The following is a 144,179-nucleotide window of genomic DNA, read 5'->3' on the forward strand; positions in this document are numbered from 1 at the left end:
CATGTATGCTTCCCTTGCACACGGTCAACACTTTTGCATCTTTCAGGCACCTCCCTTCGCCCTGACTTCACAACTTACTCATCAAACTTATGACCTACAAACTGATTGTCGCTAAAACGAAGTCTAATATGGACATTTCTTTCGATTTGAATTCTTCTGCAAATCTTCATCAAATGTCCCTTTGGATGCCCACTCCAGGTTCTGTCAACTCCACTCAACAGTGACCCATGGAGGGTATGCCTACACTTCTTTTTGCTTCACTATGAACGACATCCGAACAGTCCACTTTGCATTGTCTTTAGCGCTATGAGTAACAGTCGAGCTTCACCTCGCACTGCCCTCAACCATAAGCGACAACTGGAGAATTTGCTCTACATTGCCCTCAACTTAACGAGCAACAATCGAGCTTCACTTTGTGATGCCCTCAATTTAACGAGTGACAATTGAGCTTCACCTCATGATGCCTTCACCTCAATAGGCACCCTCGAACTCAAAGGTCCCTGGCTTCAACCTGTTGACATCACAACTCTTCGACATTTCAAGTCCCATACCACAACACACTTCAAGCTACTCCGACAACAATCCACTACTTTCCCCTGCAACCTTCTATCGCGCATAAGCCCTCAACCTAAGGGCTATCCACATATGCACTTCTTGCTCAACAAGGGCACTTCCAGACCAATATGGTCATTTCTATCGGCAGTTAAGAGACCACCAACACACATAACCAAAAGGCATGCTTCTTCAAAGGTATTGTTGCACCAACAGGTTATCTCACACGCACACAAGGGGCACTTCTGACCTAGAGCACCTTCCTAGCCCCAACCAAGGCACTTCTATTCTAATGATGGGCAACTCTTGCCCAACGTGGTCCTCTCTATCGGTAGTTAAGAGGTCACCAACATGTGCCACCAAAAGGTCTGCTCTTTCAAAGGCATAGTTGCTCCTCGAATGAATGGTAGCTTCCCAAGCATACACCAACTCATCCCTCATGGTCTTGCACAGCGGTCTACCCTGGTCACTTGTCTAACGTGGGAAAACTTGCAAACCCACTCAGGCTCACATGTCGAATGCAATAGCCTCTTACCACTACCCAAGTTTTGATAGAGAATCTGCCAACAATAATGGACCAACACAACATCTCCACTTGTTCTAATTTTAATCTATCATCGATATAACCTTCACTACGCTAAGTCCCACACCTCAACGTGCTTAAAGTAACTTAGACAATGTTCTTTCACTCACTCAATCCATCGAGCATTCTTTGCTCGTAGGACTCCAGTGTAGCTCTATACTCAAGCAGGTCATCCTTGCCTGCACGATAAACCTATCATCTTTCATGCTCATGGCTGAGGAGTCTTCTGATTTCAGCAAATGAAATTCTAAGCCCTTCATGGTGCTCGTAAAGAAGAGTGACTACTGATGCGTGTTGCATCACTCCCAGACTAGATCGTACCGCTGAGGCATCACCACATTCCCGTTATCATCCTTAGCACTTTGGTGCCCTTTCGCACACAGAGTGCCTTATCTTGGCCAGTTTGATAGCTAAAGTGTCTTCTTGGTGCATACTTGATTCAACATTAACTTCAATAAATGGAGATGCAAACTTTGTTTCTACTAAAATTTGATCGCTTACCTCGCATGGCTGACCAAAGGAAGAGGTAAGATTGACTGTCTCAAGGACTCGTTCTATGGCTGAACATATTCGAGATTGATTCTCTTCAATGCATGAAACTGCAGCTAAATTCTGCACATATGCAACTACCTCTCACAGTTGGGCAATCTGAACAGCTTGCTGTTTGCATTGGTCATTCAGCACAACTTGAAATTCTGAGCTTCTCACCATCTGCAATTTCAAGTCATCGGTTGTGCATATGGACACTTCACTGTTGTGCATAGCAGTGCTCGCTTTCAGTTGAGGCTCCCAAAAGTCTGATCCTGTATGCACTTGCATTAGTTATAAGGATTTTCGGCTGACTATCATTTTGTAGAAATGATAGGGAATCGGTCGTAACCTTTTCCTAGACCTCACACATTCTCAGCTGCATAGATTCTAATAGAAATAGGTTCATTTCCTCATGTTCATACATCGATAGAACGTTGGATGTATGACTTATCAATTCACCTTCCATTGCTATCCAAGAATTCCATATTTTCATAAAATTACAGTTAGTGCTAGATATAATTTTTAGAATTTCAAGAAGTTGGTTTACTGTTTTCTTTATGCACTTCAAACACACAACTTCGACACGAGGAATTTCTTCTACAAGACTACGCTCAATCTGCCTGCAAATACCTCAAATTTGCAATTTCACATTTTCAGCAACATAGATTGAATCTTCACTTCAGTTCTCAAATACATCTGGCACGTACTTCCACAACCAAACACTCAACTTATGCAAGCATTTGTTGCGCTTAGTCGGTTATTACAACGCTGTCACCATGGCGATTAATCACTTATGTGGCACTGTGGTGTGCGACAACGTATGCAACCAGTAGTGTGCGGTGTAGGCTCCTGCAATGCGATGTATCTCAACAGACACGACATTGCAGGACGTGACTAGGACTGTTGCGCTGCGGTTTAATGTTCAGAAATAGGTCACAGTGTGAAGCATTGCTGAGGCACATGGAAAGTTAAGTCTCTCCACTATGTTCACTGCAACGTAGAAGACCCTGGCACGCGCTGCGTCAACTGCTGCACAATAAGGTGCGAGATTGTGCCTGTTGCACCAACCGCTGAGGCGCACCAAAGATGTACTAATGTACTGACCACTGGTATATAGCTTTCACACTTGTGCGTTGCACGACAAGGAATATGAAATATTGCAGACTGTTGCAAAGTATGCAGCTGTCGTGCGAAAAAACTTCAACCAGCGCACAAAAAGAATACACATGTGATGATGCACAAGAAAACCTCGCTGCAATGCACGACTGATACTCACGCTACCAGTGGTGGCATGAGTTGCAATGCTGCAGAGCGTTGTAATAACAGACTGGCAAGGCAGCAGTGTATTGAGACGCACATCTCCGTCAAATGCTAAAAATTCACACCACTGACGTTCTTGGATGCACAAAGCCCCAAACTTGAGCATTGTTGTGGTGCGATGGATGACTCTTTGACGCAGCACCAGGTAACACAGTCACGACACTGCAATACAACAGCTGCTCCCCCGGTAATAGTGTGTTGCGCGTTAGGTTCCGCAATTACGCTCAGCTCAAGTACTTGCAACATTCAACAGAATAAATCTCAGTAAAATCAACCATAAATCTTTGATTTTGGTGGCAAACTGCTCTGATACCAATTGAAACGATTGGTGTTAGATCGTTTCCAAGATCTATGCCGATGGGGCCTTTGATGATAATTCCGCAAGCATTTACAGTGCAAGTTAGCTTATGTGCAAGCCTGAACAGTCCCTACATAGAGTGTACGCGTGTATAGTCCTTAAAATTGAAATTTGTCAATTGGCCAAATGCAAGCCATCACGAGGTTCCTTATATATGAGTTGTCAGCAGAAACTAAATGTTCATCGGAAATTTGTCAATTGGAAATACACGTATGATTTGCCGAAAAATAGCTTCAACAATCCGGCCCAGCGATATGCACGCGTCAAAGACATGCTGAACTTCAAATTCACTTTCGAAAGTGAATTCACCTCCGATTTTGACTTGTAAATACTTGATTTGATAGCCCTTGACCCGAGCAATCTGAATACACAATTGCTATTGTCTGACGAGCTATCAATTGGCCAAAATAAATTTTGGAACAGAGAAGACGCTATTCAAGAAGCTTGGTGTTTGGTAGAAACTGGATGACTGGATCGGATCTTGCTGCAGAATTCTAATTCACACAATTTTGTAGTTCAGTAAGCAATTAGGATTGAGTAAAACTTCAGATCGTTAATGCACTTATCTGAATGTTGTTTTAAGACGATCGTGAGCTTTGTTAAGCTTGGGCGATACGTCTGAAGCAATTTGCAAACTCCAACAGTGAAGTTTGAAGAAGCAATCAACTGATCTCTGTTTTATCCAGTTGCAGTTCATGTTTGACTCAAACTTTGATTTTCGTAGCTTAAACATCCGAGCTGGAGCTCAATCATATGATCAACAACCTAATTCGATGATCTCAATTGAAACTGAAATATAAGGATTGATGTTGAGAACTAAGGAGAGAAATAGACGGAGATGCGTGAGGTGAGAAGATGGACGGTGTATGAATCTCCTCAAAGGAATGAATTCCCCTTTGGAGCCCAAATCCCTTCAATGAGAGGCCAAAACTCCATTTGGAGTTCCTATCTATTGAACTCAAAATTCAAGATTACAAATGATTCCAAAGATTATCAAAGATGCAAATCGGTAAGCTCGGGTTCTATTTATAGGCCCAACTAGTTGATCCAATGGAAGGCGGCAGGCTTGGTCAACAATTGACCTGGCTTGGTCAAACTTGGCTCCTAGTGGCTACCACTCAAAATGTGTCATCTCCGCATATCCACCTCACAAGATGACTCAGTCCACATGCTTTTCGCCCTTGTTGTGCCATGCATGCGCTCAGCACTCGTGTGCACTGCATGCTCGTGCACCGCTCAAGTGTGCAACCTTGCTTGCGCATCACACACATTAGCTTCCCACTCGCACGTTGGTGCGTGTCACTCCCGCTTGCGCACTGGCTTGTTCAGCACTCCGCTTATGCATCACACCACACGCTTGTGCACTCTCGCTTGCATTCTGTGTGCTTGCGTACTCCCGTATGCACGTCGCACATCTGTGCGCTTCCGACCATGTGCCTACGCACTTCCGCCCGCATGCCACACTGCACTTGTGCACTACTGCTTGATGGAAGGTTGCAGTCTATGAAGCTGTAGCGAGGTTCGTAACATGCATGCCATGAAGCGTATTGCAGCTCCATGCACACGGTATATCAAACCCTCACGATTGAAGGAACAAGACTCTGCGGGCCCCAGTCCGAAGACCAGTTGATGATTGAACACCATAACAAAGAGCACCACCCAGACTCATTCACCGGTGCCTAGGCATTCACTCGCCTAGCCCTGAGTCACCATACTCGGTTGGAATCACCTAATGTGATCCCTAGAGGAATTAGCCCTAACCCACACGCACCTCCATGCGTCCAACCATTATGCGTGTGATACTCTTGCAAGCTGAGAGGTCCTTAACCAATTCTCCAAAGACAACATCCTCTGATCTGTTGGCACTGCTTAACTAAACAACGCTCCACGTCTCTGCCGTCACATAGCGATGCATTAACGACAATACCGATGCCTATCGCATGTCGTACTACCACTGCACATCACCGATCAAGCAAACACATATCGCACATTCCTACACTCGATGCATTTTTAACTCAGTAGCGTTCCGCACTGTGCACATTCGGCCCAGGACATTGTGAATGATCAAGTTTAAACCTACTAAAAGGAAAAGATTATTGTAATAAATAACTATAGACTTTTTATTTTTTGTGCGGTAAAAATATTATTGTAAACATCGAGTGAACCCTTGCTTGTCCTTCAACCTCAACTGCGTCCAGGCACTACTAGCCCAAGTCCAGCTGTGTTATCGTAATTGGTTTTTGAGCATTAATTTAGCATCGTTTGTCTTTTCAGTGGACGTACTCTTCAAGTTTTTTGATAGGGAAGCGCGCAGGATTCGAACCTTGGAACTATCCCGTTATGATGGTGCAAGTCCCCTGCTTTTTAATTTGACTATCCATTGACAACCGGACAAAGCATACCCGTTATGGCTCAACCGTCGATATGAACATGTGATAGTCAAGATTATGTTTAACATTTTAACGATGAGAATCCTTTAGAGGGAGTTTGTTTTATGTTCTTTCCTAAAAAAAAAGAGGACATGTTTCTTAAAAAGAGTGAAACAAACATTTCTATGCTGCGGCGAAACTTGCTAAGAGGCTTTTTATAAGAGCCTTGGTTGGGCGGCGAAACACAAAGGAAAAGCCCAAATTACAATAATCAGCAAGTAAAGCCAAATATGTGTACGACTCTCAAGGGCAAGGGGTAAGCCCACGGAGTTTGATACTGCAAGGGGTAAGACAGTGATAGTAAGTACGGCAGGCAGAGGTAGGGTGTCTGATCTTGAGGGTGGTTTCTCCGTGTAAATATAAAAAAGAAATCCAAATATATATCTAACTCTACCTATTTCTACTACATCCCCCTTACCTCTTTCCATCTCCACTCCAGCACAGCAGAGTTTTGTATAAGAAGAAGAATATGGAGAGACTGGGTTCAGATCATACCTCAACCAAGTACCGGGTAGAAAGGCCATTGATTTTAATGACCCATTAGGACATGTTTGATGTGCAGGACAAAACCCACCAGGGGGACAAAGCAGCACCTGTTGCAGGTGTCTAATCAGTTCACTCTATGGACCTTTTTGGTCCTGGACAAACGCTGCCCAGCATGTCTGGGCTGTATTTGTCCAGCCAATCGAATGCCCCCTTCGGGTTCTTCAGTGGCTAGGATTTTGGAATTAGTTCATGCCATACTTCCCGCACCAAACTAGATAAACAAGTTAAGGTTGTCCTTGTTTCTGGTAGAGTTTGTACAAGAAAACAGCCTGTAAATTCTTAATACAATTGAAAACAGTTCATTTTTATTAGAAAATATCAGGAAAGTCTTGGAATATTTTTGTAGTTCAAAATAATAAAAATATTATGAAAAATAAAAAATTTTACAGAAAAATACAAAAATAGATAATATCACAGTATATTGGAAACATTCAAGACCTCAAAAATCTTGCCAGATTATCAGGATTTTCAGTCTTTGTGAATATCTTGTTATATATAGCTTGTTGAAAATTCTGCTTAACTTATTGGGTTAGGCAATTAATCTTGAACCATGTATGCTTGGAGGCACGCGTATACATGCGCTATCTTTCAAGCAATACTTGTCTCACTTATGATCAAGTCCTCGATGCAATGACTTCTCATGCAACTATGCTTTCAAGATACAATCGAGCTTTCGCCTACTCGTGAAAATTGGTTCATGCCTTATACTGGATGAGACTGATAACCTTGACATGAACCACCTTGGACAACCTCTTGACTAAGATAGAAAGATCTAGGTTTCAATTGGGTATGGATCCTAAGTTTGGATATGAAAATAAATTTAAACTTCAAGTGAGTATGGATCTGAATAATTGAATCAGGATCTTAGTAATGGATCTGAATATCAATTGAGTTTGGATAGTAGATAGATCTGAATCTGAATAGCAATTGAATATTGATCTAGATAATGACTAGAGCGAGATATGAATAAAAATTGAATTTGAATCTTGGATAGGGGTCCAAACAACAACTAGAACAGGATATGAACTATAACTAGATCTGGATCTGAATAGCAACTAGATCTGAGCTAGTCAAATCAGAACCAAACAATGATCTAAGCTATTTGGATCTCTTCCTAGATCTGGGTTCAACCCAAGAGAGAGAGAAAGAGAGAGCAAAGGACCTTATTGGGAGAGAGTAGAACTCGTGAGAGAGAAGAGTGTAGCGTTGTGAGAGATGAGAGAATGAAAGAGGGTTGGTTTATATAGGCCTCAACCCAAGGCCACCCTAAAGGCCATAAATGACCTTTAAAAGACTCAAAACAGTCAGTATAATGGGTTATGACGGGCCAAAACAGCCAGTCATATAGGCCTAATGCATTGGGAATAGAGGGGCACCAAAATAAGGTCCAAAATGACCTTGAAAGGGTCAAGTTCGATCAAGACCTTGGTTAAAAGTCAAACCAGTCAAGAATAAGGCGGCTATTAGACCGTTTTGAACCTTTAATGCCCCATGCAAAATCATTGGGCAAAGTTCAAACGGATTCAGATACGATTTAAAAAATCTGAACTCAATGACAGTTTTAGACTTGAAGATTAAATCTATCCCAAGTAATAAAAAAATAAGCCAAAAACTAAACCCAAACCCAAATCCCAAAACCGAAATTCTAAGATTCAAGGTCCAATATCAAAAAATAATATGATGCACAAGCCCAAAATTTAATGCCATTGAGGGCCTTCCCTTTAAAGGGTCACCCCTCTATATAAGGATAGAGTTTTTCCAAAGACTTTCAATTTGGGACTAAATTTTTGTAGACAACCCATTACCCACAAACTTAAGAAAAATTGAAAAATAAAGGAAATACATAGTGATAATCTGTTGCTAAATTCCAACATAACCATGTGTATATATATATATATATATATATATATATCAAAATCCGGACAATATTTATGACTATGATATATTGTTAGCAGTGGCCTATGTCTGCCCTAATAGCTTGCCAAAAGGGAAGAGAGAAAATTAAAAAACACTAAGTATGCAATGAATTTTTGTTCTATATGTAGTCTCTCTCTCTCTTAAGAAAATTGGTTCATCCTACCATTCATGTGGTGTGGACAGTTATAATTTTCTATGTTTCAAGTTTTGTTTTGCAAAACAGATGTGTTCAGCATAATTTATTTGCTAAGAATGGATTGTTGGATTGTATTTTTTCAATGAAAATGTACTATTTTATGAGTTGAAATTTAAGAAAGTTTTAGGTTGCTGATTTTTAAAGCATTATAGACGACATTCAAAGGATTACCCAAGAGCTGATTCCTACTAATCGTGCGATCACATCCGTAAGGTCAAAATAGAAAAAAAGAAGAAAAAATGAGAAATCAAAACCATCCATTCTCTCCTACTTGGATAGGACGAACCAACTTTATATATATATATATATATATATAAAGTACGATTTTACTATAATATATTGTCACCCGTCACGTTTTTTCTGCCCTAACGACAGTTTGCCTAGAAAATTAAAACACATACGTATACAATCAATTTCATGACCCCTCTTCTCTCTCTCAATACAAATTACAGCCTAAGGTGTTGTTCATAGAGTTTTAAGGTCCCTTCTCTCATTCGAAAGGACATTATACAATTATACATATATGTGATTAAAAACAATTTTATCTTTTGGGGACATCCAACTCGCATTTGACCGAACATTTTCAATTAGTGAAGCCACTAAACCATGATGTCCTCAAGTGGGGAAGCGACAGTAACATGATAAGAGCTTCTAATTTTATACTAAAAAAAAAATCAATTGCATCGCATGTGATTTTAGAACTACCAAGTTTGACCATCATTAAATTGATGCCAAGCATGGCAGTTTAGTAGACCTTGGCCGTGGTGGTGTGCCTGCAGCTTGAGCAGACACAATTGTACATCCTTACTGACAATTGTAAAACTATTCATACAGTTTAACGTACCGAAAACATGACCCAACTCATCAAGTTGTATCATGCCCTAAAATGAAATTCATATAAAGAGCTTCAGTCACCCCAGGAATGAATGAGATTGTAAGAGTTCCACTTTCCACCTTAAAAGTGCAAACTGCCAAGTAAAATAGTGAAGAAAACACTAGGAATCCACGAGAGGATGTTTGGCATTGATCGCTGTAGATGACGAAAGCTTGTTAGATAATTGAAACCCGTCCAGATTCATGCGCAAAGTGGATGCCTTGGACTTTAATTTCATAGGAAAGTCAACTACAACTTCTGCTTGGATTTTTGAGAAAATGGATTCAACTTGCATATCAGTGTATTGTGCGTCAACAGCGAGCATGTCGTCATGCATTACGATCTGGAACGGTTTCTATCTTATGCGCAACTCCTTCACACTTTCCCACAAACATGCATATGCACGCTCACAAATCTGATGGATCGAACTTTTAATTTATTTTCCGGGAAATCCCTCGTAAGCGATGATTTAATTCACGAAGCATTATCATCTTGACCATCACGTTTAATTTAACTAGAGTTTTCTCCCCAAAACGTCAACTTGTTTTATTGTCTGCAAAAAATGAACTCGTGTTTGCACGCTTATTATATACCGGCTGAGTGACACCATTGAACTTTGATTATTTGTGGGGGTGTGGGTTTGGGCCTCTATGCTGTCACTGATGATTTAATTCTACCAAAGAAGTTGACCACCATTTCTACAGGAAAAAGCCCACCAACCTACCAACTTGGGGGGCTCCATACACTTGTATGTATGGTAGGAGCAGCTAGTGCACATCACCTTGTCTTGGGGGCGTTTCAGGTTCAAAACCCAATGACATAGTTGTATAACCGGTAGGAGTCTGTTCAACCCCAGTGTCACGGGTATAGAATTTTTTGCAAACTCGCGATACGCCAGACTGCTCAGTCTAGCCAGCCTAACGTCAAAGCCCGCACACCAATACTTTTTCATATGCTGAATCATTTTCATTGACCCTACACATTACCTCGTGTGCAGCTACCTAACGAAAGCTGATCAAGCGCATCTTCAAATACAAATTTCATCTAGTCCATGTCACTTAGTGCATAGCCGTCTCATACCAACTATCACTTCCGAAAGGAGCACAAACTTGCAAGTTCCAACCCGAAGACTAGTTGATGATTGAACATCATAACGAAGAGCACCACCTAAACTCATTCGTCGGTGCTTAGGCATTCATTCGCCTAGTCTCGAGTCACCATAAGAACCACCTAAGGTGATCCATGGAGGAATTAGCCCTAACCCACACGCAACCCCATGCATCCAACCGCTATGCGTGAGAAACTCTTGCAAGCTGAGAGGTCCTTAACCAAATCTCAAAAGGCAACATCCTCTGATCCACTGGCATTGCTTAATCAAATAATGCTACATGTTCATGTCATCACACAACGATTCACTAACGACGATATCATTGCTTATCGTGTGTCATTCTATCATCGCACGTCACCAATCAAGCCAACACATGTCACACATTCTTGCACTCAATGCATTTTTCACTCGGTATATCTCCGCACTGCGCATGCCCCATTCCGAAAACTCGGTCCAGGACATTCTCTTTCACCAAACCATTGTCGTCCTCGATAATGCCGGTGCAGGTAAGAACACAGTCTTGACTGATATGTCGGTTTTCTTTTGTAATTATCTTTTGTTTACTTCTTTTTTCATCCTACTCAACTTGTTCTAGTTTCCATCCACCATCGCCGCAACCTTTAACACGCTAAGTCTCATTCCTTAACGTGGATCCGATCACTTATACATCGGTCTTCCGTTCTATCAACGTCGAGTATTCTTTGCTCGTGAGACCCCAGTGCAGTCTCATACACAAGCGGGTCATCCTCGTTCGCACGACAAGATTATCGTCTTCATGCTCATGGCTGGGGTGCCTTCCAACCCCAGCAAGGGCAATTCCAAGCCCTTCGTGGTCCTCGCAGAGAAAGATGATTAACAATGTGTGTCGCATAGATATCAACTCCCTTAAGCACCAACTTACGGTTGTTCAACGGTCTAAACTAGTCCTCAAGTAGAGAATGCCTACTTACGTATCACCTGAAAGCGATCCTTCAAATCGTTTTCCTGGGCACTCATCCACATAAGAGGCAACACGGCCCAATGCTACAACTCTCATCTAGAGCCAGCACGCTACAACTCTCATCCGGAGCCAGCAAAGGAACCAAATTGATGAGCCACGAGTAACAACTTTTTTCGCACACACAATTCACAAAGGAACTGCCAACTCAAAGGACCAAAACAATGAGCATTCTGCTCAACATGGGCATTCCGCTAACCCACAATCTTGGGAGAGAATCTTGAAGTTTAGTTGAGTCTCCTATACCCAAAGATGCAAATTCATTCATCTAAATCCAATGTGCTTTCTCTGCATGCACAAAGCAAACATAACGCTCCACCTACGAGCCTAACGCACAATTGGTAGGAGCCTTTGGCTTATCCACGTTCTCTTAGCCAATTGAACAACCTTACACTTATGCTTATCACCGACAAGATGACCCATACCAACCTGCCAACATCTTGCTTTATGTACTCGGTCAACCGCACTTTAGCTGCACAAAATTGCGTATTCAAGATAAATCATCATTATCCTCTTCAGTGTTGCACACAATGAACAACAAGGTATCCGTGAATCTTTCTGCTCTAATGCCAATTTGTTACTGGCATAAAATTTTTTGCAAACCTGCGATGCGCTAGACTGGCCAGTCTGGACAACTTAATGGCCAAAGGTTGTGCACCAACATTTTTTCATGTGCTGAATCATTTTCATTGGCCCTACACACCACCTCGTGCGCAACTATCTAGCGAAAGCTGATCAAGCACATTTTCAAATGTGAATTTCATCTAGTATATGTCGCTTAGTGCATAGCCGTCTCATACCGTCTATCACTTTCGAAAGGAGCATAAACTTGTCTTAGCCTTGTGTGCCATGAAGCGTATTGCGCTCTATGTACATGATACAACAAAACCTCACCATTGAAGGAATAAGACCTTGCGGCCCCCAGTCCAAAGACCAATTGATGATTGAACACCATAGCGAAGAGCATCACTCAAACTCATTCGTCGACACCTAGACATTCACTCGCTTAGCCCCGAGTCACCATACTCAGTTGGAACCACCTAAGGTGATCTCTTGGGGAATTAGCTTTAACCCACATGCACTCTTGTGCATCCAATCACTACGTGTGGGAAACTCTTGCAAGCCGAGATGTCCTTAATCAAATCTTCAAAGGCAATATCCTCTGATCCACTGACACTGCTTAATCAAACAATGCTCTACGTTCGTGCTGCCACACAGCAATGCACTAATGACGATATTGTTGTTTATCGCATGATGTGCTATCACCGCACGTCACCGATCAAGCCAACACATGCTGCACATTTCTGCATTTGATGCATTTTTCACTCGGTAGAGCTCCGCACCGCACATGCTCTATTCCAAAAGCTTGGTCTGCCTTTCATAAAAAAAAAAAGGTGATCAACCAGTGGGGGATCAGCTTGTCTGGCAAGAGCAGTTAGTGCATGTCACCTTGTGTTGGGACGTTGCAAGTTCGAGCCCCCAAATGGTATCATTGTATAGCTAATAGGGGTCTGCCTAACCCCAACCATGTCCATCCAAAAAACTAAAAAAGTCGACCATGCTCAGAAATTAGGAATAACACGCCAACTTGGCCTTTGAAATTCAGCACCTCAATCTGCATAAGTCCAACGTTTTTTACTGGAAAAGGACATGGAAAATGAGCCGTGTTAACCATTTCAATGGATTGTCATGTCGTTGTTGACCAAAAGGGTAAGGTCGCGCACTAGGTTTCACCGCGAACACAAAATATAGTAAAAATATGTATGTTACTGAGGTAGTTTTTGGACAAGGGTATTTCTCATATAGATTTTCAAAAGTTGATAAATCTTGAGAATATCAGGGGAGTTTAAAATATTGAAAAAATATAAATAACAATAAAAAATCTAAGAAAATAATAAGTTTTAAATTATTATTTTTTAAATATATAAAACATGTTTTAAAGGTTTTAAAATATAAAAAATAAAAATAAGAAATTCAAACTTAAAAAAAAAGTTTTCTCCAAAAATATCATGATAATATCCCAATATTTTGCTCTCTTGCAACATTTTGAAAATATCACGAGATATCAGCTAACTTAAAATATCAGTATTTCTATCACCGACATAGGTAACAGTGAGTAAAATACATGTTACAGGCCCGCCACTAGCACTAGCAGTAGCACCCCTTAATATATCATCACATATTACAATAACTATCTTGGTATTATTACTGGTATATAGTAACAGGTCTTGGCCCTCCTTTGTTTGAAACTTTGAATTTAATGATTTCACATCATTCCTTGCGATACGAATGGTGCTCGACGCATTGGTATGTAGGGGTGGCAATCGGGTCGGGTTGGCGGGTCGTGTCGGCGGGTTGGCAGGTCAGCATACCTCAACACAAACCTGACTCGTTTATTAAACGGGTCGGCTGTGGCAAATACGAACCCAACCCATTTATTAAATGGGTAACTCGACAGGACCCGGTTAACCCGTTTAATAAATGGGTTGGGTTGGGTTGGGTCGGGTAAACGGGTTGGCAAGTGGGTCAGGGTTGGGTAAACGGGTTGGCGGGCGGGTTGGCGGGTCGGGTTTGGGTAAACAGGTTGACCCGCCCACCTAATCCGTTTATTAAACGGGTCAGCCGGGTTGGCATACCCCTAACACGAACCCGACCTGTTTAATAAACGGGTTAGGCGGGTGGATCCGTTTATGACACGAACCCATTTAAGCCAAACCCAAACCCAAACCCGCCTAAGAATCGGGTTGGCGGGTCGGGTCAGGTTTTGCCACCCCTATTGGTATGTGTTAGGTGGGACGAGTAATGCTAGACAACTAACAGGTGGTTGGTCCGGGGTACATCTTGAGCTGCACTCAACACGTGCTTTTAATTGTTGTCATAGTCACAGATACACAGGCGTGGCCATGGGTTTGATCCGTACCACTAGCACTCGTCATATTGTTCATTCTTAATGACATATTTGAATGTGTCTTTAGTTTACAATTAATTAATTAAATTTCGACCAACCGCACCTGTTTTTAAGTAGGTTAAGACACCCGACTTGCCGTGTCCCTAATTGCATGTTTATGCTAGAATCAGCTAATTGACATAGGGTGGGATGGGGGTTCCTTCCATCCTACATTGATCCTAGCCGAAAACGTGTACCAATCTTAGCCGTTGAATGGATGCCTAATGTAGGATGGAACCCATGCTATGTCAAATGATGGGATCTGTACCCAATGAAACGAGGGGAAATAAACAGTGCCTCACTTGGACAGTCAAGTGAAGCGATTTGTGTGGGTTAGAGTACGAGGCATTTGGATCAATACCAAGTATAAATTTTCAACAAATCAAATCAACATGAGACTTGAGATCTATCATTGATTTCGAAAAAGTAGACAGAAAATTTTAGGTGGTTCAGTTTTGTTTAAACCTACATCCACGAACCAAGAAGCTTATCATCTCATTCATAGTGGCCTGAAACCCCATATTTTATACATGAGCTTTTACCTCTTTCAACATTCAACTCACGTGAGATAAGTTTACATTTCTTATCTTTATCAAACAACTTTTCACGATTATCGTGATTATTATCATAATTACATGGCAACTGAATCTGTTTTTTTGCTTTGCATGGAGACTCCAATATCACACTCTCCTTATTTATCTTGTTCATGCGATAATCTTGGTCGGTTGCCTTATATCTATCCTTATCACCAGAAGATAATCCGCTAGTACTCTCTGTCAAACTTAGCTGTGAACAAAGGCCAATTTTGCTCCTTGGACTTTGAAAAGATGTTCGGGCCAACGACTTTGTAAATATATCAGCTATTTGATGCCTTGATGAAACGTATTTTGTGATCAAGTTTTCTTGCGCCATCTTTTCTTTGACATAGTGATAATCAACTTGTATATGCTTAGTCTGTTATGAAAAACATGATTAATAGAGCACTAATATCATCACAATGCAACGTAGGAGGTTGATCAAGTTTAACCCTGATGTCCTTTAACATGTACGAGATTCAAGTCAATTCGGTAGTGGTGGAGGCCATAGAGTGGTACTCTGCTTCAGTACTAGATCTGGAGATAGTATTCTGTTTCTTCGCACTCCAACTAATGCAATTACTTTCAAGAAATGTGCAAAATCTTGAACTAGAACGCTGTGTGATTGGACAACTTGCCCAATCAGCATCTGAGAATGCATACAGATCAAGAGAACTTTGATGCAATATTCTGAGTTCATAATCCAAAGTGCCCTTTACGTATCTAAGAATCCTCTTGACGATTTGAAAGTGTCCAACCATCAGATTATGCATAAATTGGCTGGCATGGTTGATGCAAAATGATAATTCTAGTCTAGTAATAGTAAGGTATTGGAGTGCTCCCACAAGGCTGTGGTATTGAGTTGGATCTGAATAAAGTTCAGAATGATCCGTTCCTGATTAAAGTTTTTCCACCATGTGAGTAGCAATGGGTTTGCTCTCAAGCATATTGGCACATTCAAGAAGATCCCTGGCTTATTTAGCTTGACAAAGAAAAAAAATCATCATTCAAATAAGTTACCTCGACACTTAGAAAATAATGATTTTTTTCAAGATCCTTTATAGCAAACTCCTTTGCAAGTTGTTTAGTAAATTGGTCCAAAAGCACTGGATTACTCCCCATGAGAACCATGTCATCAACATATACGAGTAATATAATGATATCATGTCCCTTATGACATAAGAACAAAGAAGAATCTGCAGAGCTACAGAAGAATCCATAATGGAGGAGAAAAGTACTCAACTTGTCAAACCAAGCGCGGGAAGCTTGTTTTAGGCCATATAAGGTTTTCTTGAATTTACAAACATGATGAGGAAATTCCAGATTTTCATACCCCGGAGGTTGTTGCATGAAAACGGATTCATTAATAGTGCCATGTAGGAAGGCACTTTTTACATCAAGTTAGTGAAACTTCCATTTTGGAATAGTAGCAAGAGAAAGAATTATTCTAATGTTGCCTGGCCGGAGAACCGAAGAGAATGTTTCTAAAAAATCAATTCCAACAATCTGAATAAAACTGCGAGCTATAAGGCATGCCTGAAGCCTCTCTACAGTGTTATCAACCTTTAATTTGACTTTAAAAACACATTTCCCTCCTACTATATTCATGCCAGGTTTAAAAGGAACTAGATCCCAAGTGTCATTAGCCTTCAAAGCATCGATTTCTTCATCCATGGCCCATTTTCAACCCGGATGGCGTAAAGCATCTTTAAAATTTGTCGGTTCCTTGTGAATACTGGAATACTGTAACGTTTCATGCAAACAAGCATACTTTAGATTGGGTTTTTGAATACCTGCCATGCTTCTTGTGATCATGGATCTTGTGTTTTCAGTAGTCGGTTGGATAACAAGATGACTGCTAAAATCCATTAGAGAAGAAAGCTGCTTATTTGTTGAAGGCGGTGCCATAGTGACCGGATCAGTAGTAGTGTTATGAAGCAAATCAGGTTATGGTTCAGTATCAGGTGGACTAGATCTGGGCTCTTCAATGGGAGGCTGAGGAATTCCATCGACAACATGATCAGCATTGTGAAGACTTCGGTTGCTCACTTTGTCTTGTGAAGAGAGTTGAGACCTAGTTTTGATTTTTAAGAATCCGGTCTATCAAGATTCAAAAACTCAAGATCATTGAAAGTTGTTAGTTCCTCATGAATATCATCATCTTGATATAATCTTGCTGGGTTTTTATATAGCATGGTAGCTTCATCAAACACAACATGACGAGACATGTATATGTGACTAGTAGGGGGATGAAAACACCGGTATCCTTTGAATCTTATACTATACCCAAGGAACACAAAAGGAAGAGATTTCAGATCAAATTTATTTTTGTTATATAGCCGAAGGTAAGGAAAGCATCTGCACCCGAAAATTCGAAAGGATGAATAATCAGGCACTTTTCCAAAAAGTTTAAAAAATGGTGATTCCATATTCAATGAGGAGGACGGTAGGCGATTTATTAAAAAAATGGTTGTACTAAAGGCATCAACCCACATAGATTTAGGAGCATGGGAATGATAAAGCATGGTTAATCCCAGTTCTGTGATATTACAGTGTTTTCGTTCGGCCGTTCCATTCTGTTTAGGTGTCTTAGGACACGAGGTCTGCCTCTTAATCCCAGCATGACCAAGATACCGAATAAATTTTTTGCTACTATATTCGCCTCTTCCATCGGATTGAAACACTTTGATCCTTTTATCAAATTGCCTTTCAACATGCTTATGAAAATGCACAAAAATGTCAAAGAAGTCTGCTTTATTTTTCAATGGATAATACCAAGTAAACTTAGTGCATTCATCAATAAAGATCACATAAAAGCGAATTTTTTCTCTAGACCGAATGGGGGCCGGTCCAACTGAAGAGAGGCATGAAAGGTGGTGATGAGACTTTTCTCATCATAATCTGAGCAACAGATGAAGCGGGAGAAGCCGTTGATTTTTCAAGAGCCCTAGTGCCCGTATTGAAGAAGTTCAACGATGTTATGCCCGATGAACTGTCAAAGAAGTTACCTCTAAGGTATAAGATAGACCATCAGATTGAGTTAGTGATAGGTGCATGGCCACCCACCATGACTCCATATCGTATGGCAATTCATGAGCTGTAAAAACTACGCCAACAATTGGATGACATGCTCGAAGCTGCGATCATCCAACCGTCAAAAGCTCCTTTTAGAGCGTCCGTGCGTCGACTACAGGGCATTGAATAAATTGACAGTGAAGAACAAGTATCCACTTTCTTTGATCAGAGACTTGTTTGATCAACTTGAAAAGGTTAAGGTCTTCTCTAAGTTGAACCTAAGATCAGGTTATTGGAAAGTAAGAGTTTCTAAAGGGGATAAGGTGAAAACCACTTGTGTAATGTGTTATGGGGCGTTCAAATTTCTTGTTATGTCATTCGGCTTGACAAACGCGTCTGCAACCTTAATGAATAAGATTTTTTACCCACACCTTGATAAGTTTGTCATGTTTACTTGGACAACATAATGGTATACAACAACTCTATGGAGGAGCATATTCAACACCTTTAAATTGTGTTTTAGACTTTGAAGGATCAGGAGCTGTACGTTAAACAAAAAAAGTGCCTATTTAGTAAGGAGAAAGTTTACTTTGTTGGCTATATTGTGGGAGGAGGCAGATTGAAAATAGACCACAAGAAGGTTGAAGCTATTCAAGCATAAAAGCCGCCTGCTAAAGTTCTTAAATTATATTCCTTCTTAGGACTTGAAAAATACTATCAGTGATTCATCAAAGGGTATTCTCATATCGCTGCCCCGCTCATTGATTCGATAAAGAAAGACATGCCATGGTTATGGTCTGATGCGTGCCAAGAAGCTTTTGAGAAGTTAAAGTGTGTCATGATAGAAGAACCAATATTAAGGTTGTCAGCAACCATTTGACTTGCAGATCAATGCGTTTGACTTCGCAATTGAAAGGGTGTTTCTTTAGGAAGGATATCCCATTGCATTTGAGAGTTGCAAGCTTAATGACGTCGAGTGTCGATACATCGTGCATGAGCATGAAATATTAGCAGTCGTGTATTGTCTTTGCATATGGAGACACTATCTTTTGGGGTCGCAATTCATTATGTGCACTAACAATGTTGTGACGAGTTACTTTCAGACTCAGAAGAAGCTGATTCCAAGACAAACTCATTGGCAAAATTTTCTGGCAGAATTTGATATGGTCCTTGAGTACAAGTCTAGTAGAACCAATGTTGTTACTGATGCCATAAGTCAGAAGGCAAAACTTATAACATTGTTCGCTTGAGACAGTAATGTTAACCAACTAATAAGCGATCGCTTCGCACAAGTTTGAGAAGTTGTGAGGAATGATCCAATGGCCCAACAGCTAGTCGCGTTGGTAAAAGAAGGAAGAACGCAAAGAATTTGGTTGAACGATTTGCTCCATTCCATGGAAAATCGTATGTATATTTTATGGTAGGATACTTTACGAAGGTGCTTAATGAATGAGTGTCGGGTCACCCAAGGCAACATAGGACTTTAGCATTGCTGGAACGTGCATTCTATTGGCCAAAGATGCACGTTGATGTGGGTGCTTATGTGTGGACTTGCTTGATCTGTCAGCAAGACAAGCCCATAAACTAGAGACCGGGAGGATTGTTGGATCCTCTACCTGTGCCAAGCCATATGTGGGAGTGCATCACCATAGACTTGATAGTGAGCTTGTCAAAAGCTCAAGGTTGTAGTTCAATCTAAGTAGTTGTAGATAGGTTTTTGAAGTATGCTATCTTCGTGCATGCCCCTGCTACTGCAAAGTTGTTCATGCAAAATATGATTAAATATTAGAGAATCCATGAGAGCACCGTTAGCGATCCTGACGCCCGCTTCACTGACAAATTTTGGTGAAGTATTTCGCTTGATGGGGATAGACTTGCATTTCAATACAAGTTTTTACTCCCAAACCGATGGGCAAACAAAGAGGATCAATGGCATGCTGGAGGAATATATGCACTATTTTTTTAGTGCCAATCAAAGAGATTGAGTTGATTTACTTGATGCTGCAACAATTTTCAAAAGAGTGAGTCATCCAGCCATAGTACATTTGAAGTTACAATAGGACGACAACCGCACATTTTGCACTCTCTTGCTGCGCTAGAATGTGGCAAAGCGCCTTATGCATACTAGTTTGTTAGGAACTGTCAGGATTAGACAAAGTTGGCAAAGGTGTATCTGAACAAGGCGACAAGTGCATGAAGAAATAGGCGAACGAGAAGCGTCAGCCATCAAATTTTGTATTGAAGATAAGGTATTGACGAAGCTCATCCGCGACTGCACAACTATCTTTCAGGGCTACCGTCGAGGTCTCATTCGCAAGTATGACGACCCCTTCACCATCACCAAACACTTTGGAAACTTGGCGTACCAGCTTGAGTTGTCATATAATTTTCAAGTACATATAATTTTTCATGTGTGCAACCTGAAGTCATTCCATGAAGATGAAGGAGACCCTTAGTGGAGCATGCATCAACGTGCTTTCATTCTGCAGTGCACACCGTCAATAGTCATCATCCCAGGCAGAAAATCGAAAGTCATCGTTAATCATTCAAATAACTATCTCGATGAAGTCAAGAAGTACCTGGTGCAGTGAAAAGGTTTACCAGAATGTGAAGCCACCTGGGAGAAAGCTATCCACATATTTCAGCATCATCAACTTGTGAAGGACTATCATGAACAATTAGCATCGAGGACAACACCAACTTAGGCGAAAAAGCATGTTCTGAATAGTCATGTTTTCACCTTTTTATTTTTTATGTATATATTTCTTTAGCACTCTCGAGTGCCATAATATGGCCTTTTGGCTTAGAACCCCGTGTATGGGGCCCTCTCTCTAATTTTTGTATGTACTTTGCTTATAATTTTCAAGTACATCTGGTCTTTCATGTATGCAACCTGAAGTCGTTTCATGAAGATGAAGGAGACCCTTAATGGAGCATGCCTCAATGTGCTCTCATTCTGCGGCGCACGTCGTCAACAATCATCATCCCAGGCAGAAAATTGAAAGTCATTGTTAACCACTCAAATAACTATCTCGATAAAGTCAAGAAGTACCTGATGCAGTGAAAAGGTTTACCAGAATGTGAAGCCACCTGAGAGAAAGCTAGCCACATATTTTAGCATCGTCAACTTGTGAAGGACTATCGTAAGCGATTAGCGTCAAGGATGACACCCACTTAGGCCAAAAAGCCTTTTGGCTTAAGAATCCCGTTTATGGGGCCTCTCTCTATTTTTTTTTATGTACTTTGCTTATCATTTGCTATACATAAGTTTCATGCATTTTTGTTTTATTTGTTTGTGCATGCTTTTTCTCGTGTGTGCATTGTGAGTTTGCCCTTGTGCTTAAAAGATTTTCTTTTGGTATTTGTGACTATCTAGATCTATGTGGTTAGAGCCTTCGCTTCTAAGCCCGTCACATTTTAAAAACCTGAGAATTTTCTCATAACATTTTTTCAAACTCAACTTTCAATAAATCGTAAAGCATCCAACAAACTGAGTAAGTTTTTACCGAAAATCGGAGGGCGTTTAGCAAGGGTCCTTCATATCTTGTGGAGACCGGGTGAAGGAGGAACCGTGGGGGGTCCCCTCCTTCAATGATCCTCATTTAATAAAAGAATTAAAAAAAAGGGGGGGAGGCTGGCATCCCACGTCGAACCTCAATCAATGCCTCCATAACACGTGTTTTCTTTTAAAAAAATAAAATGTGGAAAGGCCTCTAGCTGGCATCCCACGTCGACGAGCAATCAATGCCTCTATGACACGTGTCTTCTTTCGATCAAGCTTAGAACGAACGGCCATTGATGACGGAAAAAGAACGATATTTCCGACCCCGATCTGCGGTGGGTTTCACGGCCCATCCTCTCGGGGATTTTGATTTTGTTGGGAGGTGGACGGTTTGTGGCAGGAGAGTAATTAGGAGTGGTGGGGAGGGAAGAATATTCCCTCGGTTCGGCTCAAGTGGTTGCGTCCTCGCAACTCGCTCGGCATGAGCTTCGGAGGGATGCCTTTTTGGTCGCGGTTCCCACCTTCTTTACTTCGAAATTCAGGCGATGATTGTGGGGGGTGGTTTGCTTGTAACAGGACACGTATGCCCTCCTTGTCATCCAATCTACCCAGCCAGGCCGGAACACGTCCTTGTTTTTTTATTAGCCCGGGCAGAAATTTGCAATCTCCGTCTCGTTTCGGTTTTAAAAAAGAACCATCTAGATGATGAAGTCCAAAAGATTACGTGGCAAAAAAAGCTTAGCAACCAATGGCGGTTCACCACTCACTCGAGGGGGCAGTGGCACCACCCTAACGATGACGGGAAGAGCCAGCGGACGATTCCATACCCACCACCAAGGCTGGTGGCTCGGGGAGACAGCTCACTCGCTTACGTGGAGGGCCAGGTGGGGACCAGGGAAGGTTGCGTGGGTTGCGCACATCTCAACAAACAAACTCGTTATCTTTCAACGGCCCCACCCCGCAGGGAACGATCGATCTTTGAGTCCTTCGCACGCATTGAATGATCCCCCACGTGGCATCCGACGTGGTAATTGTCGGTCGAGTTAGTGGGGTCACTGGGCTGGAGGGTAGGGTGGGTTGACTTGGTTGAGAAGGAGGGAAAGAAAGGAACGGTGGTGGGGGAAGGGCGAAGCGTATGAACTTAGCTGGCAATTTGGGCCTGGTCACCACGCAGACCATGTCACATGTGACCATCGGGCGTTTGCGTGGGGAGTCGTGGCCTTTGGTACTTTAAATAAGGGGGAGGGGAGGGGAGGGAACACATTTTTATTTCAGCGACAAGAGAGGGCAAAGAGTCTTTTTAACACTTATTTTTTCCCTCTTTGCCGAGTTTAGGAGGGGAAAGAGTCGCAGAAGAAGGCACGAAAGCGAAGGGTGAGGAGGATTTGGGGGAAGACTGGAGCTGCAAGTCGTCAACCGCCTCTGAGGCTGGCATTTTATTTTCCCACTCGTTTCTTTTTGGAGGAGGTGTCCCCCATCTGTATAGAGCTGGAGTTTGGTGGAGATAGAGAGGAAGCTGGAGATGGAAATGATATGGTTCAGTTGATTCTGGCGGCGAGTTAGAGAGAGCCAGATTTGAGGTTTTATTTTGGGGGAGAATTTTTTCTCTCTTTTTTTCATTTTCCTTATCTTTCTTTCGTCTTGCGGGTGGGTGGGTGTTGTTTTGAGTAATGATGGAGTTTCGTGGGGCTTCACTCAACGAATATGACAAGCTCGTGATACGGATGAACACACCGAGGTTTGTTGCTCTCTCTTTCTTCCAATTTTCTCTTTTTTTTTTGTGATTTTCCGGCACGCTTTTGGGTTGTTCTCTGCAAAAGCCTGATTGATGGCTCTCCTTCATTCTTTCGTTCTTCTTTTTTTATATATACTTAATTGAATTTCTGGGCATAGTAATTTGGTGTGTTTTTCCGGGGCTTCTTCCTTTTTCTTTTCTTCTGGATTTCTACTGTTTGGGAGATTTATCCTCTTTTTTTTTCTTCAAAAAGAAAAAGGAGATTTATCCTAATGTACTATTTACTTTGTGTGGTTCTCCTCCTGTTTTATCCTTTTATCGTCTCTGCGTCTATTTTTTCTCTGTTGTTGATTTTTCTTTATTTTATGGTCTGCTCTTTACATTGTATGAAGTTTAATCCGGTTCATTCTTCTTCTTCTTCTGAATGGCCAAACTTTTGTATCGTTTTCCTTTCCGCCAAAAAAAACTTTCAAGTTCTTTGAACTGATGCAAAATCCTTATGCTTCATTTATTTTTGCCTCCGTCCATTGTTTCTTTCGATTTCCCCCGATTTCCAAGGCTTTCATTTCATTTCATTTCTATCTAATTTGAAAGATGGATTTCTTGGTTTCCTTGTTCTGAAAGAGTGTGACTGGTCAATTTTCTTTCCATCGATTATTCTTTTCTGATGGTGCCGATTGCCGTCCGGCGTTCTGCAGGGTCGTCATCGACAATGCGGTCTGCGCAACTGCGACGCTGGTCAAGGTAAAGGACTAAAGTCTCTCTCTCTCTCTCTCTCATATATGTATACTGACTCGACAGCGGTGGGATGTGTGTTTCGAGTAGGTGGACAGTGCTAGGAAGCACGGGATCCTTTTGGAGGCGGTACAAGTCCTGACTGACCTGAACCTTTGCATAAAGAAGGCATACATCGCTTCCGATGGTAGATGGTTCATGGATGGTACGTTATCTCCCTTCCTCGTTACTGATGGCACTACCCATTACCCACCCTGCTCTCTCTCTCTCTCTCTCTCTCTCGTTTCTTTTGTCGATTTATATTTTGATCTCTTGTCTCTTATTTTCAGTCTTTCACGTGACCGATCAGAATGGTAACAAGCTCACAGATGAGAGCATCCTCTCTTGCATTCAACGGGTGAGAACGCGTCCCACATACCCCAAACCTCCTCTATAAAAAGCAGCCGATGTTTTGAATCTTCCTGCTGCCTTTCCTCTTTTTCTAGATCGCTGTGTCGATAAACTGATGCGATTATTATGGGTTTGGCATGGCGTGGGTCAGTCTCTGGCGACGAGCAACCTGGCTGCGAGCCCAGAGTCCTTGTGCGTGCCGGGGAAGACGGCCCTGGAGTTGACGGGCACGGACCGGCCGGGCCTCCTGTCGGAGGTGTTCGCGGTGCTGGCGGAGATCCGCTGCGGCGTGGTGAACGCCACCGTGTGGACTCACAGGGGCAGGATCGCGTCGGTGATCCACGTGAATGACGATGAGTCCGGGTCGCTCACCGAGGACGCCCACAGGATGTCCCGCATCGAGGAGCGTCTCCGTAGCGTGCTCAAGGGCGACAGCGGCGACATCTGCAGCGCCAAGATCGCCGTGTCCACCATGGACATCACCCACACCGAACGTCGACTGCACCAGATGATGTTCGCCGACCGAGACTACGAGCGGATTCCCACCATCACCACCTCTCACTCCTCAGTGTCCGTACAGAACTGCTTCGATCGGGGCTACTCGGTCGTCACCGTGCAGTGCAAGGACCGCCCTAAGCTCCTCTTCGACATCGTCTGCAACCTCACCGATATGCAGTACGTGGTCTTCCACGCAACCATTTACACCCACTGTGGTGAAGCCTTCCAGGTGTTCGTCTTTTTTTTTTCTGCATCTTTAACGCGTCTTTGTTGCTGACCCTAATAATTGAGTTAGTTTGTCGTTAAAACGGGTCTGTAAATTTCTTTTCTGTATGTGTTTGTGTACAGGAATTCTACATCAGGCACGCGGACGGATCTCCCGTTAATTCTGAAGCAGAGAGGCAGCGGTTGATTCAATGCTTAAGGGCGGCCATTGAAAGAAGAGCCACTGAGGTATCTTTTTTTTTTTTCCTTTCTTTGTTTGTTAGTAAATTGTGTGTTTGGGTGACGAAGTGGGGAGCTGTTTAGCTTTTGTTAGTAAATTTTGTGTTTAGGTTTGGTTGCATCTCATGTGATTCCCAATTATAAGGTGGACAATGTGATTTAAAATCACATGAAAAGAGAGTAAAATGGCTCGGAATCTGATTTGGCAGTCTCATTTTCTCACCTTTGCTTGCACGCAACAAAACGGGGCAAATGTCGATCGTAAGAGCCATTTTCATTTTCATTTGGGGGACAAGCAAACGTACTCATTCATTCTTTTTAGAGTTAATAATGGTATTGGCCGTTGAAGGTGCTATGTATGTAGCACGCTTTCTTCATCTTAGTTGATCGAACAAGGCACGCTTTGTCCTTGACCTCATTGATTTGTTCGAGTGGTGGCTGCTGGGGAGGAATAGTGACAGTTGGTAGTGATCTTGTTTTCACTGATGAATTTGGATCTGATCCAATCTTTTGCTTGCTGCTGTTGCTTATTTTAATTTAATATTATATATATATATATAGGGGGTGAAGCTGGAGCTCCGTACGTCGGATCGGAGGGGTCTGCTATCGGAGGTGACCCGAACATTCCGAGAGAACGGTGTGCTGGTGACGAGGGCGGAGGTGTCGACCATAGAAGGCCAGGCAGTCAACGCCTTTTACGTATCAAGTGCTGCAGGGAACCCCGTTGATACCAAGACCATAGAGTCGATCCGAGACCGGATCGGGCTGGCCGCCCTCCGTGTGAAGGACGACGCGCCTTTCGCCTACCAAAACAGCACAACCTCAAGTGGAGCGCAGCCAGCCGTTGGTGGTGGCGGTGGCGGTGGCGGTGGAGCCGTGCTTCTCTCCCTAGGCAGCCTTGTGTGGAGAAACCTCTACAACCTAGGGTTGATCCGATCCTATTCTTAGAACGGTGCAGAACCACGTCCCTTGTAAAACACCCTTCCCTTCCTCCCTTTTTCAGCTTCCATTTTTGTACATAAAAACCAACTTAGAAAAATAGGCCAACAAAAGTGTTTAAAAAAAAAGTGGAAAAGCGGGTTGATGATTGATGGTGGTTGATTGGTTGGTTCTTCTTGTTCCTCAGGGTGTGGATTTAGTAGTAGTAGTAGGGGCCAACCCTGAGGAAGTTGTTAGATACGCGAAGCACACACACTGTACATAATTCACTGTTGCCAATTAGTACTAGTAAAGGAAAATGATTTGGTTTGTCTCTGTTCCCACGTTTCTTTGATTCGTCAGGTGAAAAGGAAATGTGCCACCGGCTTAACTTAGCTGGCTGGCTGGCTGCCACCGTCGTCTTCCCTTCCCATTTATTGCGGTTCGTGATACAGTTGTAACCGCCTTAATTGGATGGTGGTAGTAAGTAGTAACTGGTGGAAGGATTCGTTTTACTTTAATAGGCGCCCTCCCGGGTCCCATTTCTGCTCACTTTATCTTGTCCGTGAAGTCTTGTGAATTCGTCCTCGTTATTTAATGTGCCGACGATAGGGCCTATCTCGCCAACCATGCAGTGGGCAGGCAAATTGGAACCCATAAGGCTTCTTTAAACGAGTTGAGTGCACAAGGGAGTTGGAGATTCCCTCAAGTTGCTCACTTGTTGCATGTGCCACGAGCTCAACCAAGCATGCATGATGGGGTTTATTGCCAGTTGTGGATTGAATCTGCTCTTCGACAACCCTGCGAGCGAATGCTTTGCTTATTGTATATGTCAGCCTCTTCATTTACTTATACGTAGGCCAGATTCCTGTAGCAGGCATCTCTACCATAGGAAGGAAAAAAAAAAGGCAGGGAAAGAAAAGATTACAGGGGGGGGGGGGGGGGGGTCTCAGGTTGTGAGGGCAATCTATTAACATCATTGCTGATGCACTTGTTAAAGGGAGAATTAGAGGTGCCAAATTGAGGCAATTATGGTTGCGCAAATCACAAAAGGGGATTCACAAATTATTTGCCTACCCAATGCCTTGACTCGTTTTGTACCCTTCAAAGGTCAAAGTTCAAATTGCTATCTTGTTTCTTTGGGTGATGTCTCGTTACCCTTTATTTTTAATGACACTACTTCTCTTCCTCTGAAAAAAAAAAAACAATCAGCCGCTGTATGGCCTAAAAGAGCACATGGAGTTGGGGTGCCTCCCCTTTTCATTTTAGAATATTCTTAACCTGCCCTACTGGGCTACTAGTGTTAAAGTGTGGCATTACCCAATATTCCCTACGAAACACAGCTGTTGTAGTTGTAGCCTAGACTTGTGGTGGGGTGAGTCTGCACTGTATCCGACTAACAGCTGGAAAAAAATGCCCGTTCGGACCGAATCCCTCCAAAGTCCAAGAAAAAATAGGAAAAAGGGATGAGAGAAGGCAATACCTTGATGGGTATCTATATGATATTTTTTTCGAAAGGCAAGCTGGGGTTAGTCAGACCCCTACCAGTTATACAACTATATCATTGGGTTTTGAACCTGCAACGTCCCAACATAAAGTGACGTGCGCTACCTGCTCCTACCAGACAAGTGGAGCCCCCGTTGGTTATTAGGCATATGTTATTGTTGTCGCATAGAACAATAAAGAATGAATTTGTCACCTAACTTGCGAGCAATGAATGGTACGCCTGAATCTTCGCCGGGTATTAGCACTATTTTGCGTTCAAATTTTAGCGAGTGTGACATATGGTGAGCGGTGGGGAAGGGAGAAAAGAATTTTATTTTGGCGTATGGAAAAGGGAAGTTAGCTGAATGAGCGCCACGTATGTAAGCACGTGGGGCTCGTTTTCCCGTGTGTGTCGGCATCACTTAGCATCGGAGTCTGGTGCATTTGCAAAGACCTAAGTACCCTTTCCTACTATTAGTGTCATAAAATAATATTTTGAGTAAAGGACAAAAATGTCCTCCCGCCAGAAAGGGTTATCCCTTATAGTTCTGGATCACCGTTTGACGATGCATTATCTGCTGTAATAGGAGCTCCCTTTGACGACGCAACCTTTGACGTCATCTGCTGTCACGGGAGCACCCTTTATTGTTGTTTGCTGCCATCGGAGCACCCCTTTGTCATCGTCTGCTACCGTCAGAGCAGTTTCGGAGCACCGTTGAGACCATCGGCTGCATCTACCTTCTAGGTGTTTTTCCTCCACTGTCAGATTAGCGAAACTTGTATCCTTTCAGTGAGTTTTATGTAAACAAATCGATTTGTAAATCTGAATGTTAAATCTTACAACTAGTTATATTATTCATGCTAAATAACACATATTTTCAGACTAAAATAAATTGATTTGTACATATTCACCTTTTGGGCGTCGAAAATAGTTAGCACGATTTGTTCTTATGAAGGCCAAACATTACAACGATATGTACTTATGAAGGCTAAATTTCTACAACGATTTGTAAGTTTGAATTTAACAATGATTTATACATTTAATGCAATAGTGATTTGTTCTATGCAGCAACGATTTATACATTTGAAGCAGTAGTGATTTACGATTCATGATTTATACATTTAAAGCAGTAACGATTTATACATTTAATACAACCGTGATTTATGATTTACAACGATATATACTTATGAGGGGTTCAATTTATACAACTATTTGTACATTTGAAACAACAATTTGTACGTTCGATGTAGTAATGATTTATACGTTTGAAACAGTAGTCATATGTATTTATGATTTATGAAGCTACCACGATTTATACTTAAGTTTGCTAAATCGTACTACGATATTTAGTTATGAAGCCAAAACGTTACAATGATATGTACTTATGAAGGGTACAATTTGTACAATGATTTATACATTTGAAGCAACAACGATTTATACGTTTGATGCAGTAGTGATGTGTAATTATGAAGTTACCGCAATTTGTACTCAATTTTGTTAAATCGGACTACGATATTTACTTATGAAGCCAAATATTGCGATGACTTATAATGTTGGTGATTGTGTAACGAATATGATAATTTGTAATAATATATACTTGGGGAGGCAGTTGTAACATATAATGATGCAGTTGAATTTATGTGTTGTCCATTGAGAACAAGACATCGATTTAAAATTTTGAACTGACAGGGGAGAAAAGTCACAATATTTTATTTTTTGTCTATAACGGCTATATCGCACTGGCTTTTTTAGACACATTAACTCTTATCACTCCTCAACCACCCTCTCTCTCTCTCTCTCTCTTTCCGACGATAATGATGTCTAAAATGGAGAAGACAACCACAACGCCACCGCATAAGTCGCCTGCGGCGGCTCTGAGAAGCAAGGGCGCCTCCTGTGCCTCCCAACTCCTCACCCTTCAACCACCACCATCCCTTCTTGTCGATGTTGTGCCTCCCAACCCTCATTCCATGCCCAAAGTTTCTCTTTCTTTCACCTCAGTCGTCACCAATCATCTGCCAATCCGATATATATGAGGGTTATGTAAAGTACCAAAATATAATGAACATTGAGATTATGATTTATTATTTATGTTTAAAGCAGAATGATTTGTACGTTTGATGTAATAGTGATTTATACTTGTTGATGATATTGATTTACGTGACAGCTATTTAATTATAGGTACGATGCGTCGAAGCAATTTCCATAGAAATCGCTAAATTAGCAACGATTTGAACACACAAATGGTCACCTCATGTCGCTACAATGCAAATTCCTCACGCACAGGTTTCAATTACATACTACAAATATCTAACAAATCGACATTAGAAAGCACTTAATATTTTACAAATCGGTACACATATCACATAATATATTACTATACCTAACCCTATACCCTAAACCTTAGACCCTTAATATCTTACTAAACCCTAAACCTAAACCCTAAAACCTAAACCCTAATCCTAAACCCTAAATCTAAACCCTAAACCCTAAACCCTAAACATAAACCCATAAACCCTAAACCCTAATCCTAAACCCTAAACCCATAAACCCTAAACCCTAAATCTGAACCCTAAACCCTAAACCCTAAACATAAACCCATAAACCCTAAACCCATAAACCCTAAACCCTAAATCTGAACCCTAAACCCTAAACATAAACCCATAAACCTAAACCCTAAACCCTAAACCCTAAACCTAAACCTAAACCCTAAACCCTAAACCCTAAACCCTAAACCCTAAACCCTTAATATCTTACTAAACCCTAACGCTAAACCCTAAACCCTTAATATCTTACATGTTACTAAAATTGTGATTTGGTTACATTGCATTTACTGAGTGAATGGATGATACCGGATGGGGTAGAGGCCCTTGCTCATATTTGTAACCAAGCATTCTTGTCAGGAGATTCCACCGCCTTACAAATATCTTCAAGTTTCCAACCGTCGAAACGATAAAATCTACCTGCAATAACAAAACAATGCCTTAATGACACTCACGATGACATACATTCTTCAACTATAGCATGATGACATGAAAATGTGCTCACCGCGCTTTAATGACACTTGTTGGAATGTTTGTGCGTCATTGGTTTTTTTCATACTGCCTAACGAAAATGAAGAAGAAGAGAAGACTATAAAAAGAGATGGCCGACAAATCCCCCTTTGACGCCTACCAATGATCGAACCAGTCATTCGATTTATAGTTATCTCCACGAGGTAGAAACGAATCCGAAAAAGTTTTCTATCCAACACAAGGCAGGAATGAGAAGGCAGCCATGTGTTTTAGCACAAGTTAAAAACAAAGGCGGAACATGCAAATCTATATACGGGGAGCGAGATGACATTTTTGTCCAACGCATATCTATCTTACGGGAGGACATTTTTGTCAAAAGCATATCTACCTTTTTTATATGTTATTTTATTATAAAGTCATCGTGGGCAACATTGGCATATGAATTATCATGGGTCCCAAGATATTCCTCCGTACACACCGGAACACGTTTGTGTTATGGGGAGAACACACAACACCCTCTCGGTTTTAATAGATCCAGGTTCAGCTGTAGGGGTGGCAATTTCTGACACGACCTGCCAACCCGACCCGCCAACCCGCCTCTTAGGCGGGTTTGGGTTGGGCTTAAGCCAACCCGTTTAATAAACGGTTCGACCCGCGTAACCCGTTTATTAAACAGGTCGGGTTCGGGTTGGGGGTATGCCAACCCGGCTGACCCGTTTAATAAACGGGTTAGGCGGGTGGGTCAACCCGTCTGCCCGACCCGCCAACCCGACCCGTCAACCCGACCCGCGAACCTGAAAACCCGTTTACCCGACCCAACCCATTTATTAAATGGGTTGGCGGGTCGTGTCGGGTTACCCGTTTATTAAACGGGTCGGGTTCGTGTTTGCCACAGCCGACCCGTTTAATAAACGGGTCGGGTTCGGGTTGAGGTATGCTGACACACCAACCCGCCAACCCGACCCGATTGCCACCCCTATTCAGCTGCCCTTTGGTCCTACTGTAAAGGACCTTACATAAATAGCCATCCCGCTTTGTAGGTCATGTTCCAGTTTTACAAGGTGAGACACTGGTCTGATCCAACCTATTTACAGTCTCATTCCCCATGCCCACCTTGCCAGTGGGTCCTGTTTCACTCCCACAATGTCAGACTCCGGCCAGGTCCAACCAATTGATAGGCCCCAAACAAACCCACCCTGAGACATGACAGCTGGTTTCGACATTGATGTCCCCATCATTCAAGTCTTCCCAATCAAGCCCGTGGTCACCCCGGAGTCCATATTGCCGCTCAATATGGGGCAAGTGTGAGAGGTGCCGGCTCTTTCAAGCGGCCCATCATTGACTAGAGTTGATTTCAAACTTTCAAGGACCCGGCGAAGTCTACAAGTTTTTACTCAAAGTCTCTGAGTTTGGTTTTTGAAGCTAATGGGACCATTAGATGGTTGCTGTTCAGAGAGGGAGAACACATAAAACTTGACCTCAACTGGGTCTCAAAAGCGTTGAAAGTCTAACTTAGGTTGCCATTTTGAGTTGATAAACTAAGACCATCCCGCCCAGAATCCATATTAATGTCAGAGCCCACAAGAACGGCAGTTGGGTCTCCGGTTCGTTTTAAATGAAGAACTGGTCTCACGAGGCTTTGATCGTAAACCCCATGGGCCAGGTGACACCCCCAACATACTCCCCAATAATTCCTTGCCCATCCCAAACTATGGGCCAATAAATGTAAGCGGACCTTTTGAGATCCAAATCTTTCCGTTTCATAAATACCTACCTCACTTGTGTGTTAAATATCAAAAAAACTGAAAAAAAAAAAACAAATGCATCTCCCATGATATTCGTTAGAGACGTCGCTCTCATTAATTCCTTGAGAGAAAGAGAGAGAGAGAACAGCCCTAAAGCATTGTCGGGTGAATGTTAGGTTCCTTGGCAACCATAAAAATATCTCCGAATCCCTCCCACGTGGAGGGGCCCCACAAGAGGTTGCTAGATGTGCGGGATCAACGGCTATAATATGGACGAAGCTTATTGGATGAATTGAAAGTTTTTTTTTTTTGGGGGGGGGGGGGGCGGATTTTAGGTGATGTCCATCTTGAAGATGAACGGTTCCCATGGTTCCGTGGGCCTGACCCGCTCTCGTTTGCTACTTGGTAATTTTACCAAGATGTTAAATATAAAACTACTGATGCCTGTTTTTCCTGATTTGTTTAATTTGGTGGTGGTTTGGGGTTTCATTAAAGCCCCAACACCGCAAAAGGCGATACGGGATCAGGTGATAATGAAAATCACCACTTACGTGATTCTCAATGTCCACTGCATATCCTGGTGGATCGAGGGCTGGATGCCAAATCCTGCGTTCAAAAGAATTTTGAGGGATTTAGCATCTGGTGTAAAAACAATTAAAATCATCATCAATGGTGATTTTCAATATCACTTGATCCAAAACCCCGAAAGCCCGGGCCCACACTAAGAGTCAACACACTCCCTCGGGAAGCAGTAACGAAGAACTAAAAACCAAAAAAAAAGAGGAACGGTGAAAATGGTTTTAGTTATGACATATATGCAGTATAGAAAGACAAAAACTTTGGATTCCCTTTGCTCCCATCATGTAAACGTTGGAAGTGAATGTTAGACTGTATTCCTCTTTAACTTCCTGCACACTAGCCCCCTTATCATTATGACAATTGCATTCAAGAGAATGTGGTAGCTGTTAACCACTTTTCTAGATAACCTCGTGTTAATTGGGCTTTCGAAAGAGTTTTTTTAAGTTTTTATTTTTTATTTTTTATGTTTGACTGTAAAGATGCATTCTACATCTTTGATTTTATAGGAATTGATTCTTGGATTATTCGATTTAAAAAAAAAAATGATGGTCTAAGATTTTTTTTAAATATTCAAGGCTTAAAAAATTATATTTTCATGGAAAAAACACAATTCAATTATTGTTTGCTAGTAAATTGACCGTGTCAAACACATCTATACAGTCAGATTTAAGTAATACATGAAGAAAACCGTTTGAAAGCTCGATTAACACGACGATTAGCTAGAAAGTGATTAGCAGCTACCACCTTATCTTGAATTCAACTGCTCCCTGTACGTGTTTGCTTGTGATGGAGATTTGGTAAACTTAAGTTTGTGTTACTAGGATCTTTTTTTTGAATCAAGGTCTTGTACATTCATTTAAATGTTAGTTTTCAAGGTCCTCGAAACTCTACCATTAAGGAGGGTTTCAATTCTACTAATGTCACTTTGGCGGTAGTGGCAAATGGCCATGAAACTCGTGTCACATCCTATGAAAATGAGTTCTAAGAGTTTTAAAAATCCTTAAACAATGATCAAGTTATATGGCATATGAGAGCCATGTCATGTGCCATTGCTAATCATTAATATTAAAGCCTAGAAAATGGCTTCCATCCACTTCTCCCCCAATCTTATGGTTTTTAGCCCCCCACTCCTATTCATCCATCGTTCCAGAAGAGAGTTCCTATACTGCCGAAGGAACTCCTCCTATGCTTATTGTTGACCTTGAGAGTAAACCATGCTTAACCACCTACTAGGAGATGCTTACCCCTTGCATATGCATGCTTTTAGCAAGATTCTATCGAGCTTATTTGCAACACCGTGATCTAGGATCTCTCGAGTCCGGGTTTGTAGGTATTACTTCTCAGAGGGGAAGAATTCAAAATGAGCACACTATAACCATGCTATAATTTTTTTTTCTAAATTCACATCATAGTTTCATAATCTCAAGCCCTCTCAGGCTACATCATTTATACATGTCATAAGTTAAATAAAATAAAAACATAAAATAAAGTCTCATGTCATCTAATCACCTAAAGACATATGCTGAAACAATGGCGACTTTGATCAATATCTAGTAAATCACCTGAAACCTATAATTGTAATTGTAAAAGGAGGGTGAATCTACAACTCAGTAATAAATATTTATAAATAGTTGAAGACTTTAACTTAAAATTATAGTGGGCTCCAAGCTCATAGTCTTAGTTTAGTTTTACACTATGTAACACACATGTTTGTTTCTTTTAAATCTCTTTGTTTATCATCTTAAATCTCGTAAGCTAGCACCCACTCGATACTAACTATTATAGTAAATTGATTATATCGGTAATAGCCTATTATGGGCATTACAACCCGTGTAGAATATCTCAATTCTACAATGTTGGCCAAATTATGAACCACTCTTTGTGATCTCACGAGAGTCACGAGGCACTGCAGTGAAAGAGGACATGCCAGTAACTAGCCAGAGAGTTAAACTAGAAAGTTATACTTACTCTGCAAAGTTCATGGTTCATGACACTACAAGAAATCTGTGGATTAGCGACGACCTCAATCTGTCGCCAAACAGTTTAGCGATGGATTAGCATCGGCTTAGTGACGGATAGCTTCCATTGCAAAATTATAGTCTCTAATTAGCGACAAAAGCTATTTGTCATAAATTTTGTCGCTAATTTCTGGCAAATTAACGAATACCATGATTTATCGCAAGGTCGTCGTTAATATACAAAGATTTTGGTTTTGCGACGGATTAAAATTCATCGTTAATTCCATCGCTATTGTAGCGACATACTTAGCGATGAATTAAAATCCGTTGCAAAAATATTGGCAGATTCACATTTGCGATGGATTAATATTCATCCCTAATCTGTCGCTAAATTGAACGCCGGTAGTAAATAGCGACGAAAAATATCCGTCCCAAACAAGAAAAAAAAAATTTGTTTAAAACATAAATATCGAGAAAAAAATTCTCATGTTGTACAATTTATATTTCATGTGTATAAAAAATAAAGTACACATAAAAAATACATATAAAAAGCAACTAAAATAATTTATCGATCCACTATAATTTTTGTCAAGTTCTAATTATTTACAAGTGAACATTTACATTTTTGAAACAACAAGAAGGTACAATAAATTCAACACATGAATCTAATCATCGCCAAGATTTTGTTCATCATCTTCTTCATTGTCTCGATCTACCCCTTCAGATCCTCTATGCTGATTATCTCTAGCAACCTACAAGAGAAAAGAAAGGTTAGTATTGATAAACAAATATAATGAAATAAATTATATGCAATGCACCTAAGTTAAGGCAATCAAAGTAACATGAAATCTAACGACATGCAATACATCACATGAAACTTTCATACTTGAGAGGCACTTGCAGACGAAGTTCCCGTCCTGAAAAAAACTGTACAACTCATTATGAACAACGTCAGAAATTGCTTCATGTAAATAGTCACACATTGTGTCCTTAACGAGCTAGCGTACACCATCCCAAGAATCAGGCGGGTCAGTCGGATGTTTGGAGCTGATGCTGACAGGAGAACTCTGTGAGCCGTGACTGGAAGAAGCAACGACTGGTGAGGTGTTCATATTACTCCTAAACCTGAACACACGACCCTTTTTGGGTTCACCTGTTGCAGTCACCTATACTGCAGGATCAAAAGGTGGATGCTGAGTGGAGTCATCGCCATATCGCTCTGCCATCTGTTGCTCATATGACTATTACAAAATAATGATTACAGTATGAATTAAGAATTATAATATTTATGATAACTTATATATTATAATGTTTATTAATATAATAAATACATACCGTTATCATTCTCGTCTTCTCTGATACGAACTCTCTCGTGGTTTTACGTTTATGTGTTTCAACAAACACATCCTTGTATGGCATAATGCCTCTTTTTTCTGCTTCCTGCGAAGTTAAGTGATAAAAAATTTATTTAACAGGTTTGCAACAATACTTATAAAATTGACAATATATAGATTGATGAGTTACCATTTTCTTAAGGTGCCTCCCAAAAGTCCTAGATCCACTTGTGTGTAGATAGGCATCGGGCATTTTCGCTTAATTTTGTGTAGCCTTCGCTGAGCGGTTTCAAAATTCATGCCTCGCCCACTTGTCACACGTTGCATCCCAAACATCTGACCTGATAGTAGGAGGTCTATGGCCCTTCCACTGCAGTGGATCATCTATCCTACCAGATGTTTTTCTTACTGCAATTTTCATATTGTGCAGCATGTCTGCAAATCGATTGTCATCCATCTTCTGTCACACCTTCCTCGCATCATGCTCCTTCATCGTAGTCGCGAAGCGATTCGAAGCCTACAAATATTTTCAGAAAGTTAGTAGACATGACTATAACAAAAAATTAAATATGAAACAAATTAACTATGAGAAACGATTATATACCATGAATAAAGACCACAATCTGTCCAACACCTCCTTCAGATACTCTTTTCATTGAGCGATCGGTCCTAGTAGATGTTGAACTAGTGAATTCCTAATCTTCTGTATTACTTCTTGTGGCTCGAACCTTGCGCTGCACATGAATTGGTACACATTAACTATCAATATACAATATTTATAAGATAAATATAGGATAAGTGAAAATGAAATACTTACGGTCGATTATCGATATACACTATTTGAATGAGTCTTCTTGTGTCAGACTAAGAAGACTCTGCATCCAGCGTTGTCTCGTGACTTGTATGAACAACTGGTGTAGGTGGATCATGTGCAAGCGAAATATCATTTATAGAAAAATGAGTTAGAAATTCACAGAACGCGTATTTAAATTAATCAAGTATACAATTAGTTAAATGATATACCTATCAAAGCAGCCCATGAAGATGAAGGCTGAGACTGGCTACCATTGGGTGATCGACCACTGTAACCTCCACGAACCATATTCTAAAAAATAAAAAATGTCATGCAATACATTCAAACATTGCAATACCTTCAAATCATTGCAATACATTTCAATACATTCAAATAATTCAAATCATTCACATCAAATATTGCAATACATTCAAATCATTCAAACACGTTACAATATATTCAAATGATAACTCTATACGTATCGAAGATATATAATCAAAGAATAAAAAATGTCATGCAATACATTCAAACATTGCAATACCTTTAAATCATTCAAATCATTGCAATATATTTCAATATATTCAAATAATTCAAATCATTCACATCAAATATTGTAATACATTCAAATCATTCAAACACATTACAATACATTCAAATCATAACTCTATATGTATCGAAGATACATAATCAAAGAATAAAAAATGTCATGCAATACATTCAAACATTGCAATACCTTCAAATCATTCAAATTATTGCAATACATTTCAATATATTCAAATAATTCAAATCATTCACATCAAATAGGGGTTTGTATTACAAGATTTATTTCACTAGCTCGAGAATTCTTCCTCATCACTTGTTTGACTTTTATATTATTCTTTTTCCTCCTCCTCTTCTTCATCTTCTTCTTCTTCTTCATTGTTTGCCCATTCACTTGGTTTATCATTTGGATCACATTCTTCCATGAATGTTCCATCGACCAATGGAGATATGACTTGCATACCATGTGCTACATTATGACCATAAGAGAAGTCATACATATCATCTGATTGATAGTAATCACTCTCTTCAGTTAACTTGTTTTTCTGTAACTGATCATACTCGGGGTATAGTTTGGACTTCACCTTGCAAACTGTCCACCATTCATTTTTATCTACTTATGCACCGCATCCACCCGTGCTTCAAAATTGTTCCTAAATTCTTCACCATGAAACGTCCAATTCTGATAATCACTCACGAAATCTTTCTCGTATAGGTGATGTCTAACGCCATGAGGTTCTACAAATCGATTGTTCTTACAAATCTTGCAGAGATACCTAATCCGACCTGTGGGATCCACTGTACTGACACTTGTCATTGCAAATTCAATAAAACTTTCAATACCATCCATATATTCAAGCTATACCTCATTGTCAATTATCCTATGGTACATCCATTCACAGTTTGCAGTCATTTTGTCGTACGATGTTACAAATATTATCCTAACCAGTTAAAAAAGAATCATCAGAATGGTATGATGAAGAAAATATCAAATTTATCATGCATTCGTGGTAGATGTAATGATTTGATATATATCACACACACACACACATATATATATATAATGTCATACAATCACAAGAACTATGATGCATGCATTGATAACTCAATATTTTCATGTGCAAACTATTCATAACACAATACATTTATTTGAAGCATGTTTTCATGATACAATTTCACATGAAAGTCATAAACAAATTTAAAGTAACTTCATGCAAGCATGGATACAATCACATTAAACATTGCAATGCATTCAAATCATTCATATCAAAATAATGTCAAACATGTACCTGCAACAAACACACTTCAATATTCCGTTAACTACTATCATGACTAGCATGGAATCCAAACTCTAAAAACAAGAACACTTCTATTCTCATACATTAAAATCATGCTCAACATGATCTCTGAACTCCATCAAAGCAGTTCTAGATATCCACAACTAAGTGAGTGTGTGAACAGAAAAGTGTTGCATCCAATAAATTAAATAACATGTGATGCACTTGCATCACTTACTCATCACGGGTATTTTCTCAATTTATAGTTTTCAAAGTCCTCCTGCAGTTTTTCCCTATCTTGTGAGGTTGCGACGTGCTCGAGTGTCTATGAATGTAAATGATACGAGGCTCGAGCCACGGAGTCAAAAGGCGAATGTTGCGTAAAACTATAAAAGTGTGAAGACTTAGAAGGTTGTATCCATACTAAAGAACAAAAAGTAACACGGGTACGACCTCTGTCCACCATTCTACTGTCGGCCTCCTAGCAACCACATAAAGAGAGGGGGCAGAGGCTCACCGACCTGGATTTGTTAGGAGGGAACGTGCCAAGCCCCCCACTCTGCTCTTTTTCCTCTGTCGACCCAGTGCGGTAGTTGAAGTCGCAACCCACCCCTTTTGCCTCCTATTTTTTTCAGCCAAAAGGAAGCATCGTCTGACTCTTCCCCTCCTTCCTTCACTTTGTGTGAACATAGTGGTCAGACGCCATTGTCCCTTCTCACATGAGCCCCTCACCTCTCGCCCCCCTCATTTTTCTTCCTCCCTGATTTATGGCAGACCCACTTGTCGTGGGTCGTGCATGTCCCCTGAGTCACCCTATCGAGCTGAGCTCGATTTGAACCGAGCCTAGCCTGGTTCGCTTAGCTGAAGGGCTTAGCCCCTTCTGAGATGGGGCCCTCCGACAACCACAAAGAGAGAGGGGAGAGCACGACAGGGGTTGTCGGTCCTCCGGCAACCCGAAAGAGAGAGAGAGAGAGGGGACCGGGCCCTCCGGCAACCACAGAGAGAGGGGGGTGGGAGATGCGGCATGGGTCGACGGAAGGAAAAAGAAAAGAAAAGAAGAAGAAGAAGAAGAAGAAGAAGAAGAAGAAGAAGAAGAAGAAGAAGAAGAAGAAGAAGAAGAAGAAGAAGAAGAAGAAGAAGATAGTGGGGTGGGGGGTCACCTGCGGTTGTCGAATGGGAGGTCGACGGGCGGCGGGCGGGCGATGGGAGGTCGCAGGGTGGCGGGTAGGTGATGGGAGGTCGATAAGCAATGGAGGTGGGCGGGCGACGGGAGCTCGACGGGCGATAGCAAAAAAAGAAAGGAAAAAGGGGCTCGCATTAGGGATTTAGGGGAAATTTAGCGATGGATTAGCTATGGTCAAATTTTGTTGCATACTCCGTCGCAACTGTGCGACGGAGTAGCGACAATAAAATTCTGTTGCTGGGTCATCGCACATTTGTGACAGAGTTTGAGACGAAATTTGGCCGTCGCTAACTCGCGACGGCATGTTTTTCGTCGCTAATTCCATAAATAATTCGAATGTTAGCGACAAATACTTTTCTCTCGCTAATCCGTCGTAAATGGGCGACGAAAAAAATCTGTCGCAAATATTCGTCGTTAATTAAAGTTTTTACTGTAGTGTGATATATTCTGGTCTGCTTAGAGTCTCAATTGTTGTGTGAAACATAGCTTCTAGGATGTATTTAGTCATCATTGCTTTCCCACATGAACTACCTTGAGTTCACTATTTTCTTTATAACTTAGCTAAGTTTCTCAAGTTCTTTCTAGGGTTCTGATATTTACCAAAAGATCTAAGCATACAGATAATATAGTGAGACTACATCAATAAATCATTGGCAGCCCGCGCTTATGGCGGCTCTCACTCTGACAGCCATCAGGTGGCTCTTTCCATCCATCGCCTCTTCCAAAATTTATGGGGGTAAGTCTAGCATGCTAAGTTGACTTAAGCTTCCAATATACTAACTACAAGAAGCGACTCCAAGGACTTTACTCAAGTACTCAATTTTACTCTCATGCATTATTTTTATATTTTTTATATGTACTTTTATCTAAAATATCATAGTTCGTTAACATAAAATTTGTATCGAAAACTTATAAATACATAAAATCATTCTTTGTATTATAGCAAACTCATATGCATTCATTTTATCTCTCATATAACATGAAACACATTCTAGAATGCAACTGTATCAAATACAAGATACATTTATCTTCTCAAACATATATGATTTCATGTAAGCTAACTCATACAAGTAAAAAAGAGATTGTGTATTATTAACTAAACATGTTTATAATATCTCTTACCTCAAAATGCAAACACTATACTTCTAACCTGTAGTTAAATCACTCATTGAGGTATTAGAATTTGTTCAGTACATAACACTTAATTGCTAAACAAATGTTTCTCATATTTAGTAAAATTACTAATCTACCCTTCCTAAGAATGGTCTATTGATACTCATTTTTCTGTGTCGTGTGTTTTGACTATGGAAACAGGACAGTCAGATTCATCTTTGTGTCCCAAATCCAACACACCAAAATTCATCAAGTTTCGAGTTTAGAGTGAAGGGTTATGCCCAAATTATTGACAAGGGAAAAATATAATTTTGTTGAGTTCTTTCTTTTCAGTTACATTATTGTAATTTGAGTTATCTTGGCATGCTAGATTTAACTTCATAAATTTCAGAATAGACGATAGATGAAAATGGCTACCTGACGGTTGTTAGAGTGAGAATCGCCATAAGCGTGGGCCACCAGTGATTTATTGATGTAGAGACACCACATTGATGTAGAAACATTATATCTTATGCATGCTTAGATTTTTCTGAATAATAGAACTCTAAAAAGACCTTGAGAAACTTAATTGAGATACAATATAAAACCCGTAAATTTTTTTATAATTATTTAAATAAATAAAGATGATTTGGTATCTTAAATATGACTTTTATTTATTTAAATATGCTTGTGACTTATAATTTATGTGCTATATTGTTTGGAAATAAAACTTCAAGTGAATTGAAATTTTGTCAAAAGTTAAAATGAAATTCGAATTTAACCCCAGAGTTAAAATCATGTAAATTGGATCTGATTTGTTCACCCAGATCAGCCTATCCTTGAGTATCGGGCAGGTAAACCCATAGAGAAAGAAAAATTGATCTTAACTCTTAAGGCTCAAAGGAAGGTAGAGAATGGATGTGAGGCTTTTATGGCCAATGTCTGTTTGGTTGATCCCAAGATGACCCCTTTGGAAGAGTTGGATGTGGTGAGAGAATTCGAGGATGTATTTCTCGATGATCTACTTGGATTACCCCCAGTGCAAGAAATTGATTTCATAATCGAGTTGGTGCCTGAAATGAATCAAATATTGAAATCTCTATATTGTATGGCACCGGCTAAGTTTGAGGAGCTTAAGAAACAACTCAAGAACTGACAGACAAAGGATTTATCCAATCGAGTGTGTCACCGTGGGGAGCACCAGTCTTGTTTATAAAAAAAATTTATGGTTCTATGCGGATTTGCATTGATTATAGGATGTTGAACCAGACCACAATCAAGAATAAATATCCTTTGTCATAGATCAAGGATTTATTTGATCAACTACAAATGACTAAGGTGTTTTCCAAGATCGACCTGTGATCGAGCTATCATTAGCTCAGAATTAGGGATGAGGACATCCCTAAGATGATGTTTAGAACGCGATATGGGCATTATGAGTTCGTGATTATGTCATTCAGGCTCACAAATGCTCTAGCAATATTCATGGATCTCATGAACAAAGTCTTCATATTGTACTTGGACCAATTTATGATTGTCTTCATAAATGATATCTTGATCTATTCAGAGAGTGTGAAAGAGCAGGAAGCACACTTGAGGATAGTTCTGAGGATTCTAAGAGAACACCAACTTTATACAAAGTTCTCTAAGTGCGAGTTCTGGTTGAAAAAGATTTAGTTTTGGGGACATATGATCTCGAAAGATGGAGTATCTATAGATCCTTCTAAGATGGAGGTTGTGTTAGATTGGATTCAACCAAAAAATGTCAGTGAGATCCACAGTTTCCTTGGATGGACGGGTTATTATAAGCATTTTATGAAGGATTTTTGAAGTATTGCCCAACCAGAGACCAAGCTCCTTCGCAAGAGAGTAAATTTGTTTAGGACGCCAAGTGCGAGGAGAGCTTCTAGTTGATGAAGCATAAACTTACATTTGTGCCAGTATTGACCCTGCCATCAGGAAAAAGTGGGTTTGTTGTGTATACAGATGCCTCAGGCGCGAGTTTAGGGTGTGTGTTGATGCAAAATGAAAAGGTTAAAGCTTATGCATCTCGCCAGTTAAAGGTGCACGAGCATAACTATCCTACACATGACCTAGAGTTGGCGGAGGTAGTGTTCGCTCTAAAGATTTAGAGGCACTACTTGTATGATGAGTAGTTTGAGTTGTTCACCGACCACAAGAACCTCAAATATTTGTTTATGCAGAAGAAGTTGAACATGCGTCGGAGGAGGTGAATCGAATTCGTAAAGGACAAACTTGAACTTAAAATAGCAAAGGTTCGAACAATTTTGTCCCCTTTTCATTGAAAGAAGTGGAGGGATTCGATCCAGATTTTGAACACATTCACATATTGCAAATGGATCAGTAGTGATATTTTCATTCACTTTTTGCTCTTTCTTTCCCCCTCTTTTCGTTCTTTTCCTTTTCTGTATCATAGTAATTAGGAAACAAGTTCACTATTGCATACTACTCAAGAAAGGTAAATGTAGTGGTAGATGCCTTAAACAGGAAAGCGAGCAGTATGTTGGCTAGTCTATGAAGCTTGACTAAGGATCCTATCGAGTGGAATCCTTTTGGATCAGATCAGGGAAGGATTAGCCTATCCAGTATGATCGTGAAGACCAAACTAATGGATCAAATCATTGAGAAATAGAAAGAGGATCCGCAGTTCACACAAATGTTGGATGCATGCAAATAGAACGAGTTGACCCTACATCTGGAAGAAGACGAAAGTGTATGGTTTGAGAACATGCTATGGGTACCAGTGACCCACAAATTTGAGAAGAGCATTTGAATGAAGCTTATAAGAGCAGGTACACTATCTACCCTGCTAGTACCAAGATGTACAAAGATTTGCAAAGAAAGTATTCAGACAACTTAAATTAAATATGTACCTTTATAGTAGATGTAAAGTCTTTACCTATACCTGTTTCACTTTTTAGTTACTAGTAGACGGGTATGAAGAAGAAAGTAGCTGAGTACGTGTCTAGATGCTTGACTTGCCAGTATGTTAAGATAGAGCACTAGAGACCTAACAGGTTGATATAGCAGATTGAGATTCTTCAGTGAAAGTGGGAAGAAATCATGATGAACTTTGTGGTGGGCTTACCCAAGACTCGTAGGGGTAAGGATGCTACATGGGTGATAATGGATCGACTCACTAAGTTAGCCCATTTTTTTTCAATCAAGTTTAATCAGACCTTAGAGAGCTTGATGGATTTGTATGTAAAAGAGATAGTGTGGCTACATGATGTGCCACTATCAATCATATCAGACAGGGATCTGAGGTTTATATCTAAGTTTTGGAGTCAGTTGTAGAAAGTCTTGGGTACGAAGTTGAAGTTTAGTATAACCTTTCACTCTCAAACGAACGGACAATTAGAGTGAACAATCCAGACATTAGAGGACATGTTGAGAGCATGTATCCTGTATTGGAGATGTGAGTGGGACAGACATGTTGTTTTGGCAGAGTTTACATATAACAACAGTTATTATGCTATTATAGGGATGGTTCCCTATGAAGCATTATACGAATGGCCGTGTTGATCACCTATCTATTGGGATGAGGTTGGTGAGAGGTCAGTTGAGTTAACAATAGTGATTGAGCACTACACTGAGCAAGTTCAAAAAATATGAGACAGATTACTAACAGCTCAGAGTAAGCAAAAGAGCTATGCGGACTGCCGACGACAAGAGCTCACATTCGAGGTGAGAGACTATTTTTGTTTAAGTTTCTCCTACTAAGAGTGTGTTTCATTTTGGTAAGATAGGGAAGCTTAGTCCCAGGTATGTAGGACCATTCGAAGTCCTATAGAGGATAAGTGCAACGACTTACCGAATAGTGTTGCCACCTCAGTATGCTCATATTCATGATGTGTTTCATGTGTCTATACTGAAAAAGTATGTACCCGACTCATCTCATGTGATTCAACACGAGGACATTAAGGTACAAGAGAACTTGACTATGGAAGAACATCTACTTTAGATCGTAGATCGGAAGGAGCAAGTGTCGAGGACGAAAACCATTTCTCTGGTAAAATTATATTGGCAACATTATGGAATAGAGGAATGTACATGGGAACCCAAGTTGGCTATGCGGGAGAAATACCCTTAGTTGTTTGAATAGTTTAGTATCGAATTTTGTAGACAATTTTTTTTTAAGGGAAGTGGGATGTAATACCCACAAAATTTTTTATAATTATTTAAATAAATAAAGATGATTTATTATCTTAAATATGACTTTTATATATTTAAATATGCTTGTGAATTATAATTTATGTGCTCTATTGATTGAAAATAAAACTTCAGGTTAATTAAAATTTTGTCGAAAGTTATAATGAAATTTGAATTTAACCCTAAAGTTAAAATTATGTAAATTAAAATTTAATTAGAATTCAAATTTTAATTGGGTTTGAAATTAATTTCACTTAAATTTGGATTTAGTATGTGTGTCTGGATTCAAATTAGGTTTAAAATTTTATTGGATTGGAATTTGGTATAAAATCCAAGTCCTAATATAGATCCAATATCCATTTTAAAAATATTGGGTTTTTCATAATTAAATAAATGATATTAACTAAAATTAATTAAGTAAATTACCAAAGAGGGTGGGATGCCCCCTAGGTGGGCCCACACCTTCATGGCTGGACTTTAGTTAACAAAAGAATGAAAATAAAGAAAGAAGATGAAAAAAAATGCAAAAAGAAAAGTTTTGAAATTCAACTTGTGTTGGATTTTGGAATTCAAAAAAAGGAAAGGAGGGGGGGGGGGGGGGGGGTCGACCAACCCTCTCTTTCCTCTCATTGTGGGTTGCTAAGGCAAGCCAATGACTTGCATTATCCATGCCCTCTCTCTTTAAACAAAAGAGAACAAGGAGGGCGTCTCCACCCTTTTCTCTCTCTTTCTATTTTTTTTCTCTCTTTCTCTCTTCTTCTTCAAACTTTGGAGGAGATTTCAGTAGTCATTGGAGCTGCAATTGGACGTTGCATCAAGTGAAGAAGACATTCAATCTATTGGAACTCACATTCGAAGTAGGTACCTCTATTGTATAGGCTCGAAAATGAATTTTGGGTATGTAGAGAACACAAAAATCAAGATCAATAGTGATCTATGATGGATCAGCCATAGATCTTGTATTGGAGAGGTTTTAAATGTATGTATATGACATACCTCATGTTAATATATTTGAAACATATCTATTTCTTTACCAAAAAAGATTCATTTTGTGGTTTTACCAAAAATTGGTTTCAAAAAATTGTGTAGTCTTGTATCTTAAATGCAAATTGGTTTTGATTAAGCATGTTTATTGACTTGTTTGCATGATTAAATGATATACGATGTTAAAAATGATGTGAAAGGGGTTTTAAATGATCTAGAATAAAATTGTTTTTTATTAAATCTCATATGTTGTTTCATGAAAATGACAGTTTTATAAAGATTTGAATTAGATTTTGACAAAAGCATGAATTCGATTATGTTTGAAAGCATACATTGTTTTCTTTAACATGTTACAACACTGTGTTTGATAGATTATGTATGCACCATGATTAGATGTAGTGCACATGTGTTTTTATGTTGATGATTGAATTCAGAAAATAGCTATATGCTATTGAGATTTTCCTAATTGAACAACATCGGTGAAAAATTTCTAGCACTCGAACGAATTAGATTCTGAAAAAATCCTTTTATGTGGATCGTGTAGACATATATATGAAGTTCCATTAAATGGGGCATGGCCAGAAAGTCTACCGTTTAAGGGTTATTGTTTTTGTAACACGAACTAGGAAACCTGGCCTATGTATAGAACCAGATCTGGTATGTCCTATCACAAAAAATCCAATAAATATGTTTTATAAAATTTTTACAACATTTTTGGTGTGTTGCTAGACATCTTGAACATCCTGTGAAAAAAAAATTACAACTCTTGCCAATAAGTACCAGAACTTCATCCAAGTTGGTAAGAATCTGTTACTTATATAAAATCAAGACTTGTAAAATTCCTTGATATAGGTTTGTTCTAGAATAAATTTAAAAATATTGGTAACGAGATTTGCAGCAAAAATAGATTCAGTTGAAAGATAACAAACAAGACTATTATCATAAAAAATGATAAAATTATAGGCCTTCGGATAGGGTACTAAATTACTACTTTTTTAGGGAACAGAATTTTGCACCTATGTTTGTTGACAAAAAAACCAGTTTCAGTCGAGTAATTACGGCAGTAAAAATATAAGAGGTTTTCTGGATCTGTAAATTGGAAATGTTAAGAGACACTTGTAGGTATTACTCAGATTTTTTGATGACTATCAGAACTCTGTATGAGCCATGGCAAAGCCTGTAACAACAGCATAATTTCTGCTAATTACTGTTTTTAAGTAATGCTTGTGAACCTATGTGATTCAATGTATATCATGCTCACGTGCACATAGTCAATCTGTGAATCCATGTATAGTCTATAAAATATGTAAAATTGATATGTGATACCATGATAAGTGTATGCATGATGATTATGATGAATGCCATGTTACTTAATGTGATGAATCATTATGAGATAAGCCATGTATGATGATAAATTGCATGAATGATGCATAAATGGTTTACATATAGAAATTGACATCATCCATAAATGGTTCCTCAGGTGATTGGTTTCAAAGTTCATGAGGTCTATGGCAAGGTGATCCTCTTTCTCTTTATTTATTTCTTGTTGTTATGAAATGCTTGGCAAGAAGACTTCTAGCAGTTGTCCAACAAGGAGATTTATTATTGCTGAAATTTTCATGGTACCATGAATCCATTCCGTCCATCTTCTTTGCTTATGATGCTCTTCCTTTTACCAAGGCTACTAATTCATCCATTGCTTGCTTGAAGCATATTTTGCAAGAATTTGAAACTGTTGTAGTCATCCAGGTCAACCATTCCAAATTTCTTTTTATTTCTGTTAATAGGAGGTTGTTGGGTTGGACCCTGGGGTCTCTTCTTGTTAAATATTTGGGTATGCTCTTTTCACATGTCAACTTTCTAATAAGCTTTGTCAGGATTTTGTGCTCAAGATATCTAACAGACTAGCAGATTGGAAGTCAAAGCTTCTTTCTTATGCTGACCGACCTTTCTTAATCAGGCATATACTCTCAAGCGTGCCTTTACACTGGCGTATGGCTTTTTCATATCCCCTGTCCTATCATCCAGGCCATCGAACGGTCCTTTCAAAAAAAAAAAATTGGAATGTTTCTAATACACATCCACATTTACATTTAATCAAACGGAGCACCTTGTGCAGACCAATTTTAGAGGGACGTGTCGACTTACGTCGTCTCCAAGATGTTAACAAAGCAAAGCAAGTTGCCTTTTTGGGCATTGTTGTTACCCACAAAATCTCCTCTTTGGGCTAAATTCATGACGTAAGAGCCTTTGGTCATTGGGACCGGTTCTCAGAGGCTCTTGGTCATGAAATGGCATTTTATGGCCATGGCATCTCGTTTCTCCTTTGGTCTCTTGGCATGTCAAAGAAGGATATGCAGTTAAGTTTTGGACAGACCCTTGGCTTAATCGGATACCGTCTCGACGATTTGAACACGATTAGCTATAATTTTATTTTCAATGAGTCAGTTCAACAGGCCTCGCAAGTTTACAACCAGCAACCTCCTTCTATTTCTCTTCTACCTAATTGGCTGTTCTACCATCCTTTCTCACCTTCCGGATATCAATTGTTGTGGAAAGGTCACATGGTACCTACCATCTCTCGACACATTCTCTGGAATGAAGTTTGAGCCAGGTTTTTTTATTCAAGCATGGAAGGCTCATCTCTGGGCCACTAAACAGACTCCACGTGCCTCCTGGGTTTTGCATCTACCCTGTGAGGTTCACCTTCTAAAGTAAGACCGGTTTCAATGGTTAGGCATTCTATGGGTAAATCGTTGCTATCTCTGTATGAAGAAGCATGGGGAATCTGCTCAGCATATTTTAATCTCCTGCACTATAGCTTCAGCTGTTTGGCAACATATTATTTACTCATCGTTTTGGATGTTGCAGAACACACCCTCTGGACGCCTTTTGGTTGAGTTCAAATCATGGTTTTGCTGCTCTTTTCATTGGCATTATTTAGCTCACTAAAGGTTGGTGTCTAAGTGTTCCACATTGTTGTGCGGCGACTTTGGATGACTCACAATAAATTATGTCATGATTTTAAATGTCGTCTCGTTTTAAAACTCTCAGCAAGGTACGCTTAGCCTATGCTTTACGTTCCAATGCTGGATAAGCACTTTTGGCTGGTGTTCTACAATCATCCTCAGACCTCTTGTTCCCAGAGACAAGGTTGCTTGACTTTGTTCTTATCACTTTGGATATATTAATCATTTAGTGAATATGGTTAACCACAATATTTAACTACATTTGAGGCTTGTCTGCAGGCACAACTTCATTTGGACTCATCTTCAGGAAGATCGTTTGGGCTCATCTATAAGGATAATCGCTAATTGCATTTGAGGTGTATTATCATCATTTGCGGAGGGAACAACCAACTCAGGATAATGATTTATCTGCTTAGCCGTTACCTACATTTGAAGTGTAATAGTCGACCAACATAGAAACTGTATTTATGTAAGTAGCTTTTGATAGTATCAACACCAGTGCTGGTTCATTTGAGAACGCTCAAGAATCAGCAGTCAATCCTTTCTTTCTCCATCACTCGGATCATCTGGGGATATCCTTAGTGTCGCAACAATTTGTTGGAGATAACTACTCGATGTGGAGTAGAGACATGGTTATGGCACTAAGTGCTAATAATAAATTGGGTTTCGTCGATGAATCAATCATGAAACCCGAATCTTCATCACTAAATGTTGTTATATGGAAACGTTACAACAATACGGTGTTATCTTGGTTGCTCAACTCCATTCACAAGGATCTAGCAGCCAGCGTTATATACACTCAAACAACAATTAAGGTATGGGCAGAGCTGCGGGAGAGGTTCTCCCAATCGAACGCTCTCAGAATATATCAAATTCAGCAAAAGATGATCAATCTCAAGCAAGGACAACCTTCGGTAACAGTGTATTTCACCAAACTGAAGGGGTTATGGGATGAAATGTCCACGTATATTGAGATTTTGCCTTGTTCGTGTAGAGACATGAAGGTCATTCACGACCACCAATAACGAGAAAGGCTCATTCAATTTTTGATAAGCCTTAATGATAGTTTTAGTGTCATTTGGAGTCAATTACTCTTCATGACACCCTCACCAAACATATCCAAGGCATATTCATTGATCATTCAAGAAGAACAACAACGTGACCTTCGTCTCACATTATCTCATGAACCGACTGTCGCGGCAATCGATCGAGGCAATCTGCCCATCAAAGCCGACACACCAAAGATAGGCCAGATGAATTCTAGACCAAAATGCGACCATTGTGGGCATTTGGGTCACATCAAAACAAGATACTATTACCTTCATGATTTTCCTAACCGATCAAGGGGTTCTTCCAATGCTCGCTTCACCAGCCAAGCTAATGTCAATGCATGTTTCCTCACAATTGAACCCGAAAAACTAAATTTTAGTCCCTCTCTTCCCAAACTTACCCAAGAGAAATAAGATAAGATCATAGCTATTGTCAATCTAGGTAACCAAAATACTTCATCTATGGCCAACCTTGCAGGTAATATACCCAAACCATCAATTTTTTTATTTGCCTCTCAATGTTGGATTATAAATTCGGGGGTCACAAATCACATCACAAACTCAATATCTAACCTTTCATCCTCGGTGTTGATTTTCTCTCCACCCATCGGTCTCCCTGATGGGACGTCCACCCTTGTCACTCACACTGGCACCCTTGTCACTCACACTGGCACCGTCATGTTGACTTCCGCAATAACCTTACATAATGTCTTACATGTTCCTCATTTCAAATTCAATCACATCTCAGTTAGTAAGTTAATTCATGATTTGAAATATGATGTGTTTAAAGAAAATCATTGTGCTTTCAAGACCCGCACTCGAAGATGACGATTGGAACGGGTAGGCTACAAAGAAACCTGTACATCCTTAATACCTGTGGTAATCATGCTTTGAATGTTTCATCCTCTCTCGTTTGGCACCTTAGACTTAGACATTTATCGAATTCCCGACTTTAAATTCTTATTAATTTCAATAAAGTTAATGAAAAAGTTTCTCAGGAACATTGTTTTGTTTATCATAAGGCCAAATAAACCAGATTGTCATTTTCGCATGGGACCATACCATTTTTCAAAACATTTGAATTACTACATTGTGACATATGAGGTGCACATCAAACTCCTTCTATGTCAAGAGCTCATTTCTTCTTGACCATAGTAGATGACTACAGTAGATGCACGTGGGTATATCTCATGAGGTATAAGTCTGAGACATTCAATATTATCAAAAATTTTATCGTGTTGATCTAAAATCAATTTCAAACCAACATTTTGAGCATTAGATCTGCAATTTTTTTTCAAATGACATGCAACTTTATCTTAAAAAAATTAGAATCAACCACCAACATAGTTGCGTAGCAACCTCGCAATAAAATGGAGTTGTTGAACGCAAACATAGATATTTATTGAATGTGGCTCGGGCCCTCTGATTTCAATCAAATTTATCAATCAAGTTTTGGAGAAATGTGTTCTCACTGCTACATACCTTATCAATCGACTTCCCACAAAATCCTTGATGGGTAAAACTCCTTATAAAGTGTTATACAACCAAGCATCCAAATATGATCATTTACAAATATTTGGATGCTTATGTTATGCTTTTAACATCAACCATACCCACAAATTTGACATGTGTGCCAAACAATGCATTTTTGTAGGATATCCATATGGTCAAGTTGGTTATAAAGTTTATGATCTTGAAACTCAAAAGATATTTGTTAGTCGAGATGTTAAATTTTATGAAAATGGTTTCCCTTTTCAAGATCATCCAACTCCTTTTGATGCTAATCATGTCATACCCATTCCCATATTTAAACCCCAAGACTTTTCACCCCAACATCAAGCTCTTGAGCCTTTGCCCACCCTTCCGAATGCCTCAAATGATCCTGCATTATCGCCTCCTTCAGACCACTCGCCCAATCCTGGCACCACTCATAGCACTCAAGTCATCCCTCACCTTCGCCAACTATAATCGCACCTCCAGGATTTCAAATGTTACTCTGCAGCCCCCATACTTCAATCGGATGACTCGTGCGACGTGGTTCCAAGTACCAACCTCTTAACCATTACCTTGCATACCAGCACTTCTCACTTTCACATAGACTTTTCTTAGCCGCTATCACCCAAAATTTTGAGCCAAAGACTTTTGTGCAAGCCATGAAACACCAACATTGGCATGATGCCATGGCTGCTGAAATCCGAGCATTTGAGGTGAATCATACTTGAACGATGATGGACTTACCTGAAGGTAAGCATCCTATTGATTGCAAATGGGTCTATAAAGTTAAATTTCAGTTTGATGGTTGCATTAAACGTTATAAGGCCTGCTTGGTTGCCAAAGGGTACACTCAAATCAAAGGTCTTGATTGCAATGAAACATTTGCTCCAGTGGCCAAGATGGTCATTGTTCTATGTGTTCTTATCATTGCTTCTATACGTAATTGGCATTTTTTTAAATTGATGTCAACAACACATTTCTTCTTGGTGATCTCGATGAAGAGGTATATATGTGGCTTCCTCCCGGTCTTTCTCGTCAGAGAGTGCACCAAGTTTGCCACCTACATAAGTCTCTTTATGACCTCAAACAAACCTCACAGAACTGGTTTGCGAAGCTTTCCTCTTATCTACAAGAAATTGGTTTTGTTCAATCTAAGACCGACTACTCTTTATTCACCTATACAGAGAACACTCACCACCTATTCATATTGGTATACGTAAATGACATAATCATTGTAGGAGATAATCTTGATCAGATCAGTGACCTCAAACAGAATTTCAACTAGAAATTATGCCTTAAAGATCTTGGCACTCTCAAATATTTCCTGGGCATTGAAATGGCTTACTCCAAGCAGGGCATTTTCCTCTCTCAACACAAGTATACATTGAATATATTAGAAGGCATGGGATATCTGGGTTCGCGGCCGTGTTCCTTTCTCATGGAACAAAACTTTGAGTTCAATAATGAAGATGAATCCATTTTAGAAGATTTGAGTCTTTATCGACGACTGATTGGTTGACTGATATATCTCACCATCACTCGCCCTGACATCTCATATGCAGTTTATGTTCTAAGCCAATTCTCAAGGCAACCATGCACTCCTCATATGGACGCCGCCCTCCAGATTTTGCGTTGTCTCAAAGGTACCCCGGGCCACGGGATTCTCATGAATTCATCTAGTTCGTTGATTATTCTCGGCTATTCTGATTCAGATTGGGCTTCTTGCTCAATAACTCGCAGATTTACTTCCAGGTATTGCATTATGATGGGCATGAGTCTGATATCTTGGAAATCTAAAAACAATCAACCGTCTCTTGATCCTCTGCAGAAGCCGAGTATTGTTTTATGGCCTTAGCTACCTGTGAGCTCATTTGGGTCAAGTATTTATTGACCTTCTTTGGGATCTCTCATCCTCAACCAATGACTCTATTTTGTGACAATCAAGCCGTGCTAAGCATATCGAAATTGATTGTCATCTCATTCGAGAGAAAATTCAAAGTGGATTACTCCGTACTCAATTTATTCCTACACATTCACAATGGGCAAACATTTTCACAAAGGCCTTGGGCAGTGTACATCTCTCCCTTATGAAGGCCAAGTTGGGCATGCTCAATCCACATGCTCCAACTTGAGGGGGTGTATTAGTTGTTTCAGATAAATCGTTATTATCTTATACTTACAACGATTTATCTACATTTACGGCATCTAAAGGTGAATATGGTTAACCACAATATCTAAGATAGGTATCGTTAACTACATTTGAGGCTCGTCTGCTGGCACAACTTCATTCGGATTCATCTTGAGGAAGATCATTTGGGCTCATTTACAAGGATAATCGCTAACTGCATTGGAGGTGTATTATCGTCACTTGAGGAGGGAATAACCAACTCAGGATAATGGTTTATCTGCTTAGCCATTACCTACATAGGTGTAATAGTCGACCAAAACAAAAACTGTATTTATGTACTCAACCATTGTAAAAACGTTGTATCAAAAAAGACTTAATTAAAATTCCTTATCTCTGATTTTTTCTCCAATCCTTTAGTTTTCTTCAGGATATGAACACAATGGATCTCTTGTCTAAGTCTCAACCGTGCATCCCAGGTTTTCGTCACTTCCATCTTTTTCTAACAGGTTAACCCTAGTATGTCAGTTTGCCTTCTCCATTCCCAAGTTTTGAATTGTACGGAAGGATTGGCGTCTTTTGGCTTGTCGCGGTTAGTGACAAAAGTATAATACGTCCAAAATATGGGCAGCCAAAAACTCTTGAGAAAATGACTTTTTTTTTTTTTAAATTTCACATTTTTTTGGCAAAATCTTAGCAATTAAAAATATAAACAAATAAATTGTTACAAGGCAATATGAATAAAGAATATTTAAAAATAAAAACCACAAATTTTTTTCATGACAAATAGCCGATAAAAACATAAATATCGCGTTTAAAAATATGTTTCATACATTTAAAATGGCAAAAACGATTTTTATTGATTAAAATTCTAGAACTCGTGTGTCAATGTCGAGTCGCGTGTCCGTCCTCGTATCAGTATCTTTGTGACGTGCATGCGGGGTCAACTGGTCAAGTCAATCAAAAAACAAAAAAACCGGTTTGGCCTCACAGAACGAACGGAGCCATGAACTGGGGGGGGGGGGGGCGGGGCTTGGCGGGGCGGGCGGGGGCGTAAACATGCTGGGGCCCACGCCAGGCAGGAGCGTTTCTGTAACGTGTATCGACCAATAGCAGTAGAGCTTTCGTGTGGCTATCCAATAGAAGATTCACACGTGGAATCAACGATTTGGGGTCCAGGCAAAAAGGACCCGTGGCGATCCATCGTGTCTCTCGCGCGCGCTCCCGCTTCTCTTTCTCTTTCGTTTTCCTTCTTTACCTCCTATTTGGAAGCTCCGGCCCACCATCACAGCACGGGCGTGCTCTCGTCGTCATGGAGGGGCGAGGTGGCGGGCTCGGCCGAGTTCTGCTGCTAGGCTTCTGCGTCGCCGGCATCTGGTCCGCCTACATCACTCAAGGCGTCCTTCAGGAAACACTGTGATTCCCTTTCTCTATCCTTTTACCAGTTTCTTCCTTCCGTTCTAAAGGGGGTTTAGGTCTCTTAACGATTTTCAATCGGATCTCATCACATGCTCAAACACGATCTCACCCCACTGGTCCGAATTTTCCTTATTCACATGATCATCAGAAAGCTGTCGATCGCGGTGTTTGAGTTAGCATTTTTTGGTTCGTTCATTTCTGGTCTGGATGGTCACCAGATGTCCAGAAAAAGGGGATAATCGTGTAAGCTGCATTTTGGAAATGTGTTCTTCTCGACTTACCTCGTCTTCTTGGATAAGTGGTTGCATCTAAGCACAACCTTTAAGGTTGTATTCCTTGTGAATTTGCCTTTCACAAACATGACTTCTTTTCTTTTTCTTTTTTAATTTCCCTCTGTTGCCTTTGATTCGTTTTAGTGCATATTAATTGCTAAATCAATTTATTCAATTCGAAATTCATGGTTTGACATTTTTGTTTTCATGCTTTCATGTTTTCATGGTGATATGTGGTTTTATTTGCCAATTTTATGTTGATTGTATTGGTTCCTAAATAGTTCGTTTATTTTGCTGCTGGGACATGTCTTGCGGTGTAGTTTTTTTCTAATTTGTTTTTCTTTTTCTCCCTCCTCTAGATCTACCAAGTGTTTTGGTCCTGATGGCAAACGATTTGAACACCTCTCTTTCTTTAATCTTGCACAAGTTTTCGTTTGTTTCATCTGGTCATTGATAAGTAAGCAACCTTCACTTCTAAATCTGCGCCAACCTTGTTTATTTTTTTTTAAGAGTTTAACCTTACTTCTCTCTTTCTCTGATTTGTCTTTGGTTTCTTCAAAAGTTATAATGCTCTGGTCCCCTAGAAGTACTAGGGGTGCTCCATGGTGGAGTTACTGGAGTGCTAGTATCACTAAACACTACTGGTCCAGCAATGGGAATTGAAGCATTGAAGTACATCAGTTATCCTGCACAGGTGTGCTTCTGTTCTTATGGTTTTTTCTATACTACTGTTCTTGTGCTTATTTCTCTCAAACTTAGAAAATGATAAGAAGCCTTGCTGATGATGCCTCTCTGGTTAATTGTTGACATTGAATAAATATGTGGCACTCTGATGAATGTGCCAAATTATTCTTGCCTCTCAATGCTTCTGTGTGACACTTGTAGATGTGTAAGCCAAATTCAGGCTATGAAAAGGTGTGCCTTTTGATTAAAAAGTATTCATGCTGAAGGCAGTCTTAGAAAACATTCTAAGAGTAACTGCTGCATGCTTTTTGTTGCTCTTGCTGCTGCTTGATGGATTTTCAGGTGCTTGTTTGGTCTACTGCCAGAAAGGAAGAGATATGTTTAATTTTCCAATCGTTGGGAAAATTAGAAAGGGTGTTATAAGCACTCGTATTCCAAAACTGCTTCTCACTTCATGCAATAGATGGGGAATTATCCAAAAGGCATGGATAGTTCACTCCTGCTCACGAGTTCAATGTCTCTTTGCCTACGCAATTATCTTTGTCTATCCAATCTTAGAGTGTAGACGTTATGGAGATGAGGTAATTTCTAGAGTGGATCCACCAGTAATTTCTCAAATTGTATAGACACATAACCTTGAAAGCCTATGTCATTAAGATATGTGGACACAAGCACGTTTGAAAATTGTTTAAAAAATGGGATGCAAGGAGTATCACTAGCCTTTCTCTTTTGGTTATTTGGCTTGTAGATGTACCTCAGGAGATCCAAGGCTGTGAAACTTGCCCCTATAGGTATCGATTACGTTCTCTAGAGCAGCGGTGGACCAACTCTCAAACCCAATCTTGTATCCTAGCTTTGATCAACTTGGTGCAAACTTCAAGAAGCAACAACTCTATAATATCTGAACCTTTTGAGAGTTTTTTCCTTTTTTGTTTAATCCATCACATGTCTTAGCCTAACAGTGACTTGAAATTGATTATCTGTGTTCTGTGTTAGATAGACAGTTCACTTTGCCTACATGTCCCATGTCCAGACGATATCAACATGGAAACAGGACATGCCATGACATTTGACAAACAATTGTAAACCTATGTCAGACACAGTCAACATTGTATCCACTACTTGCTCTATATTTTCATGTGTTTAAATTTTTATTTTCTGCTTGCTTTTATTTTTAGAATTTGTTACTAACATGGACTACATTATGTTTTGTAGTGATATTAAATAAATTGGATCTTCACTTAGTATGGGATACATTAGAGGAGAGCCCTCCTCATTAATGCTTTGAGATCCTTATTCTTGTGGGACTCTAGATTGGATATGGTGTGTGGAGTGGGTTTCATAGTTACCCACTTTGATGGGTTTTATGTAAGGTTACCAGGAAGGGAAAAGTACACAAGAAACACCTTGAGAAATGGAAATGGGAAACGAGGTATTTCTAAGCTCATGTGAAATGGGTAATGATAAACTATGTCACATAGGTGCGGGTGCGGACACAGCGATGCAGCACTTTAAAAAAACTTGGGTGCGAGGGTGCAGGGAGGGTATATATATATATTATTTTTAACAGTTTTTAAGTTAATACTATGCGTATGTGTGTGCATATATATATATATATATGTTAAAATATGTTGATCCTTAAATGTACATATATATATTTATATATATATAAAGATCTTGGAGATAGGACAAAGAGAAGTACCCTGGATAGTTCGGGAAATTTGAAGACAATAGGAGGAAGGCCTTTTCAAGTTCCATTGCATCCTTGCCGGAGCCTCTTGGAGTCTTGCCCTTTGTTCAATCTTTTCGTTTCCCCGCAAAGATTGAGGGGGGGGTGTTAAAATATGTTGATCCTTAAATGTACATATATATATTTATATATATATAAAGATACGTATACATATATATATGTATACATATCTCTATTTATATATATATAAATATATATATTTTATCTTCCTAAAATACCCTCAAGGGTATTCTTGTAAATTAGCATTTTACGCATATTCCAATTGGAATATGCATTGTAATTTTTGTTTTATTTTTATTTTCTGTTTTTTATATTTTTGGGTTTCGTACCACATTGGGGGCCTCCCAAAAGTGACGTTGGGAGCCCCCAACGGTTACAAATGTGACCGTTGGGGGCTCTCCAACGTCCCCTTTGGGAGCCCCCAAGGTGGTCCCTTTTCATGCTTATAAATAGGGGATTTCCCCTTTGTATTTTGTGTTCTTGAGGGAGCTTATGCTCCATTGTAATGGGGTTTTTACCCCTTCTCCATTATTCTTCAATGATATGCAACTTATGACTTTATGTCATATTTTTTCCTTTTTATGGGTTTTATGTGTTAGCACATTATGTGCTTATGTTGTTTCCCTTTAATGGGTATATTTGCACTCCACGTGCATAAGTATGGGTTCATTATGGAACCCAATGTATTCCAAGTCACTTTCTAACATGGTATCAAAGCGAGGTCACGATGGGGTTGTCCTTTGGTGCAACGGAAAGCGTGTCGCTCAAGAAATGGTGAAGTATTCATTGCTCTTCCTTTTTGCTTTGAAGTTATTCGGTATGTATCCCTTTTCTTAAAATATTATGCATTTGAAAATATGTTTCTTGCATGTAGTTTGTTCGTTTAAATGGTTATGATAGTTGAATTATCTCTCTCAAATTTGGTGAACTCGTTTGTTGTTCAAATATATAATTTGTGTTTATCGAACTACTCATCGCATATAATAGCAATTTATGTTTTTTTTAAAATTACCTTCAATTATGTGAGATTTATAATTCTTACATAACTATCTCATGATTGACCTATAAGTTAATTTTTAAAATTATATATATGATTTATTGCTAAAGTAATGATCTTTGCTTAAAATTTCTTAACTCTCATATGAACCCTAATTTGATTTGAGTTCCTCTTTTTATTTTTTATTTTAGTGCATTTTTTGAAAAATTTGATATAATCCTTATATGAAAATCTCTCACATCTAAAAATCTTTGTTGAGTCCTAAAGTAGTTCTTGTTAATGATAACTTATAAGAACTCCTAAAAGTTTTTCAATGTTTCTTTTTTGAAAAATTGTTTATGATAAACCATTAGGAAAGATTTTTTAAAAGGAATTTCTCACACTACATAGAGTGCATAGTTCATCTTTTGCATCCTTTTGGTATAAATGATTTCATTTTTCATCTTTATAAACTTGTTGGTTTGTATTTTTCATAAGGTTTCGAAACCTCTTAATAATATCTTTTAAAAATGCCTACATTGGCCATAATATGGTTTTCTTTGTCCTCAATTGCAAGTGTTAAAGTTTGAGAATTTCAAGCATTGCTCTTTTTATAAAGTGCATACTTGCTCACTTTTGTGTATTTTTGTGCTTTGTGCACATTTGTTTCTCAAATATTTGCGCTTGTATGCATTCCCTTTTTTTTATGAAATACATGCCTTAGTGCATGTTTGTTTACACCTTGGTGTGTATTTGTTCAAGTATTGTATGAGTGCCTTCGTGCACATCTTTTATAAAGCCTTTTGTGCTCACATGTGTATTGTCTCTTCGTAGACATTTTTGCATTATGGAGCCTTTATGCACATTTATTTTTGTGAAAAATATAGTGAATTTAGATATTGAGTCCTTTTTAAATCATTGTAAGTGCTTTTAGCACTTTGAATGTTTCCGCATATCTCATCACAATCAAAGGTTTTTTAAAAATTGTTGTATGGGATTTAATCCCAAATTTATAAATTTTCAAGTGTTTTAAATATTCATTCCTTGAGTATTGTGTTAAAGCCTTCTTTGTGAACCATTACGGTTCTTATGATTTCTTTGATTAAAAGCTTGATTGTCTTGATGAATTCTTTATGTTGTTGTGTTTATTGCTTAATAAGTCCTTTTTGGTATAAATGACTTGTTTGAAGATTAAGCATAATTTGTGTTTATGCAAAATTGTTGTTATAAAGCACATTATTGATTATTGGACCTTTTGATTCAATTTTTTAATCGGTCTTCTTTTCTTTGAAAAATGATTCCTTAAGTGTTTATTGCCTTTTTGTGGCATTTATATTTGTCCATCACATGTTATTTAATGCATCTTTTATTTGGCCTTATTATTGTTATATTAGAGATGTTTGTTGAGGTGAGTTATGGGCACCTCGTGTTATATCATTTTAGTTTGTCCACCTTCCATATTATAGATGGTTGTTGAGGTGAGTTATGGGCACCTTGGGACTCTAAAATGATTTGTTGTATGATCTCTAATTATGACTGTGTCACTCATTTTTTCTCTTGTGGCCATTGATATTATGAATGCTTCTATGTAAATGTGATGGACATATGGTGTTTTAAAACCTTAAATGTTTTAAGGTATATTAAAAATCAAGGGTTTTGGGATTATTGCCCAACCTTTTCTTGTTTATGAATCTTATGAGTGCATTTGCACATTTATGATTTTGTGTTCTTGTGATTTTGCACAAGTATTCTAAGTGTTCTTGGTGTGTGTATGTTCACACATTTGTTCTCAAGGATTTTATTTTATCGATTATAGTATCTTGTTGAAGATATTTTTTACATGCATGTTATTGTTATGAGAATTCATTTTAAAAGGAGTATTGTTTTATTCGAGGTTTATTTTCATTACAAGTTTATTGCCTCAAAAATCTTTTCCTTTTATGCCCATTATCTAAGTGTCATCATATGTAGACAAGAATTTTATTACACCTTCGTGTGTTTTTAGCCCTTTGTTGGCTTTTGCTCTCTTGGTCTAGTAGCTGAACACACTTGTCTTGAGTGTTTTTATATGTAGACAAGGCACGTTGATTCACACCATGATGTGTGATTTTTAGCCTATGTTGGCGTTTGTGTCCTTGTTCTAGTCGCTTAAGATGTATGCCCATGGTTGGCTTATTTCACTAATTTCAAGTGCTATCATATGTAGACAAGAGATGTATTATGTTTTAGCCCATGGTTGGCTTATTACTCTTGTTCTAGTAGCTGAACATACTTGGTTTTAAGTGTATTTTTTACGTAGACAAGAGATATTTTTTAGTCTATGTTGGCATGTATTCTCTTGTTCTTATCGTAGATGCACTTATTTCAAGTATTATTATATGTAGACAAGAGGTTCTTTTACACACCTTTGTGTGTGTCTTTGGCCTTTAATGGCTTTATATTCTTGATCTAGTAGCTTATACACTTGATTTATGGGTTTTGGAGGACTAATGAGGAAGATGTTTGTAATGGATAAACTATTGTTGAAATTTGCCAAATTTCATTCATGACTTGTGTTTTTCAAGCAAATCATATTTTTGATATGCATATCAAGTTGATTTCTTAGCATTTAATCTATATATTAAGTGCTTATGGTTTTTGCCACCCTTATATGCAAAATGTGTATTAAGTATGTCTTTCATAAATGATTTTAAAACCTTGTGAACTCTTGGGTTTATTTTGCCTAAAGTATGCTTGGAGACTTTGTTTCTCTTGTTTGGCACTTCATTACATGTTTGAAGCATGTTTATTAATGAGTTCTTTGAGTATTAATTCATTTCATGATAAGTATATGCATATGCTCTTTATGGCCTTTTTGGGCTCTCATTCAATAATATTTATGTATATCATGCCTCTTCGTAGGCTTATTGTGGTGTCCCTTAGTGGACCATTTTGTTATTCCCCACTATGGGGTTATATTTGTCAAACGCTGGACCTTATGAATGCATTATGCATTCTTGCAATTTATTTCTGCATAATTTGCTTCCGCTCATTTTGTTTTAAACATGATATATGATTTTGAAACTTTGGGGTCATTTTTGCATAATTTGCATCTCTTCTAACCTGTGCTAGTTAGAAATGTTCCATTTGAATAAAAGTACAAAGATTTGTTTTACTTGTTTCTTTGTTGTTATTTCACAGGATCTTGGAGATAGGACAAAGAGAAGTACCCTGGATAGTTCGGGAAATTTGAAGACAATAGGAGGAAGGCCTTTTCAAGTTCCATTGCATCCTTGCCGGAGCCTCTTGGAGTCTTGCCCTTTGTTCAATCTTTTCGTTTTCCCGCAAAGATTGAGGGGGGGGTGTTAAAATATGTTGATCCTTAAATGTACATATATATTTATATATATATAAAGATACGTATACATATATATATGTATACATATCTCTATTTATATATATATAAATATATATATTTTATCTTCCTAAAATACCCTCAAGGGTATTCTTGTAAATTAGCATTTTACGCATATTCCAATTGGAATATGCATTGTAATTTTTGTTTTATTTTTATTTTCTGTTTTTTATATTTTTGGGTTTCGTACCACATTGGGGGCCTCCCAAAAGTGACGTTGGGAGCCCCCAACGGTTACAAATGTGACCGTTGGGGGCTCTCCAACGTCCCCTTTGGGAGCCCCCAAGGTGGTCCCTTTTCATGCTTATAAATAGGGGATTTCCCCTTTGTATTTTGTGTTCTTGAGGGAGCTTATGCTCCATTGTAATGGGGTTTTTACCCCTTCTCCATTATTCTTCAATGATATGCAACTTATGACTTTATGTCATATTTTTCCCTTTTTATGGGTTTTATGTGTTAGCACATTATGTGCTTATGTTGTTTCCCTTTAATGGGTATATTTGCACTCCACGTGCATAAGTATGGGTTCATGATGGAACCCAATGTATTCCAAGTCACTTTCTAACAATATATATATATATATATATATATATATATATAACTGGACTTGGTTAGGGTTAACTGAATCTACTTTTGGACAAAAATGGACGTCAATGTGGTTGACTTCACCTGACACAAAGGAAGCCATGTCCAAGTATCACACCCGCATGGGTGCGGGTGCGACGCCCTGTTAGAAGAGTCCGTGTTACATAGATGAAAATGATTGGGAAATGAATTCGGAAACTAAACAGAAAATGGGCTGGAAAACAAATGGGAAATGTTTAAGATAAGCAAGAAAAAGCCTTAAGAGCATAACAAATGAACAAAACTTATAACACAACAACTATCAACTGATAGCTTAAAATTATAAATAAGCATGTCGAAATGATTAACGCCACTATGCATTAACCACCCACAATTCCACACTCATCCAATAGCTGCTAATAAAGAAACCAAATACAATTTGTTAATGTTCAAGTCTATTGCAATGAATGTGAACTAGCATGTGCCAACTGAGCAATGTTGTAAGTTCAAAATGACATTTTCTTTTCACAAAATGGAAAAATTTCATGTGGTCCTCCTCTTCCCTTTTCAATCAGCACATTCGCTCTCCTGCATTTCCTATTACAAAATGGTTAAGGCTAATATTTATATTATATAAATTAAATATGAAACGAGCAAGTCAACGAAATGCTAAGAATACACCTCCTCCAGGCCTAATAGGAATAAATTGATAAATACTGCCTTGCAATAGTCACATATTAGACCTCCAAGATGAAAACAACTTGTTTCCTACATGAGGCAGTTGATGGAGATGACTTTTCTTAGTTTTTGATATAAACCCTTCGACCATGGTCTCACTTTCATGGTTTCACCCCTTGTTAGTGGCAGACACCCCTACAAGAGAGAGAGAGAGAGAGAGAGAGAGAGAGAGAGAGAGAGAGAGAGAGACCTGGGAGGATAGAAGCTTCATGGAGAATAGCAGTGAACTCTGGTCAACATGGTGAGGTTGAAAACCAAATCTCATGTTTGGGGATTTAGTTTGGAAAAGGAGGTTTTAGGCTAACAACACAAATATCCTTTTCTTCAGCATATTACAGTTAATTTCTATAGGATTCTAATGTCAAACAAGCTTTTCTTTTTCTTTCTGAAAACACATTTTAAAAACAGTTAATATCATACCTGTCTCGTTTCCCAAACTTGATAAACACGTTTCCTAGAGCATGGGAAACTCATTTCTCAGGGAGTGGGAAATGAGTTTCCCATAAAATAATTTCACGTTTCCAGGCAGTTCAGAAGTGCTGTGTTTTTTGTTTCAGAAATTGTTTCCTGTGAAACGTGTTTTCCATGTTCTACTTGTGCTTCCGGCAGCCCTGGTTTTATCCATTCAAAAGGAGGCCTATTAAGAAGAGGAATAGATGTTTAACATGAGGGCAAGAAAAGGAGAGGTTGATGGATTCTGTAAATGGATGTGATGTTGAGAAATGGAGTTCACATGAAGAAAGATATGAGAGAAGAGAGGGAAAAGAAATATGGAGAAAAGAGAGAAATTGTGGTGGTGCACTCTCTAGAGGATATCAGAATACCATATCAATCAAGAGTCTTATTTTTGTTCATTGTATATGGATTCAGTTTTGAATCAGCATCAATCCTTGGAACTGTATAGATCAGAAGGGAAAGTGGTTTCATCTTGGATGTATTGCATTGCTTACTGTTCTCATTTTTCATCTTATCCTTAAGTTATATTTGATCAGTTTGGGAAGACCTATTGTATCGGACTTTATTTAGTTTAGTAGATTTTTATCCATATGTCCTATGTATGCATAGAAGGGGTTTCATGTAAAATCTTGCCACATGGTTTTGTTTGGCTTGCATATTTGATCTTTGTGTTGCGATCTGTTATTCACCATTGGTTCAGAAAAAGACAGGAAGGCTTGACTTCCCAACACATGGCATATCTTCAAATGTCACAATAGCTTTAGCTGAAAATCCAGCCTTGTAATTATTAGGCTGCATCATTTTTTTCTTGATTGGCCCTATCAAAATATTTCAAGGAGCCAAATTGAACTAAGTGCTAAGAATGGCTTACTCAACTATTGATGGCTCATCAAATCTTTGCTGCCCCAGCTTGAGCAGCCAACCTCTTATTGGTCAAACTTTAAGTTTCCTGTTTTTTGTAATTGTGAAGTATTTTAGGTTTTTGGGTATCCACTTGATTGTTTTTTGGAAAAGTTTGAGGATTATCAACATCATATCTCTAACTAGGACACATTTTAAGATGTAATTGTTAAGTTGTTTATGCATATTGAATTCAGAAATTCGGTTCTAATGTGGCTTCATGAAAAAAAATTGTAGATCTATGATTGCATGTGTTGCTTGCATTTGATATTATTTTTCTTCTCTTTGAAATGCAAACAATAAAAATGAGCTTATAGTTGGTTGTTATCTATGTATTGCAAACCAAGTAATCATCTTGTTTCAGTTTAATTGTTTATGGCCATAGTAGCAATGCTTTTCTCTCTCTCAAATTTTTTTCTTTCTTTTCTTTTTCTTTTTTGTTATTGTTTTGGATAATTCTTGTTGATTTTAGTTGTGAAATATGGGATGGATGGCCTTATCATTCATAAATACACAAATGCTAAAGTAATTTGTTTTTGTTTTTTTTGCTTGGCCAGGTTCTAGCAAAGTCCTCAAAAATGATCCCTGGTGAGCCTCTCATTTTCTATAGTTTCGTAAAAGTTCATAGCATTAACTTGGGGTTCAAGAGTTGCCCCAAGTCGAATCAAATTTAGACAGTCCATGAATTAAAATCTTAATTATGTTTGTTTTCATTGCGCAAGCATGAACCTTATTGTGTAAGCATGTTTTTTTAAGAACTTCAAAAATGAATGTCCAAAATGCATTAGAATTTCATGATTAAAAGTTTGGATTTTGCATCTAAACCACTGAATCCAGAGTGTGTTTCCTATATATGAACCGTGTTGAACACATCTGCAGGGTCAGAATGATTGATTGACGGTTGCACCTGTTTTTGCTAGAGAGCATCGTACTCTAGATTGTAGCCAATGTGTCCATTTATGTATGTATATATGCCTGTGTACGTATGTATGTATTATGTGTGTATGTATGCCTTTGTTTCCATAAAATGGCAAATGGAACACCAAAGATGTCCTTTGTGTCATGGAAGCAGAGAAAGAAATAACCCCAAAAAAATTATAGGCTTATACCTCTTGAAGCTGGCCATCTATGTCACATGGATATGTCTGTGGATACTGTGATACAATCATTTTTATGAAGTTTTCCAATATCATTAGTATATAAGGGGATACACTGTGGGTATGAAAATGCCATATAGATATAGGTGGTTTTCTAATGGTATTCATGAATAATTTTGTCCAGTCTATGTTCTATGTTTTTACATGCTTGTATAATCTCAATGTTCAAGGATTTTGATTGTTTTGTTTGTAGAATGATTTTATCTGATTCTTTTCTGCTTTGGTTGTATGACTGCAGTAATGTTGATGGGAACTCTTGTTTATGGAATCAAATACACGGTTCCTGAATACATTTGCACCCTTCTTGTTGCGGGAGGGGTTTCTGCATTCGCACTGCTGAAGGTAATTGGTTTATAAGACCTGTCGAAGCTACACAGTAAAGAAAGAAATGGCATGTTTCCATCGAAGTGCTCCAGATGGCTTTGGCAGTTGTTGGAAGTTTCCTACACTTTTATTTTACATGCTGAATTTTACTTACACATTTTTTGTTTCTGCTTTTTTCTGCAGACTAGCTCAAAGACCGCTAGCAAGCTTGCACATCCTAATGCACCCCTCGGTTATGGATTGTGTTTCCTCAACTTAGCATTGGATGGGTTCACTAATGCCACTCAAGATTCCTTGACATTAAGGTAAAACATTTGAAATTATAACAAAAATGCTTTATGCTATTTAAATGGGGAATTTTTTTTGGCATTTCTGGCAAATTTGCCTAGGCTGTGCACTATCTAGTAGTTTTTTTCAGTGATATCAAGCTGGGGAATAGTCCATGATGTGTTGGAGACGAGGAACCCTCGGTTACGGACAGGTTATCAATAGTTGTGAGCAGGGATTCTATTTGCTGTAACTTGAGTTGTTTCTTTAACAATGAAAATTAAAAATAAGTAGCCGAATTAGTGTCTCCAATCATGAACACTGTTCAAGTTGTTGAGTTGTGCTGTCAGAATATTATCCTGGTTAATCTGAGTCTGAGTGATTCAGTCCATAATTTAGTCAATGTTTTACAGATACTGACCTTATTAGCTATATGATAATATATTTAACAGGTATCCAAAGACGAGTGCTTGGGATATCATGCTTGGGATGAACCTCTGGGGTGTCATGTACAACAGCCTTTACATGTTTGGTTGGTCTGGTGGAATTGGTTATGAGGCAGTTCAATTTTGCAAGCAGCACCCAGAAGTGGCATGGGATATCTTCTTGTACTGTCTTTGTGGTGCTGTTGGACAGAACTTCATCTTCATGACCATCAGCCGATTCGGATCCCTCACCAACACCACTATAACGACAACTCGGAAATTTGTGAGCATAGTTGTATCATCATTGTTGAGTGGAAATCCGTTGTCTGCGAAGCAATGGGGATGCGTGTTCATGGTGTTTGGTGGCTTGTCTTACCAAATTTATCTCAAGTGGAGCAAGCTGAAGAAGAAGTCCAAATGATGAGTTTTCCTTTGCTCTTCTGCATTTCTCAACATGGAGTTATTTTTGAACTTGTAGATTATTTTTTCACATATGTAAAAGAATGCGACCTGTCCACTCCATAGGCATTACCCCAAAGGGGTTTTTTGTGCTATAAACAATATCTCCGTTCAATGTAACGCGCTTCATGATAAATTTTGGAACAAACTACAGGTGAATGGCATGAGAACGTGATCTGGCTTGTTGGTATGAACACATATAATCCACATGACCATTGATTTTGAACTTGAACTATAATTGCCACAGCTTAATCCAGATCATGGCTTCATGCCATTTCAGTTGTCCTGGCTGTATTTCCCTGTAACGTCATGGTGCTTACTGGTGTAGTTGTTTTATTTTTATTTATTTGCTGTTGATATTGCTCACAGGTCAAAATCAAAGATTTTAAAAGATCTGATTGGGATTACTGTTTCTAACAACCACTTTACAATCAGGATCTGTCCTGGTGAATCCGTTAGAGCACCATCTTGTCAAGCAATCCTTTGAGATGCCCCGCATTATGGCTTTGTTCTATGAGTTTTCCCAAAGATGCCGATTTAACGCAGTATTGAGTAGGGGGTATGAGTTGCCTGAACTGTGCAAACATCAGTTTTCTTGGTGTTTTTTATGTTCTCTATTTTTTTTAAAAATCTTACCGTACATATGTGATCTACGAGCTTGGTTTTAAGTAATCAGCTCTTGAATCATCTGATTACGATACCAGCAGGTTTCTTAAGGGCTTGAGAAATCAATGACTTGCAAATTTTATTTTTTCAAGGCTAAAAAAAGGTGTTTTCATGATAAAAACATGCTACATGCTCTGGTTTCTAGTAAGCATACCATGCTGAATACATCTGTCAGATCTGATTTGCGAAATAATCGTTGGTAAAAAAAATTGCTGGTGCCATCCACATGGTATGGATCTCTCTCTCTCTCTCTCTCTCTCTCTCTCTCTCTCTCTCTCTCTCTCTCTCTCTCTCTCTTACATATATAAAATTTATTTTGCCCTATTCAAAGAGCTTTAGTCCACGGCTGATGGGCCAATAATCAGATTATTACTGCTGATGGCCAAATTATGGTCCATCCAAGACGCAAGATCATGTCGATTGATATATTTCCCATTTTCATATGGAAAGAAACAACCGCATAAACTTGAGTATTACACATGGATTTCCTCTGTCAAATGTTGGGCCTGCTTGGAATCCCTTGTTGGGTGGAGACGGTTGGTCGCAGAGTGTCAGCAAACTTTAGGCTTTTCAGTACCGTTCCACCATTGACTTGTTTCATGTTCTTCGTTGCTTGCGTCTTGAAGTTGGTATCGGTTAAGTTGGCGTTTGCCTTTGCAAGACTAGGAGACTGGTTCTTCTCATATTCTGTCCGGATTTAGACAGGTTCGCCCTTCAAACATCAACCTGCGATATGCAGCATTTTTCACTACTGTCGGGCAGTGACTTCACTAACGTGTGATATGTTTGGCAATTTAAAAGATTCACCTGGGTCTTGGAAACTTGCTTGGAGTCACACGCACACGTGTTCCTGCTGGTCTTGTCACCTGTTGACTATGTTTGGCAATCATCTTGTTGGATGAACGTGAATCGAGGTGGCCCAGTCACTTCTACTGTTTTTTTGGGCTCTTCCATCTCTAACGAAAATGTAGGAATACGAGATCAATGTAAGTGTATCGTGGTTCTGATCCTTATATTCTCTCATTAGCAGAAAGAATGTTACACTACACATCCTTCTTCCTCAATTTAATAAGGGCACTAGCAGATAACAGAGTCAAAAGTATGGAAGCAGATCAGGTCATGCTGAAAATGAGCGTTTTTGCTCATGCTGACATCGTGGCCATCCCATTTGCATTTTAAAAAGCTCAAAAGTCAACAAAACCACGTGGCATTCATCCAAAATGCAAACAGACGGCCACGATGTCCGCATGAGCAAAAACGCTCATTTTCAGCATGACCTGATCTGCTTCCCAAAAGTATATTTTCAATGTTCAAGGAGTGAGTTTGTTAAGCGAATAAAGTAGGTAGGCAGAAGTGGGTCTCTACTCAATCTGAGATGGAACCCCTTTACAAGATGGTACCCAACCACCAAGGACCTCAAATGTATCTACCCTGTCCACTTTCACGCACTCTCACTCGCTCGTTACTCCATCAATCTTCATCAAATTTCCTCTTCTCCGCTCTCTGACTTCAGGAGGAAGCCATGAACAAAGCAAAACCTGACTACCACACCCCTCGTGGCCCCAGCAAAATGATGGACCCATCCCCCTATGCTCCCAGCAAATCCCAAAAACTCACTGAAAGCTTATTGTCAATATTAGAGACATTTTAGTCTTATCTTCTTTTTTTTTTTTTAAATAGCTTCCAAGCTGACAACAAGCCGGTCAGTAGGGGACGTCGTGGTGGTCTACATAAAGAAGAAGCTATAACTTAAAATTTTAAAAAGGAAAAGAAGCCCCAACCTATCGAAGAGAGAGAGAAAGAGAGAGGGCTTCAACGTTCGCCTGTCAGCTTTAGCCTGAAATGAAGAAGCAAAAGAGAAAGAAGAAAAAAAAAAAAAGCCTAGGCTCCTACTTTACTGTATCTAAAAAAATAAAGGAAGAGAGTGAAGTAGGCTTCTTTTTCTCTTCTTTTTTAATCTCTCGCATCTTTTTTTATTTCCATTTAATCTCATTAATTTTTTAATTTAATTTCTGTGTCGGACGTGAGATTTTTTTTATTTCAGAAACGTATTTTTGGGGTTTTGGCCTTCCCCCCGGATTAAAATAATACGTAATTTTTCCCATAATTCACGCCCCACCCTCCATCTCTCAGGCGGTATCCAGGCGTTTGAAAACCACTTCTGATCGTAGTCCTCTCTCTCTCTCTCTCTTCCGAGAACTGCATCTCCTTTGGCGATGCCAGTTTTTTCGAGAAGGGTTTCAGCCGAGAGTTTTTCACTTCCCTGAGGCACACTCAAGTTTTTGCTTTTTTTTTTTTCGGGGGCGGGGCTGCAATTTTTCTTCTCTTTGCTCTTTGTGGGGGGGAACATTTCTATGCATGGAGGGGAGAGAAGGGATGAGTTCGGGTACGCCGGATCCGGCAGTGAGCTACGGACCGGCGGCGGTCGTCACAGGAGGCGGAGGTGTTTACAGTGCGGCCGCGGCTGCAGCGGCGGCGAGGAGCGACAGCCCTAGCGTCGATGAAGGAGGTGGTGCTATTGCTGGTGCCAGTGGGATGATGAGCTTCACCACGAGCTTTGGTAAGAAGAGGGGTAGGCCCAGGAGGTACGATCGAATTCGAGAGGAGAACATGGTCCTGGCGTTGACTCCGATCTCGGCGTCGTCGCCAGCACCCTTTTCGCCAAAACGGGGTAGAGGGCGGCCACCTGGCTCGGGCAGCAAGCAACGCCTGGCAGCTCTAGGTAACCCTCCCCAACTGATAAACCCTCGATTCCTTTCCTCCCCCGCATTTTGTGGGGTTTTCCTGTAAAACCCTAATTTTTTGGGAACTGTGGCGGTGTGTGTCTACAATTGGGTGCTTTTGTTTTTGTTTGCTAGAATTCTAGGGTTAACTGAACGTCTTGCTTGCTTTGACTTTTGGTCAAATGTGAAAAAGATGGGGCGGGGTGTCTGCTGGTGTGTCAACCTGATCTGAAGGATCAGAGAGACCCCTCTCTCTCTCTCTCTCTCTCTCTCTCTCTCTCTCTCTCTCTCTCTCTCTCTCTCTCTCTCGTTTTCCTTTTCTTTTTGGGGCACTAACTTGGTGATGGTAGAGCACAGATGCTATTAGGTCCACCTGTTTTTCCTCCTATCTAAGGTCTGGATCAAACTTATATGCGGTGTTTGTGTTGGCGTCAATTTGGGATTCTAGGGGGGGCCATTCTCATATAGACAGATGCACTGATGCAGAGTTTGGGGAGGGTGATAAGTTTCTTTTTGGGTTAGGTGCTTCGAAGGAGGGAATTGGTTTGATTGCTGAACGCTCTGGAGTTTGCAGATGGGTTTTCAGATGTAGAATGTCAGAAATGCGTCCTTTTGTGAGATGGGGACCTGTTGCTCGACTCACTTTTGTCTGTATGTATCGGCGCCCACTTGGTTCCTTACTGGTGTCTTGTTTTATCTTCGGAGCTCTTGATGATGACTGTATGATACCAGAGAGAAAATAGGAAGCTGTCTCCGTTGACACCAATTAATTGGAACTGGTGGATGTTGACTCCATCTGTTCCTCAACTAACGTTTGAGATTTGGTGGTAGGCTTACCGGCTCATGCGTCTTTACCAACCACTCAATACAAAACAAAGCCCCTGTCTAACTAGGCTGTCTTTAAGGTCAACCACACAGAAGATCTCTATGGTTTTCCCTATTTAAGTCATCATTGGGATACTGTTGTCAACAATAATGATAACAAGGAAGGTTAGTTGTTGACTTGTTGGTTTTTTTCGTTCAGAACATGGCTGTTAGTGACTTCTGTACTCTTGAATGTTGGTCGGTGGGACTGCATGGTAATGGTTAGACAGTTTGCTCACAGCTTTAGAAACAGCAAGGTTGTTGCATTTCCATGTTAGATGATAATAATATAATAACAGGAATATTAGATCCCAGTCCGTTGCTTATTCAATGAGGACTAATGGCCAAGGTGGATTTGGTTGGCAGTGGCATGTCAGGTCAAAATTTTCACGTGTCATCTGTCTAATCAGACATGCATGTTCTGGGTTAAGTTATAATATAACAGGGATGTTAGATCTGAGTCCGTTGCTTACTCACCGAGGACTAATTATTAGAATATGGATCGAATATGGGTCCAGCAGAGAATCCATATCCGATACAGCTTCTTATAAATATGTATTTCTTGTAAAGGGCAGTTTTGTCCATGTAAAATTGTTTGTAACCCTATTAATCTTTATGAAGGATTAGTGCAGCATTAAGAATTGAGTGGCTGCCGATTCCCAAAAAGCCGAGTTCTCTCTCTCTCTCTCTCCGATTCTTCGATTCTTTCAATAGTTTTAACATGGTATCAGAGCAGCGACATCTCTAGGCGTAAGAAGGTTCTTCATCGGGAACGTGAAGAGCTGAGTCCTCCTCCTCGTCATCAGGTCAAGTTTTCTTAATTTTATTCTTTCATTTTTTTCTCTCTTGTCGCATGCAAAAGCCGAGTCCTTTTCTATTTCACGCGACCCCTTCTGGTCACGTGAACCTCGTTTGGTCTCCCTCTACCTCGCGTTTTCCTGCAACAAGCTTTGCTCAAGCACATAACTCCTTCTCTTGAGTGAATGCTCAATAGCGATTTACTATGATTTATGTTTATCGCAAATAGCGATTTCCTTGGTTTTTGTTTATCGTCAATAGCGATTTACTGTATCGCAATTTATTGTGTTTTCTGTTTATCGTCAATAGCGATTTGTTGTTTATCGCCAATAGCGATTTACTGTTTATCGTCAATCATGATTTACTGTGCTTTTGGTTTATTGCCAATAGCGATTTACTGTGTTCCTCATCTTCCTCTTACCTAATTATTTAAAGTTCTGTCGGGGCACAAATTTTCTTTCTTCTCTTTGTGTGCCGAGTTCTGTCATAAAGCTGCAGCTTTACTATATCAGTCCAATTTCTATCGTAAGGCTGTTTTCTGTCACAAACCTGCAAATGGATAGTTCAGTCAACTCGGGCCTTTCCTCCAATTTTCTTGGACAACTAGTTTCCGAAAAGTTAAAAAAAAATTATTATTTAACTTGGAAGAGACAAATTACTCCTTTCATTCGCTGACAAGACCTTTCAGGTCATTTGGATGACTCCACTCCACCACCTGCAGAATTCATCACACAAGAAGCAAAAAGAGGATGGAGGTTTGTCAAACATCATTCCCAACCCTGCATTTGTTGGTTGGATGAAGCACGATCAAGCTCTCGTCGCGTACATCACTTTCACACTATCACAATAAGTATTGGTTTTTATTCCTAATGATTGCACGTCCAAGGTATTGTGGGAGACTTTAGCTCAGACCTACTCTCAGATATCAGAGGCTAAGGTGTTATTTCTCAAGCGTGAATTTCAACTCTTAAAAAATGAGACAATGACCATTATTGAATTTTTAAATCAAGTCAAGAGCATCACAGATCAATTAGCCATTGTTGGATATCCAGTGTCAGATAAAGAAAAAGTGCAGTAGACACTGAATGCCTTGGGATTAGAGTATCACGTTCTTGTGACTTCTTTATTGTGCTTGCCGACGTTACCTAGTTTTGAAGATTTACGTGCTAAACTGTTCCAGTACGAGATGTCCTTGAAAAACATCTATGATGCCCCAGTAGGACAATCATCCATGCATGATGTTCTTGCCACAGGGATAACTGCTGATCGTGAACGAGGAGGGCGTGGCAGAGGTAGGGGAGCACAAGTTCAGGGTGGTCGTGGTTTGCTACCTACACCAAATGTCACTCCCAGCTCGTCAAGGAATGTTTCCACGTGCTACCAGTGCAACAAACGTGGCCACGTCAAAGCCAACTACTGGTTCAATCCTCAAAATGCTCAAAATTGCAATAGAATACAAAATAATAGAAATGTTGTTGCATTAGGATACGCGGGTACCTTTCGGGTCAGTGATGATGCTAAAGGATCTTCTATTGTCTGCTATGGCTAACTTGAACTTGAAACAGAACGATGATGGAATATGGTATGTAGACTCAGGAGCAACAGCTCATGTCACTGGCAATGCAGGTAAGTTATCCACTTTGATCCCCTACTTTGGTAAATCTAATATTGTAACTGGAGATGAGACTCACCACCCTATTTCAAATGTAGGCAACGTTCTCATCCCTTTGTCTAAGTCTTCATCCATTCCTCTATCTAATGTTGTCCATGCACCAAATATAAAGAAAAATATTGTCTCAGTTTCTAAGCTTGTTGATTCTACCAATTCTTCTGTTGAATTCACTCCTACTTCTATCTTTGTCAAGGACCTTCAAACGAAGAAGATGTTCGTTAAAGGAGAGCTTCATGAAAACATGTATATCTTCAATGAAGACCTTGCCTCCAGTGTTCTGAAGCCTCCCAAGTCCGATTACACCTCTAGAAGTATTTTAAGTATATTTCAATGTAATAAGCCAGAACTTTGGCATTCTCGTCTTGGTCATTGTAGTCAAGTTTTTATTGAAAAACTAGTGTCCAATGGACTTCTTCCAGAGTTTGTTCCTCCTTCATTGAAGAATAAAACGTGTTCCAGTTGTCAGGTCTACAAAAGTCATGTACTTCCTTTTCATCAAATAAATAAAAGAGCCTCCATGCCTTTTGAGATAATATGTTCAGATGTTTGGGGCCCAACCCCCAATCCTTCCTCTTCTGAAAGTAAATATTATGTATCCTTCATTGACAGTTTTTCTCGCTTTACCTGGATATTCTTTATGAAACACAAATCAGAGGTTTTTCTCATCTTTCATCGTTTTCATGCCTACGTTAAAACCCAATTCTCTCAAAACATCCAAATTCTTCAATGTGATGGAGGTGGTGAGTATTCCTCCAAAGAATTTTTAGATTTTCTCCAAGATAATGGGATCTATCGTAGAGTTTCTTGCCCGTACACTCCACAACAAAATGGAATTGCTGAACGTAAGCACAGACACATTGTGGAAAGTGCAATGAGCATGATGCATGGTTCTAATGTGCCTATTAGTCTTTGGACAAAAGCTTTTCATACTGCTACTCATGTGATAAATCGTCTTCTTATGCCTATTCTTGAAAACCAGTCTCCCTATTATGTTATCTTTGGTGACCATCCTGATTATGATGAGTTACGAGTTTTTGGATGCACATGTTATGTTCACACTAATAGATCCATGAGAACTAAATTGCAGGACAAAGCCTCTATATGCCAGTTTGTAGGTTATGCAGATGAATACAAGGGTTACAGGTGCTATGATCCTGCCAATAGAAAAATTAGAATTTTCAAAAATGTTGTTTTTGATGAAAATAGTTTTTTAGAAAATAAAGCAGATCATAATCGTGAATATATTGACACCAATGATAATTAGTATAATCCATGACTCAGTGTTTAGCTTATTTCACAGGCTGGGGACTATACTACTTTGACTCCTGAAAGCATAAATGATGAGACGGTTTCAGACAAGGCATCAAAGACAGAATGTCTGAGATACAAAGGAAATGTCTATACCAGGAGACTCAAAGAGCGAACAGATGTGCCTGCTGGAGAACATGTGGCATTGTCCAATGACAGAGAGGCACCGAGAAGATTAGACAGGATAAGGCATCCCATTGAAAAGTGAGTGAGTTATGATATTTTTTCAATGAATTTTCAGGTTTTTCTATCCAAGATTGAGAAACACGAAGAACCACTAGGTTTTTGTCAAGTCATTTATTCTAAGAAATGGATTGAAGCGATGAATGAGGAAATTGAGGCACTCCATGAGTGCCAAACATGGGAGATAGTTGGGCGTCCTCCAGATAAAAATGTTGTTGGCTCAAAATGGGTTTATAAGATTAAATATAAACTGGATGGTAGCATTGAACGATACAAAGCATGCCTTGTTGCCAAAGGTTTTACTCAAGAATACAGTCAAGATTATGAGGAAACCTTTAGCCCAGTGGTGAAAATGAGAACTATTCGTATTATTCTTGGCCTGACAATTGAACATGGGTGGACCCTTAGTCAGCTTTATGTTAAAAATGCATTCTTGCATGGGGATTTAAATGAAGAGGTCTACATGGAGCAGCCTCAAGGTTATGCAGAGGGAGATCCAAAGGAATATGTATGCAAATTAACCAGAGCATTGTATGGCTTAAAGCAAGCCTCCAGATCATGGTTCAAAAGTTTCTCCTTAGAAATTCAGAACCACAGTTTCATCCGTTCCCAACTAGATCATTCTCTATTCATATACAAGGATGGTACCAGTGTGGTTTTCTTACTTATATATGTTGATGATATTGTGATCACTGGCAATGCTCCAGACCACATTCAGCGAATTAAGGTGCTTCTAAGTATGCGGTTCAAGATGAAATACCTTGGGAAGCTGAGATATTTCCTTGGTGTAGAGGTAAACAGGCAGGATGGAAAAATGTCATTAACTCAACACAAATACACTCTTGATCTTCTAGCCAAAGCAGGAATGACAAATTGCAAACCTCTGCCTACACCTAGTGTTGTCAATCAAAAGCTCAGCATTTGTGATGGTGAGTTGTATCCTGATGCAAGTACCGCAGTATAGTGGGCATGTTGTAGTACCTCACTTTTACCAGACCAGACACCGTATACTCTGTAAATCAAGTATCTCAATTGATGCATGAACCGAAAACTGGTCACATGGATGCCGTCAAACGTATACTTCGTTATCTAAAAGGCACAGTGGGTGATTGACTCACATATGTTCAGTCTTCATGGGGACACCAAAACATGATATATTGGCATACACAGATGCAGACGGGGCAGGGACCCAGATGAAATGAGATCTATTTCAGGTTACTGTGTTTTTATTGAAAAAAATCTTGTCTCATGGAGTAGCAGAAAAAGAAGGTTGTAGCAAGATCTAACACAGAGGCAGAGTATAGATCTATGGCCGCTGCCACAGCTGAAGTGACCTGGATTAGGCATCTACTTACAGAAATGGGAGAGAATGTCTCAAGTTCGACTCTTATGTGTGATAATAGAAGTGTCATACAAATTGCGATCAACCCTGTTCATCACAGTCGAACTAAGCATATTGAGATCGACCAACATTTCATCAGACAAAAGATTGCAGATAAGGAGATTGAACCAGTTTAAGTGTCTTCAGAAGACCAAGTCGTTGATGCGTTCACAAAAGGTCTCACAAGTAACTGTTTCTGGTATCTGAAGAACAAGTTGCACATGGTTTACTCCCATGCACAACTTAAGGGAGGGTATTAGAATATGGATCAAATATGGGTCCAGTAGATAATCAAATATCTGATCAACTTGATCAAATATGGATCAAGTTGCAGTTTTGTCCATGTAAAATTGTTTGTAACCTTATTAATGTTTATGAAGGATTAGTGCATCATTAAGAATTGAGTGGCTGCCGATTCCCAAAAAGCCGAGTTCTCTCTCCTCTCTCTCCGATTCTTTCAATAGTTTTAACACTAATGGCCAAGGCGGATTTGGTTCACAGTGGCATGTCCTCTCAAATTTTTCGTGTGTCTTCTATCTAAGCAGACATGCATGGCTAGTTCACTTAACTCAGTGGTTTTCTTTGATGCATTTTGTTGGTTATTCTGTTCATGGTATTGTTCTTTTCTTTTTGTGATTTTTTTTTTTGAAAATGAGAAATTGTACTGGTTAGGCCTATTATTAATAAACACTAGTTCTCACTTAAACTCAAGGACAGTTAGTTTTGTCAGATATTATACTTCCAACATCAAAGGATCTCTCACATGAAATGTGGTTTACTTTATCCACCCCAAAAGCAGAAAAGCTTGAAACTATCTGTTGCATGTCCATGTCATGGCTTTTCAAGGAAAAAAATCATTTATATTCTCTATATATGGGAAGTTTGATAACTTGCAACAGGAAAAAAGAACATTAATGAATGATTTTGAAATATAGTCTACTCCTTAATAATGATTATTATGGATGAATCGAGTTAATTTGGACATTATGGTTGGACTTTATTTTGGATTTCTACAACAGATTATCTATTATTCTTTTCCATTTGAGAAATCCACTAACATTTATCCTCTTGTTTATCTCTTGGAGCTTTTCTGTATTGATCTGGTGTTGGGTACCCTTCTCCTTTTAACTGTGAATACTTTTCTCTTCATGACAAAATCATATCATTTGAGAAAGAAAGGGAATTCTGTAAATTATAATATTTGCACCTTTCTGAGAAGTCAGATGCAAGAATAATTGTGTGGACCATTGGACCATTACAAGTAGTCTAATTCTTCTGAAAGTAAGCTAAGTTTGCTTGTTTCATTCATGAAGATGTCTGATGTCAACCACAAACTTTCTTTTACCTGCAAGCTATTTTGTTCTTTCCATAGAACCCAATCATTGGCAATTCTTAAACTTTTTCATAGGCTCGAGTTTGTCACTGATATCAAGCTGTTCAGATAATGGAATCTTGAAGGGGGTTGTCTATATTGCCTTCAAGCTTTTGGGGTAAAAGCTCATGGTCGTTTCATTGATGGTGTTCTTTATGCAAGCTTTAAGCACATACAAAGCCCAAGTTGTTACACTAATAATGTAAGACTGATGAGTAATCAGCCATCCCTTTGTCTTTTGGAGACACCTTTTATGTGATATGCTACTAAGCACATAGTTTGTCCTTCATGACATTAGTCTAATCATGTCATATTTCTTTATGCGTTTAATTGGCTCACCCATCTTGCAACCCAATGAGTTAGACCTGAAGGGTGGAACGAGCATATAGTTTACTTAATTGGGTCACGGTTAGGTTTATAGAGGTTTCAGCATGGTTTTATGACCTAGCAACCTTGTTGATTGGGCCTACTGTGGGGTTCCTGAATTGTTGGATACACAGTTTTGCTCTGTTGGGTCCAAATTCAACTATTAAAACATGAGTTGATTTAGGTGTTCATCAAAGTTGACATGGGTGGATACTGTGGCCCATTAATTTCTTGTGGAATATTAACTTTGCTCTCCCGTACCTTGGGTGGTTTCAAGGCTGTAATTACTTACATGCATATTCTTGTATATACCATGGTTTACTATTCTTCATTTTTTATAAGTTTTAATACATATATGTAGAGCTTGACATAGTGTTGAGGAAGCCTCTTTCTTTTTTCTACAGTACTGCCCATAGCCAAACACACACACACACGTGTGTGCCTTCACAAATGCTCAGCTTGATTTAAATTTTCCTTCGTCTTTTGTAGGGGAATGGATAGCGAATTCATCTGGGGGTGGCTTCACTCCCCATGTGATCACTATTGCTGCGGGAGAGGTAACTGTTGTTTTTCTTTTCTTTTTTTCCTTCTTTTATATTATAAAATAATTTTATTTCTCATGTGTTAGCTTCTCAAATATCATGATATTCTATTTTCTTTCCTCCTTTCTTAATTCTCCTAAAGTTTTTTGTTCTTCCCAGGGAACATTCCCATAGCATTGGGAGGGCTTTGTCCTTTGGGTTATTGGAAATTTGGAATCTTTTCTATCAAACATATAGTTGACTAATACAGGAAGATGCAAAAAACTAGTACTGCAAGAATTTTAAATTCCGAGAAAATTTAAAATAATATAGGTCTCATTCTTTTTCATTTCTTGCCCATAGTGTCCATAGAAAGCTGGGTTTATATGAAAAGAGCACCTTTCATTCTTACCCATGATTCTCATAGTATTCTACTTAAGGTAGTTTGCATTTGGCATGCATAGAAAGCTAAATTTTATAGGAATAAAACAGCTAGCCTGCTTGAATATGTTTTCATTCACTCATCATCTTCTATATCATCTGTTTGATTGATCAGGAAGAAAAATGGTTTTCAAACTAAATGTCTTGACTTAGCCAAGGATGATCAATGATCTTGCTTGTGGATTAATTGTCAAAACCCTCTCCACCAGAAATAGTAGAATTCAGCGTTCATTTTTTAAACAAAAATGACAGTACAAAGCATGTTTCCATGAGATATTTATGATTTTTGACAACAAAAACTTTGTGGTGGGACAAATAAATATGTTAACGTTGTCTTTATTTATTTATTTGTATATGTACGGTGATGGTGTATTCAAAATTTCAAGATAATGCTTTGTTTGGGGAAACCAGCAAGAGTAATTTAGTAAATCTATGGAACGTGCAATTGATTTGTTTAGAAAAGGTTCCCTAGTTCTGGACAAGCAAAATTCGTCATGGAAGTGTCTACTTGTGTTATCGGTACATGTTTTGTTTATGATGACAAAATTTGGCGAACTTGTTATATCCATTATAAGTCATGCATTTACATAATCATGAGATAAGTTCTATTCATCTGTCACAATACACCTTAATTCATTCAAGCTTATTCTTCTTTGGTTTTAGAGCCAACAGTCCATAGTACATGTTTCTATGTAGTTTATGACTAGACATGCATTAGATCTCTATTAATATATTGTTACATGTGTCTTCCTTGTACGATCTATGAGGTTTTTTGAATTGACATTGACTGTTTGGGTCTTCATCATATAGCTGTAAGTTTGACATTCTGGGATACCGTTGTTTTGAATGTCATCTCAATCAGGCTATTGGGCCTTCTTGAGTAAATGGGCAGGGATGTAGGAGCTCTTTAACATTAGGTTTTGTTGGCCTCAAGTTTGAGATCTTCTCAGTTATGCTGTTGTCTTGCTCATTTGAGTACATCAAACTTTGTCTGCTTACATGATTTTATACTGCACATTCTGGGTTGCCGCATTTCATTCTTTTAATAATTTGCAGTGAACGTAAGGGTTGGTTTGGTGTCATAGAATATTCAGAAGATGTTTATGATTTGTCTCACTTATGTTTTAGCTGTCAGAAAATGAACTTTTTTTAATATTATTTGACTGATTCATTGATCACTTGAATGTGTCCAGTGTCTTTAAAACTGTGACGTTGAAGAAGGGTGTCTATCATGAGTTGCTTACATTTTTTTTTCAACAAAATGAAATGCCCGAATGAAATGCAGTTTGTTATATATGCTTATCAACCTTACCTTGATTTTTTATTACCTTCAAGACTTTTCAGTAGCTATTTTGGCATAATTTTCATTTAGAGTTGTTTACGTGGTTGGCTTGTAACAATCTGTACTTGTTCAGTTTTCTTCCTCGAGATTGTCTTTGTATTGTTGTTAATCATCAATTTGGATTGCTTTGAACAGTTTGGTCCTAGATTGCTTTCAGTCAATATGTCTGACAGTGGACATTCTTGTTTTTCAATCTCAGTTTTTGCTCTATATAATGAAGATGAAGACATGTTTCTTGGCAGCCTAAGGATCTGTAATTTTAGTTTTATTCCCTGTTTACTGTTTTTTCTGTACTTGTTGGTAGCGGGTTTTGTGGGATAGGGTGCATGATATCTCATCACTCCCCGGACCCCCAATGTGAAATCCTGTTTTTTCTCTGCTGTACTCTTATACTAATATCAATATACTTCTCTTTCTCTCTAAAAAAAAGATTCTAGGGATAAAGGACATGGCCTCAATTGAAATTGTTTAGGACCGTTTGTGTCTCTTTCCTGTCTTTTTTACTATCTTGTCACTCACTATCATTTTCTACATTTTATTTGGTATCTAGGTCATCTCATTTGCTGATATTTCTGAATCTCTGATAGACGAACAGGCCTTAATACCATTTGATGGTGGATAACTATGTTTTAGTAGATTTTTTTTTCCAATTACAGGTTTTCCTTGTAATGATGATGGTGACATTCTTAAGCGTAGGGGAATTGGTAGCATTACACCTACCCTCTTGCTATAGTGTTCAGCGTTTACCTAATTTTGATGTGAAGCTCTTGTAGTCACTTTATACATTTGAATTGTATACTCTGTTTGTAGTTGATGGTGGCTGTGAACAATATTTCCAAGCACAGCTCACCACAAAAGGGTAGAGATCTACTTACTAGACTTGCTTCATTATCTGTCTCCAGGGCCTTGACTTAAATTCTGATCCGGTCATATCTTGCAAAATTGAGACTTTATAAGGGACATGCTTTACCTCATATTGAAAATTGTTCCATTTAGTTTTACTTTCAATCTTCATGACATGGTTCTCCATAAAATTATATACCTGTTACAGTTTGTGGTATTAAATAAATCATTTCAACATCAGATTTTCTCATGGGAGTCCTTTGTTATGTTCAAGAGTTTAGAGTTATACTGTTTATCAGGAACCCATTATTAAAGCAGAGGATAAGGACATGAGTCAAACCACTTAAGAGATAGTATTTTCAGTGAGGCAGAGATCATAATGCAGGTCCTCCACTATGTAACTGTGATATGTGGATTACCATTCTCTTTGCCGAAATGGAGTTTCTTGGGGGAAGTATATTAATATAGAGTATCACCATATTCTCTCAGATCCGTACCTGGCACCATTTGATTTATGACTGTTTTGTGGAGTGTATTATGGACTTCTTCACAATTTGATCCTCCCACACTTCATTTTTCTTTTCTCCAAACTTCCCGTTTTACCTTACCTATTTTGAGGTATGGACCAGAAATGCATTTTTTTCATTTATTTGTGTCATTTTACAATTGTATGTTATCAAAGGTAATTTAGGCATTCGTTTTCTAGGCTTGGGTTCAGTTACATGTGTACTCTTTTACTCATGGGTGTGCTTGACAATACCACTTACTCCAGAATTCCTCTTATAATTTTCATATCCTGTGGACATCATGTCTTCTTAGGCTTTGTAATGTGGAATTTAAAGCTCTTTAAGATAAAAAAATTTATTTTTACAATGGTTTAATTCCACTAGTATACTGTATAATACATAATTTTTGCTAACTACCTACCATTTATGCTTTACTGTACTTATTTACATTTTGGTATGCCCTAATAGCAATTCTATTGCAGGATGAAGAACCGGTAGCCTATCGATCATAATTGTTTAAGGACAACTCAAATATCAGACCTGTAATTGTAACAATGAGTTATACACACTTCATAAGGTTGTGAAGCATTGATATTTGTACTTGTTATATAAAGAGGTGGTATTGTGCATAGAACATAAACTCTTACAGTTTTCCCAAACTGAAATAAACTGCAGCAGGTTGGTCATATGAAGTGGATGTCCTATCTGCACTGATGATCATGTTAAAAAGGTCATGAACAGCAAGAGGGAAGATATGATCATGTTAAAAAGGTCATGAACAGCAAGAGGGAAGATATGTTGTTTAGACCCTAGGTACCAATAATTTACAGCTTACTATGAAAATCTATTCTCTGTACTGCCCAAAATATGCAGTATTATATGATGAAGATCCTGATTTCAATGAAATGATTGAAAAGCTGAAAAGGAACAAAGGGATAAATTCACATTGAAGGATGGTCTACTATATCGATGTGTGTAATTGTGCATGCCACAAGTTATTGACTGAGTACAATGGATTAGTGAAGGCCATATTTCCAAGACTGCAAGACATTTTGGAGTTAACAAGATTTTCTTAATATGGAGAGGTATATGTACTGGCCTAAGATGCAATAAGATGTTGCTCAGTCCATGAAGGGATGTTTCTTGTGTAACACTTTGAAACCTTCTAACAAATGTTAAGTCTTCACAAATTTTTGTCAATGTCTGACAAACTCTAGAAAATTACCCTTACCGACATTCTGGGAAGATCACCTAAGTCCAACCTTGGTTATGATTACCTGTTTGTGGTAGTTAATCATTTACTAAGATAATACGTTTGATACCTGGCAAGATGTAGAGTAGGGTGTAGGTAATATATAGTTATATACCTTAGGTTAGGTATGACCTAGGAATGGACGGGGCAGTTTTGGCAGTTTTTTATTTTTCTTTTTTGTGAAATCAACCTTATGGATATGATCTACATGATTGGTTTTGTAGGAATTGGCTCTTGGATCATCTAATTACAGCAAGTGATTAAAAATCAATGGTCCACAATTTTGTAAATATTCAAGTCTCAAAAAATCATGTTTTTCATAAAAAACACACGATCCAACAGTCAATTCCTGGAAAATGGACCATAGAAACACACACACACACACACACATATATATATATATATATATATATCATCAGTGGCATAGTGGACATCTCTCTCTCTCTCTCTCTCTGGTTATCGGGTCTGAGCCCAGCTCCAACCTGACCTGCGTGGACTTATGTATGGGTACCTTGGGAAAAGCAAAAGTTAGTGGATTCTATAATATGATTTTTTTTTGTGGATTATGTTAATTGATTTGTGGATCATCATTTCAATTAGATGCTTAACTCAGATTTATTCCTTGTTTCACCTGATTTTGTGACCTACAGCTACTGTGTCACTGCAATGTATTTTTCTTTTTCTTGATTGTGGTATAGAGTTGTGAAACTCTGCAGGCAGCTGTCTGAATAACTTCAGATTTATATTCTTACACCTCCAGATATTTCACTGATTCATACTTGCCTGGTGCTAACATTTTTACCATCATAGGATATAACAATGAAGATAATGTCTTTTTCGCAAAAAGGACCCCGGGCTATATGTGTTCTTTCTGCCAATGGTGCCATTTCTAATGTCACTCTTCGCCAACCTGATTCCTCTGGTGGGACCTTGACTTACGAGGTATGGACATTCCTTGTTACAAATAATGCTTCATTATAAGTTGGCATCTGTTCTTGCTAAAACATGGTGTATCACCCTGTGAAGAGTATGATGCAGCAGCCACGTAGATTATTTCATTATTTGAATTTTGTGTTTCATTTTTGAGCTTAAACATGTTTAAAATGTGTTTATCGATCAAAGATAAGATCTGGTGTGTCTGTAAATACAAAACAATTCATTGTAAGAATCCATTTCAACTTTGGGTTTGTAGACCTATGAAATGTAGTCAAGAAATTGGAAATGATTTTTAATTAGGTCCGCCCCTCTGCAGTTCATTTCAGTTTTGCAATTGATATTTTCATTCTTTCTTTTATTTGTTATCTGGTTATTCATTTTCCATGGCAATACATTTGGAGATGCCTACACAAGCATCAATTTAGACATGATCTGTTACCTCATTCATATTATGAAGGATGATATATACTAGATTTTTCCAGTAGTTAGATAATTCTCATCTTAAGTATGCAGTTTTTCTGATTGTTACATCTGAAGAAAGCAATCTGATAGATAAATTAGAATAACAGAACTATCCAGTGTTGGTTTCAATTGCCTATAACATTCATTCATGCATTAAGAACTTGTGTGAGAACTTGTTTTTTTTCCTGACAACAGGCATTTATCACCAATCTTTTCTTTTTGGGACTTCATGCATGAACCCATGTTAACATTTCTTCAGTGATATATTTGACTGCGAAAATTGTTTTATTAATCATTAAGTTTTCACTACTAAGCTTAAGCATAAATGCATCCATTATGTAATGTTATGCCTCCAGAAATATTAGACATCTTAGTTCATATTTCATGCGTTTAATGTGGCTTTATTATTCTCCTGGAGTTCCTGGTTCTATGGGGATCTCATTTTTGTTGCTTCATCTGTAAGGATGTGGATTTTTTTTTTCTTTTTGCCAGGGGCGCTTTGAAATACTTTCCTTGTCTGGGTCATTCATGCTGACAGAGAACGGTGGAACTAGGAGCCGATCTGGAGGTCTGAGTGTTTCTTTGGCAAGTCCAGATGGACGGGTTGTAGGAGGAGGAGTTGCAGGTTTATTAATGGCTGCCAGTCCAGTTCAGGTATTTTCCATGCTAATGGAAACATTCTGTTACAAAAATGTTCTGCTGATATGTAGGTCTTGAAGCAGATAACAAGATATCATGATTTAGTTTCTATAAATAAGATGAACATGTCTAGGTCAAGGGCATCCTCAATTACCACCTATTAGTGTCATAATTTTTATATTTTGGTTATGTTTGGCTTCAATTTAGAGTTACATGTATGGAATATTGATATCCTACTTTGTTTATTGGTTATTAAGTATTAACCCTAATTACTAATTATTATTCAAAAAATTTATATAAAAAAGACTTTATGTTTACCGCCCTGGGCCATGTTGATCTCTCCAAAATACTAGCTTATTAGCTCCTCCTCATGCCCTTTGTTTAAGAAGGAACCTTGTTATATTATATAGCCGAAAAAAGCATTTCCATTTGGTTATATACTTCATTGCCATCACCTAATTTGCTTCCCTCAGATGTGTAATAGGGCTAGCCAGCACACTGGGCTGCCCATGGACCACTGTGGCCGGGTCCTTTTGGCCCAGTTTTTGAGCCACAGCCCAACCCAGATTGAGCTCAGGTCTGGCCCATTGAAGAAGTGCTGTGCCATTAAAGCCTACTCAAAAATCAACTGGGGCTGGGCTGGGTCAGTGTGTCCGGCAGTCTTTTCTTTTTATTTAGGTGGGCAGCCTGCAGGTCATTCCATGGCTTACTCATCTAGGCTGGAATGAACCAGATTTTTTAGCACTGCCTTCGTCCCACCATTTTGCTAGCCAGGTTGTATGGCCCATGTGGGCCAGGCCAGCACATTGCCCAGTCCTAATCTATAATGAAGGCTGTTATTGATGGAATGTTGTATTTATCAGCTTTCATCCCTATCTATTGTCATTAATTAAGTACGATCTCTTTTCATGGTAACTGTTTTTGTTATGCGCCAGCCAATTATTGCTGGACTCATAGTTATGGCTAGCTTTGCGACACAAAAGTTTCACTCTCTTTTAGCTTGCAGAACAAATTACTTAACGGCAACTTGTAATATTTAGTATTTCTGTATCTGGCAGATTGTGGTAGGGAGTTTTATGCCGAACCATCAGGAGGGACAGCAAATTAGAAAACCAAAGTTTGAAACAGCAGGAGGCCTGCCCCAGATGGTCACATCGGTCACACCAACAGCTGCAATTCCGATTTCTAGCTCGGGCATGGATGAGACTTATGATGAACGGGGTCATCCGGATCCTTCTAATGAACCACAGAAGCCCATGACTTCTTACCATACCGATGGATGGAATGCTCTACACTCACTGCCCGAATCAAGAGATTCAACCAATACTAATGCCTCCTTGCCAAAAGGGTAGTCACTTAATCCCAAATCCGTTAAGCAACTTGGAGCTTTGGATTAAATAGAGTTTTTAACACAAGTATTGCTGGTTTATGAACAGCTCGTGAAACTCCCATGCTGGAGTGTCTGACTTACTGATGCCATTTGGTTCTGAAGAATTAATCAGGATTTGACTATTTCAAAATTTGCCAGGATCATGGCTTTTCAGATATTCATCTCACTAGGCTGATTATGATGCTTTAGGATGACAGTCTTGATGTATCTCTTGCTGACATGCGACTTTTATGGTACTCATCATGTATCCTTTGTGTGCTATTTGTACTGAATATTGTGCTTTCTTTGTTGTTGGTTTTTTTGTTGTAAATTTCTAGTTGGCATACTAAGAATTGTCTTTCCATGTGTCTTTGGTCATATTGTTGGTTCTGATGATATCTCTCTCTCTCTCTCTCTCAACAATTGGCATGCTTTCTTTCTGCAATAAATATTATCAGGTTCCTTCAGTGGCAAATTCTGTGAAGTCATAACACTAGGCAATTGCTGCACAAGATTCTCTCACTCTAAGGACGCTCTTGATGGCGCCGAAAAAAACTGTGGCGAAAAGTCATCCGCTTTTAAGTGGGCCCCACAGGCACGTTATTCTCTTCAGTGGTGAGTGTTTGCACGGACGATTTCTCCCCAAAATCTGCAGAGAAAAAGTCAAACCCTTTCTCCACTTCTATGCATCCTTTGTCTGTGGACTTTCTGTATGAATTCTTCTACTCTCCTATTGCATTCATTGATTCCTTTCTCATCTTCTATGCATTCTTCTACATCCGCAATCTGGTTTTGTTCATTTTCTTCGCCCTGTTTTTGTTCCCTATCATGTGCTCGTATATGTTGACAATCTTCTTCTGCAGTTCTACTTGTGTCGTCAATCTTCTCCTGTAGTTCTGCCTGGCTATCATCCTTTATTTCCTTATCTCTTCCTGTCTCCATTGTTTCCAGCTTGGGTGGATAATCTGTTCTATAAGTTTCATCTTCAGCATTCTTAGGCAACTTGAATGCCCAACAACCGAGGATACAAGCAATGATACAGATGCTCATGCAAAAGTTGAGACATAGAGTGAGCTTCATCAAATGGGTCCTTTCAAGAAAAGAGACGTTCATGGTTTGCTTGAAAAATAGAAATGGGAAAGTTACAAGTGTGAAGATTTTGAGCAGAGGTGACGGAGCGCTGGAGGATCCTTTCATGTCCTCTTCTCTGATCAACTTCACCACGGGGATGGACTGGGTTTTATAAGCAGGAAGGGTGAAGGTTAGTGTAGGAGGGAGTGAGTTTCCTCGGAAATTTTCCGTACTGGATCATTTTATCTGTACGTCTCTTTCCTCCACTTCATCTCGTTTATAGCATAGAAGCATCTGAGCAACCTTGAGGAAATTGAGTGATTCAGCAATGCGCAAGTTCAAGGATATACACTGGGCCGATTTTACGCATACTTCTTGGAAGGTTCCAAAATGCCTATATGCTGATGAAACGACAAGGTTCAATTACAGTAATGTTCCTGATGATTTCTGGGTCTGTGCCCCAAAGCGCTTGGAAGTTGACCAAGTCCAAGAGCTTCATAATGCACGTCAGCGTAAGTGCTTATATAAGCCTAGGAAGGATGAAATTTTTGGCAAACCCAGCCGCTTCTTGTTGATTTTTTACCTCTGAACTGAACTTCTACTCTTTCGTTCTGAACTGAACTTCTACTCTTTCGTTATTTGCAATATAGGGGCAAAGCAAACCGATGAGAAAAGGAGGCCCACAGTTTCTTTACAGATAAATTCTCGTAGGTTTGTCGATAGCCCATCCCTTGACTCGTGTTCGTAGCAATTTGACTTGTGTGGTTTTATAAGTAGGTAGGCCCTGCAAATCCCCGTCAGCCTCTGAACTTTAGGCCTACAAGGTTAGCCGCCATGGTATCTGTTTGGTTTCTTCACTCATTTTTCTTTTTCTTTTTCGACAGAGAAAGCTGGGGTTAGGCAGACCCCTACCAGTTATACAAGCATACCATTTGGGGTTCGAACTTGCAACGTCCCAACACAAGGTGACGTTCTGTTTTGCATGAACGAATAGTGCATGCAGTGATCGTGAAGTTCTCTCTCTCTCTCTCTCTCTCTCTCTCTCTCTCTCTCTCTCTCTCTCTCTCTCTCTCTCTCTGGGGTTTCATGTTTCTCCATTCATGCTGTTGGTTTTAATGCTTGATAATGAAGCTGATTACAGGTTCCATGTCCTTATATTATAAACAATCAAGAACTAAATAAGTATATTCAACAATGAAAAGGAGATCTAGAGAGAGAGATTCCTCGATAAATCTTTGTTCATTACTATAATGGTTTTCAAGACTAGAGTTATCAACCACTCAGACATCTCTCTAAGACAAGCCTCATTTTGTTTCCCCGAACAGAACATGGCCAAATGTGTTGATACCACATATTTTGCAGAAATATCTAAGGTATGATATGAACATATTCTCTATATTTTTTTTTGACAGAGAAAGCTGGGGTTAGGCAGACCCCTACCAGTTATACAACCATACCATGGTGTTCGAACTTGCAACGTCCCAACACAAAGTGACGTGCACTAACTGCTCCTTCCAGGCAAGCGGAGCCCCCGTTGGTATGCACATTCTATATTTGGATCTATATTTTTATAATGTTTAATGGAAGTGCAAGGGAGCCCCAGATTTCCTATAACTGAAAGAGAGAGAGAGAGGCTCTGTCTCGAGAAAGGGAAAGATTCAAGCAGAAAGAATCAATCAATCAATGTGGCGCTATATCATGTTCACAGTTTTACCCTCGAGAGGCCAAACACGATTGGTTCCTGATGGTACGATATAGGAGAATGAATCAATCAACGTGGCGCTATCATCAATCATGGCCTTGTCAAAACCTACACAATGCGCTTAGAAAACATTCAAGATGGCACATCCCTACAGCAGTGAAAAGATCAGGTGCAATATGATTACACTAATATTTGTGCATTAAGCACCTGATCACCCACCATCTTGGGGACAGGGCCTGTCGGGTGTGGGACCCAAGACCTGATGGCGGGTGATAGGGTGCTTAATGCACAATTTTGTGTGCAATCGTATTGCACCCGATCCAGACTCCCTACAGCACAACGTTCCTTGATGCGAGAGGGGACTCCCTGGGTCAAGATAATGCAACCCTCGCCATCCAACCATCACGATTCATCCCAAAAGTCTCAGCTTCTCATGGAGAGTTCTGAACTTCTGCATTGAAGGTAGCGCCATGACAATATTGATTCTAATGATTACTTGGGATTTGGACCAAAGTTCTATGGGTTAAGAGGCTTCATCTAGTAAATGCATTAGCAAATCCAACCCCATTGGCATTACTGTTTCCACTAGAACTACCGATGATGAAAATTAGGACATGTATCTATCTAATAATGAAAACAGGAAACTGGCTAAAAGTCAAAGCTGTTAATGTTTTCTATCATTTGTATAGGAAAAAAAAACATCCATGCATGCTGAGATCATTTTGATCACCAATTTTACAAATGCAGTCACTGCATGACACGCGTTTAACCAAGGCCTCCTGCTGGTTGCCTGCGTGGAGGATCAGCCTTGGCACTAGATGGCCTGATTATACGATCAATCAGCCCATATTCCATAGCCTCTTGAGCATTGAATCGCTTCATTCGACTAAGATCCTTGTGTATCTGTATCATCCAAATACAAGTGTGGATATAGAAGAGTTCAAATTCAACATAGGTAACATGGAGACAAACATATTAGTCAAGTGGAAAAAAATAAAGAATATATCCCACAGTTCATGATAGGGCTGCAGGTTTTGCAGTCACAACTGAAAAAGATTGTGTAAGGTAACTGATACAATAGACGTCAAATCCCTGAACAGCTGATGCTGAAAGGTCACTTGATTTTTATTATTTAAGATTTATTGTTCAATGTAGTGATTTAGTATTTAATATAAGTGACGACTATGGAAAAGGTGAAACCAAGTTACTTGTGCATGTGGAAACCACCAGTCTTGGCAGCAAAACAACAGTAGTAAAGTGAAACAATTGAGTGAATTCCCTGCTGCATAAGGCAATAGATTCGAGCATAAAAACATTTACACAAGATGATCAGTGGATCTCTTTTCAGAAGAAAACAGTGTAAGGCCAATCCTGCAACAACCCATGAACTAATACTACCAATGAAGGTTTCTCTCATTACATCTACATGGTTGCTAAATTCAGTTTCATCTACAAAACGGTCCTCAATCTCATTCCTTCTTAAACTCAATTATGCACTCCAGCAATAGCAGATACCAAAAATTTGACTCAATACAAAACCAAGTCCTCTAATGCCGGAGCCTGAGAAAAACTCAGAAACCACATCAACAACATCATTAACAGGCAATATTACTTCCTCAATGTGAATCCCATTGTTGCTTCACTAGTTCTTGTAAGGCCCATCTAACCATTTTCCAAATCAATCAGATACCACATAGCATTTTGCAACATCAGGCTGCACCCAAACCATGTCTTGCACCATTCTTTACCATCCAGCACAGCATGCCATGGCCCCAACGTGCTTGTATCATGGTCCTGTCACATGGGACCTGCATCTATTTCTCCTTAACCATTGCTGCCTCTATTTGCCACAAAACTTTGGCCACCTCCATGACATAACAGAGATTGGGCTGCACCATGATAGAAAAGCAAGGTCTTTTCTCTTGGAAGAGAAACATAACCAACAACCATTATGCAGATTGTAACGCCCCGAAATCTTAACCCAAATTTTGAGAATTTTTTTTTTCAATACAGCGGAAACAAGTCATACCGTAGGGCTAAGCATTCCAGAACATTACAGATGGAGAAAGACCAAAACATTTTTTTCATTCCAATATCAATGAAAATTAAGATCAGAGTTCTCACACTATCCTTGGAACAGTAAATCCAAAAATCCCGATCGAAGCCTCATCCCACAGTCCTTCCTAAATCCAACTCTTCACCTGAAAATTTATAGGACTTAGACTACAACTGTCTAAGTAGGAAGTACTGTAATTTTCTTTGCAGGTATATCATGTGTCAAGTATATAATGTGGGTGCCAAATGTGATTTTCAACCCATATAAGAATAAATAAAGAACTACGCTACAACAGACAACAATTTATGAGAAGCAATCTGACAAGTATCAAAAAAAATAATCATTTAAATATCCCATAACCACAGATACGAATTCATACAATGATTCAAAGAAATGCAATTATGACGGTTCATAATTCAGGTACGCATTCATAGCACAAGGTACATTCATTATGCATAAAGAAACATTAAACCATACCATGATGCATAATTTTAGTACAACAAGACATTTAACATACATTGAAAGTTAAACATCATGCATCCACCAAACTTATAACAATTAAGAAAACAGATAACATATGCATGTTCTAATGCATAGTAGGAAAATGCATGACTTATGCGAAATACATGAATCCTCTTATTATCTTTCCTTAAATTTCTCTTTCATATGCATGCTCTATTAAATGCATACAATTTAAGTTCCTCTTTTTAATTACCGTTGCCCGCGGATACACCAAACGGGTACAAACCCCGAGGTCAAGTAGGTTCTCAGGGTAGCTTAACACACAATTTGTATTTTATAACTGGGTTCCAACTTAGCCCTCGACCGATATCAGGAAACAGCACCATCCATCGGAATATTAGACCTCCACATCTAATGTCGGGGACACAAGAGACACCCCACGCCCACATGTGTCACTTCCTTGTTACCATAAACAACAGTTGTGTCAAACACACCACTCCCGGGTAAAGTGGCGGACTCTCCCTAAAACCGTGGTCAGGAGAAAGAACCTCAATATCGGGTTCAGGGGACAAAATTTCAGCACACGGAGTTTTTGTATCCTCACAGTCTCCCCAAGACCGGATATCTAAGATTCTCATACTCCAGATGAGATATCCCAGAATGTATATTACATTGTTCTTATTCATTATATTTTTATTTAAGTTAATTTGTTTAAGTTTGCAACACCATATGCAAAAGTAAAGTAAAAAGGCTCGCATCCACCCCTGCGAGAACCATCACGGGACTCCCGCCCGTGGAAACACATAGAACAGTGCAATAAAGATAAAATGTGATTTTTTTTGTGATGCATTTAAACAATTGAAGAAAGAGCAACCCAAAGCCCAAGGCTCTCCAGGCCCAACGATGATTCATTTACATCATCGATGCATCATATGCAAAAATCATAACAACTTGCAACGTATGCAATAATACCAACGTGATTCCAAATGCACATTCATCCATACCATTTTAACAATGTGCGTGAGCTTCCACAGTCATATGCAAGTGTTCACCATCCATGTGCAAGTGCTTTCATGAAATCACCTAACACACATGCATTCATCCAAGATTTCATAAACACATGAGGACATTTATGCAAGATTGTACACGCCAATACCATCGATGCCATGTACGCATTCGTACCAAGCCAACTTTGCAGAAATCAAATATCTCACATGTTACAAACTATAAAGCATGCTAACACGTGTCATTAAATATTCAAAACTCAATTTTACATTCAAAAACTCAACTTTACGTACATAATAACAAATAGAGTTATCAACACAAATTTGTTAACATTGAATAATTTATGTATGCCCTGCACATGCTTAGACATTGCCCTGTGCCAAAAACCCAAAGTTTCTCAACATACACTGTGATCCGAGTATTAACTTGTGTAGTTTAGGTGATGCAATCAAACATATATGAAAAGCAACCCAGCACATGTCGATTCCATGATCTTAACAACAATTGCGTAAGCATATCACTGCATATTCCCATCATGTGCACACGTACTTGTAAATGCATGTTTTTCATTGAAATGAACGTCAAATGCATATATTCTTTCAAATGTGTGTAACTATCAAGGTCGGGCTCGGTTTGGAAATGTCATCTGCCCATCAACACAAATTTCTATCAAGCTCCACCTGATTGACAACTCAAAATTTCATTAAGTGCATGCCTATCTTCTGCATAATTTGGTCAGGTACGAACACATGCAAATACCGATTCTTAACACATATATTTATATATATTTACAAACGTATTTAAAGTACGAAGGTCTCTCTTCATCAAGAGATTCACAACAAGCCGACCCAGTCGACTGAGGTCCCAACCAGGCTCAGCCGACACCAGTCAGCTGGGTCGGGTCTGGCAAACAGACTGGATAACTAAGTCAGCCCAGCCAACCCCATCAGTTGGGACCTGACAGCACCTGCACTGGCCCAACCCAACCTGTGTGTGCTGTCGAGGCTGGACAGTTACCCACCTATTAATGTATATATATATATATATATATATATATATATATATATATATATATATATTATAGGAACAATTACACGGTTATATATTTGATAGGAGGCATGATTATTGAGCAAGTATGCAGCTAAAACATTCAACACTTAAGAAACAGTGACACACCTACACAGGAGAAAATTTTACATATATAAATTAAGAAAAATCTGTGAAAGAATTTTAATTCAACCTACATGCAAAACATGTATCTTGGTGTGGTTACTGTAAACACCCCAAATTTTCACCCTCATCCAGTGTTTGTCCATTTCATAAGTCATTACAGATCATTGCATGTCATTGCATGTATTCTGCATAGCATTGCATGTCATTGCATCTCATTTTCGAGATCCAGCACTCCTATTTCAAAACATTCAATCCAGATTTGAATTTTAAAGCTTTATTTCAAAATTAATTTCAAAACCTGGGTTTTTATTCAATACTTTGTCATTTTCCAACCCCAGAACTTTATATTCCGAAATATTTTCTCAGAAAACGATCTGGATTCATTTCAAATTCAAATTTTAATCGATTTCAATTCACAGATGAGACCCATTGAGATGGTGTCGCTTCTGAATTCCTCTATTCATCAAATTTTTCAAATTATTGAAAGTTTCAGTCCGATCAGGACTCTGTGTCAGAGTCCTAATCCGGTCAGGAGTCTGTTTTGAAGTCTGTTTTACTGCCATTTTCAGTCTTTTTCGATTATTTTCAAAATTTAGGTCATTTTACATAGTCCAATTAGTTCAGGATTCTATTTTAGAGTTCGGTCGAGTTAGGAGTCTAACCCTGACTGTGTTTTCTGACTTATTTCATCATTTCTTGATAAAATCTTTTGAAAATTCTTTCATTTGGCTTTTAAAATCTAAAATCTCAGAATCCTAAGAGTTCAGGACTCTAACCCGGAGTTCCAGTTCGCTTGAGACCCTATTTTCAAAGATCTTGAATTTCAAATATCGATTTTAACCCCTTTTCAAAGCCATTTTCAGTGTTTATTTCAAAATTTCTAAAACTCGATGTGGGCCCACTCAGTTGGCACTATATCCAGAGGAATTCTAATTCAGTTAGAACCCTATGCCATTTCAAAAATCCTAATTTTAAGATTACTTTTGAAAATCCTTTTTGAAAACTCCTTCAATTTCAAGTGTTAAAATCATCTTTTTGTAAAAACTCAAGTAGGGCCCACTCGGGGTGGTGCCATATTCGAGTCAGTCAGGGCTAGACTAGGGTTAGTTGATGTCTTGGTTAGTGTTAGAGGTTTAGAAGAGTCAAAACCATTTTGAAAAACTCATTTTTGAAAGTTAGTTTTTAAAACTAGGGTTTTTAAAGGTTTTTAAAGGTGTTTTAAAAACCCAATGTGAGAAAATGCCAAGTGGCACCACATTTGAGGATTTTCTAGGTTTAGCTAGGGGCTAATTAGGACTTAATTAGGATAATCTAGGCTAGGGTTAGTTAGGTAAACTCACACCAAAATCGCCCCCCCTTAGAGAGTCCAAGATTTTCAAAAGTGTTAAAATTTAAACCTAATTTTTTTATTATAAATAGATGCATAAGGGGGGTCGATTTTTCCCATCTCTCTCCTATTGGATTCTTGAAGCTTCTCTCTCCTCTTCAGCCCTTCCTCCATTGCAGCAACCTCAAGGTAATTATTTTCTTTAATTTTTTTTTTTATTTAATACTTTTCATTGTTTTAAGCATGATTTAGCCATTGGCACCATCACCTTCATGGATTAAACCATGGATTCAACCTCAAGAACCATCAAGAATCAGCAAGAACGATCCAAGAAGGTGATCTAACCCTGTTTTGGATGATTTACAGGGATTTTAATCCATTAGAATTGATTTTAATATGATTCTTTACATTATTAACCAATAAAATATATGATTTACCCTTTTAATGGGTTAAATCTATGTTTTAAAGGTGATATCAAATTCCAGCCATTGATTCCCTGTTTTTATTTTATTTTCATGGTTTATTCATGTTTGTTTTACGTTCTACAGCATAGAAATAATTTTTATTTGTTGTTTTATGGTTTATTTTATTAATTTACATTAGTTAGTGCATGGTTTGTCAAGTTTCTTAAATTTCTGTGTGTTTTAGGTTTAGAACAGTAAAGATAATGTTATTTCGGATTGAAGTACTCATTGTTTATTTCTGATTTTTTTATATGTGGTGCATGCATGAGTTATTGAGTTACTGTAGAAAAATCAGAGGTTTTGGATCTCGGGAACCCTGTCAAAAAAATCAGACATCAAATCGGGTTTTTAAAGCTTTAAAATCGTGGTTAAAATCAAGAAGGTAACTTGCTGTTATGATATTTCTCTCATCTTATATCCGATTTTAGATCTGTAAAGTGCTATGGATTCACATTGAGTAGATCTGTCTGCTGTGAAATTTTCGGATTTTTTGATCACTGTTTAGTATTTTTCCCCTTTCAGAGAATCTGTTTTTAAATTTAAAACTCGTTAGGGTTTACCAAAACCCTAATCATACTTGTCTTAGTCATAAATCCCAAACCATAGATCCGATTTTAGATCTGTAAAAAGTGAGTATTGTTATTTTTCTGTCTACTGTTCACCACTAAAATTTCAGAGATTTTTATTTAGGATTGCTATTTATGACTGTATTTTCAATCTGAAGTAGCCGTTTTAATCCCTGTTAAAAGTGATATATTTTAGCTCAGATTGCCGGAAGGGTTTCTCCCTAACCGGAGATGATTTTTCCGATCTGTAAATTGGGAAATCTTTGTTTTTCTTCTTAGTTAGTCTCTGTAAAATTTCATAAATTTTCATGGAGATTTGACCCCTGGTTCAGGTCTTGGACTGAGACTGGTTGGTGAATTAGGTCAAAAATAGCATATTTTTAAGGTTTAATGCAATTTTCGGATTAATTTAATGTCAAAAAATTATTTTTATAATTCCAATTCGACATTAGGGTTATAACAAGTGCAGGTACCAATTTTTATGGATTTTGGAATCCATTTGATGGCTGAATTAAGCAAATTGCAAAACCGGGTTCCTGAAAGATCCAAAAACACTGCAAAAATCACAAAATTTGTGATATTGTTGGATTTTTGTGTATAAGCATATGGTTTTAGGGTTTTATTATGTTCATAAGCATCTTAGGATACTTTAAGTTTAATTTTGTAGTTATTTGATTTCATTTAGGTCATAAAACCCAAAATTTTACCAAAATCTCTTTCTAAAAACCTTGATTTCAAGGCCATAGTCTTGCTATCGGGGGCAATTTGGTCATTTGACCTAAATTTCGAAATCCCTAACCCTAATTTCATATTTTTAATCATGTCATAGCATATTTGGTTTGAGTTTATTCCATTCAAATTTCAAAACTTGCATTTTATCAAAATATCTTTCTAAAAACCCTAATTTCAAGGCCATAGTCTTGTTATTAGGGGTATTTTGGTCATTTTGACCCCAATTTCGAAATTTCATATTTTACCTTTATTATTTCTTCATATTTTATCATTTTGATTTAAGAGAATCATGGCAAAAAGGCTTATATCTAGCAAAATCCAACAATTTCCTGATATTGTTGGATAAATCTAGAAAAGCCAACATATTTTCATTAACCAAGTTTTCTAGTTTTGCAGATACATTGAAGACTTTATTTTTCATGTATTTAAATTTCAATAGTGATGTAATTTGTAATTAAACTTTGGAATAAGAATTTATATTTCCTGCTTAGATTAGGTTGCATTGCATATAGTTTATAATTTTAATGTGTGATGGATGATGATTCATGCATATTTTTACAAATTCACCATGGGCCACACGAATGGCACATACACTAACTTCTATGAAGTTTATAAACTTGGTGGAATTTGTATTTATGGCCATAGTCAGAATACGAATGATACTTAGATTTATGATCTTCACATTAGCCACATTCAGCCTACACTCTTAGGCTAACTTCAAAAATGCACTGCATTTCTCAAAAATACAAAAAGTATTTCTCAATTCCTCAAAATCATATTCATTCATTTCATGCATTTGCCAATTCCAATTCAAATTTCAATTCAAAGAAGTTCATTTTCTCAAAATCTCCTAAGTCTTATAGCAAAATCGATTTTCCCAAAGACATTGAATTTCAAAGGATATTTCAAGTATTTCCCAAGTTCCAAATTCAAATTTTCTAAGTTAGAATTTCAATTTCAAAGTTTGAATTCAGAGAAACCAAGTTTCTCAGAATCGATTTTCTCCAAATGTCAAGGATTCCTCAAAATCGATTTTTATTTCTCTCAGAAGTACATTTCAAATCACAATTCACGATTTTCCAAGATTTACATTTTCTAAATATTTCAGTCATTCAAAGCAAACATCATGTTTACAAATGTGCATTTTCTGAAAATTCATAGCACATGTCTGATTCTATGTGCATTTAGAAATTAGAATATGATTTAGACAAGTTGAATAGAGTAGAGCATAAGATTGATCCTTGGTTCAATTACCCCTGTTAAAGGTGGCAGAAACGGTTGAACCTCGTACCGACAGGCGAGTCCCATTCTTCGGAATTATCCCGCATTTTAAAACGGAGGCGAATTATTTTCAAAATCTTTTTCAAAGGTCAGTTTGACTCGCAAAAAGTTAAAAATTTTGCGATGATAACAGTTACTTATCTCCTATGTCACATGGGTGCAGGTGCGGGCGCGGGTGCGGGTTCGGGTGCGGGGATTCGGCACTTCCAAAAAACCCGGGTGCGGGGGTGCGGCAGGGGCAAAAATGTAAAATATATATATATATAAAAACGGGGTCAGCAGCTCTGCAGCTGTCTGTCAGCAGCTGACAGCAGCTGACAGACAGCTGCTGCGGCTGACAGCAGCTATCAGCAGCTGCTGCAGCTGACAGCAGCTGTCAGCAGACTGCTGCAGCTGTTCTGACAGTTGCTGCTGCTGTTCTGACAGCTGCTGCTGCAGACAGCTGCTGCTGCTATCAGCAGTTGAAAGACAGCTGCTGTCAGCATTACTTTTTTTAAAAAAAAATCGCAGCCCAGTTGGGCAATTTTTTTTTTAAAAAAATAAATCCAAAACAAGAATGGACCAAAATGATCCTGGGTGCGGTCAACGCACCCAGGATAGGGTTGACCGCACCCGGTGCCGCACCCGCACACGCACCCGCGTCGAGTCGCGTCGACGCGGGTGCGGCACCCTGCTAGCCGAATCCCTGTGACATAGCTTATCTCCATGTTTTTCTCTACTAAACCATCCAGCTCATACCCATTACTTGTCTTCATCCATTTTAGGGTGCATGAAAGGTTGTTCTGCTCCACTACCGAATGGTGTTTGAATATACATACATACATACACATTTATAGTCATAATCGTATACCCATATTCTTATAGATTCCCATGTTGTACACTACACACAGGACATGACTGCTTACCTGTGTGACATATCTTCAATCAATTAAATGTTGCTAACATTAATGTAAAGTATTCAGTGTTAGATAAACCTTATATAAGTAGTTACAAATATTTCATTTTAACTGCCCATCCTAGGCACCTACCTAGCATTTAGGTATTGGGCCAGCACCTAGACACACTTCTATTTACAAATACTCAATAATACAGCTCTAGTCATCTAGGTTATAAATTAAGAAAATAAAGTCCAGTGAATCTAGTGGAAATACCATCACAGACATGAACTTTGTTAGGACTCCAACTACGAATATTGGCATCCATAAGTCTGGAGTGGAGTATGCAGCCAGTGTGGAAGGTCCCATCATGCCTATTAGATTTCTTTCCCATAGTAATGAAATTGAGATCTTAAACAAACCTAAGTTCATATATATTGGAAAAGAACTGACAAGGAAGCAAATTATGAGGTCTCTTACAACAAAGTATGTTCCATATAGTCAGTTGATAGCATATGAGGAAAGGAAAGCTTTGTACAAGATGCATATATACAGTATATGAAAAAGATAAAACCTCTAACTGGAACCCAAACCCATTTAAATTTAATAAACCCCAAATCCCCCTTTCATTATTCGAAAACCCCCTTTTCTTTCAATCGATTTGGAGCCTCACCATAACCCCATCAATGCTTGGACACCAGACACACCAAAACAAGAAAAGAAACAGTAACCCCTACCTTTTTCCGGCGAGGTGGTTGTTGCTACAACGAAGGAGAGGTGAAGACCGAGAGGGAGAGAAGGACTCGACAGGGCCGACGGCATCGACTCAGTCACACGTAGCGAGGGTGCCGGCGAGAGAGGCTGAGGAGGGCCAACCACGATGGTCGACCACGGCGTCGAGACTCCAACGAACTCCAGGGCAGCGTCGATGGCTTGCGCAGTGGGAGACGAGAGAGAGAGGAAGAGAGAGAGTGAGAGAAAAAGAGATGAGGGATGATGTTGTCATCGCAAAATTTTTCCCCTCCCTTGCGAGAGAGAAACGAATTTCGCGAGTCAAACTCGACCAAAGTTTTGAAAATTGTTTTGAAAATTTACTCGCCTCCGTTTTGAAAATTTGCGGGAAAATTCCGTGGAATGGGATCCGCCTGTCGGTACGAGGTTCAACCGTTCCTGGCGCCTTTACCAGGGGTAATTGAACCAAGGATCAATTACGTGCTTTAATTTGACTCAAATAGCTAAATTATGCTCTATTTTCCTAGAATGCACAAAGAATCAGGCTTGTGCTATGGAATTTTGAAAAATGCAAGTTTGAGAAAATATGATGCTTGCTTTGGAAAATTGAAATGCATTTAGAAAAGAACTAGAAAATACTTGAAAATGGAATTCCTGGGAAAATCATTGAATTTTATTGGAAATCAAAAATTTGCATTGGAAAGTGATTTCTCAGGAAAACTTGAAAAACTGAGAAAATTGGTTTTGAAATTGGAAACTTGGAATTGCTTTTATGAGAAAATGGATTTGAGAATCTTGAGAAAATCTAAGAAATTTATTGGAAAATGACTTTTGAAATGGAAAATGAATTCTCAGGAAAACTGGAAAATATGAGAAAATCGATTTCTGAAAACTTGGGATTTTGAAATTTGAGAATTTGAAAACATAGGAAAATCTTGATTTGAACTTGGGAAATGCTTTGAAATGTCATTTGAAAACTTAGGATTTTGAGAAAATCAGATCCTGAGAAAGACTTGGAAATTCTTGAGAAAATTGCATTTTTTGAAATTGAAATTGGAAAATGAGTTTGAAAATAATGCAATTTGAATGATATGAATGAATAAATATGAATTTGAAAAGGGAATTTCATTGAGAAATTGGGAAATCCTTTTAAGACTTTGAAAAATGCAGTGCATTTTGAAGTTAGCCTAAGTGTGTAGGCTGAATGTGGCTAATATGAAGATCATAAATCTTGGTTTTCTTCGTATTCTGACTATGGCCATAAATACAAATCCCACCGAGTTATAAACTCCATAAGAGCTTGTGCACGTGCCATTCGTGTAAACCATAGTGAATTTGAAATAATGTGCATGAATCATACATCACATATTAAAATTTTGCAGAAATTTAACTATATGCAATGCAACCCTATTCTAAGCAGAAATGTAACTCTTATTCCAAATTATTACATTTGATGTTACATTGAATTGAAATAAAAAGAAAAATAAAATCTAAGTCTTCTTCTTGAATGTTCCTGCAAAACTAGAAAACAAGGTTAGCACAAAAATGTAGGTTTTTCTGAATTTATCCGAAAATATGGGAAATTATCGGATATTATTCAGATATAAACCCCAAATCATACCCCATTTGATATAAACATGATAAATAATAAATAAATTTTGAAAATAAACTTGAAAATTCGAAATTGGGGTCAAAATGACCAAAATACCCCTGATAACCTTGAAATCAGGGTTTTCTGAAAGAATTTTTATAAATTTTGGAAATTTGAAAATCAAATGAAATAAATCAAACATAATATGATGAAATATGATGATATGCATGAAATTTTGGAGAATTAGAAATTGAAATTTCGAAATTTAGGTCAAAATGACCAAAATACCCCCGATAACAAGACTATGGCCTTGAAACCAGGGTTTTCTGAAATAAATTTTGCAAAATTGAAAAATATGAAATGCAAAGGAGATTAAAATTAACCCTAATATGATTCTACATGCTTTATGTACATGATAAAAACCCTAAAATGGCGAAAATATCATAAAATATCGAATTTAACCTGATTTTCGCTTCTTAATTTAAAGATAAACTAATACATAGAGCAAATGAACTTGGAATTAAACCAAATTTGGCATGGACACCTAAAATAACCCTAAAAACAGAATGGAGCTCGAAAATATAATTTTTTTGTATTTTTAAATATGGAAATTCAAATAAAAACCCTAAATTTCATGATTTTTGCCTAAAATATTGATTCTAAAGGGGATTTAGGATATCAAACTTCCATAAAAATTTCCCAAATTTTATGGAGTGACAGAGGACAGTAAGGCAAGAATTTTTTATTTTTACACTTTCTGGTTTTGACCTATGGTCGGAGCTGTACCACTCCGGCAAGTCGGATCGAAATCCGGCGACTCTAGTAAATGAAGGAAACAGACAAGTTTCGGTAGAAAATGTGAGAAAAATGGCAGACAGATGGGAAAATGGCTTAAATTGTGGGAAAATGTCCCTGACAAACAGAGGAAGATTTTATCTTTTTACACCATTCGGATTAGGGTTACGGTTTGGAAAAGGCCACACTGTTATCAGAGACCTAAATCTCTGGAATTTCTGGACATTGGAATCTGTTAGACAGAAAGAGAAAATCCGGGAAAAATAATGAAACAGATCCAAAAATTCCCAAATTTTGGGAAATGATATAAAATTATGTTAGTAACAACGTTCATGTTAAAAGTTTTTGCAGACAGGTTACATATTTGACGTACTTGATGCATTAGGGCCTGTCTATACCCTGACAAAGGAAAATCGAGATTTTCCCAGGGGTCTGGGAAATCCGATTTTTGTAAGAGGGTAAAACTACTTGGAAAAACATAAAAATTTCCAGATCATAAGTAGATTCAATTATGAATCCACTGTGATTTTTGGAGGACGATTCGGATCTCCGACAAGGGTGGTGTCGGAGGTTCTTGTCTGCTAAAGCAGGAATTGAAATTTCTGGATGACAGAAAACCCGATTTAGGGTTTGATTTGTTTGATAGGGTTCCAAAACCCAAACGAACCTGGGTTTTTGGCAGAAAAACAAAGACATGTAAAACCAATTATTCTAAAATTTACAGAATTTACTGGTGCAATAACTCATATGACATAACGTATAGACTTTGCACAAAACTGAAATTCTATGGATTCTACATCAACTACTAATGAATCTATATAAAATGAATAAAATGCATAATGAAAATGCAATTTTTTAATATGAAATTATATAAAATATGAAAATCAAAACCATTACGAGGGGATACATGAACTCTTATGTTTGATGTTGCTGTGAAAAAGGAAGATCCAGTCCATTCATTGGGCGGATTCCGTACTCCATGTAGCCTTAAGCATGAAAATAAAGGAAATAAAAGAGAAAAAAAAAAGTGAAGATCTTACCTTGGGCTGGCTTAAGGTAAGCTATGGCAATGGTGTTGCTGCTAACTTGAAAAAGATGGAGGTTTTGCCGTCGTGAATGGAGGTGTTGTGGCTTGGAGGATGTTGCTGCTACCAAATACTCAAACGTTTGGGAGAGAGGAGAAGTGGTGCTGCCTTGTTGCCAAGAAGGGTGGCTGACATGAAGGAAGTGGCTGAAGCTGTGTTGAAGGTGGCTGCAGCTTGGTGCTCCCCTTTGGTGGCTGCCTTGATGCTGGAGATGGGCTGCAATGGAGGCTGTCAAGGAAGGGAGGCTGCTTTGGTTGGGCAATGATGGAGATGTGGCTGGAATAATGGCCTGTGGTGGTGCTAAGTGAGAGGAGTGGCTGCTGGTTGGTGCTCCCCTCCGGTGGCTGCTGCCTTGGCTGGAAGAAGTTGCTGGACTGCTTGAAGGAATGCTCAAAGTGCAGCAATGGAGACTGCAACCCAAAAGAGAGAGAGAGAGAGTGCGTTGAATGGGGAGAGATAGCAGCCGTAACCCTCTTTTTCTTTTTTTTTTGGTTTTCTTAACTTAGGGAAGATTATATCTTTCCCTAAGTTCTTAGCTTTAATTAGGGAAGGAAAGGGAAACAGCCTTTACGTGAATGGCTGGGCAAGAGGGAGGAAGGAAGGGAGAAAGGGAAGAAGGAAAGAAAGGGAAGAAAGAAGAAAAAGAAAAGGAAGAAAAAGAAAAAGAAAAAGAAAGAAAGAAAAGGAGGGAAAAAGGAAAAGGGAAAGAAAAACATGGGGAAAAAAATGGAAAGTGGGGCTGGAGATTTGGGTGACCACCTTGTGGGTCCCACCTCTCTAAAATAAAATAAATAAATATCAATAAAAACGAAAAAAAAAATAAATAAAAAGGAACATTTTTTTTCTTTTTAATAAAATATAAATGTAAATGAATGGGCCATCTCAGAGAGGGTCCAAATCCCACTTTTGAAAGTCATTTTGACGATTTGAGGGGTAAAATAGTCTTTTCAAAAAAAAAAAAATCAAACGAAATGAGCTATTTTTGGCAGTTTTTGAAACGAGCTCGGATTTTGAAGTTCAATACCCCGTTGCGAAGCAAATCCAATGTAGAATTTGAAAATGTAATTTTGAAAGAAATCCAAATTGTTTTTCTCGAGAAAATGCTTCCAACAAAACGAGCTATTTTTGGCAGTTTTTGAAACGAGCTCGGATTTTGAATTTCAATATCCCATTGCGAAGCAAATCCAATGTAGAATTTGAAAATGTAATTTTGAAAGAAATCCAAATTGTTTTTCTTGAGAAAATGCTTCCAACAAAACGAGCTATTTTTGGCAGTTTTTGAAACGAGCTCGGATTTTGAATTTCAATATCCCATTGCGAAGCAAATCCAGTGTAAAACTTGAAAATTTGATTTTGAAAGAAATCCAGATTATTTTTCTTGAGAAAATATTTCCAAATTTAGACTCCCGGGGTGAAAATGTCAATTTTGGAAACCCGAGGTTTGAAATTGATTTCTGAAAACTTTAAAAACTCAATCTGGATTGAAATTTATAAAACTGGAGTTTTGGACTTCAAAAATGAAATGAAATGTTATGAAATGCTAAGAAATGATATGAAATGATGAGAAATGACATGCGAAATGCAGACCCTGAATGGAGAATTTTAGATGTTAGAGCCCGATTGGCAGCTGTACCAGTTTAAAAAGCATTAAAATTGATAAAATTTGCAAAATAGCTCAAGAAATGGTTTTCGGGACTCTACTGGATCAGAGTGACACTGAAAATTGAGGTTCGAGCTGGATTGAACTGAAATGAGCTGGATTGAGCTGAGTTTTAGAGTTTCAGAACTCAAATGAACTGACCAGGCACTGACTCAACTGACCTTTCCGACTGAATTTTCAAGAAAAGCTGTCATTTTTAGAGAAATGGTACGGAATGGTCACTGGAGTGAAGTGAATTACAAACTTGAGCTGACTTTGAGCTAAAAAAAAAAAGGTCAATAATACTGACATGAACTAAAATCGAAGCTCGAACACTAGCTCAATTGGCTGAACTCAGCTCAATTTCAGCTGAAAGAGCTCAAATGGACTAAAATGGGCTCCTAGACACTTGGAAAGGCTTTTGAACTGAAATTGGAGCGCTTGAACTCGTGGTGAGCTCAAGTTAGACTCTGGGGAGTATGACTGACTATGAATGACTGACTCAGAGACAATTGGTCTGGATTTGAGTGAGAAGTAAGCTCATTTCTGAAGAAATGATCCCATTTTGGCAGGAATGGTCAGAAATGAAAATGGTTTATTCCTTATGAGATCAGATGAGCTTGAGATGACTGATATTCTAACTGTCTTGAACTGACCAATGAGCTTGGTTGACTCCGACTGACTGGGGTCTGGGATGACCTAGGGGTAAAATGGTAATTTTCCTAATGAAAAATGGGTATAATGGTGATTTTCTGAAACTGACTCGGGGTTTGACTCCTACACTGACCTAACAGGGTTGGCACTGAACAAGGAGGATTGTTTGAGAATGAGTGAGGAAAATTTGGGGTGTTTACAGATGAGAGGAATAGGGGTTCGGGGACCCCTTATTGAAGAGGGCGACCCCCGAAAAGGAAGGAGTATCCCTTTTTCGGCGGCTGCGCAAGAGCCCTCCATTGAGCCAAAGCTATTTCCTGCGTTAGGGTTCTGAGAACCCTAATGCACTATCTCATCGGGCAGCCTTGTGGCACCCTTACGTTTCTTTCTTTCTTTCTTTTTTCACTTTATACAGTACGGGCCGGGTTACAGTACGGGCCGGGTCCGGTTCTGAGCCCTGCAATCCGTGACTCGGGATCCAATAGTAAAGTGGATCCGAGTCCGATTTGAATGTGGATCCGAATAAGAAAAAAAGATGTGGATCCAAAATGTTGGATCCGTTTGGGTCCAGTCGTGGATCCAATCCCACATAACTAGTTTTTTTTTTTAATAATTTATTTATTTATTAAACATTATTATTACATTTATGCCTTTAATACCCATATATATTTTCTTTGGATCGAGTAAACGGATCTGGGCCCAATATGTATAAAACCACCCATGCAATACAGATTATTTACGGATCTTGGATCCGAAATGCAGTTCTCATGCCCAATTTTTTTGAAGAAAAACAAAATTTATTATTTTCAAATAAATTTAAACAGCTAAAGCGAACAATCTGGGTTGTTAAGTCCTTTTGGATCCGGGTAACGGATCCTAACCCAAAACCTTAAAATTCGTAGATATTACATCCTTTCCCCGTAAAAAGAATTTCGTCCCCGAAATTTCTAAGACTTTTTTGGTCCTGAATAACCTCCACTTATTCCCATTTCGCAAAATGTCTCCATCTTTTCAGAGAAGTCCCAAACATAACTTCAAAACAAGGTCTAGAATCTATTACGGAGTGATCCTTCTATTCACAAAAGACACAAACATGTCACTATATCAAGATTTAAAATCAATAATGATCAGATTCTGCTACGACTAAAGGCAAAAGCTATTGATTCATGACAAACTATCTCCATCAATCTTGGCAAATCCTCACAATTTACCCTAACTCCTTATTAATTAAAGATTAACAAGATCCACGTCGGGTCACCTGGTCTGGAAAATGTACAACCTCACACGAAATTACCGCTCTAGAGGGTATACCTGATCTTGGACAATACACTACCTCACAGGAATTCACCGTCTTTGCGGCTACCCGCTCTTGGACAGTGCACTTCCTCACAGAGATCCACCCCTCTAGACGGATCACCTGATCTTGGTCATACACACCCTCACAGATAATCCTTTGCATAGAAGGATCCTCAACAGGTGCCAAAATAGTGATACATACAAATGACTGCTTTCAAGGTCGATAGCCACCAATATTGGCACGAACATACATATCACCAATAGGCATCATCACTTCATATGACACATAAGTCATAAAATCACACATTTCCCCAATAAGGTTCCATTAATCATAGTTCACTATTTAACTTAAGCATATATCACATGCTTTCAAAATTTCAAATCACGTGGCATTTCAATCCTATCGTACAAAAGCATATTATCCTATGCATCATATTATTGCCACTAGAAACATTGCATTTTCCCAATTTAACCTCGAAACAGGTGTACCCAAAACATTAGTTTTATACAATGTGATCCCGTATATATCAAGAATTAACTAAACCTCAAGACACGTAACTTCTGCGTAATTCGAGTTATGCACACAAGATTCAATCACATATGCATCTAAGACATTCAGATTATTTCATCATTTCATGTGCTTTGATAATTCTGACATCATATCACATTCGATGATTTCGACAGGAAACACACGCAAATGTCTACTAAGAGATTTAGTTGAATATTCATGATACATACATCAATCATGTTATGCCATTATAATAGATTTCTACATATAGTCATCTATAATGCAATCATCTACAATATAAAACTATGTAGACGTGAATTCACCTATATACTAATCACGACTAATACAAAAATCAAAATAAAATTTACTTACAGAGCGCTTGCAGGGTGTGGCATGACCGTGATCTTTGATTTAGTGTTCCAATGCTCTGATACCATAACTGTAACGCCCCGAAATCTTAACTAAAATTTTGAGAATTTTTTTTTTCAATACAGCGGAAACAAGTCATACCGTAGGGCTAAGCATTCCAGAACATTACAGATGGAGCAAGACCAAAACATTCTTTTCATTCTAATATCAATGAAAATTAAGATCAGAGTTCTCACACTATCCTTGGAACAGTAAATCCAAAAATCCCGATCGAAGCCTCATCCCGCAGTCCTTCCTAAATCCAACTCTTCACCTGAAAATTTATATGACTTAGACTACAACTGTCTAAGTAGGAAGTACTGTAATTTTCCTTGCAGGTATATCATGTGTCAAGTATATAATGTGGGTGCCAAATATGATTTTCAACCCATATAAGAATAAGTAAAGAACTACGCTACAACAGACAACAATTTATGAGAAGCAATCTGACAAGTATAAAAAAAACAATCATTTAAATATCCCATAACCCCAGATACGAATTCATACAATGATTCAAAGAAATGCAATTATGACGGTTCATAATTCAGGTACGCATTCATAGCACAAGGTACATTCATTATGCATAAAGAAACATTAAACCATACCATGATGCATAATTTTAGTACAACAAGACATTTAACATACATTGAAAGTTAAACATCATGCATCCACCAAACTTATAACAATTAAGGAAACAGATAACATATGCATGTTCTAATGCATAGTAGGAAAATGCATGACTTATGCGAAATACATGAATCCTCTTATTATCTTTCCTTAAATTTCTCTTTCATATGCATGCCCTATTAAATGCATACAATTTAAGTTCCTCTTTTTAATTACCGTTGCCCGTGGATACACCAAACGGGTACAAACCCCGAGGTCAAGTAGGTTCTCAGGGTAGCTTAACACACAATTTGTATTTTATAACTGGGTTCCAACTTAGCCCTCGACCGATATCAGGAAACAGCACCATCCATCGGAACATTAGACCTCCACATCTAATGTCGGGGACACAACAGACACCCCACGCCCACATGTGTCACTTCCTTGGTACCATAAACAACAGTTGTGTCAAACACACCACTCCCGGGTAAAGTGGCGGACTCTCCCTAAAACCGTGGTCAGGAGAAAAAACCTCAATATCGGGTTCAGGGGACAAAATTTCAGCACACGGAGTTTTTGTATCCTCACAGTCTCCCCAAGACCGGATATCTAAGATTCTCATACTCCAGATGAGATATCCCAGAATGTATATTACATTGTTCTTATTCATTATATTTTTATTTAAGTTAATTTGTTTAAGTTTGCAACACCATATGCAAAAGTAAAGTAAAAAGGCTCGCATCCACCCCTGCGAGAACCATCACGGGACTCCCGCCCGTGGAAACACATAGAACAGTGCAATAAAGATAAAATGTGATTTTTTTTGTGATGCATTTAAACAATTGAAGAAAGAGCAACCCAAAGCCCAAGGCTCTCCAGGCCCAACGATGATTCATTTACATCATCGATGCATCATATGCAAAAATCATAACAACTTGCAACGTATGCAATAATACCAACGTGATTCCAAATGCACATTCATCCATACCATTTTAACAATGTGCGTGAGCTTCCACAGTCATATGCAAGTGTTCACCATCCATGTGCAAGTGCTTTCATGAAATCACCTAACACACATGCATTCATCCAAGATTTCATAAACACATGAGGACATTTATGCAAGATTGTACACGCCAATACCATCGATGCCATGTACGCATTCGTACCAAGCCAACTTTGCAGAAATCAAATATCTCACATGTTACAAACTATAAAGCATGCTAACACGTGTCATTAAATATTCAAAACTCAATTTTACATTCAAAAACTCAACTTTACGTACATAATAACAAATAGAGTTATCAGCACAAATTTGTTAACATTGAATAATTTATGTATGCCCTGCACATGCTTAGACATTGCCCTGTGCCAAAAACCCAAAGTTTCTCAACATACACTGTGATCCGAGTAGTAACCTGTGTAGTTTAGGTGATGCAATCAAACATATATGAAAAGCAACCCAGCACATGTCGATTCCATGATGTTAACAACAATTGCGTAAGCATATCACTGCATATTCCCATCATGTGCACACGTACTTGTAAATGCATGTTTTTCATTGAAATGAACGTCAAATGCATATATTCTTTCAAATGTGTGTAACTATCAAGGTCGGGCTCGGTTTGGAAATGTCATCTGCCCATCAACACAAATTTCTATCAAGCTCCACCTGATTGACAACTCAAAATTTCATTAAGTGCATGCCTATCTTCTGCATAATTTGGTCAGGTACGGACACATGCAAATACCGATTCTTAACACATATATTTATATATATTTACAAACGTATTTAAAGTACGAAGGTCTCTCTTCATCAAGAGATTCACAACAAGCCGACCCAGTCGACTGAGGTCCCAACCAGGCTCAGCCGACACCAGTCAGCTGGGTCGGGTCTGGCAAACAGACTGGATAACTAAGCCAGCCCAGCCAACCCCATCGGTTGGGACCTGACAGCACCTGCACTGGCCCAACCCAACCTGTGTGTGCTGTCGAGGCTGGACAGTTACCCACCTATTAATGTATATATATATAAATTATAGGAACAATTACACGGTTATATATCTGATAGGAGGCATGATTATTGAGCAAGTATGCAGCTAAAACATTCAACACTTAAGAAACAGTGACACACCTACACAGGAGAAAATTTTACATATATAAATTAAGAAAAATCTGTGAAAGAATTTTAATTCAACCTACATGCAAAACATGTATCTTGGTGTGGTTACTTATCTCCTATGTCACATGGGTGCGGGTGCGGGTGCGGGTGCGGGGATTTGGCACTTCCAAAAAACCCGGGTGCGGGGGTGCGGCAGGGGCAAAAATGTAATATATATATATATATATATATATATATATATATATATATATATATATATATATATATATATATATATATAAAGGGGGTCAGCAGCTCTGCAGCTGTCTGTCAGCAGCTAACGAACAGCTGTTGCGGCTGACAGCAGCTGTCAGCAGCTGCTGCAGCTGTTCTGACAGTTGTTGCTGCTGTCAGCAGCTGAAAGACAGCTGATGTCAGCAGCTGAAAGACAGCTGCTGTCAGCATTACTTTTTTTTAAAAAAAATTCGCAGCCCAGTTGGGCAATTTTTTTTTAAAAAAAATAAATCCAAAACAAGAATGGACCAAAATGATCCTGGGTGCGGTCAACGCACCCAGGATAGGGTTGACCGCACCCGGTGCCGCACCCGCACACGCACCCGCGTCGAGTCGCGTCGACGCGGGTGCGGCACCCTGCTAGCCGAATCCCTGTGACATAGCTTATCTCCATGTTTTTCTCTACTAAACCATCCAGCTCATACCCATTACTTGTCTTCATCCATTTTAGGGTGCATGAAAGGTTGTTCTGCTCCACTACCGAATGGTGTTTGAATATACATACATACATACACATTTATAGTCATAATCATATACCCATATTCTTATAGATTCCCATGTTGTACACTACACACAGGACATGACTGCTTACCTGTGTGACATATCTTCAATCAATTAAATGTTGCTAACATTAATGTAAAGTATTCAGTGTTAGATAAACCTTATATAAGTAGTTACAAATATTTCATTTTAACTGCCCATCCTAGGCACCTACCTAGCATTTAGGTATTGGGCCAGCACCTAGACACACTTCTATTTACAAATACTCAATAAAACAGCTCTAGTCATCTAGGTTATAAATTAAGAAAATAAAGTCCAGTGAATCTAGTGGAAATACCATCACAGACATGAACTTTGTTAGGACTCCAACTACGAATATTGGCATCCATAAGTCTGGAGTGGAGTATGCAGCCAGTGTGGAAGGTCCCTTCATGCCTACTAGATTTCTTTCCCTTAGTAATGAAATTGAGATCTTAAACAAACCTAAGTTCATATATATTGGAAAAGAACTGACAAGGAAGCAAATTATGAGGTCTCTTACAACAAAGTATGTTCCATATAGTCAGTTGATAGCATATGAGGAAAGGAAAGCTTTGTACAAGATGCATATATACAGTATATGAAAAAGATAAAACCTCTAACTGGAACCCAAACCCATTTAGATTTAATAAACCCCAAATCCCCCTTTCATTATTCGAAAACCCCCTTTTCTTTCAATCGATTTGGAGCCTCACCGTAACCCCCATCAATGCTTGGACACCAGACACACCAAAACAAGAAAAGAAACAGTAACCCCTACCTTTTTCCGGCGAGGTGGTTGTTGCTACAACGAAGGAGAGGTGAAGACCGAGAGGGAGAGAAGGACTCGGCAGGGCCGACGGCATCGACTCAGTCACACGTAGCGAGGGTGCCGGCGAGAGAGGCTGAGGAGGGCCAACCACGATGGTCGACCACGGCGTCGAGACTCCAACGAACTCCAGGGCAGCGTCGATGGCTTGCGCAGTGGGAGACGAGAGAGAGGAAGAGAGAGAGAGAGAGAAAAAAAGATGAGGGATGAGAGGAACAGGGGTTCGGGGACCCCTTATTGAAGAGGGCGACCCCCGAAAAGGAAGGAGTATCCCTTTTCCGGCGGCTGCGCAAGAGCCCTCCACTGAGCCAAAGCTATTTCCTGCGTTAGGGTTCTGAGAAGAACCCTAATGCACTATCTCATCGGGCAGCCTTGTGGCACCCTTACGTTTCTTTCTTTCTTTTTTCACTTTATACAGTATGGGCCGGGGCCGGTTCTGAGCCCTGCAATCCGTGACTCGGGATCAAATAGTAAAGTGGATCCGGGTCCGATTTGAATGTGGATCCGAATAAGAAAAAAAGATGTGGATCCAAAATGTTGGATCCGTTGGGTCCAGTCGTGGATCCAATCCCACATAACTAATTTTTTTTAATAATTTATTTATTTATTTATTTATTAAACATTATTATTACATTTATGCCTTTAATACCCATATATATTTCCTTTGGATCGAGGAAACGGATCTGGGCCCAATATGTATAAAACCACCCATGCAATACAGATTATTTACGGATCTTGGATCCGAAATGCAGTTCTCATGCCCAATTTTTTTGAAGAAAAACAAAACTTATTATTTTCAAATAAATTTAAACAGCTAAAGCCAACAATCCGGGTTGTTACGTCCTTTTGGATCCGGGTAACGGATCCTAACCCAAAACCTTAAAATTCGTAGATATTACACAGATAATGAGCTATACCACAACAAGTGCATTGGTTCCATTCATCAAATGTTCTTGAGGTAACTTCCATTTTCATATTCCAGTTAAACAGATACATAAGTGCATCACTTGACTACCCAGTTAAACTTAGCCGGAACCAATATATGGGAACATCTATACATCATCAAAGGAAGCACTTAGGTGCAGTGGGAAGCCTGCTTCCTGGAAATCGTGATTTGAACTAGGCAGTGCCTGCTTCCTAAACTGAAGGAAGCAGCCACGAACTTGGCTAATGATATTATAGATGTGAATTTCATGAGATTGAGGAATCAATATGCCCAAATCAATGGTCTCTTAAATTTATTAACATTTGTTTAACATAGAAAGTACAATACATACTCATAATGCTTATTTAGATGTGTGAACAAACCTTATAGAACATGCATTAACTTCTTAAATTTATTAACATCTGTTCAACATAGAAAGTACAGTACATAGTCATAATGCTTATTTAGATGTGTGAGCAAACCTTATAGAACATGCATTAATTTTTGCATAATTTTTTTCTTGTTATTTTTAGTACCTTGATGTACAAAGTAAGAATATTGTTCACAAAGGTCATTCTTAAATCAAATAAATCATATATAATTATTATTTTTAGATGTTGCAAGTATGTTTTCATTATATTCTTTCACTCAAGCTATGTCACATGGGTGCGGGTGCGGGTGCGGGTGCGGGGATTCGGCACTTCCAAAAAACCCGGGTGCGGGGGTGCGGCAGGGGCAAAAATGTAAAAATATATAAATATATATATATATAAAAGAGAGAGAAAATCCTTTACGAAAAAAGGTTTTGAAAAGCAGCTGACAGGAGCTGTCAGCAGCTGACAGCTCCTGTCAGCAACTGACAGCAAAAGGAGCTGTCAGCAGCTGACAGCAGAATTTTTTTTTAAAAAAAATTCGCAGCTCAGCAGCTGACAGCAGTTGTCAGCAGCTGACAGAAGCTGATGTCTCAGCTGTCAGCAGATTTTTTTTAAAAAAAAAATCGCAGCTCAGCAGCCCTCAGCAGCTGACAGGAGCTGCTGTCTCAGCTGTCAGCAGTAATTTTTTTAAAAAATTTCGCAGCCCATTTCAAAGGGCAATTTGTTTTAAATAAAAAAATCCAAACTCCAACTCCAGTCTTAGACCATTGATGAATTGATAGAAATGCTTTGTATCAATTTGTTTTTTACAGAGTTCTATGTTTTCGGGATAATGCTATTGTGGCTCAAGAAGAGCCAACTCATTCCAAAGGTCGAACAACTCACTAAAGTATTATCTAATACTTTTTTTCCTTGAGTAGTTGCAAATGTAAGCAATATCTTTAAGAGAATACATTATCTTAAGATAGTCTCATGCTTTATTTGCATGCTCAAATTTAGCTAGACTCGAGCACTTCTTGATATCAACACTACTAATGAGCCAATACATAATCTTGGTATGCCCTATTATTCATTCTTTCCATTTTTTTCTCATAAGTGACCATAGCCTTGATCTTTTCCGCCTCCGTAAGAGGTACCTTTTCTATTTCTATCTTAATAAGAATTAGTTTAGGTTTCAAATCCAACCCATCCACTAATCTCCACAACCCTTTCCCCCATATAATGCTTCATGATTGAAGACCATGTTACAAAGTTTGTATCATTGAGCTTGATGGGTTTTAGGGTGACATTATCATTGTCATCCATGTTTACAAGAGCTAAGAAAGAGAATAGAAGATCAAGAGGAAGAAAAAAGAGAGGAGATAATAAAAAAAGAATCATGAGCACTCCACCACCAAGAGAGTCTCTCCAATGAAGAGCATGAACACATGAACACTTCACCACCAAGAAAGCACCTCTAATGAACAACATGAACACATGAACACTCCACCACCAAGAGGGCACTACAATCTCACAAGCACTTAAATGGATTTTTCAAAAGAGATTTCATCTCTTACAAATCTTGAGTAGCACACTTCCCAATACACCCAAAAAACAGTTTGATTTCAAAGCTTTGATACCATGTAAGGAAACAAGGTCCTCTGAAGATATTCACCAAAACAACAAAGTGGACACTCAAAAGAGTTCCACCAAAGCACCAAAAGAACATACACAAGCCATAAAATGGGCTCACACACAAACACCCACTAAAGGGGCAAACACAAGAAATAAAAATAATATTTTATTGATCAAGACTCATGCAAGAAACATACATATTGTGGTGGTTTTGCCCCCTATTTATACACAAAGTTGGAGCTCCAAAAGGGAGTCGTTGGGGGTCCAACAACTCTAAATAGAGTCGTTGGACTCCCGACTCTATGGGTTGACTAGTCTCATCCCAACTAAAAAACAAAAAGGAACCTAACTAAATTAACCTAGTTACTATCCTAGTTATATATATATATATATAGTTATATACATATATACATTTTTAACAAAAGTTTAATACTTTCCACTGACCACATTGAAATTCCAAACCAATGTGTCAAGCTGGAAGTATACATGAGAACAAACAAAACAAAAAAAATTTAAATGAACTCCATCAAGAGATATAGTATATATTATTTGATTTTGTAATAAATTCAGAGATAGACTGTTAAAACAAAAGCGGACAAAAATTCAGTGAATTTTCCATCAGAAAGTCTAATACATGATCTGCCATTCATAAAGGCAATTTGTAGCATAAAGGTGCGCCATGAAAAGTGTTGTTACAATTGCACTAGTCAAAAAAAAAATATTGAAACAAAAGATAAAAATAAAAAAAGATAAATAAATTTTCCATCAGAAGGTAAAAATATATACTATAACTTTATAAAATTGCGGGGAAATAGAACTCATACCTTCACAGATTGGCCAGTCTTTGCATCTAGTTCCTGAAACAGATAGTCCCTGGTTCTAATGAGCTCATTGGCTTTATTTCGAATGTCATCAGCCTGTTGAAACAAAAAATAGAGAGCACAGTAGATGCTAAGAGAATTATCGAGACAAAGTATGAATGGCTCCAACTCAGCAGATAAAAATTTCTTCAGACCTGACCACGAGCAGCCCCAGCAGGAGACTACAATGCAATTCTTGATAAAGGCATGGCAAGGCGACTACCCTGTTTAATGAAGCATGACAAGGAGCAAAAATCAGAGTGGTTTACGAAAATTGATTTCCTAAAGTTTGCATAAAGGATTTCTCAAATAATAGTGGGACCTTTTCTCCAGCTGCAAGAAGAACTCCTGCCATATTATAAGCATAGCCAACACACCTCGTGCCAACAGGACTTTTCAAGCTCTGTAAGGTATCATATAATGCCATGTTGGGGGTTAACTATCAAAAGCACTGAAGAAAAAAAGGAAAAGAAATCATTGATGAACATATGTCCATAATTTGATATCTTAAAAGAACCTGCTTAGCATAAACAAAAACTCACATCACCACCAGGACCATTGATATATAAGTACAACTTTTCAGAAGACTCCAGGTTATCTAGGTAGAGCATTGTAGCCAGTATCTGATTACTGAACTCCTCATCAATATGTTGTCCAATAAAGATGACACGCTCCCTGTACTGCAAGTAAAATTTTCCAAAGGCCTAAATTATCCTGCAACATATAGCATCAAAGATATGTTCAACTGTGTGTTATTACTTACAAGTGCGTTCCACAAGTCAATCCATTGCCATGTACCTTCACCAGGAGTTTTGTAGGGTACTCTAGGTGTGCCTATTGGCATCATCCTAACACATGCACATGTTGCTTTCCTGTTTGTAAGACTGCACCCAAATTCATAGTCAGATATCATTTTTTTTCTTTTCTTTTTTCGTGAGTCAGAGAAAGAGCAGGCACCATGTTTCAGCAAGTCCAAAGCAATTTACCAGAAAATAGGCAATCCAGGCAGATGCACACATATAAAGAAAATATTGGTTGCACCTAACTACACCTTTCTTTCCACTAGAAACCATCCATTTTTCAAGTTTTTTTTATTTTTTTTATCAATCACTATAGATACGATCTACACTAGTTTGTTCAGTCAAAAAATGCTTTGGATAATTTGATTGTTTTGTTTAAACAGGTTTTTAGAGCTTCAAAAATCAACAACTCAAAATGCACCAATAAAAATTTGTCTACACCAAAACTAGTCAATCCTAGTCAAACCATGTCAAATGGACTGTGAGGTCACATTGAACATATGAAGCATTTTTTATGTTGAGAAGGAACATGCATGACTAGGAGCAGAGGCTATGTCACATGGGTGCGGGTGCGGGTGCGGGTGCGGGGATGCGACACTTCAAAAAAACTTGGGTGTGGGGGTGCGGGAGGGCAAAAATATAAAAATAAATATATACATAATATATATAATTTTTAAGTTTTAACAGTTAACAACAGTAACACTAATGAAATAAAAACACAAAAACTTGTTTTTACAATTTTCTGAGTTAAACAGAAAGTATAAACCACCTTTATGTAATTTTATAAAAGTACAACGGTTTTTTATGAAGTTTTAGAAAGCAAACCTCAAAACAATAAATAACATAGGGTCCTAAAAGTAATATTTGATAATAAAATGGACTTTAATAGAAAAAATCAACTTAATTTTTTTTTTAAAACATGTTTTAAGAAAATGAAAGAAGGGTCTCACCCTTCTTATTCTCTTTACTGAAACCCTAGACCTCAGGGTTTCCGCCGGCGACCTCCTTCGTCTTCGCCATCGAGCAGCGGCGCTCAACGAGAGTTCCCGCTGATGATGTCCTCTGCCACCACCGAGTAGCGCCACCCATCGAGAGTTCCTGTCGGAGACCTCTGCTTCTTTCGGTTTTCTGGCAACAACTCGCTAGAGGGGACGAGCTCTCTCGCACAGGTATGGAGCGTCCACCAAGCCGTGGCCAACAGTGAGAGGAAAGACAGAGAAAGGAAAGAGGAAACTAAGCTTTGTTTCCCTTAGTCCTTCAAGGGAGCCCGCCGGTAGAGAGAAGAGGGGAATCACACCCTCTCGCCTCTCGATCTAGCCCAACCACCACCGGCCGGATTCCTGCCGGTGTGAGGTGCGCAAAAGATTACTAAAACCCTCTATTTTTTTCTTTATCCTCTAACCCTTACCCCCTCTATTTTTTTTTTAAATCTACCATCGATCCTACTGTGGTCCGGTGTTGGGGGTTTGCCGAGCGCTATCTTGGGTTTTCAATAGTTGTGGTCGAAGGGTTTGACAACCTTCGACCTACCAGAGGCGGCAAAGACGACGCCGATAGCAGCTTTGATGCCTATCCCTCTTCTGATTTCCTTTTCTGATAGTAAATCCATTAAACAAACGAGTTTCTTTTTTTTTAAGTCTAAAATTTGGATGAATATGACCCTGGGTGCATTGACCGCACTCAGGGTCAGGTTGACCGCACCGGGTGCCACACCCGCACGCACACCTGCGTCGATGCGGGTGCGGCACCTGGTTGGCTGAATCCCTGTGACATAGAGCAGAGGTCACTTAATGGGCATCTCCTTTAGAGACATCAAACATATAAAGCTTGCAATCATAAGGTTTTGCCAGAGAGAATCGTACAGTCAAGTGTAGCCAATACCCTCCAAACCACACACACACACAAATGCACGCATGCATGCACACACATGTTAAGATTAATTTATCATTTTATATATATATATATATATATATTGTTAATTGTACATATATGTATCTATGTATATAGTATAGTATATACGTATATGTTCATATATATATATATATATATATTATGTATATATTGTAATATATTATATGAAGATATATATATATATAATATTATTGGGACCAAGTCAAACAAGTTGACTTGCTCCCAACAGCTAGAATTCTAGCTGTTGGGAGGTCCCTCCCTCTTACTTGAGAGGACTCTTTCTCTCCTCTCTTTCTTCTCTATAAATAGGGGTGGGTGGGTGTCTTGTAAGGTGAGAGAGTGATGGGTAGTTTTAGGTTTTCTGTGTGTTTTTTAGTGTATTGTAGTGAGACCATTATGTATTTATTTCTTTTATGTATTTTATTATTCATTATGAATGAAATCATTTATTCATACTTGTATCAAGTTTTTATATTGTTAGTATTTGGATTTGACTATAATTTGGAATGTCTTGGGTTTCATGTTATTTCGTTACATGGTATCAGAGCAAGGCATCTTGGTCTTGGCATATTGTTTGTGTTTGTGCTTTAAAAGAAAGATTTGAATTAATGTACGGCTTGAACTCAAGATTCTCGTATTCCGGTATGTTTCTTTGGATTATCTATTTTTAATTTTTATGGTATATATTTAAAAAATATATTTAAAATATTGTGGCTATTTATTAAAAATGAATATGTTTTCAAATTGATTAAAATAAAAATTTGTGAAAATTATTGTCTTTTGACATGTTTTTGCGTAAGAATGTTTACTTGAAATATATATATATTTTGATTATGAATATATATATATATGTATTTGAAAAATATTGTAATGATCATTGGTGACTTTATGCACATGTAAAAGCATGTTCTTTAAATTTTATGTGGTGCTTTCATTGAGATGTGCTACTTAAGAACTTTTTTGTATGCGCTCATTAGTCATGACATGGATGGTTTGTATGCTCTCATGAGATTGCTCTATCCGCATATCATCTATATATTCATGTGCCGTACACATATACCTATGCATGTTTTTTATGTGCCATTAATGATTATGTGTCATTTCAAATTTGTTGTTTGGTATTTTAGACATGTTATCAAATTAATTGAAATTAATATTTTCTCTTAAAATGAGTTATTGTTTTATTGGTTCTTACATAAGCATGATAATTTTAAAATATTTTTTTGTTAGTATGTTAGTATCTTTATGATTATTTGTGCATGTTCCTATGCATATCTTATGTGATCCTTTAAAATCTTTTGTATAGGATACGTGGCTTTAAAGTTATTAGATTATTGCATAGACATGAATTTTTTATCTCGTTGTAAGTATTCATGATTATTTGTGTTTATGTATGCTCTTGGTTTTCTCTATGGTTATTTGAAAAATCTCTATATAGATTGCTTATATTGGCTAAACTAATTCTTCATTGTTATTTATGTAATCTTGTTTTGTGAAAAATTATCAATTGACATCTTGTTTGCATATGATTGCATCAATTGACATCTTGTGTTGTGCACATTATTGTACTATATTCATTCTAAGTTTTTTTTAATTTGATTTGAAACTGTCTTTTAAAATTAGTTATTTTATATGAACTCACTTATTTAAAAATTGATTTCCGTGAGTATTTATTGTCTTCTCATGGCATTAGTTTTTTCCATCATATAATTTTATATGATGCATCATTTCTTTTGACGTTCTTGTTGTTGGGATAAAGTTAGCAATTGAGGTAAGTTATGTGTGCACCTCAAATCATCTTGTGACTCCTGTCAATTTGAAATTATCAAAGTTTATGAATGTTGTATTGATACGTCTTAGATCTAATTGATAGTTGGTTGACCTTTAGATCCATATTGACTTTGTTTAAACCGGAGATGTTTGTTGGGGTAATTTGTGTGCACCTCATTTTTTGTCTGTTTAGATTGTCGGTTTATAGTTTTGCTTTAACTGATGATTGTTTGATCTCTGGTTTTATGAGTGTTATATATCACTCATTTGTTTATTTGGCCATTATTATTATGTTGGATGCTCATAATTATGTTTATCTATGATGGCTATCTATTTTTGAAACCATGGTGTTTCAAAATATTGTTAAAATTGTTATCTTTATACTTTTTTATGACATTAGTTTGTTTTCATTACAAGCTCTCTTATCTCGTGTGTTGTCTCCTATTATGCCTCTTATTTAAGTGTTGTTTTATGTAGACAATAGATGTTTTTCAATTATTGTGAGTTATGTGCACCCATTGGTTATGATCTTGTTTTAGTCACTGATACACTTGTTTTAAGTGTCACTTTATGAGATATTGATTGGTTATTCACATTTTTTTGTGTTTTTAGCCCATTAGTGCCATTGTGATTACTCGCTTTAAGTGTCATTTTATGTAGACAAAAGATGTTGGTTATTCACACTTTTTTGTGTTCTTTTTGTCCATTAGTGGCATTGTGATTATGCGTTTGATACACTTAAATTTTGAGGTTTGGATATCTAGTGAGGTGATTGCTTGTGGTGGTCGAACTATTGTTGAGATCTGCAAATATCATTCATTGTGTTATGTGGGATTTTTAAATATCTCCATAAAATTTCTAAACTTTTACTACTCATTTGCCCTTGTATGGGAAATGGTTATTGAAATATTTTCATTGAATATGCTTTAATTGCATTTGTTCCATGATTAGTTGTCTTGCGTGATTTAAATCATGATATGCCTTAGATGAATAAGATGCTATTTTGAGTGTATTTCTATTGTTGAGATTTAAATTGTTATGATCAGTTTGAGACAATATTTGTCATTATTACAAAATATCTCTTGTTAAGTTTTGTATGTGAGATTTTTGAAGTTCCCTATTATTTCCGTTGTGCATTTAACATGGCTGCTTGTTTTGAAAAACCCTTCTTTATGAATACTTTTTGTGTGGATTAAACTCCTTTGTGAGTCATTTATTCATGATATTGATGTTGTTTGAATATCCATATTTCATACCTTTTATGCATTAATGTGTTTTTCATGATAGATGTGTGCATTAACTTTGAATAATGCATGTTTTCATGAATGTTTAAAGTGATGAATGATTTATGAGTTTATCTTTGAGATATTTTATGCATGCATCGATGCTTTTAATAATATGCAATTATGTTCTCTTATAAATTAAGAACTATAATTTCTTAAAATTTTATATTGAGGTGAGACTCAATGAATATTGTGTTTGAAAATTTAATGACTTTTTCAGAATTGATGTCGAAAAATTTTCTTTCTATTATAAGATTTTTTGAATTTTTTAAAATTTTCTTATTAAATATATATTGTATTTTTGACGTGCTTGGTCATCCTCTCTCCATAATATATATATATATATATATATATATATATATATATATATATATATATATTGTCACATGGGTGCAGGTGTGGGGGGGCGGCACTTTCAAAAACCTTGGGTGCGGGGGTGCGGCAGGGACAAAAATGTAAAAATAAATAAATAAATAAATAAAATATATATAAGCCCGCTTCGGAAGCGCAATATTCCTTGCTTCCAAAACTTGATGAGAATCTCGATTCTGCCACGCTTCTCCTATGCTTTTCACACGCTTCATTTATTCTTCTTATATGTTCGCTCACTCTACTTTTCATGTTTTTTATGTGTTTCTCATGCTTCTCATTCACATCTACGTGCTTTCTCTAAATTGGCAGCCATCATTTTCAGATTTTATTAAAAATTTTATTTACACTATAAAATCATGAAATTTAAGAATAATCACTTTTATTTTAGTTTTTATTTGCATTCTATTTTTATTCTCATTAAATTCTTATATTATTGTTTTTTATTTCTCACTTCCCACTTCCTATACATTTTAAAATGCATCACTTCTCGCTTTCCTGCTTCCACTTCCAAGTATGGCAACCTTGGCATATACGTATATGTTCATATATATATTATATATAAAGATATATAATATATATATTATTGGGACCAAGTCAAACTAGTTTGACTTGTTCCCAACGGCTAAAATTCTAGCTATTGGGAGGTCCCTCCCTCTTACTTGAGAGGACTCTTTCTCTCCTCTCTTTCTCTATAAATAGGGGTGGGGTGGGTGTGTACCTTGTAAGGTGAGGAAGTGATGGGTAGTTTTAGGTTTTTTGTGTTTTTAGTGTATTGTAGTGAGGCCCTAATGTATTTATTTCTTTTATGTATTTATTATTCATTACTAATGAAATCATTTATTCATCCAACTTGTATCAAGTTTTTATATTGTTAGTATTCATATACATTTTGATTGGCATTTAGACTACAATTTGGAATGTCCTGGGTTATGTGCTATTTTGTTACAACACACACATACAATAAATATGATACTCACAACCATCAAATAGTATATATAAGAGCATCATATTACAAATTTTCAGCTACTTTTAAACATATGATAGTCTTTGGATAATAACCTAATGAACTTAATGGAGAGATGAAGTTTATATTCCTTTAACTTCAACATTCACCAGAAGCTAATGTTCTTAACTTTGTAATCATATATATGGAAAGGAGAACTTTAAAAACCAAATAACGCACACATTTTTTATGCTTATGGTATAAGATGCCTATTGTCACGCCCAGCGTGCACGACCGTGGCACGTGCATGCCATGGCACAACCATGCTCTCGTTTTCGTTTGTGTAAGCCCTGTACAACCTTACTTAAAGCCCTGCATGGCTCACACGGGCCATGATGGCCTTGTAAATAGCTTAGGAGGAGATGTGGTGCCAAGAGCTTCGTGCCAACGGGTTTCAAACTTCTGACATCCCATCAACTTGGTGACATTCACAAGTTGACCCTTCCAGTCATCTTTTTAACATTAAAGTTTCTCATACTTCAAAGAAGTGCCTAGTAATAACACATCAACCCACACTCTTGAACCTTATTTTCTATTTTTTCATATAGGTATTGTTCTTTTTAGTTATAATAAATCTTATACTCATTTTCATGTTAGCATCCTACTAGTTCCAAAAGGGTTTATACAAAATTATCATAAATAAGTTTCCAAATAAGTTCATATATATGAACAAATTTGAAAAAACAAAGTTTTCAATCAAATCCAATAAAGGTAGATGAAAACTTTAGAATGAGTATAGTGCAATCAATAGCACAACAAGATGTCAAATGATGCAATTATATGCATGGTCAATATATGACGTCTATTATGAGACAACAATGACATACAACATTAAAGATGGCCAAAAACATATAGAGAGATTTTTAAAGAATCATATGGAAAACCAAAGAGTATACATAAGTACAACTAATCATGGATACTCACAAAGAGATCAAAATTCATGTATATGCAATAATCTAATAACTTTAAAGCCACAAAAAATTACGAAGAAACACACAAGAATATGCATATGAACGATTTCACATAAGATACATACCAAACATATATTTTGAATTATCATGCTTACGCAAGAGCCAATAAAACAATAGCTCACTTAAAAAAGAGATTTTTAAGATAAAACTCTAATTTTAATTTAATTTGAAACCATAAAACAATACCCAAAATGTCTAATTTTTTAACCCAAAATACCAAAAACAATTTTGAAATGACACATAATCATAAATGGCACATAAAACGCATATGAAGATGATATGCCAATAAAGAAATCTCATGAAAGCATACAAAACATCCATGGCATGGCTAATGAACTTAAAATCATGATGACTCCTGATATAAAACATACAAGAATTTAAAAATTCTTAATGAGCACATCTCAGTGAATGCGACAAATAGAATTCAAAAAACATGTTTGAAAACGTGCATAAAGTCACCAATAATCATAATGGTGTCCAAGAAACCCAAAATAAATATATATATATATATGAGATCATAAAAAAAAATTGTATTAAAAATAATAATAACATGAAGAACTTATCATAAGGAGCTTAAGAATGGACTAGTTATAGGTTAATGTCAAAAGAAACAAACACAAGAGCCATTAAAATAATATTTCATTAAAAGACATTTCACAAAACCCTAATTCTAATTGATTCAAAAAACACATTTTACATACCCAAGAAATAACCATAATATTTTAAACAAATTTTGAAAAGAAAAAAAATAAAATATATATTATAAATCATTTTTTTAATTAAACAAGAGATACATACCAAAACATGAGAGCCTCGAGTCCAAGCCATATATATCAATCCAAAATTTTCTTTCGAAGCATGAACTCAAACAAGATACCAAGATAAAAAATCTCTTACTCTGATACCATGTCACAAAATGGGCGAAAAAACAAAAGCAAAAACCACAAAGGGCTTACGATAACACAAACATAACGTGCACATGCACAAGTCCACCATGGGATAATACAAGGTGCCAACATCGGCAATACAAACAGCCACTAAGGGCAATACCATGCATTGAAGCACAAAATCAAGAATAAAATAAATAACATTTTATTCACAATATACTCACAGAGTTAGAATGTTTTAGAAGAGCATTAGAGAACAAGATAGGGGTTCACCCAGGGGCGTAGCTAGGATTCATGTGAGGGGGGGGGGAGCAAATAGGGGTGTAGAAAAAAAACTTATTTGTGCGATAGTCGGGGGTTCGGGGGCAGCGCCCTTGAAATTTTTTTTTTTAGATAAAATAAAAAATGGCTACAATTATTAATAAAAATCTATTTTATATGGACAAATCAAACTATTTGCTGCAGTCAGGGCTGAGCTAGGACTAAACTGGGCTACAAAAATGGATAAAAATCTATTTCATATGGAATCAGGGATGGGCTAGGACTGGGCTTTTAAAAAAAAAAATTAACTGTTTCGGGAGGCAGGAGTGGGCTACAGCCCAGTCCTGCCCCCCCTAGCTACGCCCTTGGGTTCACCCTTATTTATACACAAGAAGTAGTTTCAAATAGAGTTGTTCAACTGTTCCAACAGCTCTATTGACTAGTCAACTCTATGTTGACTACTCCAAAAAGAACCCAACAACTCTATTTGGTCTTTGACCAAATAGTCCCTATAAAAACAGAAAAGGACAAAAAGAACAAAATAAAGTAAAAGAACTAAAGTACCCCTAATGGGCACAACCTATTACAGTGATGTGAAATTATGAAAATACCCCTAGAGGGTATTACCTATTACATCATTATAAATAAAATATATACACATATATATACGAATATATGTATATATATATATACAATATGAAACAAATATATATATATATACAACTTAACAACCGCGGCCCAACTAATTGGCCGCTCCACCTGGATCAAAGATGTAAACTTGGTCCTTGTCAAACACCTTGTCCACATAGTCCACCATTACTGTCAAGAAGTCCCACTTGATGAGCCTATGAACTTCAAAGATGGGAAGCTGATATAAATCAGTCATAAGGATCGCTCCTTGGAGCTTCACAATCACATCCGAGTAGACCTCAACACCTTTGTGTTTTGCCCCATCGTCAACCATAGGATCGAAACAAGAGTGGTCTTTGTAATGAACCCCGATAGCATTTTCCCGAACAAAATTATGGGTTCTCCCCATATCATTAAGCACGTCTACCTCATGGCTTTTCACCTCGCCATGGACCTACACCAAATTTGGTGCTAACACGCTCATGAGAGCGTGATAGGGGAGGTCGTGAGGCTATTCCACCTCGACGTCTTCAACACTAGTCGATTCATCCCGATTCCTGAACATGTGGACTGGTGGGTTGGTTTGGCATCTGTAGGGATAGCTCCTTTTGTTGTGTACACTTGCTGCCAAGACCTCAATCCAAAGGTCCTCCCTTAGGCCTCCGAGATAAGGCCGCAATTGGGTCTCCTGATCGACATGGGGTAATATGCACAAGTTCGCAAACTTTGTGTGGTAATCGTCTGAGCCACCCTCTTGCGTGAGAATCAACTTCATATGGTGATTAAACCACATGGTGGACCCGAACCTTGATGTCAACCACAAACTCTTTCCAAGAGGGTTTGCCATGTATGATGGTTAACCATTAGTACCATTATAGAGCGCCCTCATCCAAGTGGGCGGTCTGCTTCATCCACACGAGCATCATAAGGCATGGCATGGCAAGCGAAGAAGAGTGTGTATTTGTAGAGCCACTCCTGCACATTTTCCTAAAAAAATTGAAGAATCTCGAACTGCACCGACCTCTCATGACAAAGCATATAGTATCCCCTCCGCAATGGTGGTTGAGTTGTATCAAGGGAAACCATCATTGTACTTAGACAACCAAGGGTCCTGGAAATTTTCGGTGTGCAGCCACTACCCGCAAGAACTCAACAACTCTTGGATCAATGACGATCAATGGTCAATTGGTGAGGTTTAAGTTGGGTTCGGTGGTCCACCAATGAAAACAGGACAGACTAGCATAGGTTTAGTTGGTCATAGGCCAGAAAAACCAGGTTGCGGTGGAAAAAATATATCTCAAGATACAAACCACAAAAAAATCTAAAAGTTGGTCAGTATTTGTCCAATAGATATATGAGCTCACCCACCAAATTTTAGACTGAAACTCCCAAAGGTTGGGGCTCAGTGAATTTTTGAAGTTGGAGGTTGCTATCAAGACTGGGTCCAGACACTAGATAGGACAGGGTCCTAGTATTGGAATTTTGTAGAGCAAACTAGGGCAGATATGAGCGAGATTTTTTGAAATCAGGTTCTCAACACGTGAGGGAGATAAAAACTTATTTTTTGGGGATTTTTTTATGCAGACTCACCTGACCACAATTTTTGGAAGTTGAGCAGGCATCTGATCTTGAATTGAAATCCAGTCTCCCACCAAAAATCTGGTTCGGACTTGGGAGGGCCTACCAGGGTCAATACGACTCTGTTTTGAGTAAAATCAAATTCTAAATCAATCCTCAGGGTGTGTAGAATTTATATCAAAAATCTCAGAGCAACCATACCACGTTGAGGTGTCTAGAGCACTCAACTGAGAAAGGGTACGTCGGCTATAGATCCGCTCTTAGATGGTTGGATCTCGCTTCCCGTGCCTAGATCTAGGTCTCAAATGTTACAATACTCCTTGAAATCCTCTAGGCTTTGCTCTGATACCATTTGTTATGACCCGAATTTTAGGCACATAGTTTTGTTTTTTTTCGGATCTATATGAGTTCTTACAACTCAACAATGTATGAGAAGGATATAGGCTACTCCAAAGAGATGAAATACCATTAGGGAGGTCTAAGATACTTGAGAGACACTGAGGATAGAGGCGGATAAGCAGAACCAAGACTGATGGCACGCACAACATGGGTTCCCACGGTGCGATATCACTTTGTTCTCGGAGTCAAGGCTCGTGAAGGGCTTGGGCCCTTGGAGAGAGATAATCAGGCTTCTAGGGAGGAATAGGTCATGTCCAAAAGAGAGCGAGAGAAGAGAGAAAAATGTGAGAGTAGTGAGAGAGAGCAGAGAACAGACAGGGGCATCCAGAGAGAGAGGAAAAGAGGGTGGGACTTCCCCACTTATTTCCTTCTTTTTCTTTTTCCTTCACAATGTGGCCCTCACTTGTTGACTTTATGGCTCCTCTAATTTAGCCACTTTTCTTCATTTTTCTACTTCTCCCTTCATGTGCCAAGTATCCTCACAAGTTAGGAAAGTTTTTTCTTTTGTAAGAAGCTCTCCTTGTGTGTCATGTGTCCTCCTTGTGAGATCCTTCTCCCTTGCTTGAATAGGAAGATGACATGTGCTATTTGACTTTTTACACTACATTCAGCCACAAAAGCTTCAACATCAACACAATGGACCCCACACAAGCTGAAATTTCCCCCCATGGCGAATGAAGTGGCATCTTGGAGAACGGATCCTAGAGTGTCTTTCACAGTATGGGCCATATAATAAGTGTTGAGGATGACTCCTAGATCTTGACCAGTATAAACCTGACTCACTACTCTATAAATAAATTGACTACAAAATAATATCAAAACTCGATGTCCAGCTACACCTCCATTGGAGCCAAAAATCGAAACATCAAATCCTACTGAGATCAAAAGAACATCAAAACAAATTGGGGCCGATTTAGGACTGTAACCATAGTGACAAACATTTTTATCGGCAAATTCTCGTTTTACAAAAACTCGAGAGAAATTGAAAAAAAAATCATAAATCTCGCATTTTTTTGTCAAAATCTCGGCAATAAAATTTTTAATAAAAGAATATATAAATTATTTTTCATAAGAAAATATTAATAAAAATACACGATTTTGTTGTGGTAAATAGTCGTTTAAAACATAAATATCACGTTTAAATCGTGGTATTTATGTTTTTTTCATAAATCTCACGATATTTTGAAAATCTTGTAAGAAATTGCCGTTTTAAACTTTCAAGCAATTTCTTGCAATATTTGTCACTATGACTGTAACAGTAGGTATGGAAATGTGTAGTGCAACAAAATATTGATTACAAAATCAGATTCCTCTCCATATTATCATTTCCTTAAGAAGAAGAACAAATGGAAGGAAGAACTATTTAGTACCGGAGCAATAAAAAATATAAATTAAAGAGACCACACAGCCACTTCACAGTGCCAAGGCAAAACAACAACAACAATAACATGCCAGAAAAAACATACAAAAGGGGAAAAATCATCCAAGCTAAAAACTCAAGCCTATTAAGGGAAAGATATATGCAGTGAAACTTAGATTTCACCTGATCAGTAATTACTTCTTTAAGAATGTGAGTTGTCATTTTTTGACTTCAGAAACAGTACAGAAGATTCTCAGAAAGTGTTATTTTCTCTCCTCATCAAGTAGAAGGTGAAAACCATAAAATAAGCTAACAAAACTTGCTTCTGGAAGATCCACAAATTTAGAAACCAAAGAAGTTTAGAATGTGAAAATTAAATTGTTCAAGATACCTTGATTTGAGACTTTGTTGCACCTTATCATGAAATTCAACAGTCAAAATAGGTTTTCCTGAAACAAAATCGCAAGCACAATTCAGAAACTAGCATTTCTACCTGCCATCAACAAGTTTGATTTAAACTATATGGCACATTGACATTTTAGATGAAAAATACAACAATCGGTGAACACCGCAAACTAGAACTTCTAAAGACCCAGGTTCTTTGCAGTTCTCTGCCAAAGCAAGACACATCATTTTGCTTCTTATCGTCTCAAAAATAAACTAGATTGCGTGAAAGGTTCTAAATAAGAACAACGGAAGCTAAGGACAGCACCATACATATATGAAGCACAATGTCATGGACTTTGTCGAGTGCTACTAAGTTTGAGCACGCTATGGGGGATTGTGTATGTGTATACTAAGATCAAAGGCTCCTAATTATTAGGTATCACTTTACAAGAAAACCGAACAACCCAAAAGAAATCGACTGACAAATATATGCACTAATGGCAAAAACAAGTTTCCGAAAGCCATTTATTCAAACAAGACTCTAATTGCAGCGGAGCAACCACTGCCACTAATACTGAACCAAAAACCAGAGAAGATGAAGCGAAAACAAAAATGAAGAGGGAAGATATGCGAGAACAGTGGTTGTGTACCAGTCGAATGGGGCCTCAATCCAACGAAGACCTTGGTCATGCAACTGCGAGAAGAATCATGTCATTTCATTCGTTCCTCCGCTCGTAGCGGTTGATCTTTCTTTCACCGTAACACGAATCGAAGAGAAAGAGGAACCCAAAAAGAGCAAAGACTGACCTGACAGAAGGATGGGAATCGCCAGCCAAGGAGTAAAGACAGGACGAACCCATCGAGTGAAAGGCAACCGCCATCCCCCGCAAGAACAAGAAACTCAGAGAGAGAGAGAGAGAAGGACCTTGGGTTCCCGTGGAGAAAGCAAAAGCTAAGCCAACACCCTCACCCCTTCTGCATTTGCGACTGCTGCTGCCTTCTCTCTCATTTTCTCACTCTCAACGCTCGGCAGGGGATGAAAGGCAGCAACAAGCCCCCCCCCCCCCCCCCCCCCCCACCCCCTTTGGGCTTTCGATAAAAAAAAAAAAGTTGGGGATTAAAGAGCATGGCAGATTCCGTCATAAGCCTTATCACCATCCATCGGTAATAAGGCATCAACACTGCCCATTACAGTGATCGGTGGGTCCACTGTAAACAACGTTTGATAACGATAGCATTTCCGGCCCACTGGCCGGCGTGGCCGCTGCAATGGGTGTGATGAGACACCAGCAAATACACCTCCAGTCAAAAATATCGTTAGCCAAGCGCAACCAACTGGGACGTTGACCCGGACAAAGGGTCGTCACAATCAGAAACCTCCAAGGCGTGTCATGTCCGAATTGCTCGTTACAATTTACGAATACACGAACAAGGAATAGTGAATAGGTGATTGATGAGCGTGCTTGATCAGATTTTTTTTATTTTATTATTAATTCCAACACATGGGTGGGTTTTTATCATGTTGGAAAAATCAACTGTCTAAAATCTTTATAAATTTTTGTGATTCTTAGTCAATTGACCATGCCCAATACATTTAACTGCACAAAAAACACAGGAAAAGCCAAAAACCCACAAAACACGTTCATCAAGCACCTAGTCACTACTACTGGAACAAGTTCCCTTAGTGGTGTACACACCCTGTCTGTTTCGGGTTCTCCAAACACATGAACTAAAATGCCCCTTGTCGGACTGGATCGTCCTGAAAGTTTCACAATCTACCGCACCAAGGAACATTAGTTACAACTTACGACCTCAAATTCTGGGGCTAAAGTTTGTCCAATGTGAACCTGACCCAGTTTTGATTAAATAATGATAGAAGGGAGAAGGGAGAGCGAGCTGCGTCCGTGCTTATAACATACACTGACGATTTAGATGGTTGGCCATTCTTCTGGCAAAGTTTGGATAAAACTGGACGAACCTTTACGAGACCCCCAAGGCATGAGGGACCTTATGGTTTCTTAAAGGAGTTCTCACTACGTGGAACTTTCAAAGTGCAACAAGCGCTGCACAGGCAACCTTGCAGTAGGGGCGCATCCGGCCATGCAGATAGCCAGGTTTCTTGGGCTCAAATATGCATTTTCTGGCTGTAACCAAGTCCTTTCCCATGAAGCCACGGCTTTGAGCGACCAAACCATGGTTCGAAACCATCAGAGGCGCCTCTTACTGTAAGGTCCAAGCTGAATATATACTCTCCAGTGGGCATAGAGAAACCTAAAAGTTTTACAAACCGGAGCCAATGTGCAGTCAAAGAATTTTCTTTCCCCTGACCTAGCAGAAGCCAAAAAGTTCTCCCATGAAAGCACCCTCTTATGAGCTTCTATGTCATGCTTTGTGTCATACCAACTTTGATATTCGACACTTTGTTTTATGTTCCTCAAAAGAGGGGGGAAAAACGCTTAGTTTTATGTTATCCTCTCACTGAGGCCATCATCTTGTTTAATATGGTGTCAAGCTCGAACTAGATTTATTTTCCAACATATATCGTTCTCCGGAATTTCTGTGTGAGGGAAAATCTCGGTAGATTTTAGAAAAAGTAGTTTTTCTCGAAAAAAAACTCTGTAAATTTGAAAAAAAATGTAAAAAAGTTAAAAATGAAAAATGAAAAATTATTATTTTATATTTCTAAACACTAAAAAAATATTTAACAAGAAGAATCAAGCTGCTCTCAATATAAAAAATTTGGCATGATGTATCTAATATCCATCAGAGTATTTATAATTGTAATAATGCCCTTTTGAAGCAACTATTTGTAAATTTGGCACAATCTTTTGGGGTTTTATAATCAATTATAGAAATTATTTAGCTCATAGTGTCTTTGTCTTTCCACAGGCAGACTTCAGATTCCACAAAAATAATTATACATTTTGATAATCCTCAAATTCATTAAACTCAAACAAAACCAAAGTCAGAATAATAGCACCACAGAAAAAAATAGAACATGAAAATGAGAAGGGCCACCGTCCGGTGACCCCTTACTCCTTTTTCTTAAAAACAGAACATGAAAAAGAGATGGGAATCAAAATGTATTTGGAAACCCCATTCCTCCTGAATACTGACTTTCCCTCCCAAATCAAGTCTAGATCCCTAAGATCAGACTCAGAGAGACAGAGAGAGAGAGGAACTTCAAGGGTGCGATTTGCTGAGGGACCAGGCAGCGCTCAGGCCATGGAGATTTGAAGAAGGGCCTGACGATAAAGGTTGCAGAGGATGAGCATGCCCTACCCGTTTGACAGCTTGCATTTGAGGTTAATTTGTTTTGAACTTTTGCATAAGTAGGGAATAAACGTAAATCTGCTACATCCAACTACATTTGGGTTTAAAGGTTTATGAATAAACCCATATCGACCGTGCGTGGAGAGTAGCAATCTCTCCATGCCTATTAAATGACCTCGCGCCAAAATAAAGGACCTTGAAACATGAGTTTCTTGCTATGAAAAATTATGCGTTTTATTGTGGTCTTTTATCGTGATTTATTACAAGGAAAATGATTATGTGTTTCTCAATATGTCTCATAATCTTTTAATTTTGCCCCGTTTGCACTGAACTGAAATTTAAGCAAGTTTGTAAAATATTGTACAAAATTTGCATATATATATATATAGCGAGCAACCCTGCAAATCTTCTTTAAGTAACTAATTCTCAAAGTAGTTTGCAAAATTGTGACAACATTCACATATTAATGCTTGTGAATGCCTTCGACCTTCGCACTCTAGTTGATCTTCGCAAATAAGGTACTACATTCACATATATATTATGACATTCGTGAGCTACCATGTGAATCTCCTTTAAGTAGATTATGACATTCGCAAGCTACGATGTGAATCTCCTTTAAGTAATCCTCAAGGAGGCCTGCAAATGTGCGACGACATTCATATCTAATTTTTACGAATGTCCTTGACCTTTGCATTTTGTCATTGCGAACATTCGCAAATTTGAGGAATGACTTGCCAGTGAATTTTCCTAATTGTTGTGAATGTTTGTATGAGCATTAAATACGATGATCGTCAATATAAGAGTGATAGTTTGCATTCTATGAATATTTTTGCATAAACTAGTGTGTTTTTGTGGTCCCAAACGTTTTTCTCCCGGACAAAATTCTCTGGCAACTATTTTGAATGATTCATCGGTGGCGACATTTCCTAAATGACCTTTTTAGAATCATCAACGATGAGTTTTTCCGATAAATGCATCTTTAATAGTTGAATCATTTATTTTTTGAAACAACGGCATGAATCAGTAAATAACTGAAACATTAGCATGTGTCAGTTATTTTGTAGAAGAATTACATGGTTTTCAAGTTATCTTTGCATGTTTAACAGTATATTCTTTTTTTCTTTGTTTACATCATTTGATAGTGAGTGCCTATTTGTCGCTTTATTTTTTGAACGATTGGTATGCCTCTATTGTCGAATTTAGTTGTTTATTTGTTGTGTCTTTTATTATAAACATGAATGGGAAACACTTGCATTGTTTTTGAGTTTTTTTTTTTTTGCATTTTCAATAGTTTATTCTGTTTGTTTTTTGTAATATTTTTCAATAGCCAATTTCATGTATTTGTTGCCCACTTGTTTACCTTTATTCCTTACACAAGAATCTATTGAAGGAGAACCTATTCAACTATGTCTCATTAGTATAAAAATATAAAACATTTTTACTGCCTAACAAATGCTCATATAGCTTATACAACAAACCAAGTGTTTGGCTTCTCAATTACCATTTGTGCATCATTTTCATCTGTCATTATTTGTCTAATGTCAGCAGTGTCTTGATTTGACTCAACCAACATAGTATAGTCATCATAATCAATGTCATATGATTGTCCACTATCAACGCGGTCGTTGATACCAATAATTAACTGTTTGGTTGCACAAACTAAATAAAAAATTGTTATATTTATCACTTATTTTGCTTCTATACGTGCAACATTCTTGCATTTTTAACTTTCAAGATTAATCATTTTTTAGTGTTTTTTTCCATTTTCAATAGTTCATTCTGTTTGTTTTTTGTAATATTTTTTAATATCCAATTTCATGTATTTTTTGCCCGCCTGTTTACCTTTATTCCTCGCACGAGAATCTATTGAACGAGAACCTATTCAACTACGTCGCATTAGTGTAAAAACATAAAATAGTTTTACTGCCTAACAAATGCTCATATAGCTTATACAACAAACCAAATATTTGGATTCATAATTACCAATTTTGCATCATTTTTATCTGTCATTATTTGTCTAATGTCAGCAGTGTCTTGATTCGACTCAACCAACATAGTATAGTAATCATAATCAATGTCATATGATTGTCCACTATCAACGTGATCATTGATACCAATAATTAACTGTTTGGTTGCACAAACTAAATCAAAATTTGTTATATTTATCACTTATTTTGCTTCTATGCATGCAACATTCTTGCATTTTTAACTTTCAAGATTAATCATAAAAATAACACATTCATCATCATACCTACATCTCAAACATACATTATAAAGTCTAACAACTTGCACCTAGTTATGTCATTTGCCCTCGAAGGTCGCATGTCATTCAAATTACTGTGATGAAGATCAATATCACCGGTTTGCCCACGTTGTTCCATATTCTCTACAGTGATACTCTGATTATGCACATCAATTGTTCGTGAAGTTCTTCGTTGCACGCATGTCAAACATTTATATCCCTAATTGGTTCAGGCAATTGCATGCCTGAGTTCAATGTTTAGAATATTGATCATGCATAATATTCACATTTTATTAATCTATATTTATGCATGATCCAATGAAAAATTGCTTTAAAACCCCATTTTTATCGTTAGTTTTGAGAAACCGCATTGAAATTGAAATATCAAAAAAATCATGTTTTTCAAAGCTTGGCCTGCGTTTTTCAGTGTTTTATTTAGTTTAGGAATTTTGAATTAGTATTTTAATTAGTTTAGAAGAGTCAAGTAGGAGTTGTAATTAGTTTAGAAATTTTTATTTAGTAAAACAAGCTTTTTTCAAAAGACCTGTTTTTGAAAATTACTGAAAATTGTTTGGACTTGCTTTGAAAAACATGTTTTAACCTAATATGTTATTATAAATAGTTTATGTCAAGAAGGAGGGGATGTTTTTCCAGCATTGGAAAACACACCCCTTTGCTCTCTTCACTCTCTCTCTCTCCCTTTTGTCGATTTCTTTCTCTTCTTTTTCTCCTTCTTCTTCTTCATCTTTTTCTTCTTGTTTCGAACCCTTCTCATCGTCGACAACTTCTTTTTCGTCGGGACAACGTGCGTGCAGCTAGAATAACCATCTTCTCTTCTCAACCCCTTCATCGAAGGCGATCCACGACAGTTTGCTTCTTTCGCCCCCTTTTATGAATCACTTTGAAGCTTGCCTTTTGAAATGAAAATCAATTTCTAAGAAAGATTTGAGAATTATGGGAAAACTAGTTTCAGAGGTAATTCAAAGATTTTGAGAAAATCAATTTCTAAGATTTGAATCTTGAAATTAAGGATGTTAGAACATTGGAAAATCATGATTTAAACTGAGGAAATATTTGAAACATCATTTGAAAACTTAGAGTTTTTGAGAAAATCATTTTCTGAGAAAGATTTAGAAATTTTTAAGAAAATCAATTTCTCTTTCTTGAAATAAACCAATAAAAAACATATGATTGCTTGAAATACTTTCATGATGCAAATTGAATGAAATGAATGAATGAATATGGATTTGAAAGATATTTTTGAGGAAATCAAGAAAATCTTTTGAGAAATGCAGTGCATTTTGAAGTTAGCCTAAGAGTGTAGGCTGAATGTGGCTAATACGAAGATCACAAATCTGGGATTAATTCGTATTCTGACTATGGCCATAAATACGGATTCCACTGATTTTGTCAACTCCCTAAAAGCTTGTGCACGTGCCATTTGTGTCAACCATAGTGGATTTGGAAAAATGTATATGAATTGCCATACATCATATATTAAAATTTTACGAAAAGTAAACTATATGCAAAACATCCTATTCTGTACAGAAATATAACTCTTATTCCAATATTACATCTGATATTTACATTGAATTGAATAAGAAAAAGAAATAAAAGAATAAAGTCTTTCATTTGAATATTCCTGCAAAACTAGAAAATGGGGTTAGCACAAAAATATAGGTTTTTCTGGATTTATCCGACAATAACAGGAAATTATCAGATTTTACCCAAATATAAACCCTGATTCATACCTCCCTGATATAAACATAAGAAGTATATGATGAAAATGTATTGAAAATATGAAAATAAGATTTGGAAATTTGAAATTGGGATGAAAATAACAAAAATGCCCCTAATAGCAAGACTATGGCCTTGAAATGAGGGTATTTAGAAAGATATTTTGTAAAAATGAGAACTTTGAAATCCAAATAAATACAAATAAGGATAAAATTAAACATAAGGTAATATGACATGATTTTATGCATGAAAATATGATAAATAAAAGATTGAAAATTTGAAATTGAGGTAAAAATGACTAAAATGCCTCTGATAGCAAGACTATGGCCTTGAAATCAGAGTTTTTAGAAAGTAATTTTGTAAAAATGGGGATTTTGAAATTCAAATGAATGCAAATAGAGTTCAAACCAAACATAATATAATATGAGATGATTATATGCATGCTAAAACTTTAAAAATGTAAAAATATCACAAAACACTGAATTTCGCTTTTGATTTTGACAATTTAACTAACTCACATAGCAAATGAACTTGAAATTATACCAAATTTGGCATGGACACCTAGACTAACCCTAATAACAGAATGGAATATGAAAATCAATTTTTTTGTATTTTTATAATATGAAAATTAATAAAAATCCAAAAAAATGTATGATTTTGCCTTTTAGCCTAGACCTATCCTAATGACAACATAGTTTCGAGTACTAACCTACCATAGAAATTCACCACATTTTATGGGGTGACAGAGGACACTTAGGCAAGGATTTTTTCCTTTTACAGATTTAAAATTCAACCTATGGTCAGAGAATTACAACTCTGACAAGATGGGTCAGAATCTGATGAGTTTAGGATTGAAGGCAAATTGAAGGGTTTGGTAAAAATTACAGTAAAAATATTAATTTGTGGAAAAAATACTGATATTTTAGGAGAATGTCGAAGACTGACCGAGAATCAGATTCTCTTTTTACAATTTTGGCATCTGACTTATGGTTATAGAGGACACATTGAATTAATAGACTCTTAATTTTAATGAAATTGATCTAACAGAAAATTTATAGGTGAACTTATAAAATCTAGAAAAAATAGAAATTTAAGTCCTAAAATCCTGAAACTATGGTAAATGACAAGGGATACTATGAGGAACAAGTCCAATTTTGATAGTCAGAACATCTGACTTACAGATAGAAGTGCCACAGGCCATTTAGGTTGGTCTAGACCCTGACAAGCCTGCAACAGGCATAACCTAATGAACTATAAAACCCAAATTTTGACAGATAGCAAACTTTGTCAGAAAAATCCCACAAAATACAGTAAAATACTAGGTTCCTCCATGGATCCACTATATTTTACAAATCATGATTCAGATCCCTATGAGGGAGATCCAAGATCAACAATTCTGCTACAGGGTTAAAAAACCGGTTCAGTTCATGATTTTCAAAATGGAGTTACATATATCAAATCAATTCAAATTTTTGGCAGGTGATCACAGACAAATATAGGTATTTACAACAAATTTTTTAAGATTTATTGACAAAAAAGTAAACATGAAACAATAACTGAATGGCATATAAATGAATTAAAACCTATAGATTCTAAATCAAACACTAAAAACTATATTATACGAATGAAACTGTTATTTAAATGACAAAATGAACCTATATGACAGATGATAAAATAAAAAAAAAATGATCAGGGAGGTATGTGATTTGTATTCAATATTGGCTATTGGTAGTAGGGGATCCGATCCATCCATCAGATGGATCCCCTCCTCCATGTAGCCTTAACAAAAATTCCTTTTTTTTATCTTGTAACATAAACCCAGTTCCAAACTGGTTTTCTCTTTTCTTTTCTTTTCTTTGTTTATTTGGAATCACTCAAAATAAAGAGATATAACAGATTTTACCTTAGGTTTGCTTGGATTGGTTGGACCGGCTGTCACCAATGGAGGGGCTACACCGACTGGAAGATGCTGAAACGTGGGGTTGGAGGTGTTGCTTCCAAGGTTGAAGGTCTGCTTCAAGGTTGGTGAAGAGGCTGAAGATTGTTTTCTTGTTGGAGTTGTGGCTGGAACAAGGCTGCAGCCGTTTGAAGATGGTGAAGGAGTTGGAGAGCGTCGGCTGAAGGAAGGAAGGTTGTAGCAAGGTTAGTACCAATTGAGGCTGTCAAGGAAGGAGATGGGGTTGCTGCCAATGGTGTTGGCTGAAGGTTGAAGGGAAGCTGAGGATGGCGCTGGAGCAAGAGGGTGTTACACCTCGTTGAAGGAAGGAGCAATGAGGTTGCTACCCTGCTGCTACAACTGGAGATGATGACTGAAGCCATGGGCTGAAGGGACTGGAACTATGAAGGTGGCTGGTGCAATGAAGGTGAAGATGGGGCTAAAGCCAAGGTGCTGCTGTAGATGGCAAGGGGAGGTTGAGGATGCTGGCAAGGGAAGGCTGAGGATGGCAGCTGCTACGAACATTTTTTGGAGATGGTTGAAGATTGCAGTTGTGTATGAATGAGGGAGAAGGAGAGAAGATAGAGTATGAGAGAGAGGTAGATGTTAGAGGGAATGGGATAGAGAGAGAATGGAATAGGAGAAAGGGGGCTGCCGTATGGTGACTTGAGAATGAGAGTTAGGGTTATCTGCCTATGTGAGGGAATAATGAATGAAAAATGAGCACCAGCCGTATGGTGCTTTGGGAAATAGTAAGAGGGAAAAAAAGGAGAAGGAAAGGAGGGAAAGAAAGAAAGGAAAGAAAGGGGAATAAAGAAGGAAAGAAAAGGAGGAAAGAAAAAAGGAAAGAAAGAAAAAAGGGGAGAAGGAAGAGATAAGAGAAGGAAGAAAGAAAGAGAGGGGTGGCTGGCGACAAGGAGGAAGGAAGAAGAAAGAAGGAAGAAAGGAAAGAGAAGAAAGAAAGAAAAGGAAAGGAAGAAGAAGAAGAAGAAGAAGGAAAAAAATGAAGGAAAGAAGAAAGAAGAAGAAAAGAAGAAAGGAAGGAAAAAGAGGAGGGAAAAGAAGAAAAAGAAGGGAAAATGGGAAAGAAAAATGAAAGAAGGGAGAGGGGGTCGACCACTTTGGTGGGCTCCACTTCTCCTAGGTGGAAATAAAAAAAAAAAAAGAATAAAAAGGAAAAGAGAATTTCTTTTTAAAAGAAAAATTTTTGAAAAACTTTTGAGTGGGGCATCACCTTGGTGGTGGGCCCTCATATTATTTTGAAATTCATTTTGAAAATCAAACGGGTAGAATGATTTCTCATAAATGTTTTTGGGTTAAATGAGATATTTTTGGCAACTTTAAAATAAAACTCAAAATTTGAAATTCTATACCCCTTTGCAGATTAGATCCAGTTTAAAAATTTGAAAATCAATTTTGAAAAGAATCCAGATTGTTTTCTCAAAAAAATATTTCCAAATTTAGAGTCTTGGGGGTAAAAATGTCAATTTTGGAAACCTAGGGTTAGAAATTGATTTTGAAAAGCTTTAAAATTTAAATCTAGATTGAAATTTTGAAAATTGGAGTTCTGGATCTTAAAAATGAAATGTAATGAAATGAGATAAAATGATGGAAAATGATGAGAAATGATATGAAATGCCAAGCAAAGTGCTAACCCTGGATGAAGAATTTTATGTATTAGACCCCGATTGACAGTTATATTAGTTTAAAAAGTGATAATTTTGACAAAAATGAATAAAATGGTTCAAGAAATGGTTTTTGGTCTCTACCAAGCTGAGAGTGACACTGAAAATTAGGGTTTTAGCTAGTTTAAACTGAAATAAACTAGAATGAACTAAGTTCTAGGGTTTTAGAACTCAAATTGACTGATAAAACACTTACTCAACTAAACTCCTAGACTGAATTATCAAGAAATGCTGCCATTTTTAAAGAAATGGTGAGAAATTGTCACTAGAGTGAAGTGAGTTGTGGACAAGAACTGAGTTTGAGCTGGAGTAGAGGTCAGTAATACTGAGATGAACTAAAACTGAAGCTCAAACACTAGCTCAATTGACTGGACTTAGCTCAATTTCAGCTAAAATGAGCTGAAATGAGCTCCTAGACTGTGGAAAATGGATTTGAACTGAAATTGGAGCACTTGAACTCCTCGTGAGCTTAAGCTAAACTCAGAGGAATAGGATTGGCTAAGAATAACTGACTCAGGGACAATTGGCTTAGATTTGAACTAGAAATGAGCTCTTTTCTGAGGAAATTAATCCATTTTGGCAGGAATGACCAGAAATGAACATGATCTGCTCATTGTGAGCCCATGTGAGCTAGAAATGATTGACATTCTTATTGTTCTGAGCTTAAGAATGAGCTTGGTCAACTCTGACTGATAGGGTTCTGTTATCGTCGCAAATTTTTTTTTGTCTTTCCTTCTCTTGCGGGAGAGAGGAGAAAACAATTTCGCGAGTCAAACTTGACCAGAGTTTTGGAAATTGTTTTTGAAATACTCACCTCCATTTTTTAAAATAACGAAAAAATCCATGGAATGGGGCTCGACCTGTCGGTACGAGGTTCGACCGTTCCTACCGCCTTTAACAGGGGTAATTGAACCAAGGACCAAAAAATGTGCTTGACTTAGTTAAATTATCAAAATTGTGTTCTATCCTAAATGCACAGAAAATTCATGCATGTGCTATGAGATTTTGTAAAATGTAAGTTGGTAAAATATGATGTATGCTTAAAAAACATTTGGAGTTGAAAAACATTTCTCAGAAAAAAAAAGTTGAAATCAGTCTCTCAGGAAACTCTGATAAAAGGGGTTTAAAATCTCAAGAAAATTTATAAAGTTTTAGGAAAATCATGAACGGTTGAAAATCCTGGGAAAATAGAAGTAAATCTTAGGAAAAGGGTAAACATTTGAAGGGAAAATGCTTGTCAGGGAAAATTCCAACTTTGAAAACTTTCTTTGGAAAATAATTGAAATTCATTGGAAAACTCTTTGGAGAAGGAAAATCCAAACTTAAGGAATTGAAATCCTGAGAATATTGTCCTTGAAATATCTGAAAATTGATTTGGATTCTTGAGAAAGATGAGAAACTCCTTTTGAAAAAGAATCTTTAAGAAAAGAATATTTTCCCAGGAAAATCATGGGAAAACTTGACTTGAGAAATCCAACTTTGAAAATTTTCAGAGTTTCTTGAGGAATCGATTTCCAGGGGGTGAAATTTTCTTGAGAAAATTATGAGGAATGCAGGTGATTTCATGATGCAAATGATGTGAATGGATGAATGTCATTTGAGAAAACATCTTTTCAGGAAAATATGCAATTCTAGGATTAAACTAAGTAGAATTATCACATATTCCGACTATGGCCGTAAATATGTTTATAATTTACTTAGTTAACTCTAAAATATTTTGTAAAACCTTGAAGATATGCAGTGAATTTTGGAAGATAGCCTAAGAGTATAGGCTCTGTGTGATTGGTAGAAAGATGCTGAATCTGGGTCTCGTCCATATTCCGACTAGGGCCGTAAATATGGACTCCACCGAGTTCATCAACTCCCTAAGAGTTGGTGCACGTGTCATTTGTGTACATCCATAGTGCTTTTGAAATAAAATGCATGAATCACAAAATCAGGATATTGCATGAATTCAAACTATATGATATGCATCCTAGTCTAAGCAGGAAATTAAATCTCTTATTCCAAAATTTACATTATTACTTCACTAGTTAAATGAAATAAAAGGAAATTGCAGACTTCAGCTCCTTCTTTTGAATGTCCCTGCCAAACTTGAAATGGGGTTAGCTCAAATATGTGGGTTTTTCCAACATTTTCCAATAATATCTTGAGATTATTGGACTTAGTCGGATATAAACCGTATTTCACACTTCCTTGATATTTGAAATGATGTAAATGCAAGAAAATCCAGTGAGAAATAATTTTGAAATTCGAAATTATGGTCAAAATAACCGAAATACCCCTAATTTTGAAGTTACACCTTTAAAATCAGGGTTTTTAAAGGAAATTTTGGTAAAATCGAGATTTTGAAATTTGAATTAGACCAAATGATGATGAAATGAGAGATGAGACATGATGACATGATGACATGCTGATAAACACATTAAGACTGTAAAATCAGAATTTGACATTTTGCAACTCATTAAAAAAAAATGAATTTCGCTTGTTTTTCGCTTGGATCAGGGTCCCGCGGGGCCCTGTTTTGATGATACGACTAAACCGAGCATCAAACGATCTTCAAATAATGTCAAATTCGGTATGAAACATTTCTATACCCTTATAAATATCCTAGAATGCTAAAATTTATGAAATGATATTATTTAGATGCGAAAATTTAAAAAAAATCCTAAAATGGGCGAATTTCGCATACGGGTCCGAACCAAATATAGCATCTAATGTGATAATACAAAAATTCCACCATAGAAACATCTTATATT

The 144,179-nt window shown here is 38.0% G+C and overlaps 2 protein-coding genes and 2 pseudogenes across 3 annotated transcripts; 3 read left to right on the forward strand and 1 right to left on the reverse strand.

Annotated features, from left to right (window-relative positions):
• Window positions 1–22,771: 22,771 nt before the first annotated feature.
• On the forward strand, window positions 22,772–26,505 carry LOC149836357 (ACT domain-containing protein ACR8-like). The gene is made up of 7 exons (XM_090009156.1): window positions 22,772–23,188; window positions 23,884–23,929; window positions 24,011–24,125; window positions 24,250–24,317; window positions 24,462–25,037; window positions 25,157–25,261; window positions 25,814–26,505. The coding sequence occupies exons 1-7, from the start codon at window positions 23,121–23,123 to the stop codon at window positions 26,198–26,200; spliced, it is 1,365 nt and encodes a 454-aa protein (XP_089865282.1). The 5' UTR covers window positions 22,772–23,120; the 3' UTR covers window positions 26,201–26,505.
• A 28,772-nt stretch (window positions 26,506–55,277) lies between these two features.
• LOC149836358 (UDP-galactose/UDP-glucose transporter 3-like) lies at window positions 55,278–67,852 on the forward strand (annotated as a pseudogene).
• Window positions 67,853–70,780: 2,928 nt separating this feature from the next.
• LOC149836359 (AT-hook motif nuclear-localized protein 1-like) lies at window positions 70,781–87,772 on the forward strand. The gene is made up of 6 exons (XM_090010861.1): window positions 70,781–71,138; window positions 79,573–79,640; window positions 84,799–84,930; window positions 85,879–86,040; window positions 87,084–87,373; window positions 87,462–87,772. Exons 1-6 carry the CDS (start codon window positions 70,793–70,795, stop codon window positions 87,466–87,468), a joined length of 1,005 nt encoding a protein of 334 aa, XP_089866987.1. The 5' UTR covers window positions 70,781–70,792; the 3' UTR covers window positions 87,469–87,772.
• A 2,996-nt stretch (window positions 87,773–90,768) lies between these two features.
• LOC149836360 (ATP-dependent Clp protease proteolytic subunit-related protein 2, chloroplastic-like) lies at window positions 90,769–117,802 on the reverse strand (annotated as a pseudogene). Its single transcript, XR_016432415.1, has 6 exons — window positions 117,699–117,802; window positions 117,478–117,615; window positions 117,258–117,374; window positions 117,091–117,159; window positions 116,900–116,992; window positions 90,769–91,070 (listed from the first exon to the last, which is right to left on the reverse strand). The product of XR_016432415.1 is annotated as an ATP-dependent Clp protease proteolytic subunit-related protein 2, chloroplastic-like (transcript).
• Between the last annotated feature and the right edge of the window lie 26,377 nt (window positions 117,803–144,179).

Source organism: Nuphar pumila, chromosome 6 (assembly GCF_984573655.1).
Source record: "Nuphar pumila chromosome 6, dmNupPumi1.hap1.1, whole genome shotgun sequence".
NCBI lineage: Eukaryota > Viridiplantae > Streptophyta > Magnoliopsida > Nymphaeales > Nymphaeaceae > Nuphar > Nuphar pumila.

Excerpts from the sequence above, each read along its gene's own strand:
- LOC149836359 (XM_090010861.1), top strand. The coding sequence starts at position 70,793 with ATGAGTTCGGGTACGCCGGATCCGGCAGTGAGCTACGGACCGGCGGCG. Across the intron at positions 79,641-84,798 it reads TCACTATTGCTGCGGGAGAG|GATATAACAATGAAGATAAT; the intron begins GTAACTGTTGTT and ends TTACCATCATAG. Across the intron at positions 86,041-87,083 it reads TGGCTGCCAGTCCAGTTCAG|ATTGTGGTAGGGAGTTTTAT; the intron begins GTATTTTCCATG and ends TGTATCTGGCAG.
- LOC149836357 (XM_090009156.1), top strand. The coding sequence starts at position 23,121 with ATGATGGAGTTTCGTGGGGCTTCACTCAACGAATATGACAAGCTCGTG. Across the intron at positions 24,126-24,249 it reads TGGTAGATGGTTCATGGATG|TCTTTCACGTGACCGATCAG; the intron begins GTACGTTATCTC and ends TCTTATTTTCAG. Across the intron at positions 25,262-25,813 it reads TTGAAAGAAGAGCCACTGAG|GGGGTGAAGCTGGAGCTCCG; the intron begins GTATCTTTTTTT and ends ATATATATATAG.